General features: G+C 44.6%; 5 protein-coding genes across 5 annotated transcripts; all 5 read left to right on the top strand.

Moving 5' to 3' along the window:
* The first annotated feature begins 27,309 nt into the window (after window positions 1-27,309).
* On the top strand, window positions 27,310-49,869 carry LOC101446326 (keratin, type I cuticular Ha8). Its single transcript, XM_058285000.1, is given in 8 exon segments — window positions 27,310-27,804; window positions 27,989-28,073; window positions 28,915-28,989; window positions 48,434-48,519; window positions 48,815-48,985; window positions 49,066-49,191; window positions 49,580-49,628; window positions 49,631-49,869. Coding segments are annotated over 8 exon segments (1,326 nt in total).
* A 9,982-nt stretch (window positions 49,870-59,851) lies between these two features.
* Window positions 59,852-63,751, top strand: LOC101432954 (keratin, type I cuticular Ha1). The gene is made up of 7 exons (XM_004471613.3): window positions 59,852-60,326; window positions 60,530-60,612; window positions 60,956-61,112; window positions 61,915-62,076; window positions 62,171-62,296; window positions 62,475-62,695; window positions 63,325-63,751. The coding sequence occupies exons 1-7, from the start codon at window positions 59,913-59,915 to the stop codon at window positions 63,476-63,478; spliced, it is 1,317 nt and encodes a 438-aa protein (XP_004471670.2). The 5' UTR covers window positions 59,852-59,912; the 3' UTR covers window positions 63,479-63,751.
* A 7,003-nt stretch (window positions 63,752-70,754) lies between these two features.
* LOC101432513 (keratin, type I cuticular Ha4) lies at window positions 70,755-74,355 on the top strand. Its single transcript, XM_004471612.3, has 7 exons — window positions 70,755-71,237; window positions 71,391-71,473; window positions 71,960-72,116; window positions 72,955-73,116; window positions 73,211-73,336; window positions 73,515-73,735; window positions 74,224-74,355. The coding sequence occupies exons 1-7, from the start codon at window positions 70,755-70,757 to the stop codon at window positions 74,306-74,308; spliced, it is 1,317 nt and encodes a 438-aa protein (XP_004471669.3). The 3' UTR covers window positions 74,309-74,355.
* Window positions 74,356-89,233: 14,878 nt separating this feature from the next.
* LOC101432065 (keratin, type I cuticular Ha3-I-like) lies at window positions 89,234-95,571 on the top strand. The gene is made up of 7 exons (XM_004471611.2): window positions 89,234-89,581; window positions 91,015-91,097; window positions 92,812-92,968; window positions 93,852-94,013; window positions 94,108-94,233; window positions 94,412-94,632; window positions 95,443-95,571. The coding sequence occupies exons 1-7, from the start codon at window positions 89,234-89,236 to the stop codon at window positions 95,555-95,557; spliced, it is 1,212 nt and encodes a 403-aa protein (XP_004471668.1). The 3' UTR covers window positions 95,558-95,571.
* A 10,619-nt stretch (window positions 95,572-106,190) lies between these two features.
* On the top strand, window positions 106,191-111,287 carry LOC101445879 (keratin, type I cuticular Ha3-I). The gene is made up of 7 exons (XM_004471638.4): window positions 106,191-106,614; window positions 107,633-107,715; window positions 108,229-108,385; window positions 109,765-109,926; window positions 110,021-110,146; window positions 110,324-110,544; window positions 110,738-111,287. Exons 1-7 carry the CDS (start codon window positions 106,267-106,269, stop codon window positions 110,853-110,855), a joined length of 1,215 nt encoding a protein of 404 aa, XP_004471695.1. The 5' UTR covers window positions 106,191-106,266; the 3' UTR covers window positions 110,856-111,287.
* The last annotated feature ends 32,256 nt before the right edge of the window (window positions 111,288-143,543 follow it).

Here is a 143,543-nt window from a genome sequence, read left to right as displayed (position 1 = left end):
GGGGATTCTCTGGGGAAACCTGTGCTTCTATCCAAGCATTTGGACTTAATTATTATCTCTGGTTTATAGGGAAACTCAGGCAGGGCCACCATAAAGTAATAAAATGTCTGTTGTGTTTGATGTTTGGGAAAAACTCCCACAAGTTGCAGGGATCCTCCCAGAATGGGGATTGGGAAAGAAAGGATGTGGGTTTCAAAGACATGACTTTCCCCGAGGTTGTTACAGAGTCTGGCCCACATGCCTGCTTCTCGCTGCCCTAGAGCAAGAACTCTGAATGGTGGCAGCGGGGGGTAAGGGCAGGGGTAGGGACTAGGGCGAGGGCCACTGGGGCAGAACTGCCTCTTGGGGAGGCCTGGCCAGGGGGTGACAGTTTCTGGAGGGAGAGACCGAGGAGTGGGGCACAGTGGCTGAGTCAGGGGAGACGTGTGGACTCAGAATCTTTTCCTCTCCACGATACTGGGAAACTTTTTACACTGATCAAAAAAGAACGTGCCTTTTCTAAGCTACGGCCTGGAAAGTCATTAATAATAAGACGATTCTCTTTTTGTGTCTTGTAAATTTTAACACATGAATGTAATGATCTCAATTTTGCTGAATGGGTTCTTTGCCTATCTCTTTGAGCAATTGGCCGTTCGTTTACCTTAATCACAAATAAGCAAACACACATACATGGGTAATGGAGAAGATCAGTGGTGTTGGCTTTAGGAAGCCTGGGCTAGAATCTCATTTCTGCTACCAATATGCAGTACGATTTTGCCAAGTCTGGTACTCTGTGTACCTTGGTCTCCTTCCCCTTAGAGATGGGGATAACTCTCCCTGCCCCACAGATGTGGGGATACAGTGCATGTGAAAATGCCTATTGTATTTTCTGGCATTAAAGTGAATGCTCCATAAATGTTGGTTAAAGAAGATGGTCTTTGGCGAGTTCCCCTTCTCTTCTGATTTTCCCCAGTGACAATGGCATAATAGTGGAGTCGCTTCTCTGAGCCATTCTGAAGTCCAAGTTTCAGAAACAACAACAACAAAGCATGGGCAGTGTAGCTGTGCTTCAAGCCTAAAGAGCATCTGCTGAACTTCCAGTCTTGGCCTTCATGCACTGGTAAAGCTGATGGTCCAATGTCCGAGGCCCCAGGTCCAATTTAAGATGTGTTGGTCAGGAATCCAGGTCTAATCAACACATAAGTCAGTTCCTGCAGGACAGGGTTAGGTCTTAACAGTCAAAATCGCCCTCTGTTGCATGCTTACAATGTGTAACTCTCCACCAAAGTGCTTGACTTAGTTTATTCCATCTTCACAACAACACTGTGAGCTAAGAATTATTGCCCCCAATTTACATTTGAGGATATTGAGGCTCAGAGAGATGAACTTGGTCAAGGGCACACACTCAGGTATATGACAGCTCTGAGGAGAAGCTACCTTCTTCCTAATTCCTAAGCATGCGATCTTAACTACCTACTGTCCTCCTTTACATGCTGAAGTGTCTGGTAGAAGGCAAGTGATCAACAAGTATTTGCTTATTTGATTTACTAAAGAAAGATTGCCTCAATCCAAACTGACACTCAAGTGCCCCTGGCCAGCAAAGAACACATGGAACGGGATGCTGAGCAGACGGCTGCTGGCTTGTGCTCATCTGCCTCTGTTTTGACAGGTGCTGGGGCAATCTGGGCCTGTGCCAGCTGGTGGAGGCACATGTTCTTGGAGGACGTGAGTCTGGACCAGGCTGACCTGGAGGCCCAGTTGGAGTCCCCAAGGGAGGAGCTACTGTGCTTGCAAAAGAACCATGAGCTGGTACAAGCAACCAAGAAATGGCAGAGGCCAATTTAAGGAGGTTGACCAGAAAGCATCATGAGCCTATCCTGGGGTTTGCACTTGGGTTCTGTTCCCCTTCTTCTTGCTCCGTGCGCCCCCCCCCCCATGCTCTCTCCTTCAGTCAAACTTAGCCTTGCTCTGAATTAAAAAGCAATGGACCCAGAAGCTTAGAAAGGTAGTACTGACACAGGCCACTGAAAGGTCTCTAGTCCATCTTCCCCATTTTTTAACGATGAGGAAACTGAGGCCCAGAGACAGGAGAGAACTGGTTCTAGGCTCAGAGGCAGATACATAAAAAGGAGGTTGTGCCCTGGAGCCACAGACACAGGCAGGGGGTGTTTGCAACGTGCCCAGAAAAGGAGAGGCTCTCTCTTGCCACCTGTGGGAAGGATTCTGAATTATAGATTCAAGGCCTTCTAGCACGATTAGACACAGGAGGGTCCTTAGGACTCCTAGGTAGGTGTGCTAGAGATGAGGCCACGGAGGTTCAAGGAAGGGAAGTGCTGCCCCAAATCACCTTGTGATTGGCAAAGCCAGGATTAGAACTCATGTCTGTTTGATGCTGCTTTCTTTCTCCCATGCTGACACATCTCAAATATATACATAGTGGGTGAAAAAGAACAAGACATTTCTGGTATCACTGTTTCTGATAAACTAAAAGTGGAGATAATTTCAGGCCTGGAGAGAGATTGCTGACGAGGCAGCCAGCTGTGGTGGCCCCACAGCTGAAGGTGCAGAGTCTTGAGCACTTGCCTTGATGGTGTTTCAGGTGAGAAGGAAACTGGGCAGAGGGAACCCAGTGTCTGCCCGTTTTGTGCCCACAGGAAGTGCACAGTGAGATGCTTGCAGTAGCTTCAGCATGGAAGGAGAAGAGATACTTATGTGTCGCGACCATCCCTGGAGTTCCTAGAGACTAACGCAAGCACCCACTCAGGGTAGTTTTGTTCCTTTCTTTTCTGTCCTGGGAAGGTTCTTTTATGCAATAACAGTGGACCAGGAACTGGGTGAGGGGGACAGTGAGGGGGATATATGGGATTGGACATCTCCGATGTGCTGGACACTTTGTATTCCTGCATTGAATTCTCACTACCTTAAAAAAAATGTTTTTTTGAAGAAGAAATGTCACTTTTAAAAAAATTAAAAAAAAAATCGAATGTGGCTTGGCTCCCCTGCACTCCCCACCAGTCCCAGAGGACAGTGCCATAACTGAGGGCAAGTATGTGATCCCAGGGAGACGGGGCAATTATAAGGGGTGCCTCAGGGCTCCCACTTTATAGCTGAGGAAACAGGAGCAGGGAATGAGGGCCCCAAAGAACCCATGTTGCAGAAAATTTATTTGGAAAGTCACGTTGCTCAGCACCCCTGTTGTGTATAGTGAGACTGCCCACTTGTGCCGCAGAAAAGCACACCCTCTGGATGAGGGCCCTTTGCCCGCTTCCTGTGGATTTCAGGCACCCGGCGGCTTTCCGCAGTAAGAGGACCATGGCCACTACCTTGGCTGAGTGTTTTCCTTGTGGGGCTCGGGGACCCATCTAAAATGCCCATCACCTGGAGAAGAGGGGCGTTCCATGACTTTCCACAAGCCTTATCATACTCCCAAGAGGCCGATATTACCTTTCTTATTATTTCAGATGAGGACAACGGGCTCAGAAAACATAGTTAATTCCCCCCACCCCACTCTGTCTCAGAGCTAGTAAGGGGGAGGGACCAAAAACTGAGGTCACCTTCCCCTGGCTGCTGGGCTTCCCGATGATGCGCTGCAGAGGGCCGTGCGTCCTCCCTCAGGCCACACGCCAAGGGCGCCCCTGGAGCTCACCCCGTGTGCCCACCAAAGACTGCCGGGCAGCAGCGGATTTGCACCACGGATGAGAGGGAGGCGGCAAAATGCAAGACTCCCCTGCGCTGCGGGCACAACAGCCTTGCCCACCTTACAAATGCTCCTCACTGAGAGGGCGCGCCCTCGGGGCTCTGCGGCGTCTCAGGACTTCCTCCGCCTGCGTTTCTGTTTTCACGTTTGCTCTGTGGGGTCACGTTCCTTCTTTGGCGCTTGGGAGACCGTATCTCTCTCTTCTGGTTCCTGATCAAGAAATGAAATGAAGTTGTGCATTGAATGTATCACTCTTGTCAGGTTATCTCACTGAATTGTAGGGAGCATCTGGGTCAGTGTGTTTTAAACTATGGCCGTGACTCATTAATGGTCTGTGAAGTCATTTTAGTGGGCTTTGACCAGCATTAGAGAGGGAGTGGGGGCAGGAAGACTGGAGGGAGAATTGAACAACAGAAAAGAGAAGAGGGAAGTATTTTTATGTGTGACTTCGTTCTCAGCATATGTGTCTGCGTCCTGGGCTGCAAGGGAAGATGTATTTCCTACCTGGATTGTGTTCAAAATCGTTTGTGTACATAATCTGTTTTGTAAGCTTGAGGTGCCGGGGCATCTGAGAGCTATAGTTGTCTTGTTTCTGGACACAAACTAAGCGAATGGCAGTGTCTCAGCTGAGCAAGTATATGGAAATTCTCCCTCCTTTAGTGAGAATAAAGCCCTAATCCCACCTTGCCAGGCTTGGAAGGAGGTTCTCCTGGCAGGGAGAAGGGGTCATATAATTCAGTCCTGGGTCTGTCACTAAGTACCAAAGCCAGGACTTGGGAGTCTCCTTTCCCTCTAACACGGGTCAAGGGTGGATAATTGACCCCAGAGTCCCTGTTGTGGATGGAGAGTGGGTGGTTCAGCAGAGTCTCAGCTTAGCTTGAGGATTAGCCAAGGGAGTGGTCATTTATGCCCCATGAACCTAGATGCTCTGACTCACAGCCAGTTTCTGGGACACACAGACCTGCGCCAATCTCGTGGTTCTTTGAGGAAAATGATCTTGTGTGAGAACCTCGCCTTCCAACTCCCCTTTCCCTCTATGTGCTGGACATCTCATCCTGTCCTTGGGCTCCCAGGAGACTTTGCAGAAGCCAGGCTTCTAGGCATCTAGACCAGGGAGGAATTGAGCCCTCAAGGTGCTTCTTTCCTTCCTGGGTTGCCCCTCCTCTCAGGTGGTGGATAATGTAGATGTGTCCCCACGTGCCCCAGGGTGTGGCTATACCCTCACAGAGCAGACCTCAACCACACACTCTAGTCCCGGCATTCATATGATGGGTGTGGAGAAGACACTATAAGCAAATGCATTATCTGTTTTGCAGTGAGGTGTATGCCTATTGGCAATTTGATATTATCTATGAATTCCAAAAAGAGATAGAGATTATGTTTGTAAACTGGTTTGTTCCTTTGGGTGTGATACCCTTTGACAGTTTTTAATTCAAAGGTTTTATGTTTACTCGATTAAATCAAGATTAGGGCTCTGATTGACCTACCTCATTAGGGCGACTCAGGGTTGAGTCCCTGCCCCCTTGGTGTAAACAGACACACACACAAAAGAATAAGATACCCAAGAGGAGGGAACTTGGCCAGTTTGGTCCTGTAATTGACAGAAAAGAGAAGGCTCAAAGAGCCTTGGGAAGAGAGACAAGCCCTGTGCCAGCCTATAGCTGAGATTGGAAGAAGCTGGGCACATGGAGACTTAAGAGGAACAAGGAAGGAGAGACCAAGCAGAGGTCACTCGCCCTCTTGATTCAACATGTGGCAACAGACTTGGATGAGGGAGTAACCATGAGATGGACTCTTTAGGGCCTTGTAACTGTAAGCTTTTACCTCAAATAAACACCCTTTATAAAAGCCAACAGATTTCTGCTACTTTGCACTGACACCCCTTTTGACTGACTAATACAGCCTACTTATACTAATTGGGATAAATAAACACTCTACAAAGCCAAATGAAAGGGAGAAACTTTTTGTTTTCAGAATTTTGGGGATTTCAGAATTGCAGGTTAGGTCTTGTGACCCTGTACTGTTTTATTCAGACGTAGTTTCATTAGCAACTGGTGCCTGCCTTCTGAGATGTGAATCCTCCCAAATAACTTCCAGGGCAGATTCTATAATCCTCATTTCATAGAAGAGAAGAGAAAGTCTGAGCCTTAAAAAGCATAGTAAAGCCAGATTCTGCACCTCTGATTCAAACTGCTTGTTTTCATTATGCCACCTTTCCTATTCTCTCTTCTCTCTTTCTTCTATGTCACTGCTTCTTAACCTTGTTGTACCCTGGAATCACCTGGGAGCTTTAAAAACTACTGAGGTCTGGGTCCTATCTCCAGGGATTCTGATGTCATTGGTCTGGGATGTGGCCTGGGCATTAGAATTTTTAAATGTTCCCCAAGGGATTGCAACGTACTGTCAAGATTCAAAGCTGTTCTCATTGGTTTTTCAAGGGAGATTATGTTTGTGCCAGATATTTCTAATGGCCACATTCAGGGACGCTCCCTTTCCTTAGAGCAGTGGTTCTCAAACTGAATATTCATCAGAATCACCTGGAAGGCTTGTTAAGCCAGATTGCTGGGCCCCAACCTCAGGGGATCTAATTCGGGAGTATTGTGGAGTGGAGTCTGAGAATGCATATTTCTAATCAGTTCCTGGGTGATGCTGATGCATTGGGAGAAGAAAACTTTGTTAGGGCTGACAAAGCTGGCTTATGGAAGCATCTAGAGACTGATTTCTTCAGCACAGTGTAAGACCAAACATAGATCTGTACAGTTTTCCTTATCAAAAGGCAGCTCCTTGGTGCTGGCTCATCCCTGTCTAATGCCCACTGAATGGACTGGGTTGAACATTGGTTGGCATCAGTTTCTGAAAAGGGGTAGAGGATGACTCCTAGGGGAGCATCCATCATTATCAGAGGAGGGCTGATCCCGGTGATGTACAAATCAAACAGCTGGTCCTGCCTTTTCCAGAGGTTGCCTGAGTTTCCTTAGACATGAGGCCCAGCTGGGACAATGGGGCTCTGAGGGGAACCAGGGCATTTCAATGAGTTGTGGGAGGATGAGGTTGAGGTGGTTATGATACAATTCCTTTTTTTCTAAGAGTAGATCTGTTGAGTGTGTGACTAAGTGTGATCTCCCTTTGGTTTCACCATAGGATTTATAAAATATATTAATATGTAGTAAACTGCCATGAGTTTGGATTTGCAAAGTGGGATCGAGTGGTATGTGGGAGCTGATTCTTACTGGCTTACGAGAACTTATTTTGTGTCTCTCTTTCCAACTCTACATTAGTGATGTCATGTTGGTAGCTTGAAATGAGCCATTATGGGAGTCTTTACACCATAGAAATTGGCACACACTACAAATCAGAGTCCCTCCTCACTCTTCAGGGAGCTAATTTACCAGCACACCCCTGGTTGTGTATTTATTTTTCCACATTGTCTAAAAATCTATGATTTTACAATGATCTTTGTTTGGTCATACTGCTTCTCATTATCTATTTAATTAAATATGTACTGATGGAATACCTATTTTGTAACCAGAGGACACAGAGATGAAGGAAGAAAAAACAACAAGACAAACTCTCTGACCTCAAAGAGCCCCTAGACCAGTGGTGGCCAGCATGCACCCATGATTTCCTAGGGTGGAAGAAGCATTCCAACAGAGGTAGCACTGCTGCTGGGGAAGTCAGAGAAAGCTTCACAGAGGGTGTGACTGATCTGCCAGAGCCCAATCACCTGTGCTGGATACTGGTCACCAAGGTATTTCAGACTCAGGATATTTAATAATGATGGGGTTACAATGAGCCCTAGGCCAGTCTCGAAGCCAAACTCAGCATGTAAATGCAATGCCTTCCCCCCAGCGTGGGACATGACACCCGGGGATGGGCCTCCCTGGCACCGAGGGATCACTATCAACTACCAACTGATGATGCAACTGGAGAATGACCTTGAATGGAAGTTTCAATGTGGATCAGCAGAATATCCCTGTCTACATAAAATAACATGACTTTAAAATGCTGTTTGACCTAATCTAAGGGGGAAATGGAAAGGAGAAATGAGTTTATATGGCTACGAGTCTCTAAAAAAGAGTCTGGAGGCTGTCAGAAGGATTGCCCTTATGCACAACTGAGCAGAGTCTAAGAGACAGATAAAGTAGATACAACCCCCAGGTATTGGTTCCTTTGAGGGCTAAAGAGGCCCATGGGTGCTATGGTCATGGCAGATGGGGTTAACTGCCATGTCAGATGGCCCTTCTTTGGAGCTGGTGTTTATGCGTGATGAATCTGGACTCAGATGGGATCTCTCTTCATAAGACTTTCATGCTACTGTGCTGGAGTTGTAGTTGGTGTTGGGGTTTAAGATATATTTAGGGGATCTGAATCTCTGGACTGACAATGTGATAGCCAGGCCCTGAGCCTCAACAGACTCCAGCACCTACAATCTGATTTATTGGACTCACCTCACTCAGCTAAGATGGAGTTGAAGAAGGACAACCACCACACCATGGAGCCTAGAGTGCCTACAACTGAAAGTGAGAGGATTGCATCCAGTATCCATGTGGAATCTGAACCTCCTCTTGACATAGAGGTGCAATGGACACAACCAATCCAATGTCCACAGAGAAAAGGTGGCATTGGAGTGGGAAAAGTGGACATGGTGGCTAATGGGTATGGGGAATGGCAGGAAGAGACGAGATGTGGAGGCGTCTTAGGGACTTGGAGCTGCCCTGGATGGTGCTTCAGGGGCAATCACCGGACATTGTAAATCCTCACAGGGCCCACTGGATGGAATGGGGGAAGAGTATGGGCCATGATGTGGACCATTGACCATGAGGTGCAGAGGTGCCCAGAGACGTGCTTACCAAATGCAATGGATGTGTCATGATGATGGGAATGAGTGTTGCTGGGGGGGGTGGTGGTGGTGGTGGTGGGGTTGAAGGGGTCCTCATATATTTTTTTTAATGTAATATTTTTACAAAATCAATGAAAAAAATTAAAAATAAAAAAATAAAAAAAAAAATTACAAACCTAGACCAAAAAAACAAAAACAAAAAAACAAAACAAAACAAAACAAAACAAAACAATGAGCCCTAGGCTCTACCCACATTAGTTGTCTGAGATATTTGTATCTACTGCAATAAGTAATATGTGACAGGTGATATCCCCCGCAGGGCACAATCCCATGGATGCCCAAGTGTGTCTTCCTACAGTAGGAAACTTGCATAGTAAAGGTAGGCTGTGGTCAGGCACCATATGCAGGGTGCTGGCCTGCAACTCCATATCTTTCCCTCCTGCTGATTGAGCTCCATCCATATGCACCAATACTCTTTGTAAATAGCAACCCAAGACCACAGCCTTTCCTACTCCCACAGTAGATTTCCCACCTCTAGAGACTGGTATTTCTAAAGTCAGAATCAGTGCAGAGAACTTTGCGCACACAGAGACTGAAGAAGGGCTACAGGTTACCATCTCTCATTGATCAGTTTCCACCATTTCTTGTCATTGAGCCTGGTCACCTGGTGCCACTGTGACTCCTTTTACAGGGTTGTGAAAGAAGGTGGTCTTAGGTAAGAGGGCAAGTATCCTTTCCTGACACTTACACCTCCTCACTGACTTCCAATTCCTTTGAGAAAAATACAATCCCCAGAACAAGCAACTTTACATAGGGACATGAAGCATCAGTGTCATTAGGTAAAACAGCATATGTGGTAGTAGTACAAGCCAAGACCACAGATCAAGCTTTAGCAAAGAGGAGTGTCATGCAGATATGCAGAACATTAGCAGTGGTGTCAAGGAGGTAATGAATGTTGTGTGTTGTGAGATGGAAGATATCATAGTTTTTAGCCAATGGAATGAATCCTGCCAGAGAATAAGGTCAAAGAATGGATTCTATTTAACAAATCAAAGGAAACAACTTTAAAATTTAGTTCTCTGATTTATAGAGAAGCTTGCTGTTGGGTGATGAGGCAGTAACAAAAGTTACAAAAGGGTGAGAAAGTAACAAAAGGGTGTTTGAATATGTAGCAAATGCAGATTGCACCCAGAGGCCTCTGAAGGATGGATGACTGGCTGGGGATGCTTCCTAAAGATTTAAGGTGCCTGTAGAGGGTTGTTCATTGGTGAGCTCTGGACTACTATCAGGCCAGAGTTAACCACTTACCTGGGAAATCCAATCTGGACATAATTTTCCTGGGAAATCCAATCTGGACATAATTTTCAAATTCTGAATTACTTCTTGATAGAGCTCCAACAACTTGTGTTTCACATGTGCATATCTGGTCCCTATAGAGAAATGTAAAATTTCTTGAAAACCAAACACTGTATCATTCATCAATACCAAGAGTCTGTTTCTTCCCTGATTGAGTCTTATCTCAGGTGAGTGCTGCTATTGGGGCTTGTCCCTTCTGCTATGCAAATGACCAACAGGGACATTCCTGCCTTCAGTGTGGGAATATTACTATAGAGGCCACCACATGGTCAAGCATAATTATCTGGTGGCTAAAAAGACTTGTTCAGCTAGTGGCTGATGACATTTGAATCAAGTAAGTCAGGGTGAAGAGGGTCCACAGTGACTCCTTCCTCCAATGCCTAAATATTAAGAGAATGAGTGAATTACTATTCTTTTTTTCTCTTCTAAATCCCCCATTTAAATTTGTTCTAGAACAAAATTTTATGGAAGGTGGAATAGAAAAAATATTAAGCCAAGCATGAATATTATAATGATTAGTCCTCTTTCATTTGCTTCCCTAAATGAAAGATAGGCAACCTGTTTCATTACCCAGGAGCAAAATAAGGTGATCTGAAGAGTAAACTGCATGAGGACAACCACTTAATTTCAGGTGTAAAGCAGGAGGCCTGCTTACAGACCAGGCAGTGACCAGATTTCCCTGTGGAGGCCTCATGTACCTGCATTTCCACTAACAAAGGAAAGAAGAAATAGCCCAAAACAGAGAATACATGGCTGATAGCTCATGTAACGGTGTTGTGATCTCTGAATTGGGTACCTAAGACATATGATCTAAGGCAAGTCAGTTAACCTTTCTGAACCTCAGGTGCCCCATGTACAATGGTAAAAATGATAATTGTTGTGAGTACCTCATTAGACCATGAATTCTTTGAGAAGAGGGGATGTGGGCAGAGCACAGTGAACAAAAGAGGATCTAACATGGTGAAGCAGGAGGAAACCGGGGGCAGCTGAGGGGACTCTTGAGGGCATTCTTGTTGACCCTGTATCTCCCATGATAGAAGGCACAAGAGTGAGCTCACTCTGCACCAGCTGGTGGAGATGGACATGTGCAGGATGTACAAACTCCTGGATGACCTGAGCCTGGCCAAGGCTGGACCCGGAGGCCCAGGTGGAGTTCTTGAAGGAGGAGCAGCTCTGCCTTAAGAGCACCCATGAGCAGGTCTGGTCTTGGGAGCTTGAGACCCACGGGGGAGGATGTTGGGTAGACAAGGGCACCCCCTGCCCTTGCCCTGAGGCTCTTAGATTAGAACCTGGGCCCAGTTGGCACCAGGAGAAAGGGTTGATCTGGGTCTGAGGGTCCAAACTGGCTCTATGGAATGTGGCAGAGTGGGTGCTGCTTCTCTCTAAAGATTTGCTCTGTGAATTTAGAAAGTTTTCCAAATGGGCTCTTCCCATTGGACCCTAGGTGAGGTGTTTCCATTAGTGGGGTGGCAGATGTGGCAGTTTGATATTATTTATGAATCCAAAAAGAGATATTGATTATGTTTGTAAACTGGTCTGTTCCTCTGGGTGTGATACCCTTTGATTATATTTAGATTCAGCTGAGATGCCTTTGATTAAATTATGTTAAAATTAGGGCTTTGATTCGACCATGTCATTTGGGCCTGCAGGGTTGAGTCCCAGCCCCCGTGGTGGGCTACATAAATGGACGCTCAATCAAGACATAGAAGTAGATAAACAGAGAAGATACACAGAAGGTGAGAGACAGCTCCATAGACACAGCAGAGGCCTTAGGAAGGGCAATGAGCCATTTGCCTGACTGTTTATAGCTGATCTTGTGAAGAGAACAGAGCAGCTAAACCTGAAGAGAAACAAATCTCAGGAAGAGAGATGAGCCCTATGCCTACCTACAGCTGAGATTGGAAGAAGCTGGACCCATGGAGACTTAAGAGGAAAAAGGAAGGCTGAACTCTCGCAGATACTGCCTGCCATCTTGCATCAACACATGGCAACAGACTTTGGGTGAGAAAATACCTCTTAAGTCACCTTAAGTTGGACCCTTTAGGGCCTTGTGACAGTAACTTTTTACCCCAAATAAATAACCTTTAAAAAAACCAACAGATTTCTGGTACTTTTCACCAACATCCCTTTTGGCTAATACATCAGGGAAGGGATCCCAGCCCTATCTGCTCTGTCCAAAGCCCTTTTCTCATATTGGGCATTGGTCCTTCTGTCCTGCAGGAAGTCAACATTCGGAAGGGTCAGCTGAGGGGCAAGCTCCAGATTGAGCTGGATGCTGAGCCCACTGTGGAGCTGAGCAGGGTGCTGGAGGAGATTTGGTGTCAGTCATGATGGAGATGAAATGCTAAGATGTGGAGCAGTGGTTCCAGGCCCAAGTACAGATGGTGCTATGGGGCAGGGGAACCCCTGGCTTCTGTTCTGGATCAATATGCTGGCCATGGTTTTGATCCACTTTGCTTCAGTCTGATGCATCAGCCTGCAGGCCACATGCTGCTCCAAGGAGCTACAGTGCTGCCGGCTGGAGATCCTGGAGCTGAGATGCCCTGCACAATCTGGTATGCCTCCTTTCCCTCTCAGAACATCGCAGTGCCACAGACCATCACCTTGTAATAACACTCTTGGAAGTCTCCCTAATCAGTTTCTTTAATAGTAACTTAAAGCCCAGGATCTGGGTCCTTCTCTTCTGATGGAGATGCCTTGTTATCAGGGTCTCTTGACCCAGGGAAACAGTTCCTATTGAAAGTTGACCTGACTTCTTTTAAAATAAAGTGTGGAAGCTCAAGCACACAATCAACAAGATTTTCCTGGATGCCTACTCTTTGTTAGGTATTGGGGATATAGGGTTGAACATGATGGTTTCTTCAATTAGTTTTTTTTGGTGAAAAGTTATGTCATATTGATGATGATTTATCCAGGGCTCTGGGGATGTCTAGAACTTGCACTTTGTCCTGTGCTTGGTGAGTTTGCCCATGATTTTCACTGCTAAATTTTGGGGCACCTGGGTTTTTTACCCCATCATATCTTATTACAGAAAGCCTGTCTGCAGAGCTCCCTGTGTGAGTATGAGGCCGGCTATGACACTGAGCAAGCCCAGATGCAGGACCTGATAAAAAATGTGGAGGAGCTGCTGATGGAGATCTGGGCTGACCTGGAGTGACAAAATCAGGAATACCAGGTGCTGCTGGATGTCAAGGCCCTGTGGAGGGTGAGATTGCTACACAATGGAACCTTCTCGAGAGTGAGAACTGCAAGTACGTGTCATCTAGGTGATTCTTGGCTTAATCTTTCACCCAATTCTCATGAGATCCCTAGGGTAACAGTTGTGCTACATCTACAAAGAAGAAGGCTCTCTGTAAGCTCCTTAGTAACTCATTGCTCTGTGCTTGACCTTGCGTTCTGCAGTTGACAGAGTGTGAAGGGAATGGTGGTCCATTTAGAGGAGACTGTCATTTGCCAGGTTTCCACCAGGGCTTTTTTTTTTTTTTTTTTTTGTAGCCAGTGATGGATAAGCACAGAAATGTGACTTTTCTTCAAACTTGAGAGTTGGCTATGAATCCAGCAGGTTTTTGGACTTGTTTCTCCTTATTTAAATACTTCCTATTAATTTCCATCCTTTGGGATGGAATATGACTCTCAACTAAAAAACTTTAATTCTGGAAGGTATTTTAGAGGTCCTGGGGTCTAACTCTGAAGGTGCACATTAGGGGTAAGGACTGAGGGCTTCTCTTGGGTCCATGTCCCATTGGTTCCAAAGTGGAGACCTCTTCCTCAAGCTCCATAAATGTTATTAAGCCCTCTGTTCATTCCTATCCCTAACTTTACTCGTCTTTTTTATCTTTCTGCAGACTCCTCTGCAATCCATGCCCCACTCCTGCCTCCTGCGCACCTCCCCACTGTGCCCCTTGTCCAAGCTATGCCCTCCACACCTCCTGGGGGCCTAGTTCAGCCTGTGGAGTCAGCACCATGAGCCGATTTTGAATGCCTTTGGCCCAGCAGGGGCAGTTAAGGCTAGGGGATACCCAAAAAGAAATGCTAGTCATATGTTTAGAAAATCTGGCTTCTAACTATCATTGACTTTCTGTATGGAAAAAAACATATTCTGTTTTGTTCCCTGGTGCTTTCCCAGAGCCTAGTCCCCCTGCTTGGAATGGTGTAAATGCTTAATAAATATCTGTTGAAAGACTGAATGTTTCTGGTCCTAACTTTATCTCCAATTTGCTTTGGAGCTTTAAAATTATCACTCAACATGTCTAAGGCCTAGTGTTTATTGGCTATAAAATTGGATGATGTGATCTTTCCTACTCACATCCCAGATCTGTCACAGATTTTGAGATAACAGAAATGAAAATACTCTGAGTAGTTGAAAGCACCAGGTAACTTCATCCAGAATCAGGGTTGCATAGTGGTTAGGAGGGCAGTTGCTGAGCCTGACTGCCAGGTTCAAAGCCTACCCATGCACCCAAACTTTTTCCTCTAGGGAGCAAAAATTAATTTCCTGTAGTAGCTAAATTCAACCAGAAACAAAATGAGTACACTTAATAGTTGGAACAACTTTATCAAGGGAACAAATTAAAACTTCAGAGGAGACACAGAATTTGGACAACTAATAGAAGCAGTTCAAACAAATATCCTAAATCAGTTCAAGGAGGTGAGGGAAAATATAGATAGAAATAATAAACTAATGGTTGATATGGAGCTAAAGGATTTTAAGAAGACAATGTGAGCATAAAGAGTAATTTGAAAATTTAAATAGAAGCATAAAAGAAATTAAGGGGATGAAAGTCACAATGATGGAGATTAAAAATGTCCTAGAGGCATACAACAGCAGAGTTGAACAGGCAGAAGAAAGAATCAGCAAATTAGAAGATAGGGCAATCAAAATTATACAGGCAAAGAACAGACAGAGAAAGGGATAGAAAAAATTGAGCTGTATTTCAGGAACTTGAGTGACAGCATGAAAGATACAAACATATGCATCATGGGTGTTCCAGAAGGAGAAGAGAAGGGAAAGAGGGCAGAAGGAATATTTGAGGAAATAGTGGCTGAAAATTTCCCAATTCTTATGAAAAACATAAATATACATATCCAAGAGGTGCAACGTACTCCAAACAGAATAAACATTAATAAAGCTATTCTGAGATACATACTAATCAGAATATCAAATGCCAAAGATAAAGAGAGAATTCTGAAAGCAGAAAGAAAAAGGCAATTTGTCATATATAAGGAATCCTCAGTAAGGCTAAGTGCTGTTTTCTAATCAGAAACCATGGAGGCTAGAAGGCAGTGGTATGATATACCGAGGTTCTGAAAAAGAAAAACTGCCAGTCCACATTCTTTATCTGGAAAAATTCACCAAGAAAATGAATGAGAGTTTAAAATATACATAGATCAGCAGGAACTGAGAGAATTTTTCCAACAAAAGAGCTGCCCTACAAGAATTACCAAAGGAAATTCTTCAGATTGAAAAGAAAAGACAGGAGAGAGTGCCTTGGAGTAGTGTGAAGAAGTAAAGACAGTCAGTAAAGGTAACTAAAAGGGTAAATGCAAAATCCAATAATATTATATACTTAATACTTTACTGTTTAATTCCTGTAAGAATCAGTATGCAATTGAACAGGAATAAGTAATATTTTTTTGATAATGGACACGTAAAATATAAAGAGATAATGAGAGACAAAAACATTATACAGAGGGGAAACATAGAGTTATGGGAGCAGAGACCATGTATGTTATTGAAGCTAAGTTGGTATCTTTTCAAATATAATCCTAGGTTGTGTAATAGAAATCCCAGGGTAACCACAAAGGGAGTATTTAAAAAATATATAGAAACAAATGAAAAAGTGATCAGACTGATACATTACAAAATATCAACTATACAGAATAGGAGGTTGCCATAAAGGAAAAGAGAGACAAAAAGATGTGACATATAAAAACCAAAAGACAAAATGGCTGAACTAAGTACTGTCTTTATAGTAACAACACTGAATATTAATTGATTAAACTTCCCAGTCAAAAGACACAGATTGGCAGAATGGATTGAAAAAACATGATCCAACTATATGATGTTTACAAGAAACTCACCTCAGAGAAAGAATGAACTTGAAAACAAAGAATGGGAAAAGATAATCCATGCAATTAGTAACTAAAAAAGAACTGGGCTAGCTATATTAACATCAGACACAATAGACTTAAGTCAAATGATGTTATATGAGACAAAGAAGAACATTGTATATTAATAAAAGGGTCACTCCACCAAGAAGAAATTGCAATCATGAATATTTATGCCTACCTAACCATGGTGTGCCAAAATACATGAGGCAAACACTGGCAAAACTGAAGGGAGAAATAGACACCTCTAAAATAATTGTTAGAGACATCAATACGCCACTCACATCAATAGACAGAACATTTAAGCAGAAGGTCAATAAGGAAACAGAGAAATTGAATGATAAATGACCTAACATAAAATATAGAACACCGCACCCCGACACAGCAGGATATACATTCTTCTCAAGTGCACATGGATCATTCTTCAGGATAGATCACATGTTAGGTCACAAAAAAGTCTCAATAAATTAGAAAAGATAGAAATTTTACAATGGAATGAATCTGGAAATCAATAACAGGCAGAGAACTGGAAATTCCACAAATACATGGAAGTTAAATAACACTCTTAAACACTCAAGGGGTCAAAGAAGAAATTACAAAGGAGATCAGTAAATATCTTGAGATGAATGAAAATTAAACACTAAATATCAAAACTTATGATGGGAGGGAAATATATAGCCCTAAATGCCTTCATTAAAAAAGAAGAAAGAACTAAAATCAAAGAGCTAATTGCATACCTGGAGGAAAATTAGAAAAAGAACAGCAAACTGAACACAAAGCAAACAGAACGAAGGAAAATACAAGGATTAGAGCAGAAATAAATGAAATAGAGAATTAAAAAAAACAACAAAAGAAAGCAATAGAGAACATTAACCAAACCAAACCAAACCAAACCAAACCAAAAGTTGGTTCTGTGTAAAGATCAGTAAAAGTGACAAACCTTTATCTTGACTGACAAGGAAAAAAGAAAGGAGATGCAAATAAAATAAAAAATGAGAGGGGGTATTACTACTGACCCCACAGAAATAAAAAAGATCATAATAAGATACTATGAATAACTGTATGCCAGTAAATTAGACAACCTAGATGAAATGAACAAATTCCTAGAAACAAACAAAAAATCTATACTGACTCTAGAAGAAATAAAAGATCAACAGATCAATCACAAATAAAGTGATGGAACCAATCATCAAAAATCTCTCAACAATGAAAGCCCAGGACCAGATGGCTTCACAGGTGAATTATACCAAACATTCCAAGAAGAATTAATAGCTCCTGTTCAAACTCTTCCAGAAAATTGAAGAGGAGGGAATACAACCTAACTCATTTTGTGAGGCCAACATCACCCAAATACAAAGCCAGATAAAGATACTACAAGAAAAGAAAATTACAGACCAATTCCTCTTTGAATATAGATGCAAAAAACCTCAACAAAATACTAGCAAATCAAATTCAACACCATATGGTGGAGGGTTGATGTATGGGACCCCTGTATGATGTTATATATGTTTGTTTTGTAAGTTCACAACTTTTACTATACACTTATTGTTTATGTATGTTCATATATAAATGACGTAAAGATAATAATAACAATAGGGTGGGTTGGGGGAAAATACTCTGGTTAGTAATAATTTTTGACAATCCTCTTTAATCATTAGTTAAAAATATTCAACAACAATGCAAGGTATTGGTGATAGGGTGAGGTAAGAGAGTCCTGTATGATGTTATATATGTTTGTTTTGTAAGTTCACAACTATTACTATACACTTAGTGTTTATGTATGTTTATGTATGAGTGATATACTTCAATAAATTTAAAAAAAAAGAAAAAAAATCAAAGACCTAAATATAAGAACTAGGACAAAAAACTTCTAGAAGAAAACATAGGGATGCACCTTCAGTATCTTATATTAGTGATTGGTTTCTTAGACTTTACACACAAAGCATAAACAACAAAAGAAAAAAATCAGATAAATGGGTCCTCATCAACATTAAAAATTTTTGTCCACCAAATGACTTTATCACAAAAGTGAAAAGACAACCTACTTAATGGGAGAAAATATTTGGAAAACATATATCTGATAAGTGTTTAACATCTGGAATATATAAAGAAATATAAAACTCAACAATAAAAGGACAAACAACCCAGTTGAAAAAGGGCAAAAGGCTTGAATAGACATTTCTCCAAAGAGAATATACAAATGACTAAAAACCACGTGAAAAGATGCTCAATTTCATTAGCTATTAGGGAAATGCAAATCAAAACCACAATTAGATAGTATTTCATGCTCATTAGAATAGCTATACTAAAAAAAAATCAGAAAATCACAAGTGTTGGGGAGCAGATGTGGCTCAGGCAGTTGGGTGCCCACCTCCCACATGAGAGGTTCTGGGTTTGATTCCTGGTGCCTCCTAAAGAAGACACAAATGATGAGCAGACAACAAGCCAAAAAAAAAAAAATTGAGTAGACAATGAGAAAAAGCAACAAGCAGACAATGAGCAAAACCAACAAGCAAGACAAGCAAGACAATGAGCAAACAATGAGCAGATAGTGGGCAAAAAACCAAAACAAAATGAGCAGGGAGCAGCTGTGGCTCAAGCAGTTGGGTGCCCGCCTCCCACATGAGTGGTCCTGGGTCCAGTTCCTGATGTCTTCTAAAGAAGAAACAAGCAGACAGTGAGCAAAAACAATGAGCAGACAAGAAGCAAAAACAAGCAAACAGATGAAGGAGCCATCTCAGAGGGGGAAAAAATAACAAGTGTTGGAGAGAATGTGGAGAAGTAGGAACACTCATTAATTGCTGGTGGGAATGTAAAATGGTGCAGTTGCTGTGAAGACAGTTTGTCAGTTCCTCAGAAAGCTAAATATAGAATTACCATATTCTTGGCAATCCCACTACTAGGTATATACCCAAAATAACAGAAAGCAGGGACTTGAACTGATAACTGCGCACCAATGTTCATAGAGGCATTATTCACAATTGCCAAAAGATGGAAGAAACCCAAGTGCCCATCAACCAACGAATGGATAAACAAAATGTGATACATACAAATAATGGAAAATTATTCAGCATTAAAAATGTATAAAGTTCTGATTCGTGCGACAACATGAACCTTGAAGACATGATGTTGAAAGAAATAAGCCAGACACAAAAGGAAAAAGATTGCATTATCTCACTGATTTGAAACAATAAGCATAAACTAACTCCTAGAGTCAGAATCTAAAATGTTACTAGGGGCTGAGTTGAGGATAGGGAATGGGAAATTAAGGCTTACTGTACAGGGTTCCTGTTTGGTAGGATGGAACTGTTTGATAATGGATGGGGGTGATTGTCGCACACATTGTGAACACAATTAACAGCACTGAAATATGTATCTGAATAGTTTTAAAAGGGGAAATGTTAGATTGTAAACATGGCAACACTATAAAACATTAAAAAATCCATGGAACTACACTATACAAATAGGGAATCCTAAGGTAAATCATGGATTTTAATTACAGTACAATTATAAAAATGTGCTAATGTCAGTTGTAACAAATGTTCCACACCAATGCAAGTTGTTTGTGGTGGGTAACATATGGGAATCCTGTATTTTGTGCATGATTGCTCTTAAACCCACAATTTTTCTAATAAAGAAAAACAAAAACCAAAACAAAAAAGTATGAAGTTCTGATTTATGGGACAACCTGAATGAACCTTGAAGATAATGTGTTGAGTGAAATAAACCAGACACCAAAGGACAAATATTATATGATCTCACAAACATGAAATACTTAGAAAAAGCAAACTCAAAGAGTCAGAATCTAGACCATAGGTTACCAGGGGCTGGGTTGGGAGATAGGGAATGAGGAGTTAATGCTTAAATTGTACAGAATTTCTCTTGAGGTCGATTGTAAAGTTTGATAATGAATGGTGGTGACGATAGCACAGGATTGTTTAATGCAATAAATGGCACTGAATTATATATGAGATTGTGGTTAAAAGGGGAAATTTTAGGTCATATATACATATCACTAGAGTAAAAATTGAAAGGAAAAACAGGCCTGTACAATACAATGAGCCTTATTGTAAATGATGGACTATAGCTAATAGTACAATTATAAAAATATTCTTTCATGAATTATAACAAATGTACTTCACTAATGCAAGGCATTAATAATAGGGTAGTATATGGGAACACTGTATTTTATATATTTTATGCATGATATTTCTATAAATCTATAACTTCTCTAACAAAAATTTTTAATTAAAAAATAAAAGAAATAAAACTAGATAAAACATAATACAAGTAGAACATGCGTATTGTAAAAATTTGAAACAGAACAAAAGGCTACACCATGCAAATACTTGTCCTGCACAAGTTAGTTTATATATGTATACAAGGGAGGTAGGTAATATTTCATTTTATTAATGGAGCATTTTCACTATATTTCCTTGTACTCTGGGGCCCTTCTAGTAGCTGTAGGACAGACAGTGTTCAGTGATTCTGGCATGCAGAAGGCATGCCCAAGCCCTGAGTGACAAGAGCATAGACTTAGAGGAATAAGGGCAAATATCCAGCTCTCGAATGTAGGTGAAGGCACCGTGGCATCAGGTGATGAAGAGGAGGGGAAGTGAGGGGGATTTAGATGCCGGTGGGTCCCTGAGAGGGGTCATTTGCTTGTCCTACCCCATCTTCCAGGCTGAGATGCAGAGCCAAGGTCAGGAAGATGCAGAGCCAAGGTCAGGAACATAACAAGTAGAAAGTCCAAGTAGAGCCGGGGATGTAAGAGCAGAGGCCATCGACTCTCGTTCCCGGTGGAGCCTGGAGAAATACCAAGGCCCCAGAGGAGAAATGGTTCACAGCGTGCCTGGGCAGAAGGACCTGAGAAACCTTTACAGAGAGTCCTGAGGCTCAGGGAGGGCCAAAAGTCAAAAACGATCCCGAGCATCAGAGAGCAGCATGGATAGAACAAAGCATGTGCCTCAGCAGTCCTGAGCACTGAAGGGGCCTGTGGATGAGAACGAGGGTGAACTGGCAACCCTGGGTGTTCTGATGATGGAGAACCAAGCAGGAGCATCCCCATACCTCTCCTTGGCTGCAGTGTCGGTGGGAGTCAATGCCAGGGACAGACCCCATCGGAAAAAGGCCTCTGGAATGGGGGACACTCCTCAGAAGCGTGGGCCTCAAGATGCTGAGATCGTGGCTCTGCCACTGGTTTAACGGAGGATTGAAGTTAAAATAGCAATTTAGTTCAATTATAAGGAAATAAAGTTATATATTTTTCACACCAGAATTTATGGCCTGAGATTCATTCTTTCTATACATAATATTTATAAATATTTTATTTTATAATATTTATATTTATAAATATTTAATTTTAAGATTTTATATAAATATAAGTAAATATGACTAAATATGTCCTTTTTTAAAGCTTTATTTTAGTTTTTAACTTTATTTCTCTCCCCTTCCTCGCCCCCCCACCCGTGTTGTCTGCTCTCTGTGTCCATTTGCTGTGTGTTCTTCTGTGTCCACTTGTATTCTTGTCAGCAGCACCGGGAATCTATGTCTCTTTTTGTTGCATCATCTTGCTGTGTCAGCTCTCCGAGTATGGGGCGCCACTCCTGGGCAGGCTGTGCTTTTTTTTGCATGGGGCGGCTCTCCTTGCGGGGTGCACTCCTTGCGCGTGGGGCTCCCCTACGTGGGGGACACCCCTGCATGGTGGGACACTCCTTGCACGCATCAGCACTGCGTGTGGGCCGGCTCATCACACGGGTCAGGAGGCCCTGGGTTTGAACTTTGGACCTCCCATGTGGTAGGCGGACGTCCTATCTGTTGGGCCAAATCCACTTCCCGTAAGTCTTTTTGTAAATATAAAAAGTAGATTACTGTTGTCCTGTTCTACACTTTTTTTTTTTAACTTAATTTATGTTGTAGGTGTCATCCTAGGCTACAGATCTACCTCATTATTTGTAATGGCTGCAAGATTCTCACCATATGGATATACTACAGCTCATTTAACTAGTCTTGGTGGGCATTTAGCTTCTTTTCAGCCTTTGCTATGACACCCAAGCTATTGCAATGAATATTCTTTTGTCTTTGCTCATGCTTCAATATGCATGTGTCTATAGAATAAATCCCTGGAAATGGGATTATTGGGTTATAGGGTATGCACATTTGTAATTTAGTAGATATTGCTGAACTGCCTAGCAAGGAGGTTGTGCAATTTACTCTTCCCCACAGGAGTGTATGATAATGCTTGTTTTTCTATACCTTGTCAAAATTGTGATTAACCTTTTTTGATCTTTGTTAACTTAAATAGTTAAAAAACGGCAATTTGCTTTTTCTTAAGCATGTTTGTATTAAGAATGATGTGAGCATCTGAACCCATAATTATAATCCATTAAAAATAACAGCTACCATTTATCTAGTACTTACTGTGTACTCTGAGCCAGACACCATTTAATTTTTTTTAATTTTAATTTTTTATTAAGTTATCTTTTTTTATAAGGTACATAGATAACAAAAAGTGTTACATTAAAAAATATAAGAGGTTCCCACATACCCCATACACTACCTCCCCACATGAACAACCTCTTTCATCATTGTGGCACATTCATTGCATTTGGTGAATACATTTTGAAGCACTGCTGTTCTGCATGGATTATAGTTTACATTGTAGTTTGCACTCTCCCCCAGTCCATTCACTGGGTTATGGCAGGATATATAATGTTCAGCATCTGTCCCTACAATATCATTTAGAACAATTCCAAGTCCCAAAAATGCCACCACATCTCATCTCTTCTCTCTTCCTGCCCTCAGCAACTACTGTGGCCACTTTCTCCAGATCAATGCTACAGTTTCTTCCATTACTAGTCACAATAGTTCTATAGAAGAATACCAGTAAATTCACTCTAATCCATATTTCATTCCTCCATCCTGTGGTCCCTGAGTTGGTGATGTCCACTCCACTTCTATATCGAGAGGGGGCTTAGATCCCACATGGGTGATGGATATTATTCTCCTGCTTGGAGTTGCAGGCACTCTTGGTTCCCTGGTGTGGTGGTTGACCATCTCCACCTCCCTGTTTGCCAACCTGTGCAAGCCAGACACCATTTAAAATGCTTACAGATATCAACTTCTTTAATCATTTAAAGAAAATCAATGAGCTAGGTGCTATTACCATGGCTGTTTTGCATATGTGGAAACTGAGGCTCAGAGAGGTCAAATGACTAGCCCAAGTTGACACAGCTAGTAAATGACAAAGCAAAGCCAGCATTTGAATCTATGCCGGCTTCAGAGTTTGTGGCCTCAGCCTCTCTACTACATTGCATTAAAGGGCTTTATAATGAGCCCAAATATGAGATAAATAAGGACAAATGTCCTGCCCTAGAATGTAGATAAAGGCAGCCTGGGATCAGGGACTGAAGAGGCATGTAGGTGAAGAGAGTTCTTTCCATCATTTGGTCTCTGATGACCTGGGACCTGGGACAAGAAGAAAGCAGAGTAATAAAAAATATTCAAAGTCAAAGTAAAAATTCTCAAGAATGAAATTGTAAAATCCCATTTCATAGAAAAGCAAATGGTGACTTTTCCTTTCTTCAATTCTACCTGAGCTGGACTTTTGAAACCACATATTTTATTTCCTGCTTGGCTTCTTTCCTGAAGTTTTTTTTGGATGTTCTCCCTTGAATGCTAATCTCTTGGCCCAGCATGGCCGAGGGCGTCACATGCACAGCTCTACCAGGATGGACCATCTTTTGCAAGTTTGGAAGTTTTTCCCCCATTGCAACACACACCATGGATGCTGTGGGTGGGCAGGACATGCTTCTTTAGATGCCTTCAGCAACTCCTCCTCCAGCTTGATATGGTACCTGCAGATTAGACTCAAGCTGCTCCAACTCCACTGCTTTCTCTCTCACTTGGAGATGCATCAGTATGTCCTAACACCATGGCACTGAGTGATGCTGTTCTGGACCATGTCCCATCTCTCACGTGAAGGTAGACTGCAGCTCCAAAGTGTTTACTTCTGAAGAGTGAAGAGGTGGCCCGTATAAATGAAGGCAGGCTGCAGGATGACCTCTGATGGTCTGGAGTTATGTACCCAGAAAGACATGTTCTTAATCATGAGACCACTGTAGATAGAATCTTTTGATGTGGTTACTTCTGTTAAGGAGTGGCCCAAGTGAATCAGGATAGGTCTTAATTCCATTACTTGCTGTGGCCTTATAGATAAGGCCATAGAGAGAAGCCATGGGGATCAGCCAGAAACTGGAAGTCAATGGAACCTGAAAGAGAAAGAAGATGCCCCCATGTGCATTGCTATGTGATGAAAAAGCCAAGGGACCCCAAAGATTGCTGGCCAGCCAGAAGATACTACCCTGGGAAGAAACAAGCCTCCTAGTCTTTGAAACAGTGAGCCAACTGTTAAGTGTTAACTGTTGGTAAGCCAACCCATTGTATGGTATTTGTTTTAGCAACTGGGAAACTAAACACTACCTCTTTATTCACCTCAACTCTCATACTTCCCTTCATGCAACCTGGCTCTTTTCAAAGGGAAGCAAGAGAGAGCAGGTAGTCTTGGGTGCCAAGAACAAGCTCCTCCCCAAATACACAGATGAGTGCACTTCAAATACTGGCCTTATGCTTTCCACAGATTGCCATTTCCTCTAAGAAGAAAGAAAGTAGCAGAACCCACTGCTTTACAAAGTAGCAGGTAGCATCAGTGTCGTTATGCAAAGCAGACCATGCAGCAGTCCAAATTAGGGGCACAGAGCAAGCTTTTGGAGAGAGGGGCATCAGCCAGGGATGCAGCTTCAGGTGTAACACTTAAGTAATAACTGTTGAATGTTCTGAATTGGAAGGAACTATGATTTTTAGTAGAACAAATCCTGCCAGGGAATAGAGTCAAAAGAGGGATCCTATTAAGCCAATTAAAGGAAAAATTTTAATGGTCCAATTCTCTGAATTAGAGAGATGCTGTGTAATGAGGCAGGGGAGAGAAACAAAGGGGTGTTTGAAGAAGGAACATAGGCTAATTGTACCTTGAGGCCTCTGAAGGATGGCCTGGCCTGGAGATGTCTTCTGAGGATTGGCCAGTAAAGAATTATTCATTGCTGACCTCAAGACAACTGGCAGAGCCACAGCTGGCTCAAAGTGGGTTTTCCTCTTGGGAAGAATTACAGACTCCTTTGTTTCTTCTTGAGAGAACGCAAGAGCCCAGGTTTCACCAATTCTCACATCTATTGCTTTCCATTTGGTTTTCTTGGCGATGCTTTCCTTGAAATTTGCTCAGAGCAAAGATCTATTTATACTCCTTTAGGGTCTTGCCTCATTTGTTCTTCTTCAGTCCTTATGTCCCTTCTTCCTGGCCCCATGGCAGCTGGATGCTTTAGTCTTTCAGCTCTAATGGAAATCTCTAGTGTTTGAAATTTATTATAAACTTCTATTACAAAAATAAACTCCCATTTTTTTTTAGCACAGTCTTTCTGTGTGCATTTTATTGCCCTCACTGCCTCAGTTTCCAAGAATCTTCCTTTTCTGGAATACAAGAAACCTCAGTAATTTATTTTTTGCCATTCAATTTCTTGTCCATTTACTAAGACTTTTGCACCATCCTCAGGCCTAACAACAACATTGGGCAATGGCACAGGTTGTTCTCACTGGGGATCATGGAAAGAGAATGTTCTCAGTAGACAGGAGACTGAATCAAGTCTTTACAGTTCATCAACTCTGTGAACTAGAAAACAAACCTTATTCTAATTTCCTCACCTGCACATCGAGGCTAAGAATAATTTTATCACAAGTGGTAAGATTTAAATAAAAAGAATGTAGCAGAGTATCTACCTACTCACTACTCAATAAATGTGTCTACTTGAACTTTTGTTTAAATATCCCTTAAGCTCTGTGTTCAATTTCCCTTTTTGAATCAAAAAAGGTTCTTTTGTTTGTTAGTAGTTTCTCTCTAGATAATTCCTTGGTTGGGACCATGGGTTCCTTGTCTTTCACCAACTCTCATGGATCTCACTTAGGTCTATGTAAACACCCACGGCTTTCTGTGATACTGTTTTCTCCTGAAGAACAGAGACCATTGCATGCCCAGGAACCAGCACATTACTTGAATTATGGTGGATACTCAGGAAACAGGTTGAATGAATAATGAATGAATGAACAAATGAATGAATAGCTGACTCTACTTAGTCGATCAAAAATTCAATAAGCACCAGTGTCTCTGGATGCGCTGATGCTTTGCTTCTCCTTAAGAAGAAAATACAATGTGAAAATAGAAGAAAGTAGAAGAGATGGGGGCCTCTCAATGATAAAATATCAATAGACTTTGATTATTTTCTCTTCAAAGGACAGGCTGGTTGACTTGTAGCACAGGGGAGAGAGCCACTGGATCTTACAGGATCACTGTCTCTCTTGCTATACAAGTCATTGACTGTAGGATTTGATTCCTCGGTATGGCCACATCTACAGAGAGACCATATCCTGTCCAGAGAGAGGACATTTGGGGGCTGAATTAACTACTGTCATTCTCTGAGCAGGGATATGAATTTCAGACCTCCCATCAACCGCAAACCTGATATCAAAGTCTCCTCAGATTCATCAAAATTCCTTTAATTCAGGGATTCTTAATCTTTTTTGTTCCATGGACCCCTTTGCCAGTCAGGTGAAAACCACGTACCCCTTACTAAGTCCACACTACACTGTACATTATTTAATAAACATATCACACCTGAACCAACAGGACTTCACAAGAATAATGCTTTTGAATTTCAATTCAAGCTCGAGCACCCCTTGTTAAGAACTTCTGCTTTGATGAGGTAAGGAATTAAGAGATATGATGTGGGGCATTTTCAGGACTTGGAGTTGTCCTGAGTGGTACTGCAGGGACAGATGCTGGACAGTGTATGTCCTGCCATGGTCCACTAGATGAACCGAGAGACAGTTTAAACTCCAGTGTAAACCATTATCCATGTGGTGCAGCAGTGCTCCAAAATGTATTCATCAAATGCAATCAATGTACCATGATGATGAAAGAGGTTGTTGATGTGGGAGGAGTGGGGTGAGGGGGTGGAAGGTATATGGGCACCTCATATTTTTTGAATGTAATATTTAAAAAAAAGAGAAAAAAATAAAGTCAAATAATTTAAAATTCTATGAAAGAAAAAAAAGTAAACTTAATAACTGAGTAACAGGATGATGGTTTGAAAATAGATGTCAAAGCAGTGAGCCAACACCCATCTGGGATGGGATATAAAGGAGGTGGGAGGGAGGAGGTTTTCAGACTGGCTTGGCCTTCCCAGCTGATCTGAAACTTCTGTGCAGCCTCAGCGCCTACACCATGACTTACACCTATGCCAGTTCATCTTACCCTCTAGGCAGTAGCAAGGTTCCTGGAGCAACCAATATCTCCATCTCTTCCATCAATATTAGAGGCCGTCCTGGGGCAGAGGTCAAGGCTGCCTCCCTGTGCCTCTTGGCCACCTAGGCACATGCCAACCAAGTCCATGTGGGGTCAACTGCCTTGGGCTGACCCAGCCTCTGTCTGACCCTCAGCTGCCATGCCCCTTTCCCCTTGCCAGGGACCTGCCACATTCTGGGCAGTATCAGAAGCTGTGGGGCCTGTGGTGAAGGCAACTTGTTTGGCCATGATAAGGAGACCATGCAGTTCCTGAATGACTACCTGGCCAATTATTTTGAGAAAGTACAGCAATTGGAGTGGGACAATGTGGAGCTGGAGACTAAGATCTCAAGAGTCAAGCAAATGCCACAGGGAGTTCAGGGTGTGCCTGGACTATAATCCTACTTAAAGACTATCAAGAGATTCCAGCAGAAGGTGAGATCTGGAATAGCCTAGGGTGTGCTGGAAGGGAGAATGGCATGGCAGGAACAAAACCTGCTTACCCTCCAAGAGATTTTGGTTCTTGGATTCTTTTGAGACATGAATGGAGACACCACCTGTGGAGCTTGAGACCAGAGTATGATACTCTGGTACCTGAAATCTCCTTGCTTTTCCTCAGATCCTTTATAGCAAAGCTGAGAATGCCAGGCTGTTCATACAAGTGGACAATGCCAACCTGGCAGCTGATGACATTTTAATCAAATAAGTAAGGGAGAGGGGGCCCAGAGTATCTCTTTTGTTTGTTTGATTTCAAGGTGCCTGGCACAGTACTTGGCAGATAGCGGGTGTTCAAAAATGGTAGTAGAGTAGAAAAATGAACAAATCAGTGAATAGGTGTCTATTCTCTTCATCTCCAAACTTTAATTTAGTATATTACTAGACATAATCATTATATAGGACGGAAGAGAAGAAAAGCATTAAAACAAATAAGAGGTTGATTATCTCAATTCATTAGGTCATATGTCCTTCCCCTCCCCCTATATCTAGAAGAAAAGTGTTTTTAAAATTTTGTAACCAGAAGCAAAAACAGATTATTGCAAGAATAAACTCTGACATAGGTCAGACAGATGTATTGACCATTGGCCAGATCCATCAGAAGGAAAAGTAGTCACTGGAGCTCCTTGATATCAAGAAAATGCAAACTAATGAATGGAAGATACAGGAAAACAATGTAAAATGATTAATCCAAGGGGTAAAGCAGCAAACTGAAGGACCAGAAGGCTTAGTGTTAGCCAATCTTTTTCTGGGCTGTTTAACTCCTATTACGGCAGAATGAATACTGCGTTTTAAGTCCAAACACTTAGGTGGAGTCCATGCATATACTATTTACCAGGCATATGACCTGGACAATCCATTTATTTTTCCTGAGTCTCAGTTTCTTGACTATTCAATGATAATTGTCCTGACGATGAGTTAAATAGCCCGGTGGCTGTTGGCCAATTGACCAAAGGAGGATCCAAGGTGATGATGGAGGTGAAAACCTGGGGCAGCTGAGGGGAATCTTGGCAGTGTTATTTTTGACTCTGTATCTCCCATGGTGAAGGAACAAGAATGAGCTCACTCTGCACCAGCTGGTGGAGATGGACATGTGCAGGATGCACAAACTCCTGGATGACCTGAGCCTGGCCAAGGCTGACCTGGAGGCCCAGCTGGAGTCCCTGAAGGAGGAGCAGCTCTGCCTCAAGAGCAACCATGAGCAGATCTGGTACTGGAAGCTCGAGATTCATGGGGGAGAGTGTAGGGCAGACAAGGGTGTCCCCTGCCCCTGCCCAGTGGCTTTTAGATTAGAACCTGGGTCCAGACGGCATCAGGAGAAAGGGCTGATCTGGATCTGAGGGTCCAGACTGGCTCTGTGGAATGTGGCAGAGTGGGAGCTGCTTCTTTCCACAGACTTGAGAATTTAGGAAGTTTTCCAAATGGGCTCTTCCCATTGGACTCTGGGCCTGCCAGGAAGGGATCCCTGTCTACTCTGTCCAAAGCCCTTTTCTCACTTTGGGTGTCAGTCCCTCTGCCCTGCAGGAAGTCAACATTCTGATGGGTCAAGCTTTCTGGATTGAGCTGGATTCTGAACCTGCTGTGGACCTGAACAAGGATGCCAGGGGACATGCAGTACGAGTACGAGGCCATGGTGGAGATCAAATGCCAGGATGTGGAGCAGTGGTTCCAAGAGCAGGTGAAAACACTGGCTTCCATTCTGGATCAATATGCTGACCATATTTTTGGTCCAGGGTGCTTCAGTCTGAAGGCCATGTCCTGCTCCGAGGAGCTGCAGTGCTGCCAATCAGAGATCCTGGAGCTGAGATGTCCTGCACAACCTGATATGCATCCTTTCTCCTTCAGCACACTGCAGTGCCATCGGCCATCACCTGGTAATAATAACTCTTGGAAGTCTCCCTGATAAGTTTCTTGAACAGTAAGTCAGAGCCCAGGATTTTGGTCCTTCTCTTCCTGATGGAGATGCCTTGTTGCCAAGTTCTCTTGACCCAGAGAAGCAGTTCCTGTTAAAAATCAACCTCAGTTCTTTTAGAAAAAAGTGTGGAAGCTCACGCACACAATCAACAAGGTTTTCCTGGTTACCTATTCCCGCCTCCTGAGATGGCTCCCTTGCCTGTTTGCTCATTGTTTTTGCATGTTGTTTTTGCTCATTGTTTGCACTTGTTGCCTGCTCATTTTTTATTTTTTTTTGCTTGTTGTCTGCTCATAGTCTGTTTGTTTTTTCTTTAGGAGGCACCAAGAACTGAACCTGGGATCTCCCATGTGGGAGGTGGGTGCTCAACTACTTGAGCCACATCTGTTCCCTGCTGTTTGCTTTTACTTATTGTCTTCTCATTGTTTTTGCTCAATGTCTGCTTATTGTCTGCTCATTATTTGTTTGTCTTCTTTAGGAGGCACTGGGAACTGAACCTGGGACCTCTCATGTGTAAGGCAGGCACTCAACTGCTTGAGCCACATCTGCTCCCTGGGTGTCTACTTTTTGTCAGGTATTGGGAATACAGGGATAAACATGATAGCTCCTTCAGTTAGGTTTTTTGATGTAAACTTATGATCATATTAATGTTGATTTTTCCAGAGCTCTGGGGATGTCTAGAACTTCTTGGATTTTTTCTGTGCTTGGTATGTTTGACCATGATTTTCATTGCTGAGTTTTGGGGCACCTGGGTCACTCACCCCATCATTTCCCATTACAGAAAGATAGTCTGCAGAGTTGCCGGTATGAATCTGAGGCCTGCTATGGCACCAAGTCGAACCAGGTGATCAAAACTGTAGAAGAACAGCTGGCAGAGATCTGGGCTAACCTGGAGGGGCAGAACCAGGAGTACCAGGTGCTGCTGGATGTTAGGACCCACTTGAAGGGTGAGATTGCCAAGTATTGCAAACTTCTGGAGAGTGAAGACTGCAAGTAAGTGTGGCCTAGGCAATTCAGATGACTCTTCAGAGATAACTGATGTGCTTGTGGAAGGAGATCTCATCGTAAAGAAGGAACTTCCTTGTGCACTCTCTTTTAGTGACTCAAGTTTTCTTGATTGTGCTTTGTTGGTAGAATAGTACATAATTGCTTGCCAGGTCCCTAAGGGGACTGTTCAGTGTGGAAATCCACTGATGAGCATAGAAGTAGGACTATTCATAGATTTCGTTGGGCTGTGTGATTTGTTGGTGGCAGATCTGTCCTTTGCCTTATGGGATTACCCTTTTCCATACATCAAGAGATCTTACTTCCCATATATGACTTTTCCCACCTTCTCTCCCTCTTTGCAATCTCCTCTTTACACCTGCCTCCTGTGCCCGCCTTCCATATGGTGTCCCTGGTGGCTGTGGGCCTCCCTCAGCTTGTGGACTCAGCACTGGGAGCCGATTCTGAAGTTCTAAGTCCTACTGCAGTAGGTTACAGCTGGCTGCATGGGGACCAGGATTACCCTGACCTTGCTTAGTCTTCCTTCCAGATAAAACAAACCCACTGGAGGTGTTTCACCAAATCAAAGATGCTTCCAACTAGTGGCTTCCTGTTTGTGGCTTAAACTGCCTCTCCTTGCAATGGTATAATTGTCTTCCACTTGAGTTACTGTTTTTCCTAGTGTGTCTTCTGGGATTCAATTCTACTCTAGTGCTTCAGAGTCTCCTAAAATGTAACCGAGCTCCTGTATTAAATAGTCAATAAGTCTTCTTTCTATATCAAGCAATATCCTTCTGTTGTTTGGCAGTATGTGCGGTATGAAAAGAGTCCTGGCTTGGAAGTAATAGGCCATGATAGCTGACATGTTGCTACCAGGAACATTCTGGGGCTCTGGGATCATTGCCCCTGGAAGAAGTTGCTTTCCTGACTTTGGATGTGTACTCAATTTGCCTATCTCTATAGACCTCGTGAAAGGAGTTAATGCTGATTGCCAAGTTTGAATTCCTTCACAACAACTCAGAACCAACGTATCTCTACTGTGCTTTTGGCAACGTCTGTCTCAGTATTTTGTCCAAGAGCAAAATCATACACTTAGAATTCCAATCTAGTCAAAGAGAGGTCATGTTGAGAATTGCCTTGGCCATGGTGCCAAGTTTTTGTCTCATTCAGATTGGCCTCTTTTCACAGAGGCATGGAATTCCTGCCTGCTCTCTTATACATGGAGGCCCCGAGTGGGTACTGGGGACAGCTGTCTTGGTCCTGGCCCATTTCTCACATGCAGTTTTCTCTAGATATTGATGCACATGCTTGGCTACCCTCTGCTGCCTTGGCAGCAGTGGTGGTGAGGATTGCAGTTGGCATCAGAGTACTCTGAATCCCTGGCTGCCTCTTGGACATGACTCTGACATAGTTCAAGGTGTTGTTCTAATCAATTTAGCTTTTAGCAAACACTGAGATGTCAGCACTCAGATCTCAGTTCACCCATATATCCTGGTTCAAAGACTGAAGCAAAATTGGTGCTTCTTCATGGTGGAAAGATTGTGCTCTGGAGTCAGACAGACTGAGGTTCAATTCCAACTGAATGATATTCGCCAAGTCACTACACTCTCTTGACACCTACTCCTCATTTGTAAAACTAGAATAGATTTCTCTCTTACAGTTGTTGAGGGATCATCTGTATATACAAGATGCTCAGTAGAGATTGGTTTATTGGGACTCCCTGGGAACCAGCAGGGACAGTCTTTTCCTCCTTGCAGGGAAGGAGGAGCTAAACAGGTGGTAGCAAAACCCATTAGTAGCTCAGGGTCATAAAGTCTTATGCTGATGACAGGAAGTTTTACCACACTCCTTGTGTTACTGGAACTCAGGTTGTTGCTCCAAGCACCTTAACCGAAACCAGAAGAACTTTCTCGGGCTGTCAGAGGACAGGAATGCCTAGGGAGTCCTTGTGTGTTTCCTTCTAACAAGTAAACCACAAGAGTCACACATATTGAGGAGTGGTCATAACCTCAGCAGATGACAGTGCTGTGAGATCTGGCTTGTCCACCTTGCCTGCCAGGTCGCACCCTTAGGAAACTCCAACTGCGGGGCCTCAGGGGTGGCAGGAAAGACTACTCAGACACAGGGAAGCCGCCATGCTCTAGAGGCTGGCAGGGGCACCTGGACATTGCAGTTTTACTCATGTCTGCTGTTGCAGCCTGAGGCTCAGGGATCCCTCTGGCACCAAGTCCCAAGCAGCCCTCCTCTTAAACGTTGATTTTTACCACCAAAGTCTCCCCTTGCACATTATGTTTCTCTCTCTGCCCTCCAGTATCATGTTGCACTCACAGATTGGACTGATATTGGCTGATCTGGGCAGCTCTTTTTTACTCTCTCCTCTGGAAACTTCTGCTCCTTTGGCTTAGGATCAGATATAGTTTATTTTATTTTATGTTTTTTATTTATTTTTAAAAGATACATAGATCACACAAAATGTTACCTTAAAAAATATAGGAGTTTCCCATATACCCCACTCCCTATATCCCCCACTTTCCCCACATCAACAACTTCTTTCATTAGCATGGTACATTCATTGCATTTGACGAATACATTTTGGAGCACTGCTACACAGCATGGATTATAGTTTACGTTGTAGTTTACACTCTCTCCCAGTCCACTCACTGGGTTATGGCAGTATATATAATGTCCTGCATCTGTCCCTGCTAATCATTCAGGACAACTCCAAGTCCTGAAAATGCCCCAGATACAGTTTGAGCTCAGTGCTAAGCCCATTAGCTTTCAGCTCATCAGCCCTGCACCATCAATATGCTGATTTGCAATATTTCTTCTTTCCAGGCATCACATAATACAACCAGCAGGGCCTCTTCAGGCCCCTTCACTCACCACCTGTTTTTCAACTTCAGTGTCATCCCATAAGAACCAGCACAGTGGAAAGGAGTAATGTTGGGCTGCTGCTATCACCTGGGGGTGGGCGCTGACATCGCTGGTAGAGCTCTGGGAACAGACACACACTTCTGCTTCCCACTCCCTCTACACTGGTGAAGCCAAGAAAATCCAGAACAGGAGAATTTTCTGTTTAGATCTTTCTTTGTGTGTGTGCAGTCCACGATGTGTTGTAACTAAGGTTGACAATGTGTACCCTGCCCTGCCTCCCCTCCTGTTGGCATCCTCCCTTCACATTCCTGACTAAGAATGAGATCGGATTTGTCCCCTCTGTTGGGAAGTGTCTAAGAATCTTTGGAAGCTCAGCTTGTAACAGACAGAACCTTTTCTTACTTTGCTTTTTTCATTTAATTAAGCCTTTCTCAATCTTTTTTATCCTCAATAAAGGTATTAATTTATAAATAAAAAAACCTCATCTTCTCATTTAACATTGTTTTGACTTTCAAAAATACATATACCAAACTCATATCATGACTAAAAGATCATTTATTATACAGAATATGCTTGTTTTCAGATGCCGTTCCCTCTAACAAAAATATCTTCTCTGCCACCTGTTGTGGAGATTCCAAACCACCTCCTCTGGGGGTGTGGGGAGGGTGGGGTGTGGAGGTGTGGGAGGGTAGCTGAGGTGGGCATGGGGTGGGGGCAAGAAGCAACTCTCCTATTAAGAATCACTGTTCCTATTCTGGTATGAGCCTCTGGGCTAAACCAACCTGCTTTACCTGCCTGCCAGGTATAATAAATCTCCGTGCCTGAGCAGTTTTGCAGTAGGTCCAAACCATCCGGGCAGCTCTCTCCTGGTACCTGTCCTTTACCTCTGGCCCCTAGTGGACAGTCCCACTCAGCCACACGGCACACTCACCATCTCCAGACTTGAACTCTGCTTCTCCTCCTCCAGCCAACTCTTTCTCCTGACTTCCCAGCTTCCCTTCGTGGCACATCATTGTCCCAGGAACGCAGGAGTGACCTCTGGGCCACTTTGATTTCTCTGCCTCCTTTGACTCCCATAGCCCATTAACCAACCAGGCCGGCTGGGTGTTTTGGCAGAAGACTTTTGTGACATCCCTGTCTTCCTTTCCACTGCTGGTGGCTAGTTTTGGTTTCCATCACGTCCTGTGGGGGGTACTGTAAGACCTTCCTCCTGCCCCAAGTCTCTTCTGCATTGAGTCTATCCTGCCTTACACTCTTCATTTAATATTTTTTGAGTATATATTATGTGTTGGGAGCATATACAATGGAGATGAAGAGTTCCCAACCTAGGCTGCACATTGGGCACTGGATTAATTTAATTGTGCTGGCCAGAGCGGGACCTCAGTACCCATTGTCGAGTGAATTGAATGGACATCTGTGGCTGGCATGGAAGGGCCCTGGCTTGGTGCGCAGTCTGGCCTCCACCATCTGGCCATTTCTGGGCTGCCTGGTAGAGAATAAAGAACTTGAGCTTGAGGGTCAGGCAGACCTGGGCTAAGGCTTCAAGGACTGCGCTTTCCAGCTTTGTGGTGTTCAGGCAAATTCATTAACTGTTTTCCTTATTCTGCTGCGGTGGAAGACCAGTAACTGCTCTGCAGGGTAGTTCAAAGGGTAAAAGGAAACGACTGCCAAGCATGTGGTGCGATGCTGGGGGGTGCACACTCCTGCCAGCAGGGCTTGGTCTTAGAGTAGTGTGTGTTTGCTTTTGAGTATCTAGGGTTGTGTGTGTGTGTGTGTGTTAGAGTGAGAGAAAAAGAGAACGAGAGAGAGAATGAAATGAAATACTATATATTAAATGCCAAGCCAGATCCCAGCACCCAATAGGCTCTTTTTTTAAAATTTTTAAAAATTTTTATTTAATTCATTTTTTAAAAAAATATTACATTCAAAAAATATGAAGTCCCATTCAACCCCACCGCCCCTACCCCCCACTCCCCCCACAGCAACACTCTCTCCCGTCATCTTGACACATCCATTGCACCTGGTAAGTACATCTCTGGGCATCGCTGCACCCCATAGTCAATGGTCCACATCATAGCCCACACTCTCCCATGTTCCATCCAGTGGGCCCTGGGGGGATCTACAATGTCCCGTAGTTGTCCGTGAAGCACCACCCAGGACAACTCCAAGTCCCAAAAACGCCTCCCCATCTCATCTCTTCCTCCCATTCCCCGCACCCAGCAGCCACCATGGCCACCCTTCCTACACCAATGCCACATTTTCTCTGTGGACATTGGATTGGTTGTGTCCATTGCACATCTATGTCAAGTGGGGGCTTAGATTCCACATGGATACTGGATGCAATCCTCCTGCTTTCAGTTGTAGGCACTCTAGGCTCCATGGTGTGGTGGTTGACCTTCTTCAACTCCATGTTAGCTGAGTGGGGTAAGTCCGATAAATCAGAGTGTAGGAGCTGAAGTCTGTTGAGGCTCAGGGCCTGGCTATCATATTGTCAGTCCAGAGATTCAAATCCCCTAAATATATCTTAAACCCCAACACCAACTATAATTCCAGTAAAGTAGCATGAAAGTCTTGTGAAAAGAGATCCCATCTGAGTCCAGTTCCATCACGCAGAAACACCGGCTCCAAAGAAGGGCCATCTGACATGGCAGTGAACCCCATCTGTCATGACCATAGAACCCTTGGGTCTCTTTATCCCTCAAAAGAACCAATACCTGGGGTTGTATCTACTTTATCTGTCTCTTAGACTCTGCTCAGTTGTGCATAAGGGCAATCCTTCTGACAACCTCCAGACTCTTTTTTAGAGACTCGTAGCCATATAAACTCATTTCTCTTTTCCATTTCCCCCTTACATTAGGTCAAACAGCATTTTAAAGTCATGTTATTATATGTAGACAGGGATATTCTGCTGATCCGCATTGAATCTTTATTTTTTATTTTTTTAAAGATTTATTTATTTATTTAATTTCCCCCCTCCCCTGGTTGTCTGTTCTTGGTGTCTATTTGCTGCGTCTTGTTTCTTTGTCCGCTTCTGTTGTCGTTAGCGGCACGGGAAGTGTGGGCAGCGCCATTCCTGGGCAGGCTGCTCTTTCTTTTCACGCTGGGCGGCTTTCCTCACGGGCGCACTCCTTGCATGTGGGGCTCCCCCAAGCGGGGGACACCCTTGCGTGGCATGGCACTCCTTGCGCGCATCAGCGCTGCGCATGGCCAGCTCCACACGGGTCAAGGAGGCCTGGGGTTTGAACCGCGGACCTCCCATATGGTAGACGGACGCCCTAACCACTGGGCCAAAGTCCGTTTCCCTGCATTGAACCTTTAATTCAAGGTCATTTTCTAGTTGCATCTTCAGCTGGTATTTGGTAATGATCCCTCAGTGCCAGGGAGGCTCATCCCTGGGTGTCATGTCCCACGCTGGGGGGAATGCACTGCATCTACATGCTGAGTTTGGCTTCGAGACTGGCCACATTTGAGTAACATGAAGGCTGTCAGGAGGAAACTCCCAGGCACAATGCTGCTCTAGGCCTTGTTCTTATTGCAGGTGTATAGGCTCACAAGCATAGTCATTAGTATCAGGAGCCCACTGTTGGACCCTCATTCCTTCCTGGTTCTTACCGTTGCACCTGGGGGACAGCTGCTGCTCCCCTAGGGACCACGACAGAGCCCCCCCGGCCAGGAACCCAGTACCCCCCCAGCTGTTGTTTTTAATTGTTTCCACTATGAGTATATCTAAACATTACCATGCACCCTGGACATATGCTCTGTATAACTCCCTGTCAATAGGCTCTTAAACATTAACTTCACTTGACCTTTCTCTGTCCTTCACATTGTTTTTTATTAATGACTGCCCTCTTAACCACAGGCTTAACAAACACAGTATGGATTTACCCCTATTCACTCCTCCCTTCTTCCAACTTAGATGTTCTCATAAAGCAATCTTAGTGAAAAAGAGTGAACTGGGAAAACAAACAGAATTTGCTTAACATAGCGAGGAAAATGCACACTAACTGATTTTACATGAGGTCATTCAAACCTTTGCTTCTCTTAGATTTATAAAATTCTGTTTTTTTTTTTTTTTTTTAATGTTGTCCTTCATTTACCTGAGAGGAAGGTCCTGCAAAGCTCTTCTGCTGCAGAGCCGTGGTTCTCTTCTCAAAGGGTGGCCAGGGCCAGCAGCACAGCCTTAGCCTCCGGCAGATTAGAAATGCAGATTCTCAACGCTCAACCCCAGAGCTCTTGAATCAGAAACTCTGGGGTGGGGTCGAGTGTTTTTTGCAAGTCCTCCAGGTTCTTTTGAGCAGGACAAAATTTGAGAACCATACAGGTAGATGACAAGAAAATACAAGGAGACCATGCTTTCAGCTGAAATTAGCATACATTTCAGGTTCAGCTTCACAGGCTTTAAACAATGCTATTATGGCTCTATAGATCTGTATTTTTGTGACATTCACATGTGTTTCTTTCAGGGGGCCACCATCAGGGATGGGACTCTGTTGGCTGCACACTGGCAACTTGCTTCCCTGAGGTGACAGCCTTGCTTCTCCTAAACTCACCCTGCATGTTTTGATTTCTGAGCATTTGCCCCTGCTCATCTTGTTTTTAAGAAAACCCTCTTCCCTACTTAGCCAAGTCTTATCTATCTTTGAAGTTCCAGATAAAGTATCTTCGATGCCCAGAAACATCTCTCTCCTCTGAGTTCCATGCGATTTACGCTCTGAGCTTTTTGAGAGGCAGCGATTCCTTTGTTCTTCTCTGTGTGACCCTTGCTGCCTTGAGAAGGGCTTTGCTGTAGCAGGAGCTCAGGGAATATTTGATCATTGGAGTAGGTCACTGGGACAAGGTCAGTGATGGTGATGAGACTGGCCTTGGCAAATATCCCCCACATCTGCACATAGCGTTGTTATAGGAAATGTCCTGATGGGTGTCACTGATTGTACTTGTGCTGGTCACAGCTGTAGGGGCCCCTTCCCCAGGATTCTGCTGTCCAGAGTGAAAACTTCTAAACTTCTAAGAACAGGCTCCTGGATGCTACACTGAAAATTGATAAGTAATCAATCAAAACAACAAACAGCCATCCACCTCATAGCTCCAACAATAATTATGCCAAAGCTTAGCAAGTTAAACTTTGGCATAAGGAGGGAAATGATGTGGGTTATGGGTGGGAGGCCCTTTGTCTCTTCAGAGATAACCTAAACTGTCTGTCCTGATTTGTGGGTGTGGAATGGTGAAAGGCTGCAGTCTTGCCCTTGGTGACCATGGCAACGACTCCAGTCCCAGTAAACAGTTTAACAATGCAAACTCTATAAACTTTAAATATTCAGGGGAAATGCAAACCAAATGTGCTAAAAGCTTATCTAGAAGGTATAAAGTCCATGCTAAAAGCTTACCTAGGATGTAGAAGATATATGCTAATTCAAGCCTATCGAGAAATGAAACAAAAGAACCATTTGGCCTTTCCTCTTTGTATAAAAGGGACTCAAAAATCTTGTTTGGGGCTCGGGTTTGAAACAGAAAGCTCCCGAGTCCAGCCAGCCATCAGTAAACCATTTTTTTCTTCTCAAAATTATTCCTGAGTCCTGGCCTTTCTATACACAAATAATTGAACCTCTCTCAAATTCTACAACAGCAGCAGTAGTTATGATGGCTGAGCAGCTGGAGGCACCATAATTCACACAGCAGTCTTGGGCAAGAATTTGCTGGGCCAGCTGCTGGTAGCCTCTTAATCCAAACTCAACAGGAATTCTATCTAGTGTCCCTGTTTCAGAGTGTTAGTGTTGTAGCAGAGAGAAGTTGGGTATATGTGGTATTGAAGGCCAGGATGTGAGAATTCTGAGAAGGAAGATTTATTATGATCGGCTAGACTCAGTGGATTTCTGTCCTAATAAAAACCGAGCCCTGAATAGAACTTTTGGGTCCCTTTGATACAGAGGATGTCTGTCTACCACATGGGAGGTCCGCGGTTCAAACCCCAGGCCTCCTTGACCCGTGTGGAGCTGGCCCATGTGCAGTGCTTATGTGTGCAAGGAGTGCCGTGCCATGCAGGGGTGTCCCCTGCGTAGGGGAGCCCCAAGTGCAAGGAGTGCGCCCCGTAAGGAGAGCCGCCCAGCACGAAAGAAAGTACAGCCTGACCAGGAATGGTGCCACACACATGGAGAGCTGACACAACAAGATGACGCAACCAAAAGAAACACAGATTCCCGTGCTGCTGATAACAACAGAAGTGGACAAAGAAGATGCAACAAATAGACACAGAGAGCAGACAACCAGGGTGGGGGGGGGGGAGGGGAAATAAATAAATAAATAAATCTTTAAAAAAAAACAGTGCTTATATGCAAAAGGACTTTTTTGTTAAGTTTCCTCAAGTGTTTTATCTGAGTATCAGATAGGTTATATCCTCCAGGTAAGCTTGAATTAACACATATCCCCCACATTCCAGGTAAGCTTTAATTAACACACTTAGTTTGCATCCTCCATGAATATCCAAAGTGTATAGAGTTTATACTTTTCAGTTGGCTTTCCAGGGAACTAGGCATACTTGGATATAGAATAAGTCTGAATTTATGCACAGGCCATATTACTTCCCCCCTTTGATGCTTACTTAAGGTTATTAAGCTTTGGCATCACTATTGTCAGAGTCTCTCTGGACTGACTGGTATGTATATAGAGCCATGAGATGGACAGCTGTCTGCGTTTTTACTATACCATTTATTAGGTTGCATATTTTGTTTACGATGAAAGGGAGGAGGCAAGGAAGTATGGTGCATCCTCCTATAAGGAAGGCAATTATTCCCAGTAGAAGCTTGAAATTGTTTGCTATTGACTGCCAGCTTCTAAAGGGATTACTTAAATTCCAACCATTCCACGTCTGCACTGCAACATGAGCAATTTTTACCATTTTGCTTGTAATTTCATTGATAGCTTTTCCAGTGCTGTCTAGTTCAAGGCAGCAGTTAGGGAGATTGAATTTTCTGCAAACTCCCCCTTCAGCTGCTAGGAGATAGTCTAGGGTGAGATGGTTTTGACAGCTAGCATTTCTGAATTTAGTGTGCTGTTGGGTAGTAAGTTTAGAGCATGGGCAGTTTCATTATTTATATTAATTTATTTTTTAAAATTATTTCCTTCCCCCTCCCCTGGTGTCTGCTCTCTGTGTCCCTTTGCTGTGTGTTCTTCTGTGACTGCTTCTAACATTATCAGCTGCACCAGGAATCTGTGTTTCTTTTTGTTGCATCATCTTGTTGTGTCACCTCTCCGTGTGTGCGGTGCCATTCTTAGGCAGGCTGCACTTTCTTTTACGCTGGGCAGCTCTCCTTATGGGGCACACTTCTTGTGCATGGAGCTCCCCTAAGTGGGGGCACCCCTGCGTGGCAGGGCACTCCTTGCTCGCATCAGCACTCTGCACGGGCCTGCTCCACATGGGTCAAGGAGGCCTGGGGTTTGAACCGTGGATCTCCCATGTGGTAGGTGGATGCCCTATCCATTGGGCGAAGTCCGCTTCCCTTGATTAGTTATTATTTCTACTATGGCTTGTAAGCAGATGATTTGGTTTAGCATATAGATAGGGGTTTGGTAACCCCACACACCATCCTTTGCCCAAGTTCCTGGCCCATAGGACTGGATTATACACTCAGGGGGCCATTCTTCACCTCCCCAGGTAATGACAGCCCTTTTTTCTGTTATATTTTGATATACTGGCTGGTTTAGCTCTTTTCCTTCTGCTAAGGGAATGAGGAAGAAGGAGGGTTTTATTGTACCGAGCATGCAAGTGCCACACCAGTTTTGGGGAAGTTCTTGGAATGCAACTTTTCTACAAATCCAAAACAGACCATTTGGGGCAGTAAAGGGGCCCTCTGCAGTGGAGTTCCACACTGTGATTAATTTGGGGAAAGTACAATTTATGAGAGTGAGGTCAAATTCATTCCATGTTCCCCAAGGTTCTGTTGTATTGGTGGTATAATTTTGGAAATTTCGGCACCCCCCCCCCCCGTACATGTTAGGTTTCCAACAGATATAGAGGCAGGCCCTTGAAGCACAATATTTTCCTATGACAGAAGTTTGCAAGGGCCACATACTATCTTGGAGGACAGCTGGGAGGCCAGTTTAGTTACATGGTTGACTGTAATTGTATTCTCTAGTTTCCCAGGGCCATTGGTCTCCCATATTAGTACCTCCACATACATAGCATGAGGAGACATTTAAGGATGCCCCTACTACTTCAACTAGGTTTATGAAGAAGTTTTCTTTTGCTGCTCGTGGAATGGGAAAAAGGGCTTTTCCATTTCTTCATAGAAGGAGTGAAACACAGAGTGGGCTTTACTTGTGAGTGTGTGTTCCCAATACCCAACCCAGATGTAGGCTGCTGGGTCTATTCCTCTAGTGTCAATGTAGAGGCCCATTTATACTTCCTGAGTCTGCCAGGATCAAGGTTAAGGATGGTGAGCTCTAAGGGGTTACACTGACCATGTGGACAGTTAGCTGGGGCCATACCTTTGGTGAGGACGGCAGTTTGTTTAGTTGTATCTGTGCTCCAGGTGGCCCAGGTGACATAGGACTAGTACAGGCGGTAGTTTGCACTAGAAGCCCTCCCTTGGGCTACACTTTTCATTTCTGGAGCACACATATACTTATTGTTATGAGTATAATTCTGCTCCCAGCTGAGCCCTCCACATTTGGTGTTCCATTGTATCCCAGAGTTTATAACTTTACATGCGTCAAATAGGAGGGACACTCATTGGTTCCAGCTAGTGACGGGGGTGGAGTTAAGTAGCTCCCCATTTTGATTAAACACTCTCTTTCCCATTTATGGGAGACTGTTGGGGGCTTGGGGTCATAGCAGGTTATTTGGCTGGATAGGTTACAGACACTAAAGGAGAGTCCCTGAAACTGGCAGGTGGTTATATAGCCCTTGCAGTTGTAATGGCTATGATATATTAATGTGGTATTGACATGGGCCCCGTTTGCACTTCTTGGACACATGGTTTACTCTCTGTGGTGCCAATCTGGGACCAGAGGAGGATTAGGGCTAGGAGTAGGGAAAATAACTGAAGGGGCATTGTAACTGGGATTAAACCGGATTTCTATTCTTTGGCTATGCATAGACCAATCAGCTTCTGGGATGTGACTGGAGCAGAACTCAGCGTTCCGTCCTCAACCTCCAGCTGTGCGTGGACCAGTCAGCTTCTGGGGTGTGACTGGAGCAGGGCTTGGTGTTCCAACCCTCAATCTTGGGCCATGTGTGGACCAGTCAGCTTCTGGGGTGTGACTGGAGCAGGGCGTGATGCTTTGTTTTTCACAAGATGAGTCTGGTTGAGTTGTGGGTATCTGGAATACAGGTCCAGGACCCTGGGGCAGCTTGCTTGACACGGCTATGGTGTATCCATGGGGTGATTTCAGCTACTTTAACTGCAGTGGGGGTGGATAAAATGACAAATAGGGTCCTCGCCATCGAGGGGTTAGTGGAGCTGATTTCCAGTCTTTGACCCAGACTGCATTTCCCGGCTTGTATGGGTGTGTGGAGCTGCTTAAGCTAATGGGGATCCTTCCTTGGACCCAGTGATGCAGGTTTTGTAGGGTTTTCCTTAAGCTGATCATTTAATGAGCTATTGATAAGTTTCCTCTTTCTCTGAGATTCCCTTCTATATTTCAGATTAAGGGGGAGGCCTCCCAAAGAGGATTTCATAAGGGGTTAGGCTTAGCTTTCTGCTTGGGCTGGCCCAAACTTGGAGTAGAGCACTTGGGAGTACTTGCACTCACGTTAGCCCAGTTTCTTGGCAAATTAGTTATGTAAATGCCAATTGACAGAATGCTTGAGAATAATGTTGGCAATATGTCTTTATTGTATGGTTCATTCGCTCTACTTTCCCTGAACTTTGAGGACAGTAAGCGGTGTGCAGTTTCCATCGGATGCGCAGTGCTTTGGCAATCTTTTGAGTGACTTCGGAGATGAAGGCAGGTCCATTGTCAGAGCCAATTGAGAGGGGTAGCCCATATCGAGGAATGATTTCCCTGAGGAGAACTTTGGCCACTTCTTCAGCTTTTTCTGTTCGAGTGGGGAAGGCTTCCACCCAGCCAGAAAAGGTGCAAATGAGGACTAGGAGATATTTATAGTTTCCGGATAGTGGCATTCAGTGAAGTCAACTACTAGATCTTCAAGAGGCATACTGCTGAGTCCTTGGACTCCTGGGGCTCCCGTGGGTCCCTGGTGAAGGTTATTCTTTGCACATATCACGTACCGCTGGCATATGGCATGGGTGATAGCGGCTAGACTTTGGATGTCGAAGAATCTTTCTAACACTTCTTTAAGATGGGTTTTTCCCAAGTGTGTGTTTTCATGGTAGTCTTGGACTACAGTTGTGGATAATAGTCAAGGCATGACTATTCTGTGATCGGGCAATGTCCACCACCTGTTTGCTCCCTGTGCCCCACTCTCGGAGAGTATCTACTCTTTCTCGGCTTGAGTATATTGTGGTTCCCGGTGATTCAGAGGCTGTGGGATGAGAGCAGGCAGTGTATACTGGAGGTTCTGATAATTAAGAGGTTGAGGAAAGAGGGCAGTGGCCAGGTTTTCAGATAAGGATCTTTCCTGTGCTGCTCTTTTTGCTGGAGCATCTGCCCTCCGATTTCCTTGAGTGATGGGGCTGTGGCTTGTCTGGAGTCACGGTCACTTTGATAGGCTCCCAAACTGCTTCTAGTAGTTCCAGAATCTGTGTGCCATATTTAATGCTCTTTCCTCCTGAGTTAATGAGTCCCTTTTGTTTGTATAAGGCTCTATGTGTGTACAGGGTAAGGAAGGTGTATTTGGAGTTTGTGTAGATGTTAACCTAGACCCCAGCTGCAAGTTGTAGGGCTTGGGTGAGGGCAATGAGTTAGGCTTTTTGTGCTGATGTGTTATCCAGGAGGCGCTGGGCCTCTACTGTGCTTTCGGAGGTTACTACAGTGTATCCCGCTCACTGGTCACTGCCCTGAATAAAGCTACTCCCATCTGTGAAGAACTCCATGTTGGGATTTGGTAGTGGCTGATCTTGGAGGTCGGCTGACTGGAATATACTTCTTGCAATGTTTCCAGGCAGTTATGGGTTGGAATTCCCAGCTCCATGGGTAGCAGTGATGCCAGGCATTGATGTAGGGGAACTGGTCAGGGTGCTCTGGTTTTCCGGTTACTATATCATGGACTTTGTGAATGATCTGGGGGTCAAAGGTACCCTCCTGGGACCAGCCCATGCTGAAAGTCAGGCATTCAAATTCACAAAGCATTCTAAGCTTTCCTGGCTGGAACTTTATGCCATATACATCTCCATGGAATGCTCAGGGAAAGTTTTTCAGCATACAAGCTAATGGGGTTCTACTTTGTGTGTTTCCCATGTTTCCACCCTGTGGACCAGATGAGGTCTCCACAGAACCATGGATCAGGACTCCACACTTGCCCCACAGAAGTGTGTTTCTGCGTCTCACTCAGTCTCCACAATTTCACGCACACAACCACCCCTTTTCCTTTCTCGGACCTGGAGAAGACGGTTCCTCCCTTTTCCTCCAGAGTACTGGGCCTTATTCTGAGAGCTGATCAGGCTCCCCTCCTAATTTTTTTCAGAATTAGGCTTTTCCCACTCTATGCCCGTGGGGATCTTACCTGTCTGGTATGCAGAGCTCCTTGCTTCGTTCTCAGGATCACTTGAACCCTCTGGTGCCTCTGGTTTCTCTGGGAGGGCTCTGGCAGAGTCCACAGCCTCTTTCTGGACTAAAGGGGAGTCCAGGGGTGCTCAGAGCTGAGGTTTGCCCATGTCCTTCCAGCCTCCTCGGAGATGTCGGGAGGGGCAATCAACCTTTGCTGCCTCTGGCTTTCTCAGCATATCTGGACAAACCCCCAGAGATATTGTAGCCGAGAGAAGTCGGGTATATATAAGTGGTATAGAAGTCCAGGATGCAAGAATTTTGAGAAGGAAGATTTATTATGACTGGCTTGACTTGGCAGACTCCTGTCCTAATAAAAACTGAGCCTCAAATTGGATTTTTGAGTCTCTTTATACAGAAGATGTACGAGTGGGGAGTCAAACAGTGTTTATATATGCAAAAGGACTTTTTCTTAGTTTCTTCAAGTGTTTTATCTGAGTATCAGATAGGTTATATTCCAGGTAAGCTTGAATTAACACATATCCCCCACGTTCCAGGTAAACTTTTAACATGAACCCCCCACATTCCAGGTAAGCTTTTAACACAAATCCTCACATTCCAGGTAAGCTTTAATTAACATATTTAGTTTGAATCCTCCCTGAATATCCAAAGCCTATAGAGTTTATACTATTCAATTGGCTTTCCAGGGAACCAGGCATATTTGGATATAGAATAAGTTTGAATTTATGCACAGGCCATATTATTAGAACTAAATGGTGACTAGTCAGAGGAATATGCCCAGGATGGGGAAGGGGACTTAGTAACGTGCTAAACGAAGACTAGTTGAAAGAACTAGGAATGAGAAATCTCACTTCTATCCACAAAGAGCTGTGGATAGAAACAGAATGACTGGATTTATCCTCCATGGGACCCCATGGGTAGAATTAGGAAATAAATTAAGTACATGACAAACTCTCTGACTTATTTGCTAACATATCACCGGTATTCAGTACCAGTGTCTGCCTGTCACAGATTAGGTTTGCAGTAAATATTTGTTGAATGAATGAATGAAAGAAAAATTAAATAGGGAGATAGATTTTGGCTTTTGTAATAACACTCTCCTATATTGGAAGCTCCTAAGGCAGAAGCTTCCTGTTATTTATCTCTGGATCCTCGGTTCTTGCCCAGGGTCAGGGGAACTGTGGACCACAGAGACTGAGTTGGCCAATGATGGGATGGGTCATCCTGGAAGATGGTGGGCTGGACAACCACCTGGAGGGGAGTTATCAGAGAGTGGATCCAGTGCCAAAGGGTCCTAGATTGGAGAACTTTGAGATCTCTTTCAGCTTGGCAAGTCTATGTTTTAGGACCAGCTAAACAAGCACTGCTGCCCCAAGAGCCCTCCTCCATTTATCTTTGGTATGAGGTCAAAGTAGCGTTGCTGTTAGCATTGCCTGGAAGCTGGCTAGCTGCCCATTTCTAGGGTTTATTGAACAATGGGCCACTGGCTTGTTTGAATGCTCTGAATGTGTCTGAAGATTAAGGAAACTTAAATTTTGTTCTAGATTCTCCCCAAAAATGGACAATCAAGGTGGGTACATTTCAAAGAGATGCAAGAACATTTCTAAAGAAGAAAGATGAAAGTTCTTGAGTGTGTATCTTCTGTAAACAAGGTGAAGAGAGACTCAGTCTGGTGAAAGGGTCAGTATCTAGGAAGGGTAGATGCCCAGAAAGGAGGGATGGTACCTGAGAACAGATGCCATATTATTAATCACTGCCTGCCTTAATTAGCTTCCAATACTCAGAAACAGAATTTCATTTCTTGGGAATCACAAATTACCCAGTTTCGTTCATGAGTTTGTTTTTCACTTCCAAAGCTGCTTATCTGTTTCACATCTGCACAGGGAAAGTCTTAATTGCCAAAACTGATTTGATATGTTATCTTTTTTTTTTCATTTTATTTCAGTCCTAAATACCTTTTAAATTTTTCACTTGACTTCTTCTTTGACCTGTGGGTCATTTAAAATTGTGTTATTTAGTGTCTGAACACCAAGATCAGTTTGGAATTTTGTTTCTCTTTCATTGCTCCAGCTTTGTGTTTTTCACTAATATTTATGAAGGAAGATTTAATCTCTTTTCCATTGCTTTTTTTCATCAAAGGATCCTGGATATTTATTTTCTGATTTGAGGAAAGTCAGCTTCCGGTTATGGCAGGAGAAAACAAAGAGCATTAAGCTCAAGATCTGGAAAATGCAAGCCCCCTCCAATTGTTTAGCTTTTAAAGTTTATAACACACTTTAGAACACATTAATTATCCCATTTGATTCCATTCCAGGAACTCTCTTCTGAGGCAGGCCAGGCAGTGAAGGCCCCGGGGGACACTGGGTTCAGAGTTCTTAAGCTGCTTGCCAGAAGCCATGTGGCTACTGAGTGGTAGAATGGGCCTTGGCCCCAGGTTTCCTACCTTAAGGGCATTTCCTACTAAGCTCTGCTGCCCCAATAAGGATATGCTTCCTCACAGCAGCTCCACTAACTCCCGAGTGCTAATAATTCACAACAGAAATCATGCTCCACTGCCCACAAGTGGGACACGCAGAGGCCAAAGAGTTTATACCATTTGGGAAGGGTCTGACCTGGGAACAGAGAGGGGTATTGGGTTTTATCATCTTTCTTCAGGGCACTAAGGAAGCCTCACTCTTCTAGAGCTAAAGAAAGCTGCTTGATTTGCCCATTTTGGCAGTTTGGCCTCTAATCTGAGAGAGAATCCAGGGTCCATTTCCATAGGGTGACAGAGGAGGGTCTGCAGGGATCCCACTGGATTGCAATGGCTCTGTTACTCCGCTGCACTCTTTTGGGCCATGAGACCATGAGAGCAGGTGCTGGCTGGCTTGTCCATCACGGTATCGTCAGCACCATCCACTTGGCCTGGTTAGTCATAGGTGCTTGTGTTGAACCAGTGGGGAAAATCCTGTTGCTTTCTGGGCTATGAGTGCACTACATAGGAAAAGCCAACTCAAAATTAGCCTGTCAAAGGGAAGGCCAGTGGGATAACAGCTGTAAGTTATGTCCTGGTACCTTTCCTGCTCATTTGTCCTAACTCGGCAACCCTCTGTTCTGTCCTGTTCAAGGTACGAGAGGGAGCACTCACTCCGTCAGCGGGCAGAGGCTGCCATCTGCGGCCTGCACGGGGCTTGGGAGATCTCACGCTGACCAAGTGTGACTTGGAGGCCCACCTGGAGCCCCTGAAGAAGGAGCTGCTCTGTCTCCAGAAGAACCACGAGCAGGTGTCTGGCCCCTTCAGTGACACATTGAGGTCACTTTGCGGAAGAAACGAGGCTCCCTCCGGCAGGCCCCATCCTCGTGATGGAGCCTCACAAGCCGGGACCATGAGCTCCAGCTTTCAGTGAGGAGGGGGCCCTTCACTCACAGCACCTGGAAGCTGCTGGATGCTTCTGCCAGTGCCTCGTCCTCAGACGGGCACAGGGGAATGGCTGGGGAGGATGGAGAATGGGAGCTGAGGCTCTGAGTGGAGGGAAATGGGGGTTCCATGAGAGGGCCATCCTCCATCTATGCACACAGGAAGTCCACACCCTGAGGTGTCGGCTGGGAGACAAGCTCTGGATTGAGCTGGACACCGAGCCCACTGTGGACCTGAGCAGGGTGTTGGGGGAGCTGCGGTGCCTATATGAGGGCATGGTGGAGACCAGCCGCCAGGATGTGGAGCAGGGGTTCTAGGCCCAGATGAGGATGGTGCTGCAGGGCAGCAGAGAGCCCCGGCTTTCATCTGGGCCAGGGAGGTGGTCTTGTCTTTACATGCACTTGTGCTTCAGTCTGAAGGCATCAGCCTGCAGTTTATGTCCTGCTCCGAGGAGCTGCGGGGCTGCCAGCTGGAGATCCTAGAGCTGGGACGTGTGGTGAACGCCCTGGAGGTCGAGCTGCAGACCCAGCACAAGCTGGTGGGTTTCCTTTGCATGCGTGGAAAACTCAGCTTGACTTCCACTTCCCACAGACAGTTCTGCATTCAATACATGGCTCATTTATACACACAGACCAGGGACACAGCTTAAACCATGACTTGTTCTCCTTTGGAAGAACTTTCTTATAGGTACAGATGCTGAACCAATGAAGGCTAACCAAATGAGGGAGGCTCTGCAGACTTACCTTCAAGTCTATGTTGAAGAGCAGTAACACATTGTTAGTTCTTTAAACTGAAGACTGCTAATGGGGTTGCATCTTCTCCGAGCCTGGCAATATCTTGGAGTGTCATGGTCTTACTCACAATAGGGCTTAGGGCAGGAATCCATGATTTTTAAAGCCTACTGCTCCCTTTCTTTGATATTACAGAAAGACAATCTGCAGAGCTCCCTGTGTGACTCTGAGGCCTGCTATGGCACCTGCTGGCCCAGATGCAGGGCATGATAGAAAAGGTGTAGGAGCAGCTGGCAGGGGTCCAGGCTGACCTAGAGGGGTAGAACCAGGAGTACCAGGTGCTGTTGGACGTCAGGGCCCAGCTGGAGGGGGAGATCAACATGTCTAGAACTTTCTGGAGAGCAAGAACTGTAACTACACACCCTGACATTGTCTGTGCCAAAGCCACGTGTAAAAGCCGAGATTCCTTATTGGTTCTGACCTAAGAGGAGCCCAGGAGGCCAGCTAGGGTGGCATTGCAGACCTCATCTTTGGAGACAAACTTGCTGCCTGAAAGGCCAGGTAAGCTTACACCTGCCCAGAAGTATCAAAGTGCAGGATCTTTTCCACTCAACGCTGTCCGTTTTGCTGACTACACTGCATTCCCTGCTGCTAGTCACTCCCACAGGGGGCGAACATACTGAGAGCTCATTTAAGTTTTGCTAAATTCTCCCTGGAAGAAGTATGACAGCAGCAAGAGATCTTAAAACTTATAGCATTTTAAAATAGTGTTAGACAATTTGCAATTACTTGTTTTAATGTCTCAATAATTGTGTGGAAGAGGTAAGACTGATAGGACACTCTTAAAACCTAAGGAACAGTGTCAGGGGCCTTGTTGAAATTAATAGGGCTGCTGACATCTAGCCTCCTCCCGCCCCACCAGCCTGTCCACCTTTTCTCTCTGCCATGTCCCTTTCCCGTGGATGGTGACACTGGTTTTGCACACAAAGCAGCCTAAGTTTTGCTCCCAGCTCCACTGTGGACTTAGGGAAATCACTGCCTCTATCTAAGGTCTGCAATTCTCCTTAGACTCTGAAATCCTAAGTGTCTCTACACTCTTTCCTTCTATGCACTTCTCACACCAACGTTTCAAACATGTTCCTTTCCCTCTCTGCAGGCTTCCCTGCAACCCGTGTGTTGTGGGAAACTGGCTTACCTGTTCCTTATTGTAAACGTTACACCTATTCTTTTGTAGATGTTGCAGTTGTTAGATGTTGCAGTTGTTCCCTATTATAGATAATGTTGCAGTTCTAATAGCAAACAGCTGCTTGGTAGTTTCCAATAAATACGAGGTGGAAACAAGGGTCGAGGCTCTCAGTTCCCGTAGCCATGAGTCCCCTGCTCCCATCTTTATCTCCTCTCTTGTCTCTCTCTCTCTCTATTCTTTTATTTCATAAAGTTCTGCATTGCCTTCCCTTTGAGCCAACCTATTGCTGAGCAGATCTGAGCACCGCGCCCAGCTCCTGCAACTTGTACCCCCTGTTCTCCTTGCCTTCCTGGTCCTCCTTAGGCCTCCTGTGGGGCCTGCCCATCCACTCAATGCTGACTGGAAAAGTCTGTAGTTCCTTTGTCTCGCTCTCCTCACCTGTTGGACTCACCTCCAGCCAGGCAGACTGAGAGAGGATGTGTGCTTTTCTACTAATTGCTTTCAAATCCAGAAGCTCAGCCCCTGCCCCGGGATTTGTGCTTCTTCTCTTCAGGGCATCTTGGGACCTCCATTCTTGCATTGCCTCCTGCTCTGAGATGTGGCAGGCAGTCTCATTTTTATTTTGCTAATAAACTTTCCTTCTGCAGCACAGTGAGCCCAGAGCCTGCTGGCTGCAGCCCCTCAGCCCATGCTGAGCATGTATGCTCCTTGGGCTGGCTGTTCCGTGGAAGCAGGGACTGTGGTCCAGGACGTCAAGGTTCGCTCACCAGAGTGGTTCTGGGAGATGGCAAAGCCATTGAGGACCGGGGTCAAAAAATGGGACTCCAGAATGTGGCACAGATGAGAGACACCTGGCTTTGACCCACAGAAGCCTGTCTGGAGCCAGATTCAGAGATGGGCCATTTAAAATGCAGGCATTTAGTAAACTCCCCCCTTTATCTGGATGAAGTCACCTGGTCCCGGTGCAAAGGAAAAGCTCAAGTCAGAGCTCCTGCCAGCCCCTTCTAGAATACCCCATGTATGTGTTCATGACCACATGCCCACTAAGAGTAAGACACTGTTTTGGTGGCTTTACAGACATGGTGACAATCCCCCAATAAGGCTGCAAAGAGGGAATGGCTGTTTGTATTTTAGTTGGTGGTGGCTGAGTTAAGACTTGAAGCTTGGTCTCTTTGAACTAGGTCCAAAGCCCATACTTTGGAAGCTTCAAAGGGGAAAAATAAAATAAAATCAAGAAGGGTTGGGGTGGTGGTTCTAAATGTGTGGTCTCTGGGCCGGCAGCATCAGTTCAGCTGGGAACTCGTTAGAAATGCAAATTCTCAGGCCCCTTCCCTGACTCTGAATCAGAAACTCCGAAGGTGGGCCTAGCAGTCTGTGGTTCATCCAGCGTTCCAGGTGATTCTGATGCAAGCTCGAGTTTGAGAACCACTGGGTGAGGGGATTTATCTGGGGACTGAGTCCCTGAGTGGCCCGGCACTCTACAGGAGGGGCTAGCCTTGCTCTCCCAATAATTCCCACAGGTAGGGAATCTCTCAGACATCAATATTGTGCTTTCCCCCTGCACATCAGGAAACTCTGAAAATGTTGTGACAGTAACTGCTGCACCTGTCAGTCTATCAGATCAGCAAAGTTAAAAACAAGCTGACCCACCCAAGCTCCCCAACAGGTTCCACTGGCAAGTCCTTCTGGCAGCTGTCCAGCTTGGACCTTGCAGGCGATAGACAACTGAACCAGAAGCTCCGCATTCAGGCCGCCATGAGAACCTGCGCTCTCGGGAACTCAGCATCACAACTGGCCAAAGAGGGGAAGCAGAATGTCCCCACGCTTGGAAAGATTCAGGCAGGGGGTTTCCAACCCCCTGGGGGAATGCTGAGGGAGGAACTCATGCATCCGATGTGGCTGGGTGAGATGACCTTAGAGCAGGGGTTCTTAACCAGGGGTCCTTGGGGGCAAGGGGTCTGTGGAAAGATTTCAGGGGTCCATGAGCTTGAATTGAAAATTACATAAAACCACTCTTGAGGGGATGTGTTGGTGTGGGTATGATATATTTATTAAATAATACACAGTATAGTATGGACTTAGGACAGGGTCTGTTGTTTTCACCTGACTGGCAAAAGGGTCTATGGAACAAAAAAGGTTAAGAATCCCTGCCTTAGAGGGTCTCCTTGCTCCCAAACTCAATGGCTCCCTGTTTTCTAGGTCTTATTTGGTTGTGAAACTACAAGTATTAAAGTGAAACCAGAAACCTGTCCCAGGAGCTCATTCTTACCTTCCCTCTCTGCTCCCTAAACTCTGAATCGGAGCAGCTTGCTGAGAAATTTACAAGTATAGCTGATGGCTGTTTAGACCTGATCCTCCTGGAACAGGGCTATGGCTGCAGGAGTGACCACAGTCCCAAACCCCAAGTCTGGGCAGTTTAGTGACAACCTGGTTCCTCTCTCTGCCTCCAGGCCCTCTCCAGTCCAGTTCATGTTGACCACTGTCCATGCAGACAGGACTGGTTTGCTTGGGAGGCATCGGGACTTCCACGGTAGGAAGATCTGGAAGGGTAAGGGCTGCCATTGGCCCCGCCCCTATGCCCCTCGCTGTGCATCTGCTCTTTTTCCCAAGTGATAGAGGGGTTTGGACACAGGTGACAGATCCTTTAGGCACTTACCCTTGCATCCAAGAATAGGTCCCATTAAGAAAGAGCAATCTTGACTGGACTTAATCTACCAACAGGCCCAACAATCCTCACCTTCTCCTTTGTACTTAAATAGCTCCTTTCATCCAACAAGTTCAAAGCTGTCCAACAAAATAAACCCATTTATTTTTGCACCATGGCAGTGTAGGCAAGCATTGTTTTTCCCATTTAAGGGAGAAGGAGAGAAGGTGAGTCATTTAGTAGTTGAGGGATTCTTTTGGTAACATGAAATGAGTCAGTGGGGCCCCAGGGTGATTGACCTGAATTACTTAAGTTCACCTCCAATGCCCTGACTGTCATTTATAATAAAAAATTAGCTTTGATGAGACATTGTGTGTGTGTGTTTGTGTGTGAAATGGTTTGGGGTTCTGAGAAGAAAGGCGGGGCAGAGGGGATCATTATGGTTGGAGAAATGTGAAGAGCTTCCCTGGAAACCAAACATCATCACCATCACTCCCACCACCACCACCGTCATCGTCGTCCTCACCATCAGTCATTGACGTTTACATTCCTATGAGCCAAGCACTGATCTAAGCTATAGTTTTTACACATCAACTCATTTAATCCTTATAGCAATCCTGTGACGTCAATGCTATTGTTATCCCCATTTTGCAATGAGGAACTAAAGCACAGAGAGGTTAAGTAACACGCCCAAGGTTTCATAGCTGGTAGTGAAGCCAGGATTCAAATCTAGCAACTGTGCTCCTAACCTCTGTGCTGTACAGAGGCCAAGTCTCAGATTTTGTCAGCAGGAAGACAGAACGATAATTGCCCCATTGTTTTGATTCCTTTTCCTTGAAGGGATTGAGAGTGTTGAAGCTAGAGGAACCATTTTTGGGAATTTATTCCAAAAAGGGTGATGCTAGGGATGAAAGTTCTGCAGTATCTCAAAGAAAGTTTGGAGCTTGAGGATCCAAGCAATTCGAACGGGTGGGAATTAACAAAGAAACCCCTGCCTGTACCAAAACTACTTTGTATATTGAGTAGGAAGAGGAGGAGAGAAACAACCAGAATACCTTATCTATGTTCCTCCTGTGCCATTCACCAGGCACTTTGTGTATTGTCAAATGAAGCTCCCAAACCACCCTAAGAGGTTGGCAGAACTGGCCTCGTGACTTCCATTTTGCCGTGGGGGAAGTTTGGGCAGAAGGAGGCTAAATGACTCCTCCAAGGTCTCACATATGGTGAGGGGCAGTGTTGGGCACACAAGCTCAAGTCTTCTCCTTTCTGGTCCATTGGTCTTGCCCCACAGATCTGCTAACAGCTTTGCTGAAGGTACATCTGGATGAAACTTCACATTCAGACCCACTTTGCGATGCTGGGGTGAGATGGCTGGGATGGATTTTACAGGGAAAAGGCATTTCAGAGGCTGGAGACTCCCTAAGGATAATCTTCTTGGTGCTTTCTCCCATCCTGTAATGTCCCCCCCCACCTCAACCACAACATTTCAGGCTGCACTTTGGGCCTTTGACCATCTCCTGGGCCTGTCCCCCTGGGGAGGCTGGCCCCTTATGCTGGCCATCCGACCTACATCTCCCTTGGCCTGTTCTCAGACAGTTGATACCATGTGCCTCAGTCACTCACACTGGCTAATACTCTCCACCCCAGGGCCTCCACCTCCCTGTTGATCTCTGGGATCATGATGTAGGCAGAAGGTGGTTGTTCACCGGCAAGTCCATGTGCTACCTCTGTGTCTCTCGGCTAAGCTCACCCCCTCTTTTATTTCCCCTTTCATTTGCATGATTTAGCCTTGCCTCTTTTCATTCTTTGACACCATACCACATCCCCAGAATTCCTTCTCACACACACCTGCCCAGAGCCTCTTTCTTATGGGTTTGTGCCACAATGCCTGAGTAAGATATGCAGGAACCACCACCACGCTGAGGTCTCCAAAGCAACGAGATCCAAATATCAAAATACCCAGTTACCATGCCTGGTGGAAGAAAAGGTTGTTAAGGGGATTATGATTCTAATGAGGTCAGTTCTTTGAATCCTACTTAGAGAAAGGGGCAACAATAAAGTTCCTTCAGGGTGCAGGTAAATAATCCTAAACAGCTTCATCCTTTCCACATCTGGCTGAGAATCATGAACTATTGAAGTGACCTGACTTACAGTCTAGGCAGAAGTAGGTATGGGAGGAAGGGGGGTGGGTGAGGGCATGAGCACGCCCAGTCACTTTACATCATATCACAGGGAGGTATATATCTGTCTGTTCGTTCCAAGGGACTGAGAGCTCCTGAGCGAGGGGCATGTCATCTCCCCACCATTTCCCCAGTTCCTGGGACTGTACCATGCACAAATCTAAATATAAATGGCACTTTAATACCACAAACTGATTTTTAATTACATCAGTATTGGTACTTCTCCACGTGTATATCTTATACCTTTTAAACATCTCACCTCTCTAACTTCTGGTTACTTCTCATATATTTTTTTGGGAATCATATTGGTCTGAATTGGTCATAAAAAGATAATCCTTCATCAGAACTAGGATTCTTTTGTTTCATGTTAGCCTCCTGCCCAGTACTAGCTAGGTACAAAGAAACATGTTTTGAATTAAATTGATGTATGATCATGTGTTAAAAACTGCTTTTTGACCTTGAATAAAAGGGTGAAATGGCAAAGACAAATGAGTTTATATGGCTAAGAGTCTTCAAAAAAGAGCTGGGAAGTCATCAGAGGGATCGCGCTTATGCACACCTCAGCAGAACCCCAGAAACAGCCAAAGTAGATACAGCCCTAGGTACTGGTTCTCCTGAGGACTATGGAGGCCCACAGGGTATATGGTTATGGCAGATGGATTTGGAGTTCTGTGCCATGTCAGAGGGCCCTACTTTGGAATTTGTACTCCTGAGAGGGATGGAGCTGGACTCAGATGTGACCTTCCTACACATGCCTCTTCTGTCACTTTTATTGAACCTGTGGTTGGTGCTAGGGATGGTGTATACTCAGGGGACTTGAATCTCTGGACTGCCCATGTGCCAGTTGGGCCCTGAGTCTCAGAAGAGTTGCAACTCGTACTCTCTGGTTTGTTGGACTTACCTAAATCAGCTAACAGGGAGGTGAAGATGGTTAACCACCACGCTGGGGAACCAAGAGTGCCTACAACTGCAAGAAGAACTGCATCCATCATCCACATGGAATCTAAACCTCCTGTTGATATAGAAATGGAGTGGACATCACCATCCCAGGGTCCACAGAATGGAAGAATAAAATATGGATTAGAGTGGACTTACTGATATTCTGCTATAAAACTATTGTGACTAGTAATAGAAGAAAATGTAGCATTGCTGTGGGGAAAGTGGCCACAGTAGTTGCTAGAGGGCAGGGAGAGGGAAGAAGAGATGTGATGTGGGGGCATTTTTGGGACTTTGAGTTGTCCTAAATGATATTACAGGGTCAGATGCTGGACATTATATATCCTGCCATAACCCACTGAATGAACTGGGCGAGAGTGTGAACTACAGGGTAAACTATTATCCATGTGGTGCAGCAGTGCTCCAAAATGTGTTTGCAGAGTGTGATGAGCATGTCACAATGATGGTGGTGGTTGTTGGTGTGGGAGGAGTAGGGTAGGGGGGTGGGGGCTATACAGGAACCTCTTATGTGTTTTTAGTGTAACATTTTTTTGTGATGTATGTATCTCCAAAAAAATAATTTACAAAAATGATGGGAGTGGGGAGGGTGGGGAGTGGGTTATATGGGAACCTCTTATTTTTTTTTTAATGTAATGTTCTGTGTGATCGATTAACTTTAATTTTAAAAAAAGTGTTAAAAAATAAATTGAACTAAATGCAATGGGTTTGCTAGTCCATTGGCTGCTCCATTCCTCCCTGGGTGAAGACAATTTGCAAATATATCAATTAGGAAATAAAGAGAGCATAGGAAGTCCACTCCTTACCTGTGTGAGATCAAGGGGACCTTACAATCCTAGAGTCCCATTGCCCCACTAATTCAAGAAGCAAATTCACTCACGCTTCTGGCAAGAAAGAGGCTAGATTTACAAGGGATGGCAAGATTATGCCTACTCACCAGACTGGCTGTCTCCATCCTGAATTCTTCTGCCATTTCAGATTCTGCAGGGTTGCCAGCAGGGAGAGGAATCTTCAGAAGTAGCCAGCAGCCAACTAGGGTAACCTGTTCTTTCCTGCATCCTACTGTGTGGCTGCTGATCGACCACAGCCTGAAGCCAGTGCAGATCTGACCATCCTGCTTCTTTTTTCCTTTCTCCTCTCCACACTCCTTATTCAGGAACAGGCAGTGTTGCTCCTTTCTGACTTTCCTCTGCTTGGGTGTAGAAAACAGTGCATTTCTCAGCCATAAAAAAAAAAAAAAAAAAGAAATCTCAAACTGGATCATGGAGGTGATGCTCTTGTCTGGACACATTGGAACAACGCCACTTCTTTCAGAGGCTTCACAAACTGTGGTCCCAGTGCCTGCAGACCCTTTATGAACCATCTCCATTTACATCTCCCAGGACACTTGGCAGGTAGGTCACTCTTCTGTTCATCACCTTAGGATGTCTTGGCTGCTTCTGAGCTTTGCATTCTCTAGGTTCATTCATTCAAAGATGGGTGTCTGGTTAGCGTGGTCCTGCAGAGTCCGAGGGTTCATCTCAGGTTTTCTCTTTTTCTCACCTTTATGTTCTTCTCTCTCTTACACATACCTCTCCTTGCCTCCATCTCTCTCATCTCTCCACAAATCTTATATTTGCTTTTTTTTTAGCCTAATCCTTGGATCTTCTCATACTTAAAGACTAAGCATTCTCCTTTGACTAAAGGCTCCATAGGGCTACACCAGCCAATCAGTAGATAAGACCAGGGAGCTTGTGGCATGCTGCTGACATTTAGTCCGTGCTCAGGGTGAGAGCTTCCTGGGTGGGGAGGAAGGAAGGAAAGCCAGTGCTTTGGAGCTGACAAGAGTTGGGAGGCAGAAGAACTGCACTATTCCCGACAACCGAGCTCTCATCAGTCTGAAGCTCGATCTTTCCATTCGTTCCAAGCCTGGGAGATGTGTGATGGAAGCTGCTGCCTCCTAGCCTCACATCTGCTCACTGGAAAGTCTCAGGGATGCCTACCTTGGGGCCCACCTATTCCTTCCCTTTAATTGTTTCAGAGGAAAAAAGAAATTTAGGCTTTATAATAAGTCGTGGCCTTCTTTGTAGTGCTGTGGGATCACTCATCTTAATGGCATTATAATAAGTGGTGATAATGACCTGCAAGAATATTTAAGAAGGACTTTTTATCTGAGACTCAAGCAGAGTACCAGATGAATACTATTATGAAATCTCTGCGGGGAGAAGGACTCCAATAAGTTGTCAATAAAATAGCAGACCTGGCTGGCAGCCAAAGCCACAGCAGAGGGTGGGGTGCAGCCATCCGAGATGCAGGTGGTATCTGATGATGTATATAATTATGTAACTTATATGTATTCAGAACTTTGGCCATCCTTTCCTCAGGCCTTCACCACCCAAACCATCCCCAAACAACATCTGGCTTGCCTGATGAAATCTCCTGCTTATGCTGTGTGTTAGCATTTTCTTTCCCAGTGCCCAGATCCGTGGATTCAATTAGACAGACTGAAGAGTCCCTTTTTATACCTTTGGCTCTTAAAGCAGCTTGCATGTAACCCAGGTGGGCTGGGGGACAAGAAGCCCAGGACAGCGTGTGGTATATCTTTCTGGTGTATCAATTATGCTTAGAGAATTCTGGAAAACATTAGGAAGTTGGACTGGAAACTTTGAAGCTTGATTTTTTAAGTTAAAGTAAACATGGATACATTATGGAATAGAAATAAATTCATGTGGAGGTTTAAGACAGATTTCAGGGGATATCCTGCTTGTGGAGGCCTCTTTGGGCTAAATCTCCTGAACATCCCCAATTGCCCTGTTTTGATGCCATGGATGCCTCAGTAGAAAAGTTAACAATTCATGCCTTTATCTCATAGCTTCCTCCAGAGACTTTCCTAGATAGTTTAAAATCACTTGTATGTATCTTTCAGCTAGTATTTTTCCGCCCTTTTCAAAACTATCCCTTTCTCAGAAGGGATAATTGTTCTCAAATGAAAGATCAAGCCTCTGCCTTTTCTCCCCTCCACAATTCTTTTAGGTGATATAGGAGGCATTGCACTGCCCCTTAAAATACAACCAGCTTTTCAAAAATCTCAGCCATGGCTCAAGTCAAACCAGAACATTTACTTCAAGGTTTCCAAGGTCTGTGGGCTACAGCATTTAAAGATTCTTTTCTTCATGCAGGTAGAAAGAGAGTCCACTGCTGCCACTGAATGCAACTTCTTCTTTGAGTCAATCCCAGTCTCAATTTAGAAATACCAAGTGGGCCAGGAGATGAGTCTGATTATGGGCCTACAGGATGGGCCAACACCCAATTAACGAGGGCACATTCTTGGGCTGGATGTGTGGCCTCTTTGAAGGTCTACCACAAAACTCTGATTTCATGGGTCTACTGCCTAAAGAGGAGTCCTGACTCTGCAAGAAGCCCAAGTAAAGAATTTTATGGGATGAGGGACTCTTCTGAGGAAAGCAAATACCAGATTGAAGGGACTGGCATTTGCAAACAAGTAAAGAAGTAAAAAGAAAAAAGACACACATACTGTGTCCACACCCTCTGTGGAGAGGTATAAATGCTCCCCAGAAGAAGGAGATGCACAAACTCCCAGGAGAACCAGGACTCTTCCTCCTTCCAGGCACCGCAAACCCTGCCAGCGCCATGTCGTACAACTGCTGCCTGCCCAACCTGAGCTGCCGCACCAGCTGCTCCTCTCGGCCCTGCGTGGCCCCCAGCTGCCACGGCTGCACCCTGCCCGGGGCCTGCAACATCCCTGCCAATGTGGGCACCTGTGGCTGGCTCTGTGAGGGCTCCTTCAATGGCAACGAGAAGGAGACCATGCAGTTCCTGAACGACCGCCTGGCCAGCTACCTGGAGAAGGTGCGCCAGCTGGAGCGGGAGAATGCAGAGCTGGAGGGCCGCATCCATGAATGGTGCCAGCAGCAGGTGCCCTTCGTGTGCCCGGACTACCAGTCCTACTTCCGGACCATCGAGGAGCTGCAGCAAAAGGTGAGGGGTCTTGCTGTCATCTTTAAGTAAGAAAGTTGCCATGATTATCAATCTTAAGCCAAGAAGTTGTGTTTCTTGTTTCTGTGTTATCATGTCCCTTCTTTCCCCTTTCTACCTTCAAAATGGCTTTTAAAAACATTTCAAAGAAGTTGATGTTTTCATATTTATTTTCAATCCTCTGTGAGCAACCTCTCTTTCCCTAGATCCTGTGCTCCAAGTCTGAGAATGCCAGGCTTGTGGTACAGATTGACAATGCTAAGCTGGCTGCAGATGACTTCAGAACAAAGTGAGTTGCCCAGAATTAGCCCTGGTGTCCACACCTTTGTGTTTAATGTCTCAAGAAGAGGGATTTCCATAGCTTACTGAATAACAGACCAATCCATTGGTTGTGAAGGAATCTGCAGAGGATTGGGAAAACGAACAAAGGGAATCACAAAAATAGATGAGCTCTCAAACCAACCTGTTAAATTTTGGATCAATATGGGGTCTTAACTGAGCCTCCAGAGCTCTGTCTCCTGGGTCCTACTCATTGGAGATAGTGGGAAGACAAGGTGAATGGGGTTATCAAAGATCATTCCTGTGGGTCTTGAAGCTCTGCCAGTTACTGCCCTGACCCTGTCCTTGTGCAGGTATGAGACGGAGCTGTCCCTACGGCAGCTGGTGGAGGCCGACATCAACAGCCTGCGCAGGATCCTGGATGAGCTGACTCTGTGCAAGGCTGACTTGGAGGCCCAGGTGGAGTCCCTGAAGGAGGAGCTGCTGTGCCTTAAGAAGAACCATGAGGAGGTGAGCCCAGAAATTAGAAATCAAGAGATCTGGTTCAGCCTCAGACTAAGGATGGCTCCGGTGATTTGGAGTAGCAGAATCAAGACTACCAGGCTGAGGATAGATTTACAAATTTCCTTGAAAAACACCAAAACATCATAATGAAAGAAAAAATTAGAGGGTGATGAAACCTATCCATGGTCCCAGATAGGATGTATCTTTCACTCACAACTGGTGCATCACTGGAGTTTCCCATTGTGTCACCATCTGCTTGTGATCAGTCACTGAACTGTAGAATGAGGCCCAGCAATGCTTTATTAGAGCTGTGCAAAGTCACTTCTCTCCTCCAAAGTCCACAGCACCAGCCCTGAGGAATCTGAATTTTTACCCTTTCCAGGTCTTGGTGAAAAATTATCTGAGGCTCCTCCTCCTGAGGAGCCAAGATATGATCTTATTTCTTACTTAATGAAAAAGAATTGTTTAACATGCCGTCTGAAATTGTACAGTCCATTCTTTGTATCCAGAGGTCTTCTGCAACCATTCTAATCTGCAAACTGGGAAAATTGGGTATTAGTTCATTCTTCAGTGGCATCCAAGCAAGTTCCTGGGAATTCTTTTGGAATCCAAGCTGCTGGCACAGTATAAGTGAGGAGGCTGTGCCACATGGAGCTCAGGGCACTTTGCTTGAGCTATCATAGACTGTTCCACTAAAAGTTTCTTTTCTGAGGAAATAAACTATCAGGGCTTCAAGAGGCAATGTCATTTCTCAGAAAGTTTGCTCTTCATTGAGGATAGTCCCTCTCACATTTTTTTGTACCCACAGGAAGCCAACTCCCTGCGTAGCCAGATCGGAGACCGCCTCAACGTGGAGGTGGATGCGGCGCCCACCGTGGACCTGAACCGTGTGCTGAACGAGACCAGGTGCCAGTACGAGGCCCTGGTGGAGACCAACCGCAGGGACGTGGAGGAGTGGTTCATCACGCAGGTGGGCGCCTAGGCACGTGGCCACGCAGGACCGCGGTCCCTCGGGGCCTTGGAGGCAGCGCCTGATCCTGGCTTCTCCCCTTTGGACATTTTAGACCGAGGAGCTCAACAAGCAGGTGGTGTCCAGCTCGGAGCAGGTGCAGTCCTGCCAGGCTGAGATCATCGAACTGAGGCGCACGGTCAACGCCCTGGAGATCGAGCTGCAGGCCCAGCACAACCTGGTGTGTGTGGCTCAGACCTGCCCTGCGGTGGGAAGGGCCGGGTCGGGGAACGGGAGTCCCGGGCATCCCCTGGGGACCAGGCACTCTCCTTAACCTGGACGCTTGTGGCTTCTTTGGAACCACGTAGAGAAAGGCTTAGAGGAGCCCCTCCCTGATGCCCTTCATGTTCCCACCACAGAGAAACTCCCTGGAAAACACGCTGAACGAGACCGAGGCCCGCTACAGCTCCCAGCTGGCCCAGGTGCAGTGCCTGATCAGCAGCGTGGAGTCCCAGCTGGCGGAGATCCGGGGTGACCTGGAGCGGCAGAACCAGGAGTACCAGGTGCTGCTGGACGTCCGGGCCCGGCTGGAGGGCGAGATCAACACGTACCGGGGCCTGCTGGAGAGCGAGGACTGCAAGTGAGTATCCAGCTGGAGGTGTTTGATAAAGCCATATGCACAGGAGTGTCCTGCTGATTGGACTCCATTCAAAGATTGCACGCCTGGGAATGGAAACCATGCCTCCCCTCCAGACATGCTCAAACAGAACTCAGACAACACAGTATGACCATCATTAAAAATATGAAGTTGTCTGATGGCAAGAAGAGCTTGATACAAACTGAAATTGTATAGCCAATTCTTTGCATCCTAGGGTAATATTGACATGTGATCAATGATATTTCCTTCATTTTATAATACTGACTGGTATAGAGAGAGCATTTTCAACCACTTACCTATCTGACCTTATAATAACCACTAGGCAGGCTGGATCAGTCAGTATCCTTCCTACACTATAGGTAAAGAAACTGGAACTTGGAGAAATTAAACGACTTGCCCAAGGTTATCAGCTAGGAATAGACGAAGTTGGGACTAGAAGCCAGATTTTTGGAGTTTCTGTTTAGTGCTCTGGCCAGTGTACAACAGGGAGGCCATCGTTCTCTGTTACAGACCAGGATGAGTCCTGATAGACATTTCACTCTTGGGGTCTTGCTGGTATATGATTTCGAACCTCCCTCAACTCACCTTTCCCCACCATTCTTTGTCTCCAGGCTGCCGTGCAACCCCTGCGCCACAACCAATGCATGTGGCAAACCCATCGGGCCCTGTGTCTCCAGTGCCTGTGCCCCCTGCGGCCCCCCTGCTGCCTGCATGCCCTGTGCCCCCCGGCCCCGCTTCGGACCCTGCAATTCCTTTGTGCGCTAGAGCCCAGGGACTGCCAGCGGAGCAAGGATGCAGGGTCCAGGGCTCCAGAGCGCTGACCCGGCCGTGGTTTGTTCGATCAAAGGGGCCTGAAAACACAATCTGCGTGGCTACAGTGGCCCCAGGAAGGCAGTCAAGATCACCAGCCACCCCAGCCTACTCCAGATCATCCCCTGACCACTGTTTCCTTCAGCGGGGTCTGTCTCTTCCTCTGCTTGCTCAGACAATTCTCTGTAGTACCACTGGCCCTCCCTTGTAAACGCCTAATAAACTTGATTTCCCTGGCAAAGCTGAAATCTTTGTCATTGATATTCATTTGTTTCAACACACTTATCACTTGACTACTCTATAAAAAAACCCCTTAAAATCAGGCCGTATAGTGACCTGACTCTTAGCTGCAAGAGCCATTCTGTGCCTGGCAGGCAGATGGCTGGTGCTGCACCCTAGACCTGTAGCTGAGGCTGACCAGCTCTTGCCTACTTGTCAGAAAGCTAAACCCCTTGGCCAAGACCCCCCAGCAGGCAGAACATCAGGAGATAGGGCAGTGCAGTGGCTGCTGCCACCCCTTGACCACTCCTGCATTTTTCTCACACTGTTCTCTTGACCTTGACATCTCCCAGAGCAGCTTGTATCCAAATATGAACCCAGGAGGTATGAGCTGGGGGCTGGAATAAGGCTCTGGAAAACTCACCGCTCTTCAGTGGAAGTTTTGGGTTCAGCATTGTATTATTCTGGCTTGTTGGTTGTCCAGGCAGCCTCAGGAACTCCAAGAAAACCCTTTGACTTGCCCTCCGTGCCCCTGTGCAGGTGGGATCATCATCATCCTGGGTTTAGCTATTTTCTTCCTTCTCCGGCTCTGTTAGACACAGTTATCAGCTCTTCATTTGCTGCTTAGATCTTTCCCAATTAAATTCATCCACTAGCTGTTGAATACCTTCTCTCTGCAGACATTAGAAGGCAGGGCGGGGGTGACATATAGACACTGTCTCTGGCTGCAGGTTCTTTACAGTTTGTTAAGGGGGATAAAATAGTCCTCAAATAGGGCCACTTCATGGCACAGTCTTGTGGAATGCAGCAGTAAGGCTGGTGCTGGAAGCAAGCCTCTGAGCAGTGAAACGAACAAGTGCTAGGGGCTGAGGGCATCAGGACGGGCATCTTTATTTACCTCTAATAAAGATCCACTGAGGTGATAAGCTCTGACTTGCTAAAACCTCAGAGGATCACTTTGAGGTAGAGATCAAAGACCAGTCAGATCTCTTTCCCCATTATATAGGGCTTTTGGGGGGCACATATCGGACTCCACTTTGGTAAAACAGCCCTGTGTACTGAGTAATCAAATAAGTGGGGATGATGATTTCTTTTAAAAAGCAACTATTTTTTTCTACTATAATTTCTCCCTTGATCCTTATTATTAAAATTCAAGCTCCAGCATGGATTCAGATTTGAGTACCCTGTTACTTTTGTGAGAAGTCCCTGCCCTGGAATTCTTTCTCTGCTATGATTTGCCGCTGTGGTTGATGTCCTACAAATCTGAGGTCAAGCTCAAACCAGAGGCCCTCTCTAAATTTGCTTGTTCCTTTATTCCACATCCTGGTTACATATATTACTATTTAATAATACAAAGTAATACTCATAGCTCCCATGGTAGGCAGAATAATGTCCACCCCCCTCCCCCCACCAAAGATGTTCATGTCCTAATTCTTGGAACATGAGAATATGTTAGGCTACATGGGAAAGGGACAATTAGGGTTGCAGATAGATAGAATTAAAGTTGCCAATCAACTGATCTTAAAATAGAGAGATTATTCTGGATTATCTGCTGGGGATGGGGGCAATGTAAGGGTGCCTAAAAGTGGAAGAGGGAGGCAAAAGAAGAGAGGCAGCGGGAGATGCGACTATGGAAAAAGTCAGAGTGATGTGATGTGAGAGGACTGGACCATTCATTGCTGACTTTGAAGAGGAAGAAAGGATGACATGAGCCTAGGAATGAAAGCAGCCTCTAGAAGCTGGAAGAGCCAAAGACAAGGAGCCTCCCCTAGAGCCTCCAGAAAAGAATGCAGTCCTGCCAACATCTTGATTATAACCAAAATCTTGGTTTTAGTTTCATATTACAATTCTGACCTACAGAACTCACAGATAATACATTTATGTTGTTTTACGTTTGTGGTAATTCATGACAGCAGCAATAGAAAACTAATACAGCTTCTGTCTATTGAATATCTACTATGGGTTAGGCGAAAATACTAGGAGCTTAATCTAATTAACCTTCAGCACAACTCTGCAAATTATTCCTATTTTATAGGTGAGGAAATGGAGCTTCAGATAATGCTCAAGATCACAATTGCTTATTAGCAATGATGGGATTTGAAACAGGTTGTATCTACAGTTGCACATAAGATACCACACCACTAAGTGTGGAGAATAATCTAAAAACCAGAGCAGAACTAATACATCCAGGTCAACAACATCCTTCAAAGTTGTCCCCTACACACTTATTCCTACTAATTTTTGGCAAGTCTCTTTGGGAATTGGCTTTAGAGTCACTTATGAGCCACAATCACATGGAGGTTTTTCTCTAACTTGATTGTCCACCGTAATCACAAGGTTTCTCATGACTTCTTCCAAAAACCAAACCATCCCCAGAGGGCAAAGATTTGCAACCAACAAACTGGATATTCAAAGGGTGCAGGTATTGCCAAAGCAGGAGGCTCCAAACATGATCGGAGCAGAGGCTACATCACTGCTGGAATATGGGGAAATTTGGGACTGGGACAAAGATGTTTGGGTCTCTATGTTCTGCCTTGTGTTTTTTTTTAAACAAAAACCTCAGTCATTGTATTCTTACTTTAATTTTGTAAATGAATGCGTTCTTCGTCTGCTTAAACACATCCAATGTGGCTTTTTAATTGCTTCCAAGTGCTCTGCTATCATCATCAAACACACACCAGAACAGTGTTTCTCAATCTCGGGCTTTGGTTTATTTTTTTCTTTTGTTTTGTTGGACTTTGGAATTACCTGGGAACCTTGGAAAACTGTTGAGGTCCAAGCCTCAGGGTCTGATTTAATTGGTTTGGAATTCAGCCTGGTCGCCCGGCTTTTTAAAAAACTCCCAAGATGATCCCAATGAGTCAGGTTGGAAGCCCTTTACCAGTACCTGGGCTCTAGTCCTAACTTACCTTTACCAGCTCTATGTCCTTGGACAAGCCCCTTGCCTTCTCTGAGCTATTCCCCAAAGGTAAAATGGAGATAGCAATCTCTTCTCTCACTATTTATACACATGCCAAGAGGATCCTATAAAATTGTTTATGGGAAAACTTTGTAAATGAGGAATTTTTATTAGGATTATTAATCATTTTGATTATTTATTACTGGTCCAACGCATAGTAGCTAAGCTTCTTAAGGGAAAAAAGGTATGCATATATATATTTGTTTGTTTCATGCCTGACAGTGGAATTTGTATCCTGTCCTATTGTTTTACTCACTGCGACTTCTTTCCACTTTAAATCCCCCACTGAACTCCAACCAGAAGTGTATGTTCTACTCAGCACTATTGGAAACTCTTTAGCCCCAGCCAGTTTTAGGCTAGGGGCTCGGATCCCTTCTCAGTTGGTTGGGTTTTTCAGCTCATCCAGTGTTCCTTGGTGACCTGTTTCCTGGGCTATCCTGGACTAAACTCTTAGCAGACCGTGTGTGCCACCCTCAGGCATTTGGTTTTTCCTCCTGGATCAGCTACTAAATATTGTTGCTGATCCCTTTCCTTCCTGTTTCCCTTGCGTATTTTATATTTGCTAAGGGATGAGCTCAGGCATCCTATTTACCATCCTTACATCTGGGGCCAAAGTCATTGTTGAGTCCTTTGAGTTTGGAGGCTATTGTATGCAGGACTTCTTCCTCTCCAGAGGCCCATCCCCTTATTCCTGGAATCACTTCTCATGAGGAGCTTGTGGAATTGTCACACTTTAACCCCCAGTTTACTGAAGAGCAAAGCAATGTGTCTTCTTGTCCATGTGCTCAGAGTTGGCGTCGTAATTCATGATCTCTTTCATGTGTTTTCTCTCCGTTTCTGAGTTTTGATACACCCTGGTCTAGGCCAGCACCTCATCTCTTTGGCTCTCAGTGAGGTGTGATGGGCCAAGTAGACTTGGGTCTACTTACTTGTGTGAACTTGGACAAGTTACATTTCCTCCTAAAGTCTCAGTTTCTTCCACTCTGATACACGACAATGATAACGGAATCTGAACACCAAGGGTTTGGGTGGGGAGGGCATGCTATGTGTGAAGGTAGCTAGTAGACTACCTGACTAGAAAACAGTCTATTGATGTTTGGCTCCTTCCTGCTTCACTGTCTGGGCCCCAGTTTTCTCATCCATAAAGTCACATCCTTCCAGTTTTAGAATTTTTTTGATTCTACGAAACAGAAATAACTTCTGAGATAAACTTTTACGGGGTTGGGTGGGTAGGCTTTCTCTGAGATTCTAAATCACTTCAGAGCATCCCATTGTGCTTTTTGCTTACTTAGATGCTAAGAAGGCAAAATAATTTCCAATCTGAACATATCATTCAATTATGTTAAAGAGTGGCCACTTCCCTGTGGAGAAAAGAAAGTGAGTATAACTTTGTCTTATTTCAGGAAAGGACCACAGAGAGTAGCTGGGGAGAGAACTGCTTGGACAGAGACCTTTGAAGGGGTCTGGGGTAGGGAAAACAGGGTCTCAGGGGGGACTAGAAGGAAAAACTATAAAGGGAGAGGCATCTGGCAGAAATGAATCTATGATTTCCTTTCTCTCCCAAAATTATAGAAGTTTCTGCACCAAATGTAAGGCTTCTGCACTGTGCTTAGGGTTCAGGCTCAAGAGTCAGATGCCTGAGTTACTCAAATCCCAGCTGTGGCTGTGTCTTGGGAAGATTCTGAGCCTTTCCCAGCCTGTTTCTTCATCTGTAAAATGGGGATAAGAGGACCAACCTTATAGGGTTGTTGGGAGGATCAAATGAGAAAATGCAAAAGTGCTTAGCACACTGTTTGGCATTCATGAAATGGTGGTAGCATCATCACATCTCTGCCATCATCATTATGAATGCTTGTGCAGAGCTGTAGAGGATTCCTGGAGGATGAGCAGAGTCCATTTTTCAATGCCAATACCAGAAAGGAGGCTTCGGTGGCAATACAACCCCATGTGAAGAACTTGTCTTCCTCAAGAACACCCCAAATGAGCTTATCAAACCCACAAGAGCAGGCCCGTAGCAGAGGACAGGGGACAATGGCCCATATACCAATTTCCTATTCCAGCCACTGAGTTAATGTTAAAACTTGCATTTTGGTTGATTAATTCATGGATATAGTCCATGCGTCTAGTGCTCGTCAGGTAAGTGTGTGAGGTTTGATCACCACTGGGTTAGCATGAGGGATTTGCCCAGATGATAATGAAAAAATATGCTCAGGCATAATATCTTACTTTTCACAAAAGAATGTTTGAGGTGGCAGCATGATTATCATCTTCTCTTGAGAAATGAGGATAACAAAACTCAAAGGAGAACTGACTTCTCTGGATGTGAACCCAGTTCGTTTAATTCCCAAATGTATACTTTTCTGCCTCTCCCATGCTGCCTTGGAAATCTGGACACATTCTTCCTAAGTGACTTCTACTGTGTTCCATAAATAATCTTCTGGAACTTCTTTCTGAACCATGACTTCATTTCTGTGCAGAGCAAAGGACAGACAGAGAGCCAGAGAAAGGAAGGCGAGGTGGGAGAGGCTATTTTTTTTTTTTTTTAATGGTACCAAGGTCTGGGAATGAGTCCAGGACCTCATATGTGGGAAGCCAGTGCTCAACCACCAAGTCATATCAGCTCCCCTGTTGCTTGTTTTATTATATATATATATATATATATATATATATATATATATATATATATATATATATATATATATATATTTTAGGAGGCACTGGGGACCAAACCTGGAACCTCCTATGTGGGAAGCAGGTGCTCTACTGCTTGAGCCACTTCTGCTCCCAAGGAAGGCTAATTTGTTAAGGAGATTAATTGTTGGGTAAAGGGGAGATGCCGAAGGGTTTGGAAGAGTCTAAGGGTAACCTGATGCCAAGAGTGATGTGGAAGTGTACACTTATCAGAGATGGCATCCAGTTCTTAGGGACGATGGTCAACTGCATTCTCATAGGCATTGCGACTTGCTCTGGGATCCTCTCAGGCTGGCACAGTCACACCTCTAGGGGGTGTTTAATGCTCTCAGAAAGAGGAATAAGTCTAGGAATAAGGTGTGAGAAGTTTCCAGAGACTTTGAGATAAGGTCACCATGGATACAAGGCTATCTCTGAGAATCTCATCCTGGTTTTCTTTGTGAGTGTGAGGTATTACGCTTCATATATTTATGCTTCAACACTGCCTCCTGAACTCTCATTCTTGTGGACCATTCCCAATGTAATTTCCCTTCCAGATATTGCTTCTCTTTTTCATATTTTTTGTTTTGTTTTGTTCATTTTTTATTTACTTTTTAAACTTTTACTTTCTTTTTTCGTCTTTAGGAAGACTGTTGCTTCAGTACAGGTTGACAAACGTTTCCTGTCAAGGGCCAGATAGTAAATATTTTCAGCTTTGTGGACCATATGGTTTCTGTCATAACTACTCAACCTTGCCACTGTAGCCCAAAGTAGCCATAGATGATATGTCAATGACTAGACATGGCTGTGTTCCAAGAAAACTTTATTTACAAAACCAGAGATCCTGCCTGTGGTCCACAGTTTGCCAATCCTCTTTTAGTGCTATTCTCACCCAGTTGGTTTCCATCTCACTTTCTTATTTCTCAGTCACAAAAACGCCATTATTTCCAATCCTCCCATGTATCAGCAAATTCTCTAAATCCTAGTCAATATTCCCACTGAGAAAAGCTCAGAATCCTCATACTAATACAGGACAATTTTCTCCTGTAAGGACAAGTTAATCTCAACACTGAAACATGGGTAGACAGGGAATCTAGTGGTTGAAGCTCATGGGTTAGAAGTCCCTGATTCCCAAATAACTCCACCCCGTGTCCCTTGCTGTCCTCCTCTCTGAGTAATGGGGAGAGCCATTTGGGGCTGTGATGATTCTGCCTCCTTTGAAGCTATCTGATTAAACACTGATTTCACCAACCATTAGCATCCAGGAGGAGTCTGATGTGACACAAGCAGAATGGAATAATTTTATGGGATGAGGGGACTCTTTGGAAGCATCTTTTGCTTATTTTGGAAAAAAATTAGCTGAAGCATTTAGGAAAAGAAATTATGCTATATGCCAAGCCCCCACCCACCTCTAAGGGTATAAAAGGAAGGCGGAGGAAGGAGAAGCTCAAACTTCATCCACATCCACCTCCAGCAGCTCACCTGTTCACCTACTCTCCCATCACCTCTCTCAGCACCATGCCGTACAACTGCTGCCTGCCCAACCTGAGCTGCCGCACCAGCTGCTCCTCCCGGCCCTGTGTGCCCCCCAGCTGCCATGGCTGCACCCTGCCCGGTGCCTGCAACATCCCCGCCAATGTGGGCAGCTGCGGCTGGCTCTGCGAGGGCTCCTTCAATGGCAACGAGAAGGAGACCATGCAGTTCCTGAACGACCGCCTGGCCAGCTACCTGGAGAAGGTGCGCCAGCTGGAGCGGGAGAACGCGGAGCTGGAGGGCCGCATCCACGAGTGGTGCCAGCAGCATGTGCCCTTCGTGTGCCCGGACTACCAGTCCTACTTCCGGACCATCGAGGAGCTGCAGCAGAAGGTGAGGGGGTGGAACTCACCGCCAATATAATGAAATATTTGTACACTTTGTAACATACTGGGGTGGGCTGTGGGAACACAGCAACAGCTGGCTTTTTGTACAGGAAGACATTCTCAAGTTCAAGCTATCCTCATGGTAGAATCTTGTTTCTAGATTCTGTGTGGCAAGTCTGAAAACACGAGGCTGCTGGTGCAGATCGACAATGCCAAGCTGGCATCTGATGACTTCAGAACAAAGTAGGTCAAGACTTCTGAACCAGGACACCTCTAAGACCCTGGTAGCTCTTTCATGGCCCTATGAACCTAATGTGACCTGGAAGAGAGCAGACAGCCACTTCCCTCTTTTAATTGCTCCACTCATGTCTGATTATGTAAAATCCGTTTCAAACAGGGATCCAGACTCATGTGCCACCTGCTTTTCTGTCTATATTGGTCTTTCTGGAAGGGCTTCTAAAACCCCAAATTCAGAGATTGAAATCAATTGTTCCTGGGACAAAACTGAAAGGAGACTAAGAGACTCCCTCTCCCAAATCCCTGTGGGAGACTTCTGGTATTAGGGTGATTTGGGAGGCCTCTTCAGCCCACCCCTTCAAAGCTTGAGGGAAACATATAAAAGAGAGAGAACAGGCTGGAAGCCAAGCCAATCTCATCCCAAACAAGACATGGGACAGGAAGGTGGGCTTCATTCCTGGAGCATCCTCCCGATCTGATCTGTGCTTACAGGTATGAGATGGAGCTGTCCCTGCGGCAGCTGGTGGAGGCTGATCTCAACAGCCTGCGCAGGATCCTGGACAACCTGACCCTGTGCAAGTCTGACTTGGAGGCCCAGGTGGAGTCTCTGAGAGAGGAGCTGTTGTGCCTCAAGAAGAACCATGAGGAGGTGAGAGGAAAAAGGGGGAAAAAAAAAAAAAAAAAAAAAAAGTAGGCTTCAGAGCTAAGCCTTTAGCATTGGGAGCCAGGAGCCCTTCTCTGAAGAACTTAAGGTTATCTCAGAGAAGGATGATGCTATATCCGTATTAAGGAGCCAGGTGAATTGCTAATTCTCAAGCAGCTGGGTGAGGGTTGGACAGTTGTGGGAGAAATGCTGAGGAAGAACATTTTGAGACCTGGTCTCTGCTAGTCACTGCCAGGTACTGTATTTGGTGGTGGTAATGGAGGGGACAAAAAGAAAAAGACAGGCCCTTCTCTTCAAAAAGCTCTGTGTTGTGTGGAGAGACATCCATGTAAACATTTTGACATAACACAAGGCAGAGTGAAATAAAGTTTCTGTGAGATACATGAGCAGCACACTCTGGGAAAAATCCAGTTTACCCGAAAGGAGGTAGGCAACTCTTCTCAGAGGCGTATCTTGAAAAAGGAGTATTTCAATGCTTGAATGTTCTAGTCTGAGGGATGAGGCTAAGCAAAGTTATGGAAGTGGCTGAGTAGAGCATATTTGAGTGTTGCCAATGGAACAGTACAGCTGGGCAGGCAGTACCTATAGGAATATGATGCTTGGCACTTACTCCTTTAGAGAATGTGAGGTTTTCCAGTTTTTTGAGACAGGAATTGATGTGATCCCTATTTGAGTTTAATCCTATATATTATGTGAATCAGTCTTTGGGAATGATGAGAATATTTCCTTTAATGCATTCCTGGCAAGGTAGTGCTTACTTTCTTATGGTACTAAGATAGCAGATCCATTTCTGTGAGTTCATTCCTTCCACTTTTTCTATCAGGAAGCCAACTCCCTGCGTAGCCAGATTGGAGACCGCCTCAACGTGGAGGTGGACGCGGCGCCCACCGTGGACCTGAACCGTGTGCTGAACGAGACCAGGTGCCAGTACGAGGCCCTGGTGGAGACCAACCGCAGGGACGTGGAGGAGTGGTTCACCACGCAGGTGGGCGCCTAGGCACGTGGCCACGCAGGACCGCAGTCCCTCGGGGCCCTGGAGGCAGCGCCTGATCCTGGCTTCTCCCCTTTGGACATTTCAGACCGAGGAGCTCAACAAGCAGGTGGTGTCCAGCTCGGAGCAGCTGCAGTCCTCCCAGGCTGAGATCATCGAGCTGAGGCGCACGGTCAACGCCCTGGAGATCGAGCTGCAGGCCCAGCACAACCTGGTGTGTGTGACTCAGACCTGCCCTGCGGTGGGAAGGGCCGGGTTGGGGAACGGGAGTCCTGGGCATCCCCTGGGGACCAGGCACTCTCCTTAACCTGGACGCTTGTGGCTTCTTTGGAACCACGTAGAGAAAGGCTTAGAGGAGCCCCTCCCTGATGCCCTTCATGTTCCCACCACAGAGAAACTCCCTGGAAAACACGCTGAACGAGACCGAGGCCCGCTACAGCTCCCAGCTGGCCCAGTTGCAGTCCCTGATCAGCAGCGTGGAGTCCCAGCTGGCGGAGATCCGGGGCGACCTGGAGCGGCAGAACCAGGAGTACCAGGTGCTGCTGGACGTCCGGGCCCGGCTGGAGGGTGAGATCAACACCTATCGGGGCCTGCTGGAGAGCGAGGACTGCAAGTGAGTATGATGCTAAGGATTTCTGGAAAACATTTGAGGTAGTACTACAAGACAGTGTGGATACATACATGTGGGCCATATTTTCACTCCACCAAGCAGCACATATTAATAGTCTATGATGTGCCCAGTGATCTGTGATAGTCACACCAATGTGGATGGCACAAAGGTGAAGGGAACCCAGCCCCTGCCTTTGGTGTTAGGGAGATTGGTACAAAAATAACTGTCAGGCACATCAAAGTGTATTATATTAACTTCCACAAGCGCTTAAGAGGATAAGATAATATTTTTCAAAAGGACAATTTAAGAAGGCACATTTTCCACCTTTGCACATGGCATTCCAGGAGAGAGAGAAAGACTTGGTAACAATCAAATTTGAATCCAACTAACTCCAACTGCTGAGAAATCATAGGTTGTTTCTAGGTCCACAGGCCTCCCTCCTCTCCTATCCCTAGTGCACTGTAAACCTCTGTGTCATCCCCTGTCCCCAGGCTCCCCTGCAACCCATGTGCCACCACCAACGCATGTGGCAACTCCTGTGGACCCCGTGGCTGCTCTCAACAACGTTGCTGTTAATTTAGAAGCTTGAAACCTCTCTGAAGATGTTAATGAAGCCACTTAGATCAAGTGTAGGAGAGGCCCCCAGATCCTGCCTTTGCCAGAGCTCATTTAGAAACCTTGTCATGCCAAGTGGATGTTTCTAGGCACTGAAATGTGTTCCAGACCCAACAAGAAAGACACACATTATTAATTTTGAACTTTCGTGCTGAGGGTTGAGCTTCTTTATTTCTGGAGATGTTCAATTCCCTAGAATCTGAGCTCCAGGTTACTTTAAGGCATTTCCTATGTGTATTGTATTTCCTGCTTTCCTTGCTTCTTTGGTATTCTCTGGAATGTGAGGAAGCTCCTTCATTTACTTCCCAATAAACTTTATTTCCCTGGCATAGTAAATGTGTTTCTCATTCATATTCATGCCTTGTAAAACACTCATCATGGATGTTTCATGAAATAACCCTTCATTAGGAGGATGAAGTGGGTTAAACAACCGGCCCAAGCCATTGTGCTCCATAGGTGGGATGCCCTCCTGTGACGCTCCTGCCAAGAGACCGCACAGAAAACCTGAACTTCAGCTCCCCTGCCCATCTTGCCATGGCTGCAGGGTCCTTGGCAATTACAAGATTCTTCCCTAAACCTCCCTGCTATTTCCCATTGTCAATCCTTCTTACTGGAATTCTCTTCTCCTTTTTCTCCCAAACTACCTAAAGACTGGCTGTGTTTCTACTTCTCTGTAGAAACTGCTCAGAGAGCAGCAATCTCCATTCAACCTCTCTGCTGCACCTGCTTTGCCAAAATAGCTACTTTTTCCTCCCTCAAAACCCACCTTCATTGATTTCCAAAACCTCACATACACTGGGTCTTTTTTGTTACATCTCTGACTACCTGTTTTCTGTCTTCTGAGAAGTCTGTCTTCCCCTTTCTGTCCCCAGCAGAGTAAATACCTAGATCCTCAGTTTTACTTATTCATGGAGAACTAACATCTCTATGCTGATGATGCCCAAGTTGTGATCTTATACCAGCTCAAGTTCCAGGTTTTTGGTTGTCCATAGGACAGTATCATTTGGTATTAGGCCATCACATCACATTTAATTGGGCTAAAACTTAACTTTGCCAAACTGGTTCATCTTGTTACCCACTTGTTAATACTGTGTCTTCTAAAAAGACTCTTAAGTGCAGGCTGGTCACTCTGCTCACTCCCACCTCTTCAAGTTTATTCATTTCCTCCTAGATCTTTGTACTTGGTCTTCTGTATCCTCTTCACTCTTACATTTCCTGTAGTTCCAAGAAAGGCCAATACTAATTAAGCCTCTCTTAACAAATATTAACTCTACCCCTCCCCTCACTTTCCTCATCACTGAATCTTTCAAGTTCAAAAGCAGGGGTTCTTAACTTTTTTTGTTCCATGGACCCCTTTGCCAGTCATGTGAAAACCATGGACCCCTTACTAAGTCCATACCATACTGTGTATTATTCAATAAATTTATCACATTCACACTAACACAACCCCTCAAGAATAATGCTTTCTTGAATTTTCAATTCAAGCTCATGAACCCCTTGAAATCTTTCCATGGACCCCTGGTTAAGAACCCCTGCTCGACTTGCAGCTCCTATCCTCTGGTTTCTTGGACTTACCCTGGCCAGCTGACAGGGAGGTGAAGAGAGTCAACCACCACACCAGGGAGCCAAGAATGCCTACAGCTGCAAGCAGGAGACTTGCATCCATCATCCATGTGGAATCTAAACCCCCTCTTGATGTAGAGGGGGACTGGACATAGCCATCTCAGGTCCACAAGATCGAGGAATAGAGTATGGATTAGAGTGGACTTACTGGTGTTCTGCTACGGAATTATTGTGATTAGTAAGGGAAGAAATTGTAGTAGTGATGTGGAGAGGGTGGCCACCGTGGCTGCTGATGGTCGGGAGAGGGAAGAAGAGATATGGTTTGGGGGCATTTTCAGGATTTGGAGTTGTCCTAGGTGGTGCTGCAGGGATGGATGCTGGATGTTGTGTGTCCTGTTGTGGCCTACTGGGTGGACTGGGGGAGAGTGTGGACTACAATATGGACCACTGTTCATGTGCTGCAGTGGTTCTCCAGAATGTATTCGCCAGGTGTAGTGGATGTGCCACAATGATGGAAGAGTTTTTTGATGTGGGAGGGGTGGCATGGATGGGGTGGGGGGGTATATGGGGACCTCATATTTTTTGAATGTATTTAAAAGAAAATAAAGAAAAAAAATTAAAAAAAGAGACTAACCATATAGGAATCATAAATGAAAATAAAATTTATTCACTGTTAAAAAGAAAAAGAACTCCTGCTCTAAAATCTATAGGCAACATCAATTATCCATTCAATTTTACTCCATCTGATCAACACAACCTCGATAAACCACCTCTGATTGTGTCAAGTACTCTGCGGGAATACTGAAACATGTTCACAAGTGAACCTCAGCCTTGGTCTACAGCCTTTTTATAGTCTAGGAGGAACAAGACAAAGAGACAACCACCATATGGACAAACAAAGATGTTCTCAAGAAGATGTAAGTAAAGAAATGTGAATTTCAGAGGTATGAGAGAACCCTTCTGGATGGATGATAAAAAGAGATTTCAAGGAAATGTGCACTCACGGGTCAGGGCTTTGGAAACCCAACTATTTTATTCATATAAATTTTGTCTGCTTGCCTTGTTGACTGCAGATCTTTCAACAGAGATAATATCCTCGCCTAATAAAATGCTGATGTAAACTGTAGAAAACTATAAGTGGAATAGTTAAGAAGCAATAACAAAAAGAGGACTCATGAGAAGGTTATTAAAACTTTATATACTTCCTATAGTTCCAATGTCAAGCAACTATTACTGAATGATATTAGCATAATTCTGAAATAAATTTTGATGGCATATGTTTGGATAAATGGGTATGCATAGGTCTGAGAATAAGGAAAGTTTTTCCAGGTACAAACTTTGCCTGGTAAGGAGATGAGGAAACAGGAAGTGTGTTTGAGGCCTGACAGCCCAATTCCTAGCCTGGAGCAGAGGATCTATATGATAGTGGAAGATGAAACTGCCAAGGTAGTTACGTGAGAGCGTATCTGGCAGTGCTTTGATTATCTGTGAGATTTTCTTGGAAGGAAGGTGGCTATATGAGACATCGGGAAGTTGTGTGTTGGATGCGTCCTGGTAGGTCCTAGAAGGTGGTGGATTGGATGAAATAGAAAGGAGGTCAGTTAGGAGGTGAGTGGGAGAAAACAAGACAACATGGGTGGAAGTGGGGGGAGGGGGTGGAGTTGAGGTGGGGATATATTTAAGGCAGGGCCTGGCATGTGGAAGCTGACGAGATGAGACTAAAATTTTGAGCTTGAGAAAATGAAACTTACTGGATTTTGTCTAGGTTCTTGGCTATGCTGCAGAAATGAATTTTAAGAGCACATCAGGTGAGTTAGGCCAGTAATTTATTCAGGTAGGGAGGGACGAGAAATGGGAGAAAATAACAGAGCAGGGGTCCCAGGTAGAGAGGAAAGGGCTAAAAAGTGATAAAGAGGGCTGATTTACAGGCTACAATTCCCCATTATAAGTTATAAATGCCCAGGTTTACTCGTTGGCCACATGGCAGAGGAAAAATGGCGAGAGTGGTACACAGAGGGCAGGAGTGGGTTCAGAGGCAAGAGAGCAGGGCATGTGCTCAGGCCTCATGGTTTGCTTATAAACTATTAATTATTCTACCCCTTTGCTAATGGCAGGGGAGGAGTTCCAGCTGTTTGCTGTTTTGATTGATGACTCCACCCATCAATTCCCCATAAGGGCCTGATGATAAAGTCCCTAGGGATCCTCCGGGGCTTTTCCTTGAATTGCAGAAGAAATCATTGTTCTGGATAGCAGAATCCTGGGGGTGGGGGTCTTCTAGCTGCCATCTTGGGGGCTACTGATGTCCATGTGGACTCTCTGCCAGGTTCCAGATCCATCTATTAATTCCCTATCTTACCAGCCTGCTTCAAAACCACAGTGGTCTCCAGCAGAGAGGACTAGAGATGTTTGGGGGAAGGTTGTAGGGTAGAGAAGGGCCTTGGGGACCACGGGTAGAAAGGGTGGAGTGGGCCTGCGTTAGCCAGGTCTCTGAGGAGAGGGATGACATAAGCAGTTGGAGAGGGAAATGGAGAAGCAGTTGCAGTTTCACAGAAATCAAAAGAGGCCAGAGAAATGATAGTGGCTCTGGAGAGGGTATGTGGAAATCCCCCCAAACCTGTTTTGAGGTGTCTGTATATCTCTTTGCTACTGACCAGCTCATTCTTCAGATCCTCTCCTGCTTGTCCCTCTAGGTCGAAGCCTTCTGAGAGCCAAACCCATAGGTTTAGTTCCTGGGTTACAACCACAATTTCTCCCCTGAAGGTGATGAGGCTGGGGGATTGATACATGGGCATCAGCCACCTTCACGGAGAAGCATGTGTACACTGTCCTTACAGGCAGCTCCGACTGGGGCTGGCTCGTGTGTGTCCCGGGATACCACTCCTGCCCTCCCCTTGCCATTGGTACACATCGAAGAATAATTAATATGTAAGTGGCTCAATATGTTATTTGCATTTCCACAGTAGAGTTTGGATGAATTTTGCATTCCTCACGGTGCACATGTGAGGTGGTGGCATCTGGCCAGTAGGAAAGGAGCAGGGAGAAGCCTCCTAACGCCCTCAGTGTACTGCCCCTGGGGGTAGGGTGGTGGTCCCAGAAAAAGACCTGCCCTGACTCCACTCCACGGATAAGCGTCACTGGTGAGTTTGGGTGTGATTTCCCCCTTGGCTTCTGTGATGAATAGCATCCTTATATCTCAACGGCAATTGCTCACGTCTTGAGACTAGAAACCTTAACCACGGGCGTCTGCCACAATTATTTGGGGCAGCAGTAAAACCTTTCTGTTTGTTAGTAATTGGTTTGCTCATCGTGTTTATTGAAGGCCATTCACCAGAGAGAACATCATCGCTTACGTAAAGGTTAGAATTCACAGTACATGGAGACGGGAATCAATAAAGAGCAATTGCGTCTCCAGTGTGGACCTTGAGGTGGCGCTGGCTTCACTCTCCTCGGCCCAGACCCCTATACCCCCTGTCTCGGCCCCGCTGCCCCTCCCACCAGAGAACAGAGCCAGCCCCACAGAGACAAAAGGGGGGCCTGGGGCTGGAGCTGTGGCCCGGGGCACGAGACCCATGTAGGCCAGGCCCTGCGAGCACGTATTGCCGGCGCGGGCAACGGAGCCGCAGAGCCGCTGGCGTCCAGCACGCCTCGGGCGGCCGCCTGGTGCAAGGACTGGTCAGTAGCAAAACCAGGCCGGCTTTGAGGCCTCGACCCACGCGTCAATCGGCGCATCTCCCTCGATACTGCCGACAGTGCCCTACAGCACCGCAAAGGACGGGCACAGCCTCTGGCGGCTCCCCAAGCCAGCGCAAGGACCGGAAGGGCGCTCTGCCCACCCAGGACCCTGCCCTCGGCGGGCACGATGTCAAGGTGAAGACACGGCGCTGCTTTCCTGGAACTGCCCAACCTAAATTTACTTGTCTCCATATCCCCAAACCAGGCTGTTTTCATAATAAACTTACTGTGACAGGGAAAAAGAAGAAAAAAAAGCAATTCCCTTCCTGAGAATTCCTGGGAAGCTAACTGGAACGTGGCTTTCTTTTCACCATAAGCCCAAGCCCCCTCAACCATCCTCATCTAGTGGCCGTGGGGCTGTGATAGTGTCTTCTAAACTGCCCTTCACTTTTTTTTTTTTTTTCAAATTCTACTAAATTTATTCATTTTTGAAAAAATATTACATTCAAAAAATGAGGTCCCCATTCACCCCCACCCCCCCACCCCACTACTCCCCCCTCAGTAACACTCTCCCCCATCATCATGACACATCCATTGCATCTGGTGAGTACATCTCTGGGCATCGCTGCACCCCATGGCCTGTGGTCCACACCATAGCCCACACTCTCCCATGTTCCATCCAGTGGGCCATGGGAGGACATACAATGTCCGGCAATTGTCCCTGGAGCACCACCCAGGACAATTCCAAGTCCCGAAAATGCCTCCACATCTCATCTCTTCCTCCCATTCCCCACACCCAGCAGCCACCATGGCCACATTTTCCACACCAATGCCACATTTTCTCGATTATTAACCACAATAGTTCATGAATAGAATATCATTAAGTCCACTCTAATCCTTACTGTATTCCTCCTTCCTGTGGACCTTGGCTTGGTTGTGTCTATTCCACATCTATGTCAAGAGGGGCCTTAGATTCCACATGGATACTGGATGCAATCCTCCTGCTTTCAGTTGTAGGCACTCTAGGCTCCATGGTGTGGTGGTTGACATTCTTCAATTCCATGTTAGCTGAGTGGGGTAAGTCCAATAAAATCAGAGTGTAGGAGCTGAAGTCTGTTGAGGCTCAGGGCCTGGCTATCATATTGTCATATTGTCATATTGTCAGTCCAGAGATTCAAATTCCCTAGATATCTCTTAAACCCCAGCACCAACTACAATTCCAGTAAAGTAGCATGAAAGTCTTATGAAAAGAGATCCCATCTGAGTCCAGCTCCATCATGCAGAAACACCAGCTCCAAAGAAGGGCCAACTGACATGGCAGTGAACCCCATCTGCCATGACCCTAGAACCTGTGGGTCTCTTTAGCCCTCAAAAGGACCAATACCTGGAATTGTATCTACTTTATCTGTCTCTGAGACTCTGCTCAGGTGTGCATAAGGGCAGTCCTTTTGACAACCTCCAGACTCTTTTTTAGAGACTCATAGCTATATAAACTCATTTGTCCTTTCCATTTCCCCCTTACTTTAGGTCAAACAGCATTTTTAACTCCTGTTATTATATGTAGACAGGGATATTCTGCTGATCTGCATTGAACCTTTAATTCAAGGTCATTTTCTAGTTACATTATCAGCTGGTACTTGGTAGTGATCCCTCGGTGCCAGGGAGGCTCATCCCCAGGTGTCATGTCCCACGCTGGGGGGAAGGCATTGCATTTACTTGCTGAGTTGGCTTCAAGACTGGCCACATTTGAGTAACACGGAGGCTGCCAGGAGGAAACTCCCAGGCACAGTGCTGTTCTAGGCCTTGTTCTTATTTCAGGTGTATAGGCTCACAAGCATAGTCATTAGTATCAGGGGCTCACTGTTGGACCCTCATTCCTTCCTGGTCCTTACCGTTGCACCTGGGGGACTGCCGCTGCTCCCCTAGGGACCACGACAGAGACCCCCCCCCGCCAAGAACCCAGTACCCCCCCAGCTGTTGTTTTTAATTGTTTCCACTATGAGTATAGCCAAACATTTCCATGCACCCTGGACATATGCCCTGTATAACTCCCTGTCAACCATATATCGCCTGTCAATAACATCCCATACCAGTATTCCTCCGCTGACATTTTTGAACCACTCTGTGATCCAAAACTTCCTGAAAAGTGAAGCCCAATATAATGTCAGGTTCTCTTACTAGTAAAATGGAATATAGCGATGAGTTTAAAGGTTAGATATAGAATACATATTGATTTGGAAAAATTCTACATCCTATCTTTTTCTTTTCTTTTTTCCTAATTATTGAGCTTCTCTTCACAAGAGCCTTAGATCACAGTAATTCATATATACCATATACGGTACTCCTACATATCCATTATAAAACCTTTTCCCTTCCACAGCGATAATCTTTTAACTTATTCATATCATATTTACTGAAACTGATGTACAGGTATTGAGACAATAGCTTTCAAACAAGGTAACATTTGTGTTTACATTGTGGTTTATACTTTAGGCTATACAGTTTTCTAAATTTTTTAGTTATCCTATGTTTTACATTATGGTTTACATTATTAGTCTGCCGTCCCCTATATGTTTTTTTTTAAATTTTTTTAAATTTACTTTGTAATAATATTACATTAAAAATATATATATATGAGGTCCCATTCAACCCCGCCACCCCCACCCCATCTCTCCCCCCCCCAGCAACACTCATTCCCATCATCATGACACATCCATTGTATTTGGTTAGTACATCTTTGGGAACCTCTGCACCTCATGGTCAATGGTCCACATCATGGCCCATACTCTCCCCCATTCCATCCAGTGGGCCCTGTGAGGATTTACAATGTCCGGTGATTGCCCCTGAAGCACCATCCAGGGCAGCTCCATGTCCCAAAGACGCCTCCTCCTCTCATCTCTTCCTGCCTTTCCCCATACCCATCAGCCACCATGTCCACTTTTCCCAATCCAATGCCACCTTTTCTATGTGGACATTGGATTGGTTGTGTCCATTGCATCTCTATGTCAAGAGGAGGCTCAGATTCCACATGGATGCTGGATGCAATCCTCCCACTTTCAGTTGTAATCACTCTAGGCTCCATGGTGTGGTGGTTGTCCTTCTTCAACTCCATCTTAGCTGAGTGTGGTGAGTCCAATGAATCAGATTGTAGGTGCTGGAGTCTGTTGAAGCTCAGGACCTGGCTATCACATTGTCAGTCCAGAGATTCAAATCCCCTAAATATATCTTAAACCCCAACACTAACTGCACCTCCAGCACATTGGCATGAAAGTCTTATGAAGGAAGATCCCATCTGAGTCCAGATTCATCACACATAAACACCATTTCCAAAGAGGGGCCATCTGACCTGGTAGTTAACCCCATCGGCCATGACCATAACTCCCGTGGGTCTCTTTAGCCCTCAAAGGAACCAATATCTGGGGGTTGTATCTGCTTTATCTGTCTCTCAGACTCTGCTCAGTTGTGCATAAGGGCAATCCTTCTGCCAGCCTCCAGACTCTTTTTTAGAGACTCGTAGCCATATAAACTCATTTCTCCTTTCCATTTCCCCCTTACATTAGGTCAAACAGCATTTTAAAGTCATGTTATTTTATGTAGACAGGGATATTCTGTTGATCCACATTGAACCTTCCATATAAGGTCATTTTCCATTTGCATCATCAGTTGGTAGTTGATAGTGGTCCCTCGGTGCCAGGGAGGCTCATCCCCGGGTGTCATGTCCCACGCTGTGGGGAAGGCATTGCATTTACGTGCTGAGTTTGGCTTCGAGACTGGCCACATTTGAGCAACATGAAGGCTGACAGGAGGAAACTCCCAGGCACAATGCTGCTCTAGGCCTTGTTCTTATTTTAGGCTTATCAGCTCACAAGCATAGTCATTAGCGTCAGGGGCTCACTGTTGAACCCTCACTCCCTCCCGGTCCCCGCCGCTGCACCTGGGAGACTGTCGCTACTCCCCTAGGGACCACGACAGAGCACCACTGGCCAGGAACCCAGGACCCCCCCTGCTGTGGTTCTTAATTGTTGCCACCATGAGTATATCCAAACATTACCATGCACCCCGGACATATGTTCCGTACAGCTCCCTGTCAGCCATATATCACCTGTCAATGGTATCCTATACCAGTATCTCTCCATTGCCATTGTTGAAACACTCTGTGATCCAGAACTCCCTGAAATTTGAAGCCCAATATAGTGTCAGGGTCCCTTACTAAGAAATGGCATATAGCGATGGGTTTAAAGGTTAGATAAAGAATACGTGTTGACTTGGAAAGAATTCTATATCCTATCTTTTTTTTTTTTTTTCCCCTAATTATTGAGCTTCACTTCACAGGAGCCCTAGACCACAGCAATGCATATATATAATATACAGCACTTCCATATATCCACCACAAAACCTTTTCCCTTCCACAGCGATACCCTTATACCCTATTCACATCATATTTACTTAACGTGATGTACAGAGTCTAAGACAATAGCTTTCTAACAAGATGACATCTGTGCTTACATTGTGGTGCATACTTTAGGATACATAGTTTTTTACATTCTTAGTTATCCTATGTTTTACATTATGGTTTACATTATCAGTCTGTCATCTCCTATATGTTATGGTGTAATATTACATGTTTTATATCCATCCTTGTGTACTCTTGTGAAACACTTCTTTTGCCCTCACATTTACTTTTTTTTTTTTTAAATTATTTATTTATTTTTTTAAAGTTACATTAAAAAAATATGAGGTCCCATTCAACCCCCCTGCCCCCACCCCCCACTCCCCCCACAGCAACACTCTCTCCCATCATTGTGACACATCCATTGCACCTGGTAAGTACATCTCTGAGCATCACTGCACCCCTAGTCAATGGTCCACATCATAGCCCACATGTTCCATCCAGTGGCCCTGGGGGGATCTACAGTGTCCCATAATTGTCCGTGAAGCACCACCCAGGATATCTCCTCATCCCGAAAACGCCTCCACATCTCATCTCTTCCTCCCATTCCCCAAACCCAGCTGCCACCATGGCTACCCTTCCCACACCCATTCCACATTGTCTCTGTGGACATTGGATTGGTTGTGTCCATTGCACATCTATGTCAAGTGGGGGCTTAGATTCCACATGGATACTGGATGCACTCCTCCTGCTTTCAGTTGTAGACACTCTAGGCTCCATGGTGTGGTGGTTGACCTTCTTCAACTCGATGTTAGCTGAGTGGGGTAAGTCCAATAAATCAAAGTGTAGGAGCTGAAGTCTGTTGAGGTTCTGGGCCTGGGTGTCATATTATCAGTCCAGAGATTCAGAACCCCTAAATATATCTAAAACCCCGGCACCAACTACAATTCCATTAAAGTAGCATGCAAATCTTGTGAAGAGAGATCCCCTCTGCCTCACATTTACTTTGGTTCCATCTATTCAATATCTATTTCTCCCTCCCCTTGGGGCCCACAGTGACAGTCAATCTTCATTTCTTGAGGAGCCATGTTCAGAGATACTTGCAACAGTGTTGAGGGCTTGACTTGCTCAACTGCCCTAATGCCCTGGGAGCCACTCTTTCTCTTGAGAGATACAGTTCCCTCTATTTGATGGCATCAGTCCTCCCCAGGATGTGGGTCTACCTTCACTCTCATTATATGGGTCTCTACCCAATGGTATAACCCACTCTGGCAAAATGAGCATTCAGATATTCCCTAGGAGTCTGTCCTGCATCAGATTATCCCCTTTGAGTATCTTAAACAGGTAACTTTCCTAATTATATTTTGAAAAGGTTTTCTCAGCATTATACTCTCAACCAACACCTGACAATCTCATATGTTCGTATGTTGCCCCACCCTACCCCCAATTTCTTGGGCAATATTACCCATCCGCCCATCCCGAGCCCCCCTCAAACCCACAAAGTCCCACCCAAAGGTAACCCTATGCTCCCATTTTATCTCTTCCTTGTACACATACTTACCTCCAGCTTATCATAGATTTCACCCATGTAGATGTCAGCTTACATCCTTCCTCTACCCCCTGATTTCCTGTAAGCCTATCTTCCAGTCTCTAGCTCTCTGAGGCAGCTTGCTTATTTCATATCATTGAGGTCATGTAGTATTTGTCCTTCAATGCCTGGGTTGCTTCACTCAACATAAGGTTCTCAAGATTCATCCATGTTATCACATGTGTTTGTAGTGTATTTGTTCTTATAGCTGAGTAGTATTCCATTGTTTGTATATACCACATTTTATTGATCCACTCCTCTGTTGATGGGCATTTGGGTTGATTCCAACTTTTGGCGATAGTGAACAATGCTGCTATGAACATTGGTGTGCATATATCAGTTTGTGTCCTTGATTTCAGTTCTGCTGGGTATATACCCAACAGTGGTATTGCTGGGTCCATATGGCAAATCTATAGTTAGTTTTTTGAGAAACCGCCAAACTCTCCTCCAGAATGGTTGGATCCTTCTGCATTCCCACCAGCAGGGGATGAGTGTTCCCATTTCTTCACATCCTCTCCAGCATTTGTATTCTTCTCTTTTTTTCATAGCTGCCAATCTTATGGGAGTAAGATGGTATCTCATTGTAGTTTTGATTTGCATTTCCCTGATAGCTAAAGATTTGGAGCATTTTTTCATGTGCTTTTTAGCCATTTGTAGCCCTTCACTTTTGAAGATAAAGGAAACCTCCCTCTGCGTTATTCCCTTCCGACAGGTGGAAGCAGTGCTGGTCATGGAAGTATTTATCAGTCCACAACACAGTATCCCTTTCCTAATTTTAATAATTCCATTGTCTATTTTTTTGTATTTATTTATTTTTTTAATGGTACATTAAAAAAATATGAGGTCCTCATATACCCCCCACCCCGCTCACCCCAATCCTCCCCCCATAACAACAACCTCCTCCATCATCATGAGACATTCATTGCACTTGGTGAATACATCTCTGAGCACCGCTGCATCTCATGGTCAATGGTCCACACACAGCCCACACTCTCCCACAGTCCACCCAGTGGGCCATGGGAGGACATACAATGTCCGGTAATGTCCCTGCAGCACCACCCAGGACAACTCCAAGTCCTGAAAATGCCCCCACATCACATCTCTTTCTCCCATTCCCTACTCCCAGCAGCCACCATGGTCACTTTCTCCACACCAATGCCACATTTTCTTCAATTACTAATCGCGATAGTTCATGAATAAAATATCAGTTTTTTCCCCTTGTTTCTCACCCCCCACCCCATGTCTGCTCTCTGTGTCCATTCTCTGTATGCTCTTCTGTGTCTGTTGTATTCTCATTAGGTGGCTCTGGGAACCAATCCTGGGACCTTCCAGAGTGGGACAGAGGTGACCATTCTCTTGCGCCACCCCAACTCCCTAGTTCACCGCATCTCATATTGTTTCTTCTCTGTGTCTCTTTTTTTGTTGCGTCATCTTGCTGCATCAGCTCTCTGTGTGGGCTGCACCACTCCTGGGCAGTCTGCCCTCCTGCGTGGGGCTGCACTCCTTGCGCAGGGGCCACTCCTTGCATGGGGAGCACCCCTGTGCGGGGGCAACACTCCTTGTGTGCAGCAGCGCTCCACATGGGCCAGCTCACCACACAGGCCATATGGTAGGTGGAAGCTCTATCCATTGAGCCATATCCACTTTCCCCATTGTCTATTTTTTTCTCTTTTAGAACTGGGACATAGAAAGAGGGGAGGACCGGAGACAATGAGACAAGATCAAATCAACTCAGCTATTTGCTTTATGTCATTCAAGAGGGTTTCAGTCAGTTTGGTTCTGGTTTTAAACCACTTCCCTCCCACATCTTGCTGATGGTGGGATCATTTTAAAGTAGAGAGTTGGGTGGAAATGGCAGAGAGTAGTGGATGGTGGATGTGAGTGAGGACGTCAGTACCTTCAAAACATTTGCTCCTGGACCACACATTTATCCCACAACTCCTGACCTTTGCCAAAATGTTTTTGAAGTTCCTCCTTGAAATGGCTTTTAGAAGCCCCCAAGAAAATATGCATTATTATTTTTGAGTCACAGCTGGTTTCTGACCCATTAAAGATGCCACCTGGCTTGGTGGTTTGCACTGTACTCAGGCTTTGTTCCAAATGACATCGGGCTGTTTCCAAAATTAGACACACCCTCAGAATATGAAGGTTTTCCTTTGAGGAGGATACCTGGAAGGATGGGTCACAGACTGCAAAGGCAGGTATGAGACAGGGATGCTTTGAGCAATGGCAGTATTGGAGGAATTAGCCTGTAGTGCCCCAAAGGCATTTCGTTGATCAATTAAATGTAAAACAACCCTTGCACTTCATAGCTCCATTGGAAATAGCATGGTGACAGAATTTCTGTTTGCCAAATGTACTAATGGTAATGAGATGCCACTGAACATGTGGTAATGTCATGGTTTTGCAGGGTCATGACCTTTGGAGAGCTGTGCTCACATGTTTCTACATCACATCAATTGGGGGCTTGCCTTTTTCAAATTTCTAGTGGATTATTATGCTCTTTTGCTCAGTAAACTTCCATGCATTAGAAAAGAAATGACCTTTGGATCTATGATCAAGAAGGACAGAATTGTTATTTTGTGGCCTATTCCAGGTGGCCTTCCTTAGGTCGATTTTCTCCCAGAGTCTTTTTGGAGGGTGAGCTAGATTTAGGAATGCATATTGTCTACTACTAATTGAGTTCCACTAGTCCATTTCTCTATTACTGCTCCTCAGTAATGAGAAAATGGGAAGAGAGAGACAGTAGTATGATGGAAAGGATGTGGCTGTTGGCGTTAGAGAGAGCTGGGTTTGAAACCTGCCTCTGCCATGTAGGAGCTCCGTGACCTGGGGCAGCCTCTCCTCCATAAACCCTTGCAGGGTGTCGTGAGGACTGAAGGAGATGGTGCACATGAGGAGCTTGGCCCAGTGCCTGGTGCACAGCAGGGTCTCAGCCAGCAGGTGCCACCACTAAGAACAGCACCCTCCAGCAAATAAGCTCAGAGTAAGTGTTTTATGCACAATAGGTGCCTCCAATTGCTGGTTTCCTAATGTTCCATGAACTTTGAATAACAGCAGAACTGGAGCCTTGGGAGGCTTCCTGCAGCCCTGCAGGAAGAGGGTAGAGTTGACTCCATGGGTAGATGGAATGGCGTGGGGACATCGAGCTCAATGACATTGGAAGTCCTTTCTGACACCAGCTTCCAGGATGCCCTACCAGGCAGTTCTGGCTTCCAGGCAGCCTTCCTTAGATAGTTTTCCTCACAGAGTCCTTTCTGAGGGTTAGCTGGATGAGGCACAGACATTGCTTTGTTTAGGAGAAAGAGGGAGAGGGTACAATCGTTACTCCTTAACTTGACACCTGTGAATAAACTTTGCTGTTGGCAAGGTAATGGGTTGGTCGCTTTGAAGTCTAACCATGAAGCTCTTACCTAAGCAACCAGTGTGATTGGTGAGGAGTCCTGACTTAGCAAGAAGCCAGAGTAAAACATTTTATGAGGTAAAGGACTCTTGTGAGGTAGCTAAATAACAGAGGAAATATTGCTAGAGAGCGGGATGAAGGGGTAATGCTATGGGTTGCCACACCCACTGCTGACAGAATATAAGGTCCTGGAGAGGCCAGGGCTTACACCAGAGAGAAAAGAATCAGCCTTTGAAAGTGACCTCCAGAGCTCTTCCCCTTGCCAGAGCCATGTCGTACAACTGCTGCCTGCCCAACCTGAGCTGCCGCACCAGCTGCTCCTCCCGGCCCTGTGTGCCCCCCAGCTGCCACGGCTGCACCCTGCCTGGGGCCTGCAACATCCCCGCCAATGTGGGCAGCTGCGGCTGGCTCTGCGAGGGCTCCTTCAATGGCAACGAGAAGGAGACCATGCAGTTCCTGAACGACCGCCTGGCCAGCTACCTGGAGAAGGTGCGCCAGCTGGAGCGGGAGAACGCGGAGCTGGAGGGCCGCATCCGCGAGTGGTGCCAGCAACAGGTGCCTTACGTGTGCCCGGACTACCAGTCCTACTTCCGGACCATCGAGGAGCTGCAGCAGAAGGTGAGGTGCCAACTGAGTGAACTATTTGTACACTTTGTAACATACTTACATTTGCCTGGGGTCCAGTGCTATTCACAGCTGATGGTGAGAATGGGAAATTCTCACATGGAATTCACTCACTTGGTAGGGAACTTTGAAGAGTCTTAGAAAATCTCTTTATACTGACGATAGGCTAAGGTATCAGAGCAAAATCAGTCATGACAATGCTACATTGCTTCCAAAGAGCTTCTTACTTAAAACCAGAATATCTGCTTCCTTGGTTCTATTATGATATCCTGATTGTGTTTTCAGAGCATTATAGCATCTTATTCTGGAATAATATGTAACTCAAATGTTCTTTTGAGCTAGGGATTTCCTGAAGGAATCCTCAGAATTTTAAAGCCTTTCAAAGCCACAGCAAGACTGTTTATGGCCAAGCATGAAAGCCTTTTACTCCTGGAGCCTTGCTAATAATCAGAGATGTATATACTGTCCACTGAAGCAGATGTGTAAATAAGTGACAATAGAGGACCATACGTGCAAAAGGAGAAGTGGGTGTAAATAGTCATCATAGAGGTGGGACTTAATCCATGGTGGAGGATAGGGTGGGTGTCCCGGAGGAGGTGATATCTGAGTTGGGTTTTGATGGAGCAGCAGGAGTTTATAGCCAACAGTCAAAGCCCTTATTCTTGGAGGGAATTGCTGTTCCCTCCATTGTTCTGTTGTTTTGGCAAAGCAAATGCCAGAAAGAGGCTGTGCAATATTGAAATTCATGCATCCACTTTTAGCAAGCCCTTAGGCAGGGTTCTGGGTCAGGGAGAAAGTACTACGTTAGGCAGTCTTTTTCCTTCAGGAGCTCATAGTCTAGTAGTGGAGAACAATGACCATAGTGAATGTGATGAGAAGCATCACTGGCTAACTGCAAAGGACTGTGGGAGCACATGGAGGAAGTGACCACCTGGAGGAGCTGGGGAAGAGGGGAAAAGTGGGTTGTGCAAGGATCTTGCTAGGTGGGTAAGGGCAGCTGAGCGCATTCCAAGTAGGAAGAAGGGTAATGTGTAGGGCCAGTGGGGAGGGGCCATGTGGCTGGAATGAAGGTGTGACAGGGTAAGGTGACTGACTTGTCACATGTGCCAGGAACTTTCCCAGTTTTAGCAGCAAACCCTCAGGCCCAAGCAAACTGGGATGGCTGGTCACCCCAGGTGAGGCTTGGCAATCCAGTATACACAGTTCCTGTAGGAAGAAGGGAAGAATTCATGCCCAAAGATTCATTTTCACTTGACTGTTCTGGTTTGAAATGACCAGTTCTATAAGTTAGTCCTCCTTTTATCCTAAACCTGAAAATCTGAAAGGACTCAAAGCTGTTTGTGAGAGATGTGGCTGGAATAAAATAGCTTTCACATTTTAAGGAACAAGACATTTCTTCTTTGCGTGACAATCAATATCGTCCACAGATCCTGACTGGCAAGTCTGAGAACGCCAGGCTGGTGGTACAGATTGACAATGCCAAGCTGGCTGCAGATGACTTCAGAACCAAGTAAGCCTTTTCTAATGATCAAAGCAGTCCTGGAATGGGGCAGGCTAGATTGCAAAGTGATGGACTCTGTCCCTGGAGTGTGCATGCAGAAATGATCTGGAAGATATTGGGATGAGTCTTCTTTTTTTTTTTAAATAGAGTTGTTGTAGGTTTAGAGAAAAATCATGCAAATAGTACAGAGTTCCCATTTACATCCCTCCCCTCCTCACATACAGTTTTCCCTAATATTCACACTTTGTGTTAGTGTGGTTATCTTTGCTACAATTGAGGAAACATTATTCAAATTCTGCTATTAAGTATAGTTCATAGTTTACATTAGAGTTTACTCTTTGTGTTATATAGTTCTATGGTTTTCTTTTCTGAACATTTTATGCTGGTAACATGTGTATAACCTAAAATTTCCCATTTTATCCACTTTCAATTATACAGTTCAGCAGTGTTAATTCTATTCACAATGTTGTGCCATCATCACCATTGTCCTTTACCCCAAAATTTCCAGCATTCTCAGCAGCAGCTCCATACAAACTAGACATTAACTCCTCATTCCTCACCCTTGCCCCCAGTAAACTATATTCTAGTTTCTGACTTTATGATTTTGCATATTCTAATTCTTTCACATAAGTGAGATCATATAGTATTTGTTCTTTTATGCTTGCTTATTTCACTCAATATGATACCTTTGAGTTTCACCTGTATCGTAGCATGCATCATGACTTCATTTCTTTTTACTGCTGAATCATTTTCCATTGTATATATATAGCCCATTTTGTTTATCCATTCATCTGTGACGGACCCTTGGATTGTTTCAAAGGCAATCGTGAGTAATGCCACTGTGAACATCGGCGTGCAAGGGAGGACTCTTAATTGGGTTAGAGTTAGGTAAAATGCCGAAGGCCCCCTGATGCAAAGGTTCTCTATTTTAGTTTCATTTTAAGGAGCACAAGAAACCACCCATTCTTTTTCTTTTTCAACTTCATCTCTGGATCAAGTGTAAATGTAAATTTCATACTGGTCTGTTAGTTTGGGTTAGTCACTTTGAACCCATCAGAAAAAAGTTATTAAACCACAAAAATAGGAGACTAAATCTATTTCTTTCAGAGAATTAATTTTTCTCAGTATGACCATTACAATCATCGGAATCATTTGCATTTTCAAGGGGCTTTAGAGTTAACCCCATAATTTCATTATGTCATTTCTTCATCTTCATGCCAACCCTATGATGTGTTAGTTTGGTCCCCATTTTACCAGTGAGGAAAGCAAGGCTCAGGGAAATCAAGGGATTTATCTACATCATGTAATGCCAAGGCCACGTCTAACTGACTTTTTGTCATTGCTTCTCCCACAACCATTAGAGTCCTCTTTGGGGGCTGGGAGGATAACAAGACAATCTGGAATAGGCTTATGAAGTTCACGGACTTACTTAAAAAGGCAAAGGTGGTAGGGCTTAGTTGGTAGCAACTTGTGTATGGAAGTCTTAGAACAAATGCAGTTAATTTTGGCCTAAAATTGTACGTAGGAACTTATCAATACTTTCTCTGTGGGCTTCTGGGAGGGAATAATTCTTCTAATTCAGTAAAGAGGTACTTTTTCCCTTTCAAAAAGTTTTAAAATTTAAAATATTACAAAATGTAATGAATTTGACCAGATCAGCCAAGTAACACCCAGGAAACAGTCTTCCTCTCTGACCTCCTTTGGCCTTTGGCTATGTGTGCAGGATGGAGAGGGAGCTGTCCCTGCGGCAGCTGGTGGAGGCTGACCTCAACAGCCTGCGCAGGATCCTGGATGAGCTGACTCTGTGCAAGGCTGACCTGGAGGCCCAGGTGGAGTCCCTGAAGGAGGAGCTGCTGTCCCTCAAGCAGAACCATGAGCAGGTGAGAGAGTCTCGGCCCTCTCTATTCTAATATTGAGAGCTCCGTGAATCGCCTGTGTAGGGAAAGGTAGATTTTGATTCACTGAGCACCCCAGAACTAATAGTATTTTGCTGGTTGCTCAAAACATTCCTGTGGATTGTTGGCAATGAGTCATAAACGTACCTCTTTGGTATAAGGGAGTGTGGTCAGCTGACGTATTTCCACTTGGAACCAGATGTGTGGCCAAAAGACCACACAAAGAACTTTAAAATACTTTGTACAGTTTAATGAGATCCATTATCCTCTGAAGTGGTGCTAAACCTGAAAGGAGATAGCAAGCTTCCTTATACTGTATGTCACTTACATAACTAGAACCTAAGCTGGACTGATGGATGGATGGATGGATGGATGGGTGGGAAAATGAGAGAAATGAAGGAACTTAAATAATGGTTGATTCATATCTCATGGTTGAATGCAATACTAGGAAATCAGATGCATGTCTCAAACATTATGTTTGGATGAAGAGAAAACCTCCTTCAATAGACAGTGTATGAAGGTAGAAGATGTGAAATGAATGGAAGGATGAAACCTGGTTTCTTTATATTTAAATAGCAACAATTATAAACCAGTTATCATGTCAGACTTATCATGAGCAATAGGAAAATCAGAAAGAAATGATAGAATCCTGGAGTGGAAAGAAACATCAGCAATCTTTTAATCAAGCAGCCTCATTATACAGATGAGGAAAACAGAGAAAAGGTCTGAGTCACCAGAAGTAACTTAATCAAGTTTTCCATTGACCTGACTTCGATTAATGATTCCTAAATTCCAATGTTTGACTTGTTCAGAGAGTTTATCTATAGATGTCCTTCTGTTAGTTTATTTCTTCCCCTTATTCCATCAGGAAGCCAACTCCCTGCGTAGCCAGATCGGAGACCGCCTCAACGTGGAGGTGGACGCGGCGCCCACTGTGGACCTGAACCGTGTGCTGAACGAGACCAGATGCCAGTACGAGGCCCTGGTGGAGACCAACCGCAGGGACGTGGAGGAGTGGTTCATCACGCAGGTGGGAGCCTAGGCGCGTGGCCACGCAGGACCGTGGTCCCTTGGGGCCCTGGAGGCAGCGCCTGATCCTGGCTTCTCCCCTTTGGACATTTCAGACCGAGGAGCTCAACAAGCAGGTGGTGTCCAGCTCGGAGCAGCTGCAGTCCTCCCAGGCTGAGATCATCGAGCTGAGGCGCACGGTCAACGCCCTGGAGATTGAGCTGCAGGCCCAGCACAACCTGGTGTGTGTGGCTCAGACCTGCCCTGCGGTGGGAAGGGCCGGGTTGGGGAACGGGAGTCCTGGGCATCCCCTGGGGACCAGGCACTCTCCTTGACCTGGATGCGTGTGGCTTCTTTGGAACCACGTAGAGAAAGGCTTAGAGGAGCCCCTCCCTGATGCCCTTCATGTTCCCACCACAGAGAAACTCCCTGGAAAACACGCTGAACGAGACTGAGGCCCGCTACAGCTCCCAGCTGGCCCAGTTGCAGTCCCTGATCAGCAGCGTGGAGTCCCAGCTGGCGGAGATCCGGGGCGACCTGGAGCGGCAGAACCAGGAGTACCAGGTGCTGCTGGACGTCCGGGCCCGGCTGGAGGGCGAGATCAACACGTACCGGGGCCTGCTGGAGAGCGAGGACTGCAAGTGAGTAGCCCTTGCAGGTAGTTCCCCTGCGAGAGACACACACAGTTCTAAAGCATCAAAGGGGTCTTTGCAGGTCTAGTTGCAGATGCCAACTTGTGTCGAGACCAGACTTTTATAATATGGCCAAGGGAAAGGCAAGGCCCCTGCTGCTCTTACCCCAGGGCTAAAGGGCTTTTCTGTTTCAAAAGGCACTCATGAGACTTGCCTCTTTCTCCATTGATGGTCCTTTGGATGCTGATGGGGGAAATAAAGCTTAAATCCTTCAGAGTTGGCTTATCATGACCAAAGGGAAAAGGAGATCTTACTGATCATCGTTTATATTTGAATAGTGCCTTATGATTTAACTGAAATGTTTGGATCCATTGTTTCATTGATCCTTGCTGGAGTCATCTGAGGCTGGCAGAGTGGGCATCATTCTTACCATCTTACAGATGGTTGGAATGAATATCAAAAGAGAAAATGCCTCCAAAACCCATAGGGTCAGTACTTTTGTGAACACAGTCTTGTGGATTCCTTACAATTCTGCGTGGAAGGTAGTGTCTGACCCACTTTGTGGGTGAATTGGCCCAGCTCTGGGGATGACTGCCTTCCCCATGATTCCAGGCTTATAGGGGAAGGGCTGAGAGGCCACCTTTGGTCTTTGCGCTTTTCTGCCAACTTCTCTGAGGTTTGTAGAGAGAGAGATCTGAGCAAGTCTTGGAGTCCTAAGACATCTTGGAATGGGCAGTGATTGTCCCCATGTCTCCTGGGGTTGAGCAGCCTCCTTTTCTGTTACCCCTCTCATGCTCACCATCTCATGACTCTGTCCAGGCTGCCTGGCAACCCCTGTGCCACGACCAACGCAAGCGGGCCCTGCCTCTCCAATCCCTGCGCTCCATGTGTTCCACGTGCCCGCTTCGGGCCCTGCAGCACCTTTGGGTGCTAGCCACCCCACAGCCAACAGGGGGATTGGGTGAAGCCTGAAGAACTATTGATGGACCAGCTCTGCTTCTCTGACAACCATCAGCCATGGGGACCCTGCCCCAAAGCCTCTCCATCAACCACAATCATGGAGGGGGAATACCTGCCCAGGGCTGTGTCCTGGCTCTGAGCACAGGCCCCTGCTCCTCTTCCTTCTAGACCTTTCTCTCATAGTGGTTCTGTGTCCTGATGGGTTTACAGGCTTGAACTGGGAAGGCGTCCCTGAGGTGCTTTGTCATTCTGTCTGATGCTTCGACCTTCCTTGCAGTCTCCCAAGTCCCTGTGTAAATCTCCTAATAAACTTTTCCTTGTGCAAAGCAGAGGTGATTCTCATTTGTATTCATTATTTTCCAAGTGTTTACTCCATGTGTGCGCTTCTCATAAAGTCACTTGAGAATGGAGGAGGACTTGGCAGCTTAACCCTCTACTTGAAGGTTTTTATCACCATTAATTAACATCTATTAAGTGCAGTGAGCTCCAGCATCCAGTTAGGCCAGGGGAGAACCAGTGGGATCACTAGGTCAAGAGGCCTTGTCTGAATATGATAAAGACATTCATGTGGGACTTTGCTCAGTAAAATACAATGGTTACATTTCTAGAATGTTCTACCTTTTCTCTTCCAAGTCCCTATAAGAAGAGGGACAGGGCCTAACCTTTATGGAATGCCTACCGAGTACCAGAAAATGTGCTAGTGATGTTTTCTCTCCCACAGTGAGCAAGTTGCAACAATAGAGCTCACCCTCTGTCAGTTACCCATTAAGGTATGACTACAAGGAATAAAACTGATTTCGAACAAGCCCCCCAGAGCTGATACACCCAAATAAAGGTATTTCCCATCAAAACTGTCAGCTGGGAGGCACGATGTGCTCAAAACAGCTTGGAAAATCTCTCCTTTGGGAAATACTGAAGAATTGAAGTACTCATAATAGTCAAAAGACCATCTGTTGCCCAACAGACTCTAAACATGTTTCTCTTAGCATTTGGATTTTTAACCACTAGGCATATAGCTGTGTTTTAGGAGCCCCTGAAAGTTATTTAGAACCAAAGCAGGATATCACATCCCTGGTCTCTGCCAATGTGGACAGTGACAGCTTAGCTGGTGCCTTGTTCCTATTGGTGCCCACTGATGTTAGGCCACAGCTCAGAATGGCTCCTGTCACTGTGGGTCCTGGGCCCAGCCTGGGCTGGGCCCAGGACCCCTCCCCAGGCTTGGGCCAAACTGCAAGTTAGAACTTGATCCTTGAGATAAAGTGGACACTTCCTCCCTCTGCTGCAACGATGCTGGCTCCAATGTTAGCCTTCAAGTCCCATACTCTCATATTCTAGTTTTTTTGATGCTCACTTCTTTATCATTGATATTGTTGGAGTTCCTTTTCTCAGAGCTCAGTAGTGAGACCCTGAGGGATAATCTGAGGACACTCCACGTTGTGCTCAGCATACTCTGGAAGACAGTTTGTGCACTCTAGGCTCTCTTCCCAGGAGACGTTCTTTCCTAGGAGCCACCTCCATCCTTCGTACAAATCCACCCTTGTCCAATCTATCCCATCAGTTCTCTGTACATTCTAGGTCCACTGTCCTTGCTGATGCTTTTATCAGGACAGGGGCCTCTTGAGTATTCTGCTCTCTGCCTTGTGATAGAGATTTCAAATGTTGCAGCACAGTGCATACAAAGTGTTCTCATAGCTCAAGGTGTAAAGTATTAAATGAAACCAGTTTCTGTGTTCGATGGTTCTGTGCCAGTGGGAAAACTGGGTCCAGGATGGCTGTTCTGAGTCTTTGCCTCTGTCACAATGCTTTCTTCTTGCTCTGCTCTGATGGAGAAGAGAAAGGATTGTCAGCAAATCATTTTTTCTTGGGACAAAGCCAAATTGGTTTCTGAGCTATCTGGGCTGGGCTGTATATTACCACTCACCTTAGAAACTCAGAAAGAAAAAAAGGACCTTTTTTTTTTTTTTTTAAAGGAGTTACCAGGGATCCAACCCAGGACCTCGTACATGGAAAGCAGGTGCTCAAGCACTTGAGCTACACCTACTCCCCAATGAGAGTTGGTTTTTTTTTTTTTTTTTGTGCTTAGGAGGTACCGGAGATTGAACCTGGGACCTTGTACATGGGAAGCAGGTGCTCAACCACTGAGCTACATCTACTTCTGAGAAAAAGGATCTTAAAGTCACACAGTGACAGGTTTATGATGGTCTATGATTCTCCAACTGATAATACAAGGCAATGCTGCTATTTCTTATTTTAAATGGCTAATTTTGAAATCTTTCAAAAGTATAACAGGTTAAAAAATTATAAGAGATTTTCAGAAAAAATTGCATTAGGCATTGCTAAGCAGGCAAGGATGAGTTTCATCTAAGAGGCTCAAGAGGCTAGCAGGGGAGAGAGACTTGAGCTGAACTTGGGGGAAACAAAGAACAGGAGGGTTTTTAAGAAACAGGGGATGACCTTATGTGACTTGATCCCTGGGATGGTGTCTGGTGACTGTGCTTGCAATTAGGGCCCTTGGGTGTGGAACGCTTTCTTTTGATGTGATTGGGCCACCTGGAGTTTGAAAGGGCAGGGAGAGAGGGAGAGGGAGGGAAGGAACCCCCTGGTGAGGTTCCTGTTTGGCACCTGAGTAGAGGAAGGGTTTGGCCTGGAGTCAGGGAGAAGCCTGTCTAAATTGGCCAAGCTCCTAGTGGTTAGGGCGTCCGCCTACCACATGGGAGGTCCAGGGTTCAAACCCCGGGCCTCCTTGACCCGTGTGGAGCTGGCCCATGCGCAGTGCTGATGCGCGCAAGGAGTGCCATGCCACACAGGGGCGTCCCCCGCATAGGGGAGCCCCACGCGCAAGGAGTGCGCCCCGTAAGGTGAGCTGCCCAGTGCGAAAGAAAGTGCAGCCTGCCCAGGAATGGTGCCGCGCTCATGGAGAGCTGACACAGCAAGATGATGCAACAAAAAGAAACACAGATTCCCGTGCCACTGACAACAACAAATCGGACAAAGAAGATGCAGTGAATGGACACAGAGAGCAGACAACCGGGGTGGGGGGCGGGGTGAGAGAAATAAATAAATAAATAAATCTTTAAAAAAAATAAATTTGGCCAAGCTAAATGGAAGTTAAGGCTCTCTTGGTCAAGACCTATAAACCCACAACCAAAATTTACATATTTACATTTTCTCTCTCTCTCTGCCCTTTTCTTGGGTTTGCTTTTAGACATAAAATGTTATGGATTGAGATAAAATCCTACCTTTAGCCATTTTCCTCTCCCTCTATTCCCCTAGAGGGAAACACCGTTCTAAACTTAGTGGTGTATTTATTCTATTAAAACAGTGAAAAATTATACATGGATGTACCCATGTACAATGTTTTTGAGTTTTTTTTTTCTTGTGTATGTTTTGACTTAGCAGTATAATTTAGAAAATGTAAATGGTATAAATTTTGCCATGAATTTTTCCCATCCTGCATTATGTTTCTGAGCTTGGTCTATGTTAATATATATTGCTCTGGTTCATTTATGTTAACTCTTTTGTGTTATTCTGTAATAAAAGCAAATCATGTTTTTATTGATCTTTTCCTGTACTGAGGGACAATTAGGATTTTTTTCTCTTTTTTCTTATTACCAAGAGTGTTGCAGTGACAATCCTTGCCAATGTCCCCTTATGCTTGTACGTGAATGTTTCTTTTAGAGCAGTGGTTCTCAAAGTGGGGTCCCCTGGTCAGCATCATTCTGGAGCTTGTTAAAAATCCAAATTCTACAGCCCCATTCCAGAAACTCTGGGCGTGGAAACCAGCAATCTGTTTTAACAGTCCTTCCAGGGGTTCTGATGCATCCCTCAAGTTGAAGAACCCGTGCTTTCAAACTGGAGCTGGGTTATCAAACTTAGCAAATGCTGTAAGTTAAATGGGAGTAAAAAGGTGTCTTGGTGTTGTTTTCATACGCAGTTCTTTGATTCCTAGTGAGATGAACATTTAAAAAATGTCTTTTATTGTCTATTCAGGTGTCTTCATTGTACGTTCAATTCAGTTCAACAAATAATCATTGAGTGACTAAGATGGCCGAGACTGTCCTAGGTGTTGGGTCACAGTAGTGAACGATACAAAGACGTATTCTCACCGATGGCTCTATTGTCTTACACGAGGGCATAAATTCCTCTCCAGTCTCATCCAGTTGAATTTGGGTCCCTTGAAAGGGACAGAATGTTACTGGTCTTTGAGGCTTATTCAGGCCTTCTTGGCAGAATCTCTGCCCTATGGAGCAGGAGCTGGGGGTGGTGGTGGTGGTAGGACTTGCTCCTTATCAGCCACAGAGCAGGAGCATGAGTGTGTGTGTGTGCATGTGTGCAAATGATGCGACTGCCCAGCTGTGACCACCACCCAGTATGGACCTTCCTCAGCCCATGGTGGGGGAGGAAGAGATTGCTGAGGTTTGCTCACTGGCTGATGAAACTTTCTGGAATAGGTCTTCGGCCCGAGGAAGCTGGGAGAGATGGGACCTGCCCCTTGCTGCCAAGCCCACTGGGCTTGTGTGGGAAAGGGTGACTGCGGTCTTCACCAGCTACCCCCCTGGACCTTCCCTAAACAGCGGAAGTTGAGGGCGAGGAAACATTCTCAATATAGGCTTTCCACAGCATGGAGCTGTGAAAAATGGGATCTGGCCATGTTCACCAGCTGCTGGGAGGGAGCTACTGAGTCCACAGTGCCCCTACGAGGCCGAGCTGTGGGGGGTTGGGGGGAAGGGGTGGGATGGGGGCAGAGGGTGGGAGGAGGGGGGGAGAATGGCTGCTGCCCCAAGCTTAGTTTTCTACTGTTCTTACTGAGTTTCCATAGATTTTATTGAATAAATGCTTCTCAATTTGTTGCAAGCTCTTTGATCAATCTCCAGGAACTTTGGCTGATTGTCTGTTAATTTTGAGCAGCTTAATAGATATCATTCTGGGGGAGAGGTTTCCCTGAGCTCCTCATACCATCCTTCCAGGAATTCTTTTAAAATAGGTTTTAGGTCTTCACATTCTAGCTTGTCTGTTACTTTCTTTTTCACATTTTTTACATTTACATCTTTCTATGCTGGAAATTTTCCTCAAAAATCCTTTCTGGTTTACTTGCTCTCTTTTCATCTTTGTTTAATCTGATGTTTAATCTATCAGCTGAGTTTTTAAATTTAATAATTTTATTTTTTATTTCTAGAAGTTCTGTTTGGTTCTTTAAAAATCTGCTTTTCCTTTTTGCATAATGACTATATTTTTTAGGGTTTCAGTTCTTAATTTTGTCATATAATTCCTTTAAACATAGTTATTTAATAGTTTTGGCTCTAAGCTCCATTTTGTGGGTCTTCTGATGCTTGCTCATTATAGATTATTTCCCTTTGATTTTGTTAATGTATCAGCTTGAAGTTTCATGAATCATGTGGGTAGTGTAAATTCAAATCCCAAACCAAGGTGATACACAGGTCAGTAGTTTAGAGTTCTCTGAGGACCCTTTGAAATTATTGTTTTTTAATTTAGAGCTCAGTAAGAGACAGTTAAAAAAACGTAAAAAAATTTCAAAAAAGAGATGATTAAAAAAAACCTTCCTGTGACTATGAGCATAGCTGTTTTTTCCTTTCCCTAAGAGTGCAGTACCTCAAGGGACTTGCATTTATATGCTGGTCCCCGGTTCAAGTCTGTCACAAACACTGAGGCCTTGTACCCTGTCCCTCATTTCGTTAGCCTAATTTATCCTTTTTCAATTTAGACTGTTTCACAAACTCTGTGTGTGGGCTTGGGAAGTCACGTCCCCCTTTGTATCAAGGTTTCCCACTTGTGAAATGAGACCAAGTGTGAGATGACATTCTGACATTCTGAGAATTTGGGCTTCATCCGATGGTCACTATTTCCAGGAGAGAAATCATCCTTTCTTTGTGGGAAGTCTGTCTGAAGGATGCGACTCAGGGTGAGGTGATCCCAGCACCCGAGCTTCTTGGACAGTGGGCCGGCAGTTGGCTGGCAGTCAGCTGGAGGACATTTTTCCAAGCGATGCTCCCCTCAGGCTTTTTCCTCAGTCTAGCTCAGCTCACTTGTCAGCCAATTCATCAGCCAAGGGCTGCTTGATCCACAGGAAGCTTGGTTTCCCTTCACCTTCAGCACTGGCAAAGTCAGCAGTTGTCATAGGGGTGTGGAAGCCAGTTACGGCAAAGGCTTTTATTTCCACAACTCCAAGCTCAAGGATAATATAGTGATTATATTGCAATAGGAGCCTTACCTGACTTTTATGAGTCCTTGGTTCTTTAGAAGACACGCAAGAACTTCCTTTTGGAATTTTTAATGCATTTTTTAATTTCTTTTTTCCTGTGGAGAAGTAATGCATATGATTTCAAAAAAATTTGTTGAAAGAACAAAAAAAAAAGTATAAAGAAGAGAAAAGCATTTATAATCTTTCCAGTTAAAAGCACCCACTGTCATCATTGTAGTGTGGTTCTTTTTCTCTCTCAATTGTCCTCGTTGTTAAAATCATGGGCTTTTTGTTATCGCTATTTTTCTACCTCATTTTGGTAAGTGTATTGTTACTGAGTAGGGTCAGCCATTTTACAAACTGTTTTTCTAAATTGCTCCAAAGTGTTAGGATATAATTCTATATCTGATGGGATATAATTGTATCCAGATTTCTTCAAACCGATGAGATATAACCGTATCATCAACTTAGAAATAGTGACAGAAACCAGGGTTTGCCCAAGCCTATCATTTACCCTCCCTCCACAACAGTGCTTACATTGGGATAGCAAGATTTTGTTTTCCTTTTTTTTCTCACTGCCTTTGATTTCAGGCCCTGGAGAGTGGTAGATCAGATTGGTTATGAGATTATTTAACATGTGTAAATGCTATTTCCCCACTTATAAAATAAGAGGGTTAGATGAGATAATCATGAAGATCCCTCACTTCACTCTTTTCCAAGATTTCCCTCTCTTCCCGACCACTTTGACATTTAGGATCTCCATGAGGAGGGGAAGGGAGGCAAGTGAGAGCAAAATGCAGAGCAGCCTGCTTTTTGATCTGTAGTTATAGCTGTGAGGCTCAAATTCTGCTGGGGCGCACCCTTCTCTGACCTCTAACCTGCTTAAATCCTAATCCAAATATTGTATGAAAGTCTGTATTGATAAGACCAAAGCTTCCAAGCTTCATAATGGGCGTGCAAACTGATTGTGGCAGGACGTCTCTCGATAATCGATACTCAACTCTGCATGTTTAATATTGCAGTTTACCAAAGGCCAGTGTGGGCAAGAACACAGTCACTGTATACACTAGGCACACCTGTGTGGCCCCAAAGGGTCCCAGCAACTTCCTGGTCAACACATCTAAGATGTTCTCCACAGCCTGTTCTGATGCGGTCCCTCTGCCGCACCTGGCGGTTAAGCGCTCTCCTCCCTGGCCTGCTGTGGTGCCATGAGCTCCTTCTCTTCCTTTTCTCTTACCATTTCTCTCTGACTCATTTTACTTCTGATCACTAATTGAGGAATTCCCCAGAGTTCAGTCCTGAGCCCTTTTGTGCTGTTCTTCTGTATGCTCTCCCTTGGCTTGCTTCTCTAATTCTCACATCTGTGCTAAAAACTTATCTGCCATTTCCCCCATCATAAATTCTAGTCTTGCAACTCCAAGTGCCTGCTGAACATTTCCCTGTGTGGAGTCCACCATTCCTTCAAACTCAGCTTGTCAAAGATGAAATCCTTGAACCTTCAATGGCTCCCCCTTGTCCTGAGGCTGAAATTTTAACTCTTCGATGAGGTTTCCTTGGTCCTTTGTGGCCTGTCACCTGCTTCCCCATCCACTCTCACCTGACTCTCTCTGCCTCACACCACCTCCACTGAGCTTCATTCAATTTCTCTATGCAGAGCTTCCCAGCCGTATTAAGGTGAATGGGTTGGGAGTGTGTGTCTCACAATACTGAGCCCCTGAGTCCTCAGAGCAGTTGGCGAGGGAAGCCTTGCCATTTTATCCCAGAGAGGCATACATTATTATCTTTTCCTATATAAGCTATTGTGAAAAATGGGAAGCATGCCCAAATGCAATGTCTCTCACTTTTGGCCTTCACACCTGCCTTGACTCTGCCTGGGACACTCCTCTTCTTTCTCTTTTGCTTTGCTTCAGGTTTCAGCAAAAGCATCACTTCCTCCAGGAAGCCATCCTTGATCTCCATTAAATCTGACTAGGTCTACTGCTACATATTCCTATATACTGGTGCCTCCCCATCACAGCATGTGTCATCTGCTTGCCTGGGGCATATTCTCCACTGGGTTGTAGGTTTCTCTCTCTTGCTCTTCACTGTAGCTTCAGTGCTTGGCACCTGGGAAGTGCTTAGCAAATGTTTGTTGAATGAAGTGGGCTAATTCATTGTTTACCCACAAAACAATGTTTTCTTCTGCTGTCTGTATTTCTGTGAATGGTAGTTTTTCTCCTAAATTCTTATGCTTGCCAAATTTTGCTGTCATTTGTGACTCTTTCCCTCCCATCCCACTTATTTAAATAACTGTTAATTAAAAAAGTTGTTCCTGTGAAAACAGTTCTTATACCAATTTCTTCTTTTGCACTTCTCCTGCAGATACTTAAATTTGGAGTCTTTCTACTGCTTGCCTGGACTATTGCAATAAACTCCCTGCAGGCCCACTGCATCCAGCCTTACCTCCATTTCCTAAAACATCTTTGATCACATCCCCCAGGCTCAAAAGCTTACATTGCCTCTGCTGCTTCCATGGAAATCCAACCACCTTAGCTTTGCCACCAAGGACCTTGACCATCTGGCCGCCACCTCCGTGAAGCAGTTTTATTTTACTCCACTCCCTTTCACAGTTCTCCCCTCCTGGCTCCCTAGACTTACCTGGGTCCTTCAAATTTTGTTTTGGGCTTTCCTCCCTCATTCCTGCAAGTCCACCATTTTCCCCATCTGCCGTACCTTCTTCCCCGCTTCTCTCTTCCTAAAAGCCTCCCCATTCTAGCATAAAAGTTGACATTTCTGTGAACTTCCAAGGCTCAGTGTGTTCTCTCTCTCATGAGTATCTAAACTATTCCCCTGTCACTTATCATCTCCTGCCTCAGATGATTATTTTATGTTCATTCTTTCAACCATCCAACTCACATCTATTGAATATCTGCTGTGTACTATATGACTTGAGTGGTGATTCAAAGGTGGATTAGATACTGCCCTTCGGAAATTCACAGGGGTGGTGGAAAGAGAGAAAATTGTGGCAACAGTCATGCTCAGGGTAAAATGAGAGCTCAGAGAGGAGGAAGTGGTAATCTGTTTTAAAAAGTTAGGAAGAAAAAAATAAAGAAACAAACAGAAAAAAATGAGGATGGATAGGCCATCTACGCTTAAGCAGCATGATATAGTAGAAAGAATAGAGAAATAGAGACCTGTGTTGGAAGTCTGGTTTCACAAAGTACTAACTCCTACCCTCTAAGCCTTGATTTGCCCACCTGTAAAACGGGGACGATATCATCTACCTTGAAGAGTTTCAGTGAGGAGTGAACGAGATCATGTTTGTGAAAAGTGCTAACACCACATGTGCCCTCTGCAGGTGCTCAGCGAGTGAGTTCCTTCCATTCTTTTTTTTTTTTTTTAGATTTATTTTTTATTTATTCCTCTCCTCTTCCCCCACCCCCCTGGATGTCTGCTCTCTGTGTCCATTTGCTGTGTATTCTTCTGTGACCGCTTCTATCCTTATTAGCGCCACTGGGAATCTGTGTCTCTTTTTGTTGTGTCATCAAGTTGTGTCAGCTCTCTGCGTGTGCAGTGCCATTCCTGGGCAGGCTGCACTTTATTTCGCGCTGGGCGGCTCTCCTTATGGGGCACACTCCTTGCGCGTGGGGCTCCCCTACGAGGGGGACACCCCTGCGTGGCACGGCACTCCTTGCGCGCATCAGCACTGCGCATGGGCCAGATCCACACAGGTCAAGGAGGCCCGGGGTTTGAACCGCGGACCTCCCATGTGGTAGGCGGTTGCTCTATCCATTGGGCCAAGTCCGCTTCCCTCTTTCCATTCTTGATTTCCAGCCACAGCACTTGTCCTGCTTTCCCTGCCCCACAGTGTCTAGACACTGCCCTTTACAAACCATGATCCTAGTGAACATTTGTTATTTAGTTAACTGAAATTCAAAGGGGAAAATTAAAGGCTACCAGGCTCACCACACCAGGAAACGGGGCCATTGGGAACTATGCTGTTTTAGCTGTTCCAGAATGATCTACTCCTCTTTTCCAGAATCATGAATTTGGCATTTGCAAATTTGACTTAGAAAATACACATGGGCTGTGTCAGGCTTTTTCATGGCAGCAAGAAGAGCCAGAGTCTCACCAAGGAATCCGTGCGCCCGAGCCAGGAAGTAAAGCAGTCATACTGTCCCTCTGCTTGCCACACCCTGTAATGAGGGCCAGGGCTTTCATGAGGGCAGCTCTTTGAAGCCACACTCTGAAGCCCTTGGAAGAGAAGTCCTGACTTAGCGAGAAGCCCGAATAAAGTCTTTTATGAGGTGAGGGACTCTTCTGAGGAAACATATAACAGACAGTGGGGACTCACTGAATGATTAAAAAGGTTTAAAAGGGCCACATTCCATGTCCACGCCCTCTGCAGATGGGATATAAAGGCTCCCCAGAGGAAGGAGAAGCACAGACTCCCAGGAGAACCAGGACTCTTCCTCCTTCCAGGCTCCGCAAACCCTGCCAGCGCCATGTCGTACAACTGCTGCCTGCCCAACCTGAGCTGCCGCACCAGCTGCTCCTCCCGGCCCTGCGTGCCCCCCAGCTGCCACGGCTGCACGCTGCCCGGGGCCTGCAACATCCCCGCCAACGTGGGCAGCTGCGGCTGGCTCTGCGAGGGCTCCTTCAATGGCAACGAGAAGGAGACCATGCAGTTCCTGAACGACCGCCTGGCCAGCTACCTGGAGAAGGTGCGCCAGCTGGAGCGGGAGAACGCGGAGCTGGAGGGCCGCATCCATGAGTGGTGCCAGCAGCAGGTGCCCTTCGTGTGTCCGGACTACCAGTCCTACTTCCGGACCATCGAGGGGCTGCAGCAGAAGGTAAGGGAGTGGGCCTCACTGCCTCCGCAGCAGACGGTTGTAGGGAAACAATCTGAGATGCGATTAGGAAATAGCACGTGCACTCTGCGTGATGGAAACAGATGGTCGAAGCTTGGTCTTCCCGTTTTGTTTCTTGACAGTTCATTGTGTTTTATGCCCAGATCTGTTAGGTCTGAAAATTTTCACCAGTCTCCTGTGGCCATAATAGCAGTTTGCCTAAATAGACTGTGATCAAAAGCTGCCTCTGAATGCTTCTTTGCATTTACCAACCACTGAATTATTGCCCTGAGGTGAGGGAAAATGATGGGACCCAGGAAGGAAGCTGAGGAAGTGGAAAGTCTTGTAACGATGGGACCAATTCCTCCCTGCCATTTCTGGGCTTTTGGCTGCTCTGATGCCGCTGCCTTCCTCTTCTGGCTGTCTAATTAATGTGACTTAATTGTCCTGACCTAGATGCCTTTGGGCTTCCCTTGGCATGTAGTGTTGGGGGAGGGCAAAAATTGGTTGGTAAAACAGAAAGAGTGGAAACTCCGTAGGAGGAACTAGTTCTAAGCCATCCAGGATGGCGGGAGCACTTGGCTGCTTCCCTGGTCCAATTCTTATAATTGCTGCTTTACGGGTTTCTCTTCTCCACTTGACTGGATGTTTCTTGAGGGCAGGATCCAGTTCCTATTCACTTTTGTGTCCTCTGCTCCTAGCACCATGCCTGGCACACAGTAGGAGTTTTTAAGATAAATGTTATTATCGGCTGCTCAGCATAGCTTCATTAAGAAAGAAAAAGGAAGATTAGTTATCTGCTGATAATTTTCATGTGTATTTCCATGACAGTTCTTTTTCAAAATTGGTTTTTCAAATATTTATTAAGCAACTATTGCAAATGAATAGCACTTAATTATCTTATATAAGATATACTGTGATTTCTCACTCTGATCCTTCTATTAAAGCAGATTAGTAGGGCTTGCTGTTGGCTAAAAATGACAAAGCCCTTGCTCATTCTAGAACGTTTTGGGTCTTCCAGATCCTGACCAACAAGGCCGAGAACGCCAGGCTGGTGGTGCAGATCGATAATGCCAAGTTGGCCACAGACGACTTCAGAACCAAGTGAGTGGCCACGCGGTGCATGGCTGCTCATCCGTCTTGTCTTGCTCCTCTCTCCTTCCCTTTAGCCTGTGCTCAACACTGACAAACACTGACAGAGCTTTTTCCCAGAGGGTTTCCCCAAGCTCCACCAAGCCATTGCACCCCAGGCCTTAGACTCCTCCTGGTGCTCCCCTCTAAAGCCACATCCCTGGAGCACACTGAGAGCTGGTGGGGACCTCATGGTTCCCCCATGCTCTTCTATGCAAAGAATTCAATCACAAGGATGTGGGAAGCATATTAATTTTGGGAACTTCACAACTGATGGGCGTTTATCACCTTAATGCCACCGCCTCTGTATTTATCTTGAAAAATTAGTGCCTTTTTGGAACTCCTTGGTATTCAAACCCAAACAAACAAGAGAGTTGTAAGAACCCACAGGTCCTGACTTCCAGTTGTCTGACAAACCAAAGAAAACTAGAGTCAGCACGAGGCCTTTTCCTGCCCGTTCTCTCCCTGATCCCTCTGTGATCACAGGTACGAGACGGAGTTGTCCCTGCGGCAGCTGGTGGAGGCCGACATCAATGGCCTACGCAGGATCCTGGATGAGCTGACCCTGTGCAAGGCTGACCTGGAGGCCCAGGTGGAGTCCCTGAAGGAGGAGCTGCTGTGCCTCAAGCAGAACCACGAGCAGGTGAGGTTCCCAAGGGCGACAGGACCAGACTTGCCTGTCCTGCAGGAGAGTCTGTTGATGAAGCCTCACTTAGCTGAGGAAGCCGTTCTCGAAACAAAAAGGGGATTTGTAAGGAGTGAGTCATCTGAAAATTTGTGATATGAGATTAGGATTTTGCTAATCCTGCCAGAGGCAGGAATGTGATTGAAGGAAGTTGGGGCAAATCCAGGAATGAGGAAAGGTCAGCCACAAGGCAACCATGGCCTCTTCTGGGCCCAGGTCAGAACTGGATGGGACTGCAGAGATTTTCTAGCCCCATTTCCCATTTTTGTGACCAGAGGGAGCAGGATAGCCTCCCATCACAAAGCTGAGAGGATTGGGCTGCAAACAAAAGGCAAGTCTCATTTTATTCCAGAGAGTCTTTCTTCTCTTCAGTGTTGCCCAAAAGAAATACTGAGCAAAAGGCTGACCATCATGGTTTGGGCAGTTGAATGATAAAGAATACCTATGGGTTGTGCAAAGAATACCCAGAAAGATGAAAATAGTAATAGCTCATATTAATTGAGTGTTTATTAATTTGCCAAACATTGTGCTAAGTGCTTTAGAACCCAAAAGGTAAGTACTAGTCCAGTTCTCATTTTACAGATGAAACAATTGAGGCATCTAGAAGCTATATATTGAATGGTAGAGATGAGACCCAATTCAAATGTCTGACATCCACCCAAGCCCCCGTGCCAAGCTTTACTAGCTCCCTAAAGAGGTTTGTGGCAAAACAAAATGAACAGATACTCATTTCCTTCACTGAAATCTATACTACCTAAATCTATGTAATCCCAGGATGGCAGATTTTAGCAGATGGCAGAAAGTGAGCATTCTTTATTTTCTCTTTAGGCAGAATCTATCCTTGTTATTACCCATGATTAAGAACCAAACATAAAAGCCTATGTGGTATCCTAGCAAAAATATTGAACTGGGTATTAGTGGACCAGAGTACAAATCATGGTCCATCATGTCTTAGCTTTGAGGGCAAATCACTGCACCTCTTTATATTTTATTTTATTTTTCTATGTTTTTTTAAAATTAAAGTTTATAGATCACAAGGAACGTTACATTAAAAAACATAAAAAACAACAACATAAGAGGTTGTATAATCCACCCCCTACCTCATTAAATGAGGAGAAACACACTGACTAAGAAAGATGGAAGAAATCATGGATTTGGAAGCACTTTGTAAAGTGGACTATACAGACTATGCATTAAATGCAGAACACAGTTAATGAAAGGATCAGAGGGAACAGGGCTTGTTGAAAGCTCAAGTTATCAGAAGTTGAATTGCGTTTTCTTAGAGGTAGGCATCAGGATCCTTTGTGATATTTTATATTTTGCCCTTGCTCCATCAGGAAGCCAACTCCCTGCGTAGCCAGATTGGAGACCGCCTCAACGTGGAGGTGGACGCGGCGCCCACCGTGGACCTGAACCGTGTGCTGAACGAGACCAGGTGCCAGTACGAGGCCCTGGTGGAGACCAACCGCAGGGACGTGGAGGAGTGGTTCATCATGCAGGTGGGTGCCTAGGTGCATGGCCATGCAGGACTGTGGCCCCTTGGGGCCCTGGAGGCAGCACCTGATCCTGGCTTCTCCCCTTTGGACATTTCAGACCGAGGAGCTCAACAAGCAGGTGGTGTCCAGCTCGGAGCAGCTGCAGTCCTCCCAGGCTGAGATCATCGAGCTGAGACGCACGGTCAACGCCCTGGAGATCGAGCTGCAGGCCCAGCACAACCTGGTGTGTGTGACTCAGACCTGCCCTGCGGTGGGAAGGGCCGGGTGGGGGACGGGAGTCCCGGGCATCCCCTGGGGACCAGGCACTCTCCTTGACCTGGATGCTTGTGGCTTCTTTGGAACCACGTAGAGAAAGGCTTAGAGGAGCCCCTCCCTGATGTCCTTCATGTTCCCACCACAGAGAAACTCCCTGGAAAACACGCTGAACGAGACCGAGGCCCGCTACAGCTCCCAGCTGGCCCAGGTGCAGTGCCTGATCAGCAGCGTGGAGTCCCAGCTGGCGGAGATCCGGGGCGACCTGGAGCGGCAGAACCAGGAGTACCAGGTGCTACTGGACGTCCGGGCCCGGCTGGAGGGCGAGATCAACACGTACCGGGGCCTGCTGGAGAGCGAGGACTGCAAGTGAGGATGAATTTCTTAATTTCTTCCTTTGGTTGCATGAGGGTGCTGTGGGGTTGAGTAATCTTGATTGAACTATATACAAAATGTCAAGTTTTTGGTTCAAGCCCAAAGAAGGACCCAGAGTGTTTTTACTGTCTTTCTACCTCTTCAGCTCATTATATTCTAACTTGCCCCAATGATTTTCTATCTCCAGGCTCCCCTGCAATCCCTGTGCCACGTCCAATGCATGCGACAAGCCCCTTGGACACTGCCCACCCAGTATCTGCGCCCCACGTGCCCGATGCGGACCTTGTAACACATTTGTGTGCTAGGGGCCCTGCTGCCCACAGGAAGAAAGGGCCTCAGCCACATCTCAACTCTGCTCCACGCATACATCTCCAACAGTGACCAGCTGCGGACTAAGGCAGGAACCTCTTCCACTAGCACAAGCTTCTAGCGCTCGGGTCTAGCGCTAAGCCTGAATTCCCAGGCTCAATCCTTTAGCTCAGCCTGTCTTCTGAGCCACATAGAAAACCTACAACAGGATCAAATAATATCTATCATCACAATGCCACATTTACATAACAAGTTATGCTTTCACAGATACTTATCTAAATGTGAATTAAAAGTAATTACATTAAATGGGATCGAGTTAATGCACATGCAATGAAATGGGAACCTAATTAGAATAAATCTCCCTTGTTGCTCTTTTGGTCTTTGGAGATGCATGGAAATCCTTTATTAACCTCTTAATAAACTCTTATTCTGGCACAGAAATGATAATTGTCCTTTTTATTCATCAACTCAAAAATTGGTTGTCTTGTACAAGCGAAAATGAGTAGTGTTCTTTTATCAGGTGAAGGGGTCATTCACCCTATTATATGGTCTGTGATTTCTTTCAAAGGATAGAGACTCTCAGGCATGGGCATCACCTGTTGATCTGGATTTTGAGTTTGGGAGGGAGGTGGAGGGAAAGGGAATGACAAATTCACACCAGTGTCTTCAAGGATAAAAGAATTATTCATTTTGAAATATGAAGTGTCAAGTGATGGTCACTTTTGTCTACTGTAGGAATCTCTAAGACTCTTCAGAGGGAATATGTGGGAGAATTACAGAAATAAGACATCTTCAGAAGGCAGTGAATCTTGAGAGGAAGGCTGTGTATGTTGACATTAAAGTATTGTGCCCTAGAAAGCACTGGGTAAAATAGGCTCAGCCAACCATTGTCTTCTTCCATTTTGATCTACATATATCTGAAAGTTTGTCGTAGCCATCAAAATCAAGTGATGACTACATCGATGCCTGAAATTTTCATACTAATTATTAAAATATATAGATATATGTTTTACTCAGAATCAGATCATCAAGTCAATTTTTAAAAAGACCTCTTTTCAATCACATTCCTTTCACCTAAATATTACTAATGTTGATATTTTCTTTCACATTATTTAATTACAATATTTTGTGGGGGCAAATGTCTATGTCCATTTAATAATAAAAACAAATATGATTTAACAATATACATTTTTTAAAGATTTATTTTTTATTTATTTCTATCCCCTTCCCTCGCCCCCGTTGTATGCTCTCTGTGTCCATTCGCTGTGTGTTCTTCTGTGTCCGCTTGCATTCTTGTCAGCAGCACTGGGAATCTGTGTTTCTTTTTTGTTGCATCATCTTGCTGTGTCAGCTCTCTGTGTGTGCAGTGCCTCTCCTGGGCAGGCTGTGTTTTTTCCACGTAGGGTGGTTCTCCTTTTGGGGCACACTCCTTGCGCGTGGGACTCCCTTATGTGGGGGACACCTCTGCATGGCACAACACCCCTTGCATGCATTAGCACTGTGCATGGGCCAGCTCACCACACTAGTCAGGAGGCCCTGGGTTTGAACCCTGGACTTCCCATGTGGTAGGCGGACGCTCTATCAATTGAGCCAGTTCTGCTTCCCAATTTGACAATATTTTATCACAGATTACTTGTTCTTTTAAAGATTTCTATTAGTAGTAAAATTTTAATTTTAATATATTTATAAAACATATTTTATAAATAGACACATATTTACATTTTACAACTGTAGTATATTTGTATGTTACAATATTCCCAGAAGTAAACATGGGGACAATAATCAGGTCTTGGATTGGAATGTGTCATAAAACCATGGTGAACATTGTCTGGATCTCCTCATGTGTGATTAAAGAGTTGAAAGTAAGACAGCTTTTTTTGGTCAAAAAGCTCCTATCCTTGGGAATTCTGCACATGTTCATGATTGTTTTATAAGTTTACAACTTCTGTCATAAAAAATATATTTAAAAAATAATAACAGGGTGGGTTGGGGGAGAAACACACCAAATGTAAGATAAGAACTATGATTAGTAGTAAGATTTTGACAATATTCTTTCATAATTTGTAACAAACGTCTCATACAATGCAAGATGTTGGTGGAGGGTTGATGTATGGGACCTCTGTATGATGTTATGCATGTTTGTTTTGTAAGTTCACAACTTTTACTATACACTTAATTGTTTATGTGTGTTCATATATAAATGATATAAAGATAATATAATAGAATTGGTTGGGGGAAAAGTACTTTGTTTAGTAGTTAATATTTTGACAATGCTCTTTAATCATTAGTTAAAAAGTTTTAACAACAATGGAAGTTATTGGCGGGAGGGTGAGTTATGAGAGTCCTGTATGGTGTTATATATGTTTGTTTTATAAGTTCACAACTATTATTACACACTTATTGTTTATGTATGAGTGATATACTTTAATAAATTTTTTAAAAAGTTAAAAAAAAAGCTCGTACCCTTTCACAACGAGTGAATAACACAGGATTTAGATACATATAGTTTTTTTCCCCAACATGTAAGTTCAACATCTACATTGCATGACACTGTATGTCTGCAGCACTGAGAGGTCGCCAGGGTCCCGTCCGCCAAGGCTGGTGAGGGCTATCAGGACAGATCGAGTGCCCTCGAGTTGCTCCCACTGGAGCCCTGAACTCACAACAGCCTCTGCCCATCTCTCCTATGCCTCCATCCTCTCCCCAGTCCTCCTGTTCTCCTCCCGAGGCACCTACGTGGGTCACAGACAAATCTGTCCCCAAGATGAGGGCAGTGAGTCCCCAGGCTGCTCCCAGGAGTCGCGAGGGTTCGAGTAGCATCCAAACAGTGTAGACACAGAATGATTTGAATTCCATAGAGTGCTGAGACCACCCATTAGCGCGAGGAGACTTCACCCCATGAGAACTTCCTGGCCTTAGGGTCCTCCTGTCCTTTGTGAAAAGGAGAAAAAAAAGTCCCTGGTCTACCCTGTGTTCAGATCTGACTCTGCTCCTCACTGGCTCTGGCCCTGTACAAGTCCCTTCCCTCCTCTGAGCCTCACGTCTCCTCATGTTTCTGAAATGCAATTTAGAAAACACGAACCCCTAGAGCATGTGTGAAACCACCTGCCAAGTGCTATGTGGAAGGTAGCAGTTTTCTTGAACATACCTGAATTGGCTGTGTCCCAGCTGACCGCGATGTTTTTCATAGCACAGTTTATTGGTTAAAGAATGTGACTCAGGAGCCAGAGTCTGTTGGGTGGATCCTGTCTCTACTGTTTAAGGTCAGTGTGAGTTTGGCAGATAACATCATAAACACCAGGCTCCCTAATTTCCTCATCTTTAACATGGGGACAATAATCAGATATTTTTATAGGATTGCTGTAAGGGTTAAAGGGGTAAATACAACACGAAGGGCATAAAAGTGTGCTGAGCAAAAACAATCGGGGTGGTCAGAAGTCCCCCCGGGGGTGCGGAGGGAGGGCTGGTCTTAAGCAGTGACCGGAAGGAAGCACTAGAAGGCTTCCAGGTCTTGGGCATAATCTGTTTTTGACATGGGTGCTAGTTTCACAGAGTATTTAGTGTGTGAATTTTCACTGTGCTGTATGCTAAAGGCCTTTGCAGTTCAGTTTTGGTCTATATAATTCTGAAACAGTACTTTAAAAAACTGTGCCTGGGTATTTGTAAAAATTCTTGGGAAGTCTTCAGACCTCTAAAAGCTGTGAAAGTGGTGGGGTACAAGCCTATTTCTCTAGGGAGAAGAGGGAAATCCTTGGGTAAAATTGGAGTATAGAGAAAATTGCATTAAGATAATATATTTATATATCTTAGTATATATATATATATCTTATTATACCATATCATAACACACATTCTTCTCTCTCTCATCTATGTCTCTATCTCTACATCTAATTTCACCTATCTATATCTATATAATTTATATCTATCTCCATCTATATCATCTATCTATATCTACCTACCTACCTACTCACCTACCTATGTACCTAGAGCTCATATTTACTGTGTGCGCATGTACATGACATCCTGAAAGGTTACAAGTGGGAAGTAGGAAAGGCCAGGAAGAGTGGAGGGATCAAGTAGCACGAGGGGTGGTGGGATTTGCCAGGGTGTGTGGTGGGAGAGGGCCACGGGATTGGCCTTGCCCCTTTTGTCCCCTGCCCTGTGCTGACAAGTCCTCGGCACTGTTCTGTTACTCAGGGATAGGGGCCTGGAACCCCCTGCTAGGGCGCACATCCTTCGTGCTCAGCGGCCTGAGGCAGCAGTGCACCTCTGAGGATGGGGACCTTTGGTGGGTTTATTCTATAGTTTATTGAGCCCTGGGGCTTTGGTTCTATGTGTTTTTATTTGTAGGCAGTTGGGTTCATCTTGCAATAATCTTACTGCATTCAGTGGTATCCAGATTTACCAGTGTTCGAAATAAAACGCAGACTTCAGTCTGGTAAGGGAGTCTAAGACCCAGGCCACAAAGAGATTGATTCTTGTTTCCCTTTCCCTATATTCCCTTTTCTAAATCAATTATTGGAACAGAGACATTAGGAATGGGAGCTCTCAGTAAAGATTAGCACATTATCAACCTACGGCAGCAAGTAGAACAAGGCAGGGGGTAGGGTGGTCCCTGGGATTCTGATCCAGAACTTACGACCCTATATTTAGGTGTGGTGGAGGGTTCCAGGGGAAAATCCCCAAAGTCTTCATTCAGGGTTGTGGATGGACTTATTAAACATTCAGGATACCTGAGGAGACAGGCCCTCAACACCTGTTTACCTGCTACCTTCTCATCTCAGGTGTCTGAGGGCCAAGCATCTCCTTGCATCAAGTCTGGCCTGGAGAGCTATAAAGGGCCTCTGAAAGAGTTTCTGGATCTGACCTTAGGGAGCAGAATCCTATAGAGCAAGATGTTCCCAATAAGCTGAGAGTCTGTGTCCCTTTTCAGTAGAGGACCACTGTTAATTGAGGACCACAAGCACAAAACATCATGAGTTTGACAAAGAAGGTGCAGTAGAAAATATTTTTATCAAGTGAATAATGGGGAAATAATAGTGATCTCAACAAAATCAACATAGAAAGTCACATGATATATTAATAATGAATGTCTGCTATTTGCTTAAAATGAGGAGAGCCAGAATTGGGTCCCAAATTCTCTCTCTCTCTCTCTCTCTCTTTCAGTAGCAACACAGAGGCAGGTTCTGAGTTGGTAAGGTAGGGTAAAAGTAAGGTTCTGCTATTCAACCCTTGGCTGTCCTGGATTAAAACTGAATGTTTTCTGCGGTCACCCCTCGGGCTGAAGTGTGGTTTGCTGGCCCGGCGGGGGAGCAGCCGCGGCAGGCCAAGCCACTGCCCCCATAATAGGGTGGCTGGTCGGACTCACCGCCACCCCTGAAGGAAGCTCGGCATGGGCGCAGAGTGCCCTCGGGTCTCCCCTTCTCGGCAGCCATGCTTCCGCGGCCGCCCCTCCTCCCGGATGGCGCCACCCGATGCCTGTGGGGCGGCACCCTTCTTCTTCTTTCTCCCTGCGCAGGCGCAGGGCGGAAAATTCCAGTCTGCCCTTTTCCCCTCCCCCAACAGCAGCAACAGCCAGGCGTGGGCGGAAAAATCCAGTCTGCCCTTTTCCCTTCCCCCGACAGCAGCAACAGCCAGGCGTGGGCGGGAAACTCCAGTCTGCCCTCCACCCCAGCAACAGCAGCCACCAATCCCTAAACCCTGCCCCTTCCCCCAGCAACAGCGACAGCCAATCCCTAACCACCACCCCTCCCCCGTCCAGTACCGCCCACTGACCTTTCACCGGCAACCAATCAGAACAGGGCGTGGCTTCGACCAATCAGCCTTCCCCAGCCCCTATAAAACTGTTGCCTCTCCCTCAATAAAGTGGACTTGTGTGTTTACCTTGTCTCCGCGGTAGTTCTTCTGCCGTGCGCCCTCCAGTCCTGAGAGCCCCCGACAAGGGCCTGGCCTCCCTTGTCCCCAGTTCGTCGCCTGCTTCTCCGGGCGACCCCTTCGTCGCCTGCTTCTCCGGGCGACCCCTTCGTCGCCGGCTTCTCCGGGCGACCCCTTCGTCGCCGGCTTCGCCGGGCGACCCCGTCAGCCAAACCGCGCAACCCCTTGTGAGACCGATCCCTCGTCTGCTGCCGGACCGACCCCTCGTCCCAGGTGGGACCGACCCCTCGTCCCAAGCGGGACCGACCCCTCGTCCAGAGCTGGACCGACCCCTCGTCCGCAGCCAGACCCCACCTCTACCGACCGAGCAAGCCGCCGCAGTTTTCTTTCCCATCACTGAGGACATTAGTTCCTAGAGCCAATCCTTCTCAGACAATGAAGCTCTCAGAGGAGAGGTCATGGCAAGAAAGCAAGGGAATCAGAACCTGGGAAATTTTCCTAATCCATACTCTGCTCCTGCATATGAACTAGACCATGATGGAGCTGGGCATATATTGTACCTACTGGGTGACAGTGTGAAGCCTACTGGTAGAATTGTGGGTTATTTGGAAGGCAAAATTTTTTGGGTCCTGAATTTGGATAGATTGTTAACCTCCTTTGAGAGAGCACTTGGTCTGCCAATCTCATGCAGGTGTCATGATGATCACCTGGGAAAATGTGCAAGGGGGCACTTTGTAAATGACACAGTACTGAAGGCTTAGTGTTGCCATTGACTTGGAGTACTTATTCTTGGGGCTTTCAGGCTCTACTTTTGAGATTGTCTATTTCCAATAAATCTTCTACTCAGCCTCCTCCAAGGTGCCTTTGCTCTTGCCTTCAACAGGTGTGACCTGGACTCCTCTTTTCCCCATTTGGGGAGCTTGCCTGAAAGGCCCTAAGGCGGTCTCAGACCAACTTTTTCTCTGGAAAAGATGATGCATCTTTTCCTGTATTCCAGGTTTCCCTTCCTACCTTGACTAATGGAATTTTGGGGCCCCAGCGCTGCAGGGGTTTGACATGAGAGGAGGAACCCTAAGGAATGGAATGTGCTTGGAAGCCTTAGGGTGAGGGATAAAAGGAGCTCTGCCTGGCTGGTCTATCCCCTTTCTCTATCTGGATGCACTTTTAAAAAAAACCTGTCTTTGATAGGTACCTGCACAGGCTTGTTTTTGAGGGTAGTTTACTTGGGTTGGCTCTGAGAAGAGACAAAATATGGTATGGAGAATCACTCCCAGAATGAATTATCAGGAGACCCAAGGCAGAACCTAGACAGGGGATCCTGAAAACAGCCAGGGCATATGCCTGGGTAAGAAGATGGGGGAAGACTGGCACTCTGGGGACACTGCCCGCTCAGCATTGCCCCACCTGGGGAAGTCCCAGAGCTGCCTAAAATCCAGAAATTTGGCTCCCTCATTGTGACTGTAATATTACCAGAATTCCTCTCAGGAGATTTCTTCTCTTCACCCAGGTCCTTGACTGTTTCTAGAAGCCTATATTAGGAGGTTTGGGGCACACTAGAGGTGGGGCCCACTCTTTGAGGTACTTGAATCCAGTTCTAACCTCTTGACCCCGTCCACCGTTTATTCCTCAGCTACCCATGTTTCAAGGACTGGCTGCAAAGGCATGTCTGCAATGCTCCTTGGAGGAAAACCTCAAGTAGGCCAGGGAGAAGTGAGCACAAACAATTTAGTCCATGGCTTGGCTAGCTCTTTCTCTGCACTCTTACCTGTGGGTGAAGAAGGCCAGATGGTCATCAAAAGGTCCTCCTCTGATGCTGCTTCTAGGCTTGCAGAAGTGTCTCATCTTGGGGAGGAGAGCAAGCAGGATAAGTATCAATCACCAGTGCAAGATAGAGAAGTCCTCAGGAGACCCTTAGCAGAAGATGAAATGGAGTTTGCAGGAATGGAGAATACCTACCCAAGGGAGAAGAGCCTACTGCTCAGGACAGGTGATCAGCAGAGGATCCTGGGTATAAGAAGACCAGCTCCTGCCACAGGTTCCACCATAATAAACTCCAAAAGATGTCAGAGTACAAATATTATTAAGGCTTTTGATACATATTGGGACAATTTTGTACAGTGTCTATCTCAAAAATTGTAAGTTCTAATATCCAGCTCTATACACAACCTCCTCTTCTTCCAGTTTTCTCAAATGTTTGCTTTTTCTCCTGCTCCTTCCTATGAAAAGACTGACAGTGTTTTGCTATTACAAGGGTATGTAGCAGGAATCATTAAAAATTAGTATACAATGAGAAAAAAATCAAATAACTAAAACCTCTCCAAACTCATGTTTACGAAAATAAATGATGAAAAATTTTTAAAAATTACAAAAAATTTGCAAACTAACACATGGCACAAAATTAATTGAGTTAAAAAATAAAGTCACTGAAAAGAAATATCTATTTGTCCTTCTGACAGATTTCTGATAGATTTGCTTGCGACCTGTTTTTTTTTTTTTTTCCTTTTAAGTCATATCACCAGAAGCCTTACTATTTGCCTTTTCTGCTCCTCTTTACCCAAGTTGAGGAGCATTGCAGGAGAGCATCACAGCTCAGCTCTACAAACTTAGGTCTCTGATGTCAATCAGGTCCTCTGACCTTTGCTAAGGGCTTTACTTTCTTGACCTCGTTAATCCACCAAAGTGCCCACTTAACAGGCAAGGAAATCAAGACTTAGAGACTGGCCCAAGTCCTCCAGCTATTAGACCAGGAAGTCTTCAAGGCAGGGATCCTGCTATCAGTGTCTCATGGGCCCCTGTTACATGCTGGTTGTTCCATAAATGTTGAATGAAGGATAAAGTCTTTCCCTGAAGAGTCATAGTTCTAAGGAGCATTTTGTGCTCCTTTAAAGGTTTTCACACTGTAAAGAAAACTTCAAACTCAAGGAATTCCACCTAAAGAACAATTGAAAGTGAATCTGGAGAAGACAGGGAGGGAAATGGGAAATGAGTTAAAAGAGCTGGAATGAGTTGCTCGAAGGATGGTTTCAGTGAGTGGAGGGCTTTGAAGTGGGTCTGAGCATTGGAAGGGCTAGACTGGCAAGAGAGGGGAGGGCACGAAAAATGTTGTGGAGGGCAGTCACTAATAGAGCAATCTTTGCTAGATACCAGCTCACCTATTTTAAAGGACCGCACTTGCTATGTGACCTTGGGAAAGTCACTTCACTCATATGCATCTTCTTCCTCACCTATAAAATGGAGGTGGTACTGAGTAATTGAGAAAAGCAATGAAGCTCACCTAGCTAACCAAAGGAGGAGCCTCCTTGCAGATCCAGGTGGTAGCTCCTAGCAGTGACATCTGCAGCTCAGGTGTCTTCAGGAGCCTGGAACAATAACACACTGCTGTGTGGGTATCTGTTCTTCATTCTCAAAGCATCATCCTACACACAATCTTATTGGAGGCTTGTTCTATGTGCTAGCTGTGGATGGGGATCAGTATCTGCATTTTTAAAAAGCAACTTTATTGAGGTGCATCTGACATACAATAAACTGTACACATTTTAAGTGCACAATCTGATGAGTATTGACATATCCGTGCCCTGTGTAACTCTCACCACAGGCAAGATACTAAACATATATATCACCCCTCAAAGTTTCCTCATGCCCCTTGGTAATCCATTTCCCCCACCCCAAGCCTGCCTCTCCATTTTATAAGGGAGGAACTGAGCTTCCTGGGGAGTTGGAGCAAGAATGCAGACCGCTTGCCTCCTCTCTTCTTTCTCTACAACATGGGCTCGTGAGAAGGCCAGAGGGGCGGCCGAGCGAAATGGGGTCAATGGCAGCAATTTGGGGCTTTGAAGCCTTGGCTATTTGATACTTCCTGTGTGCTTGGTGTTTAAGTCTGTGATGTCAGCAAATTATGGTCAATCCATAGATGAGGAAACAGAGTGGACGGTTTATGAAACTCGGCAAAAACTTGCATGCCAGTGGTGGAGCCAGGGCTCTCAGCACTGTAGCCCCCCAACCTGGGCTCTTCGTGCTGGCGCCAAACTGCTTCCCCAGCTTGGAGTGGCTCGAATGGCTTAACTGCCCAAAGCCTTCCCGCGACTCGACATTCTCCCTACATTCATTGCTTTCACTGGGACTGACACTTCCCCACCTACCATGTGAGTCTCCCAGATACATGCATTTAAAGTCCATCTGGGCCCCAAGCCTTCTTTCTCTTGGAAAGGAATGCCAGATAACACCTTGGAGATGGAGACTGGATTGGTAGTAGATGGGGTTTTTCCTTAGGCCAAGAAATTAGTTTCTATGACCAATCCAGAAGATAATGCCCATTTGGTGATTTCCCTTTATATGGAGGCAGAAGGGGTTCTACTCCTCTCCTCTGTCCCTTTCTCCTTTCTCTTTATCTTGACCTACACCAATGCAGGATGCTGTGGGACAGTGGTTTTCAAACTTTTTTTTAAAGCAACAGGATTCTTTTTCCAAATTAAAACTTAAGGGGAACCCAGAATGTAATATAAAAGAGCAAGTATTTTATTGGTATTTATTTAATTTTAAGATAAACTTATAACATTTACTTATACGTCCAGTTCCTGGGAACAATGTAGTTGTTTGAATTCATACGCTTGTTTGACCGTGTTTATTGAGCACTCGCTCTGGCTCAGGCCTTGTTCTCATCACCAGGGAGAGCTCGATGGAGAAGGCAGACAGGATGAGGCTCTGCTGCAGTTGCCAGACCTGTGGAGGAGACAGCCTGTAAATGTGAGAGTCTGAACAAAAAAGTCAACAGATATTTCAGGAGAAGGATTTGAATGGTGATAAGTGGTAAGAAGAAAAAAAATCATGGTGATTGGTAGGGGTCTGGGGGTGTTGGTGTGGTCAGGGCCAGGAGATTTGAGCTGAAACCTGAAAAATGAGAAGAAAGAGACATGCAAAGATGAGGACCAGCCAGTCAGAGGAGGAAATGAGGCTGAGGCCTTTGAAGGGGGAACCAGGCCAGCCAGTGCTTGTGGAGCAGCGACCTAGGAAGCAGGGACAGGGCCTGGGGAGGCAGCCGTCAGGGCACGTGCATCTCTTCAGCTCCAGTGAGGATTCAACGTTGTGAAGAGGGAAGTTTAAGGGAGTTAAAAGGATGGATTTCACTGATACCTTTTTAAAAAGGAGCGCTCTGGCGGTTAAGTGGGAAGTAGATTTGCTGAACACTGACATTTAAAACTGGGACGAAGGAGTGGAGGTGGCTCAAGCTATTGGGTGCCTCCCTCCTGCATGGGAGGTCCTGCGTTCGGTTCCCGGTGCCTCCTAAAAAGAAGACAAGCACACAACGAACAAACACAGAGAGCAGACAGTATGTGCAAACAACAAGGGGGAGGAGAAATAAAATAAATTGTAAAAAACATTGGGATGAGTAGATAACAGTTGCAGTCAAATGCTTTTTGGGGGTTGGTTTCAAAGAAGAGTCACTGGCATCCAACAAGTACTCACATTCCTCATCAAAAAAAGGAGAGTCAGACAAGAAGGGCCAAAGGTACGTGAATTGTTAAAGCTATAATAAGCTCTGATCATGATGTGGCCTATCCCTTGTTATTGTGAAACTCCCACTGCCACCTTGACGAGGGCAGGCACCAGGCCAGCAGCCCTGGCCTTGCCAAACTCTTATCGAGCCCAGTGCAGGTGTGTGGGGCTACGGTGCTCTCACTCTCACTGTTTCACATGATGGACAAGCATGGGCCTGAAACGCAAAGACCAGGGATGCTTACAGCCTCCTCATCAAGGATATATTTACAGGAAAGTCAAGCCAAAATGACTTTATTATTTATTTATTTATTTATTTTTTAAAGATTTATTTATTTATTTAATCCCTCCTCCCGGTTGTCTGTTCTCGGTGTCTATTTGCTGCGCCTTGTTTCTTTGTCTGCTTCTGTTGTCAGCAGCACGGAAAGTGTGGGCGGTGCCATTCCTGGGCAGGCTGCACTTTCTTTTCACGCTGGGCGGCTCTCCTCACGGGCGCACTCCTTGCGCGTGGGGCTCCCCTACACAGGGGACACCCTTGCGTGGCACGGCACTCCTTGCGCGCATCAGCACTGCGCATGGGCCAGCTCCACACGGGTCAAGGAGGCCCGGGGTTTGAACCGCGGACCTCCCATGTGGTAGACGGACGCCCTAACCACTGGGCCAAGTCCGTTTCCCCAAAATGACTTTATATGGCAATCCAAATGAAGGTGATGGTGGCACTTGTGTTAAAGCTTGGGCTGTGACACATTGGAATGTGTGCTTAAACTGATGGAAAAAGGACTGTACATCAAGCCCCAGAAAAATCCTGGGTTTGAAACCTACTGCTTTAGTTTTCTATCTGAATTGAAACCTTTCTCTGAACCCCAGTCCTCAGTGTGGTATTTGGGCTCTCCAAGCCTCAGTTTCTTAATTTGTAAAGTGGGGTAAACAATAACCATCCCATAGTTTAAAAAAACAAGGTTGGAATGAAATTATGTTGGTCAAGGTGCTGAGCCCAATGCCCAGCACAAAGAAGGTGGGTGAGGAAGGGTAGCCTCTGTTCCCTCTTAGCCATACTGAGAAATCATCCCTATCCCATTGCTCAGCCCAGAAAATTCAGTCTTGAGAGTCAACAGTGTTGCTGACTTGAGCCCTTTAGCACCCAGGAAAGGAACTCATTTCAAGATCCCTCAAGTTGAGGGCAAAGGGCCGAGGAGTCTGAGCTCCAGGCCTGAGAGCCAGGGATAAATGGATTCAGACTCATTCATACCAACACAGGGAAGGACATTGCTCCGAGAAGTGTGGACTCTGTGGCTGGGGAGAGGACACAGCTGGGAGAGTTTTAAGTCTGTTCTTGATAAATGCCTAATTACATTGGTTTCCTCAAGGCACCATGTCTTGAACTGAAATGCAGAGAAACAGCTGGGCTGGTGGGAGAGATATTCCATGGGTGGGAGATGAGGTGGGGAAGTAACGAGAATCTTAAAGCTGAGATTTGATGGGCTGTGCACTAATAGGATTGGCCCCTGGGGTTTGACATTTGGGTATCAAGGAATTTAGAAAAGTGAATGTCTGACTTATTGCTATGCCTTTAACCAAGGCTTTGCCTTTCTGTTATGAGGTTGGTAATAAAACAAAGAGAAAGGAAGAGGGGGTGGGGAAGGAAGGAAGGAAGGAAGGAAGGAAGGAAGGAAGGAAGGAAGGAAGGAAGGAAAACAGGCAGGCAGAGGAAGTGAGGGTGGAAGGAAGAGAGGAAAAAGAAAAAAAAAAAAAGAGAAAAGAGAGGGCCAGGTAATCTGATCCTATCTATCTATCTATCTATCTATCTATCTATCTATCTATCTATCTATTATTTAAAGATTTATTTATTTTATTTCTCCTCCCCCAGTTGTCTGTTCTCTGTGTCTATTTGCTGCGTGTTCTTCTTTGTCTGCTTCTGTTGTTGTCAATGGCATGGGAATCTGTGTCTCTTTTTGTTGCATCATCTTGTGACAGCTCTCTGTGTGTGGCGTCATTCTTGGGCAGGCTAAACTTTCTTTCACGCTGGGTGGCTCTCCTCATGGGGCACACTCCTTGAGCGTGGGGCTCCCCTACACGGGAACACCCTGCGTGGCATGGCACTCCTTGCGTGCATCAGCACTGCATGTGGGCCAGCTCCACATGGGTCAAGGAGGCCCGGGGTTTGAACCACGGACCTCCCATGTGGTAGACGGACGCCCTAACCACTGGGCCAAGTCCGCTTCCCTGATCCCATTTATTTTAATGTCTTAGACCCCTCAGTTTACTTGATCACTTGGTCTTTGTTCATGGCTCTATTTCTACCACCTTCTTTCGTCTCCTAATTCTTTTTTATTTTTTAAAGATTTATTTTTCTCCCCCGCCCCCACCCCGGTTGTGTGTTCTCTGTGCCTATTTGCTGTGTCTTCTTTGTCCGCTTCTGCTGTTGTCAGCGGCATGGGAATCTGTGTTTCTTTTTGTTGCGTCATCTTGTTGTGTCAGCTCTCCATGTGTGCGGCACCATTCCCGGGCAGGCTGCACTTTCTTTCACACTGGGCAGCTCTCCTTACAGGACGCAGTCCTTGTGTGTGGGGCTCCCCTACGTGGGGGACACCCCTTTGTAGTATGGCACTCCTTGTGTGCATCAGCACTGTACATGGGCCAGCTCCACACGGGTCAAGGAGGCCATGAGTTTGAACTGCGGACCTCCCATGTGGTAGATGGGCACCCTAACCACTGGGTCAAGTCCGCCGCTCCTGTCTCCTAATTCTAGTTCCAAGTTAGCCCCTTGGATTTAATGGTAGGTCCAACTTTTTTAGTTCTACCCGTTGTTGCCCCTGGACATTATTTATTGCATTCTCCAGCTTTCCCAGCTCTTGGCCACCCCAGTCAGGTGGACAGTAGTGAATGAAGTAGAGTGAGGCTCCCTCTCTGGTGGACATAGCCCCAGGTACCTGATCTGGCAAGCAGTGCATCAGCTGGTTTTCAACCTTTCTGCAGTCCCACAGCTGGGTGCTATTTTACAACTGCATTTGGCACCTTGAAGCAACCATTTGGCCTGCTTCATGGACAATCCTCCCAGTGATTGACCATGCTCCATCAGTCCTCAAGTTGGATAGTTTAAATAACTCTGAAGAATTTCACATTTCTTAAGTGATCCATGTAGTATCTTTATGGCAGATCCATACAAGCACATAACAGGTGTTTAACAAATAATTAACAACCTGCCTGACTGAAATCAATAACCCATGTAAGGCAGATGAACAAATACATAATGTTAAGCAGCAAGAAACGTTTTTATTTATCAGCAAGATATGCACTTGGGTGACTCTGAGAAGAGCGGGAAACATGTAGACACATGATTGTCTTTTCCCTTCTCTTAACCTTGGCACTGTGTTCTTTTAAGCTGTATGTAACTCCTATATAGTAGGAGTATAGGACATTCCTATAGTCACAGGATTGGACATGCAATTTCATTGTGAAAGAACTTTGGGTGACAAAAACAAAGGTGCAGAGTGTAACTTGGAATTAAGACTAATATAAAGCAGAGATTAAGGAAAGAACTAAAGTGGTTTTAGCATACAAAGGTTGAACTCATGCCAATGAGTTTTCCAGATATTCTTGGAGGAGAAAGTTGTCTGACCTGCTGTGTCCAAGGTGCTGGCCAGGGACTGGGCCAAGACTTGAAAGCGTCACTCGTCACTCTGGTTACCATTGCTCTTCTCTCTCCAGCATGCTGGGCACTTCTTGCAGAAAAGAAAATGCTGAAATGGCTTTTGAACCAAAGCTGATCAAAGGTAACAAAGTAAGGTGTACGTTCTAGAAAGTTCTGGATTTTAATAGTCAGAGTGAGGGCTCTGTCAAAGAAGCATTTCCTTTACTCAATGAACATTACATTACTCTGTGTCTGATGACAACTGAAGAGCTGTTGAAAAAAATGACCCCCTTATTTGAACCAAGGAGATCTTGCAAACACACACTAATTACATATCCAATTAAAACGAATCGGTCGAATAAGACTAGTTAATGTTTATGTCTACATTTTTATGTCTTGGGCATGTTATACATTTATAAAGATATGAAATGCTAGAGTATATATATTAAATTCATGATTGTGTCTGTCTCTGGGAAAAAGGGATTGGGATAAGAATGGATATGAATGTTAAAAAAGACCTAAATGTTATTTTTAATGCTACATATATTTAATTTTAAACCCACTTAGGGAAAATATGAAACTAACAAACAAACAAAAACCAAAAACAACTACTAATCCTGGGTAAGGAAACACAGGTTTACAAACACTTTTTTCCACGTTTTTTTTTTCTCTTTTCTTTAAGAAAAAATGCCAAGGTTTCTTTCTTTCTTTTTTTCAGAAAGTAGATTCTTGCTATTAAAACCAAAGAAAACACAAAAGAATTGGGTGGAAAAAAAGCAAAACTCTTCTCTTTATTTCAGCTAATGATAACAATGTAACCCTGGGTGTCAGACTTTGGAGTCTTAATGACATTGCTGTGTGCTTGATGGAAACTTATGCTTAGAAAAGGCTGAGTAACCAGGACACCCACATCCACAGCCACAAATGACATTTGTCCTGATCTCTGCAAGAAGTAAAGGTATTTGTGATTCTCAGACTTCCTATTTTAAGCAGAAAGGAGGACAGTTGAGTCCTCCTTTAAAAAAATATAACTGCTTTATTACAAGAAGTATGGGTTTCTTTTGAAAGCACCACACAAAATTTGTTCATAATGAGTGTTTTTCCTTCTGTGATGGACTGGGAAGCACCATTTCCAAAGAGAAGTACAGAAATGCTCCCAATTAGGGCAGCATCAACAAAACAAGTGTGTGGTTACCAAGGGTGACTGCATTCGAGCAGGTGAGTTTCTCTAAGACAACAGTCTAGCTGATTCATTGTCCTAGGAAACTTTCCTACTCAGAATGGAGTTTTTTCAAATACAAATCTTTTTTTTTTTTTTTAAATTTTTTAATTTTTTATTGACTTTGTAATAATATTACATTAAAAATATATATGTGAGGTCCCATTCAACCCCATCCCCCCACCCCCCCTCTCCCCCCCCCAACAACACTCGTTCCCATCATCATGACACATCCATTGGATTTTGTAAGTACATCTTTGGGCACCTCTGCACCTCATATACATTGGTTCACATCATAGTCCATACTCTCCTCCATTCCATCCAGTGGGCCCTGTGAGGATTTACAATGTCCGGTGATTGCCTCTGAAGTACCATCCAGGGCAGCTCCATGTCCCAAAGACGCCTCCACCTCTCATCTCTTCCTGCCTTTCCCCATACCCTTCGTCCACTATGTCCACTTTTCCCATTCCAATGCCACCTCTTCTATGTGGACATTGGATTGGTTGTGTCCATTGCACCTCTATGTCAAGAGGAGGGTCAGATTCCACCTGGATGCTGGATGCAATCCTCCCATTTTCAGTTGTAATCACTCTAGGCTCCATGGTGTGGTGGTTGTCCTTCTTCAACTCCATCTTAGCTGAGTGTGGTAAGTCCAATAAATCAGATTGTAGGTGCTGGAGTCTGTTGAGGCTCAGGATCTGGCTATCACATTGTCAGTCCAGAGATTCAAATCCCCTAAATATATCTTAAACCCCAACATTAACTGCACCTCCAGCACATTGGCATGAAAGTCTTATGAAGGGAGATCCCATCTGAGTCCAGATTCATCACACATAAACACCATTTCCAAAGAGGGGCCATCTGCCCTGGTAGTTAACCCCATCAGCCATGACCATAACTCCCGTGGGTCTCTTTAGCCCTCAAAGGAACCAATATCTGGGGGTTGTATCTGCTTTATCTGTCTCTCTGACTCTGCTCAGTTGTGCATGAGGGCAAACCTTCTGCCAGCCTCCAGACTCTTTTTTAGAAACTCGTAGCCATATAAACTCATTTCTCCTTTCCATTTCCCCCTTACTTTAGGTCAAACAGCATTTTAAAGTCATGGTCAAATACAAATCTTTGATTTTTATTGAGAATAACTGCCAGTGGCATCCCTCCTGGTCCAAAATTTTACCAATAGGAGTAATGAGTGCTGTGGCGGGAGGATTCCAAGATGTCAGGTAATGGGGTCTGTGGTGGCACATATGGACCAAACATAAAATACAGGTCTTGGGTAGGAGACCTGGGAATGGAGGTGAGTGGGATTCAACACCAACAATCCCTTCTGGTCCTCACACCTCCCTGACTTTAATAAACCCTTAAGTACTGAATTAAGTTTGCATTTAGGGCTAGCAGAGAGGGCCTTTCACTTTCCTTCAAATATTTCTCCTAGCCTTTTTGCTCATGGGCAATTTCACTAAGAGAGAGAGAAAGAGCAAGAGGAGAGTAAGAAACAGACCATGCATGCAGTGTTCGGGTTCAGCTGAAGGGTTATTAGCAAACCTGGGGATATAGCTGATAGCAGATATCTCTTGATTTTGTTGAGGAAACAGGCAGAGAACGATGACTGCAGGTCACTAGCGACATACAGGTTAGGGAATGGAAAGACTACTGATATTCTACTATGGAATTATTGTGATTAGTAATAGAAGAAATTGTAGCATTGATATGGAGAAAGTGGCCACGGTAGCTGCTGAGGGTAGGGAGAGGGAAGAAGAGATATGATGTGGGGGTATTTTCAGGACTTGGAGTTGTCCTGGGTGGTACTGCAGGGACAGATGCTGGACATTGTATGTCCTGCCATGGCCCATTGGGTGGACTGGGGGAGAGTGTAAACTACAATGTAAACCATTATCCATGTGGTGCAGCGGTGCTCCAAAATGTATTCACCAAATGCAATGAATGTGCCATGATGATGAAAGAGGTTGTTGATGTGGGAGGAGTGGGGTGAGGAGGGTGGGGGTATATGGGGACCTTTTGTATTTTTTGAATGTAACATTAAAAAAAAAATGGAGAAAAAGAAAAAGAAAAAGAAAAAGAAAAAAAAAAAAAAAAGAGGCTGTGTAGCTTACCCCTTCCCTCCATGCTCTTCTTTCGGCATTTCTTTATAATTCTTCCACTGATATAGAACCTCCCCTCAAATCATGCGACGGAATTTCTGAGAATAGGTCATAAAAGACATTGCAAGCTTCTGTCTGGTTTTCTTGGGTGCCTTGCTTTTGGAACCAAGATGGTAGGTCACGAGGAAACCCAAGCAGCCATATGGAGAGGACACATGGAGGTCCCAGCTGACCACCAGCACCAACTGCTGGACATGAGAAAATGAACTGTTAGTCGTTAAGCCACTCCCAGCCTTCCTGTCTTCCCTGTTGAGGCTCCAGACATCACAGATCAGAGATAAGTTATTCCTGCCTTTTCAGGATTTCTGATCCACAGAACCCATGTGCTCAATCAAATAGTTTTGATTTATGTCACTATGGGTAGTTTGTTATATAGCAGTAGGAACTAAAATAAGGACTTTTTTTCAGGCCTCTGGTTTGTCTTCATCTTGCATGGGAACCAAAAGAAAGCAGTTATAGCTTGACTTCCTAGGATCTGTGAATTCATTGGGAGTCTAAACAGGGCTGATTTTCTTTTGTTAACTGGATTTCCAAAGAGCATCCCAGTCCAGGGGTCAAAATGAGATCACATTAACAGTAACCACCTGTAATGAATGGTTCTTGCTGCTGGCCTTTTACACAAAGTCCATTATGGAGTTTCACAAAGTACCTACAGATTCCCAATATGGCCCTCCTGTTTGATGCCCCTGGTGAGATCTTCTATGCCCATTGCTCAAAAGGCCAATTAAAGGGCTCTCCTTCTGCCACTGGGACCAGGGGCCCTGATGAGCATGCTGAGGTCATCCTAAGGGTGTTGTTTGGGATGCTCTTGCAGCTGGTGGGTAGCTCTGCAGATGTTGGGCACCTCAATGGCTGTTTCAAATGTGGCAGGAGCCGATGATGCATGAGTTAAGCTATTGGAAGGTGTTCCTGACAATGATGATGATAAAAATCAACAATAGATCTAAGAATCATATCTGTGTTTTGTTATGTACCCCTGTGTTTTAGAGTAACTTTCAAAGGTTGGACTCCCTTGCTTTCCCTACAGGTAATGACTTACTACCTAACAATATGGTTTAGTTTTGCCTCTTATATTAGACAGCCAAAGGGGTTCTGATGCAAAATCCCAGAAACTGGTTGGCTTTTATAAAAGGTATTTATTTGGGGTAGGAGCTTACAGATACCAGGCCGTAAGCATAAGTTACTTCCTTCACCAAAGTCTATTTTCACATGTTGGAGCAAGATGGCTGCCGACGTCTACGAAGGTTCAGGCTTCCTGTGTTCCTCTCTTCCAGGGTCTAGCTTCTCTCTGGGTTCATGATTCCTCTCTTTGCAGGGCTTCCTTCTTCCTGGGCTCAGGGTTCCTCTCCTCCTGGGCTTGCTTCTCTTTCCTCTGTGAGCTTACTTCCCAAGGCTCCTGCTTAAGGCCTCAGCATCAAACTCCAACATCGAAACTCCAACATCAAAACCCCTCAAACTCTGTCCTTTGCCATGTCTTTTATCTGTGAGTCTCCACCTATCAAAGGGTGAGACTTGATGCCCTAATGACATGGCCCAAACAAAGCCCTAATCATAACTTAATCATGCCCAGGTATAGACCAGATTACAAACATAATCCAATATCTATTTTTGGAATTCATAACCATATCAAACTGCTATACCTCTCTTCAAGCTTTCTATAAATGAAGTCACAGCATAAGCATTCTTCTATCTTGCTTCTTTCACTCTATATGGTTTATTAGATTCATTCTTATTGATGACTACAGCAGTATTTTATTCATTTTCATTACTGTACAGTACATACTATGTGGATATACAATTATTGATCTCTTCTGCTGTTGAGGGCTATTTGAGTTATTTCCAGTCTTCAAATCTTAAAAACAATGCCTTTCTGAACAATCTTGTTGTCTATATGCCCTGGAGAACATATCCATTCAAGAAAGCCTTTAGAAGTGGAATTGCTGGGTCATACAGCAGGAACACCCTCAACTTTACCAGAAAAAGACAGCAGTTTTTCAGAATGGTTTTTCCAATTCCACTCTGATGAACAGTGCATGAAATTTCCATTACTTCACATCCTCCTAATGGTTGGCATTGGTCAGACTTTTACTTTTTTTGTGGTTTAAATTTGTATTTCCCTGATTCCTGATATGGAACACCTTTTCATGTATTTATTGGTCATTTGGATATCTTCTTTTATGCAGTGCCTGTTCAGTTATCTTGCCCATTTTTCTCTTGAATTATTTGTGTTTTCCTTATTGATTTGTAATTCTTGCCCTTTGTATTAAATGTGTTGTGAATATTTTCTCTCACTCGGTGGCTGGCTTTGTACTCTTAGTGATGTCTTTGGATGAATAGTAGTTCTTAATTGTAATGTGACCAAATTTCTCTGTTTTTCCCCATTTTTTCTGTACTTTTTAAAAGCAATTCTTAACTCCAATATAGTGAAAATACTTTCCTTTTCTGTGTTCTAAAAACTTTGTAGATTTTGCACTTCATATTTAAGTCTTTAATTCACCTAGAGAAAAGTTTTTTTTGGTATAGTGTGAAGTAAGTCTCCAAATCCTTTTTATTACTGAGTTGTCACAATTCCATTTATTGTAAAGTCCCTATTTTCCCACTGATCTTAAACTCCATTATACATCATGTATTCAAATATGAGTGGCTCTGTTTCTGAGGTCTTTAATCTGTTCAATTGATTTAGTTGTCTTTCTGGTTGCTCTTCGTATCAAATGCCCTTTGTATTAAGTGCCATATTGTCTAAATTATTATAGATTTAAAAATTGGCTTGGTGAGTTCTTTCACCTGTTCTTCTTCTACTATATATGGAAATGAAAAGACCTCTTCCTAATGATATATAGTATAAAAGATTACCACTATATTATATATATATATACCTATATGTCGTATGTTTTGACGAGCAGTATTTTTAAAATCCTTCAGTTCAGAGTACATTCTGATTTCCATTATGACATTTTTCTTTGACCCAAGGGTAATTTAGTAGTGTGCTTATTTTAAAACTTTTTTTCTTCTGGTTTTCTTTTTTGTAGTTGATTTCTAGCTTAACTGCTTTGTGGTTAGGAAATAGGTTCTGTCTGATTTTAATCCTTTGAAATTGGTTGACACTTGCTTTATAACCTAGTATATAGTCAATTTTTGTAAATATTGTGTGTGGTTGAAAATAATGTATATTCTACAGTTAGTTACAATGTTCTATTTCCACCAATTTAATATTTTTGTAATTGTATTGATCAAATCTTCCCTATCCTTACTGTTTTTAAAATTCATTTCATTAATTACAGAGGCAAGTGTTTTAAGATACATCACTGTATCTATTTCTCTGTTCTTCAGGTAATTCCGTCAATTTTTCTGTATATATTTTGGGTGCACACAAATTTAGAATTATAGGATCTTCCTAGAATCTAATCAGTTTGCGTTATGAAGTGGTTTTTGTGTCCTACATTTTTTTTATTTTCTCCTGAAAGTCCTTTTCCTCTTGGTTTTAATATAGCACTGCAGCTTTGTTTGGGTCAGTATTTGAATGGTATCTATTTTCCTAGCCTTTTACTTTCTACCATTATTTAGCCTTATGTTTTAGAAGTTTCTGTTGTAAAGAACATAGAGCTGATATATTTTTTTCAATCTGACAACATGAAACATCTAATCCATATTCATTTAAAATTATTACTGATAAATCTGGATTTATATCTACCATCCTCGTTGCTGTTTTCCATATGTTCCACCTATTCTATGTTCCTCATTCTCTCTTCTCTTACTTTCTTTTGGATTGGTCATGTGTGTTTTATCACTGTATTATTTTCCTTCTACTAGTTTAGACATTATACTCTGTTTCTGCTCTTTTGGTAGTTAAATTAGATGATATAAATGCATACTTAACTTATCAAAGTCTAAAGTTAAGTAATACCATTATTATCCTCCTGGATGATAGAAGGAACTTTGAACACCATTTAACCTCTTCTCCACTTATAGTTGCATTTAATTCTATTTCTTTTCTAAAGTTATTTTTTAGCACTCCATGACTGTATGATGATTGTTTTATTCTGTCTGTGTTTATGTAGCTTTACTCACATATCTGCTTTCCTTGTTAATCATTACATTTTGTATCCTTGGCTTCCATTTTGATAACTTTTTCAAAACATTTTTCTGCAACCAGAGATTATGGGGAGCCTGCATCAGGTGGGCAGCCATAGGTCTATCAGTGCTCTGGTTACATGGGCTCTGTGCTGGCATGAAGGCTTGGCATTTCTTTAGCAGGATTTACTGATAGTAAATTCTCAGTTTTTGCTTGTCTTAAAATGTCTTTATTTCCACCTCATTTTTTTTCACTTTATTTTTTTGTCTTTACTTATTTTTTTAATGTTACACTCAAAAATTATGAGGTCCCCATATACCCCCCACCCCTCACACCCCACTCCTCCCCTCATAACAACAACCTCCTCCATCATCATGAGATATTCATTGCACTTGCTGAATATATCTCTGAGCACCGCTGCATCTCACGGTCAATGGTCCACACCATAGCCCACGCTCTCCCACAGTCCACCCAGTGGGCCATGGGGGGACACACAATGTCTGGTAACTGCCCCAGCAGCACCACCCAGGACAACTCCAAGTCCAGAAAATACTCCCACATCACATCTTTTCTTCCCATTCCCTACCCCCAGCAGCCACTATGGCCATTTTCTTCACACCAATATCACATTTTCTTCAATTACTAATCACGATTGTTCATGAATAGAATATCAGTAAGCCCACTCTAATCCATACTCTATTCCTCCATCCTGTGGACCTTAGAATAATTGTGTCCACTCCACATCTATATCAAGAGGGGGCTTAGATTCCACATGGATGCTGGATGCAATTCTCCTGCTTTCAGTTGTAGGCACTCTTGGCTCCCTGGTGTGGTGGTTAACCTTCTTCACCTCCATGTTAGCTGAGTGGGGTAAGCCCAATAAACCAGAATGTAGGAGTTGCAAGTCTCTTGAGGCTCAGTGCCTGGCTATCACATGGTCAGTCCAGAGATTCAGGTTCCCTGAGTACACACTAAACTCCAGTGCCAACTACAGGTCTGGTAAAAGTAACAGGAGAGGCTTGTGAACAAAGATCACATCTGAGTCCAGCTCCATCACACAGAAACACAAACCCCAAAGTAGGGCCAACTGACATGGCACTGAACTCCATCTGCCATGACCACAGAACCTGTGGGTCTCTGTAGCCCTCAGAGGAACCAATACCTGAGTTTATATCTACTTTATCTGTCTCTGGGACTCTGCTGAGGTATGCATAAGGAAGACCCCTCTGATAATCTCCTGGCTCTTTTTGAAGACTCATAGCCATATAAACTCATTTGTCCTTTCCATTTCCCCCTTTTATTCAGGTCAAAAAGCATTTTTAACTCCTGGTATTATATGTAGACTGAGATATATTGCTGGTCTGAGTTGACCCTTTTATTCAAGGTCATTTTTTAGTTATGTCATCAGCTGGTACTTGGTAGTAATCCCTCGGCACCAGGGAGGCTCATCCTCGGGAGTCATGTCCCACGCTGGGGGGACAGCAACACATTTACATGCTGAGTTTGGCTTCGAGACTGGCCACATTTGAGCAACACGGATGCACTCAGGAGGTAACAATTAGGCACCCTGCAGCTCTAGGCCTTGTTCTTATTTCAGGTACACAGGCTCACAAGCATTGTCATTAGTATCAAGGGCTCATTGTTGGGCCTTCCTTCTTTTTTGGTCTTTGCCATTGCACTTGCGGGGTTGTTGCTGTTCCTTTAGGGAATGTGATAGAGCTCCCCTGGCTAGGAACTCAGCACTCCCTCAGTTGTTGTTTTTAATTATAACCACTATGAAAATATCCAAACATTTTTATGTACCCTGGATATATGCCCTGGAGAACTCCCTGCCAACCATGTGTCCCCTGTCAATAACATCCCACACCAGTATTCCTCCCCTGCCATTGTTGAACCTCTCCTCATTTTTGAAAGCTTATTTCACTGGCTGTAGATTCTAGGTTGGGCAGTTATTTTCTCAGCACATTAAGGATTTCCACATTCTTCTGGCTCCCTTTGTTGTTGCTAATTTAACTCTTGTTCCTTGAAAGGTCATCTCTCCTTTTCTCTGTTTACTTTTAAAATGTTTCCCTTGTCTTTAATGTTCTAAAAGGTCTGTGGGTGTGGATTTCTTTTTATTCACACTTCTTAGAATTTAACAGGCTTTTAAGATCTGCATATTGGTGTTTTTTATCAGTTCTGGAGAACACTCAGCCAATATCTCTTAAGTTATTCCCAACCCCATTCCCTTCCTCTTTTCCTCCAGGAACTCCAGTTATATGTATTTATAATTTATCATTCTAACTTCCATTTTGCTTACCCTTTCTTTCATATTTTATGTCTCTTTGTCTTTCTCTGTCTCCTTCTGGATACTTTCTTATTACTATCTTCCAGTTAATGAATCTGTTCTGCAGTTTTGTCTATTTTGTTGTTAGAAAGAAAACGTTTTTGTTAACACCACTGAGTTTTAATTTCAACTACATTATTATTTAAGCCTAGCATTTCTAGTTGGTACTTTTGAAAAATCTGTGGTTCAGTTTTTTATATAAATTAATTTCCTTATTAAAGATAATAAGCACACTTATAATTTGTATTTGATAATCCTGGTATTAGCTGACATCATTGCATGTCATGGTGCCTTGTTTCCTTATATGCTTAGTTGTGACTGTTGAGTTGTCCATTGTATTCTCGGTGCCGCTGACAAGAATGCAAGCGGACACAGAAGAACCCACAATGAATGGACACAGACAGCAGACAACTGGGGGTGGGGGAAGGGAAGAGAAATAAAGAAAAATAAATCTTAAAAAAAAACAAAACTAGGCTAGGTTATATTGTAGTAGCAAAGAACTCCCAAACTCCCAAATCTTATCACAAGAAAAATTTATTTCTTGTTCATCCTTTACATCCAACATAGGTTGTCAGGGAGATCTAATCATCATACTCAAGATGTTTACTTACAAACTATGTTAATAGTCCAACTTGAGATATACTTCTACAAATATGCTTGGCAAGGTGAAGAAAGTAGCAAATTGTGCCTTGGTTCACAAAGCCTCTGCCTGCAGGTGACACACATCACTTCCATTCACATGCTGTTGGCCAAAGTAAGCCACTTGGTCATGCCTAACTTCAAAGGCAGCAGAGAAGTTTATTCCTGCCATTTTTTTTCCTGGAAGGGAGAGATCCAAAAATATTTCATGAATGGCACTAATGACCACTACATTCATTTTCCATGGAATATTATTGTGAGACTTCTTTGAGGACTAGGATGATAGTGTGTTCCTCCAGAAAGGATTTTCATTTGCCTCTGTCAGGCATTGGGACACTACCAGAGATCTCTTTAAATGCATGGACCAAAGGTTTGAACCACCCAGGTAATGAGCAAAGCAACTTTTATTACCATGCTCTGGCAGTTGGTGTGGGTGGGTTGATTTCTAGGACTGTCTTACACTGAAGGTGTGACCTTTAGAGGATCCCAGATTTATGGAGGGAGGGTCTCCTACAGGAATCTTCTCTTTGGGCGAGCCTTGGACTTCATTTTCTGTGGAGGTCATAAAAACTTCAATTCAAGTTTGCCAGGTTCAGCAAATGTCCTTGGGGCAGAAGCAGTTTCAGTGCTCAGCTCACCTCTTGAGTATACACCTTTACTTCCTTCTTTGATAATTATTGGTATATCATACTATCTTGTCAGCTCTTTGATGCATTTAAGAAGATTGAAGCATTAAAAAAAAAAAACCAGCATATTTGCCTGTTTTCATCATTATCCAAAGAATCTAGCCTACCATATTATCTGAAACAGAAATACTAGAGCTGTACTGTGTAATACAGAAGACACTAGCTCATAGAGTAATGTCAATTTCAATACAATCATGTTAAATAAAATTAAAAAAAATTCTCAGTCACATTATCCATATTTCAAGTAAGCAATTTCCACATTTGGCTAGTGGCTGCTACATTGGTCAGTGCAGATATAGAACATTTTTATTACCACAGAAAAATTCAGTTGGACAACACTGCTTCAGACTCAAGATTTAGACCCAAGATTGAGTGAAGGAGAAATTGGTAATGATGAAAGGTGAGTAAGCAAGAGCAGCAGAACCCCGCTCTCTTATAGTTGACACTGTGGACTGCCCTACAGGTGAGGGGGGTTTCATGTCAATAATTAAACAAATATTTATTGAGTGCCCACCATACAATAGTCTCTGGATGTGAAATGATGAATAAAACAGCCATGATGTCTGGTTGTGAAACTTACAATCACTTGAAGATATTCTTACTCTAAGACGTACTTTAGGCAGGGATTTGATTTTTTGTGGTTTCATCAAGAAAGCCTGACAGACAAGATCAAGCATGGGCTTCAGCCTCAGAGCAGACACATCTGGCTTCAAATCCAGTATCTCCAATTTTCTAGTTAAATAATTAACTTCCCTGAACCTCAGTTTCCTCATGTACAAAATAAGGATAATAATCTCATGCATTAACTGAGAAACCATATAGAAAGAGCTTAGTGCAGTAACTGGAACTCGAGAGGAGATGATAATGTTCTCCCTTTGCCAAGAGACGGTGAATTGGACACATGATTTAAATCATATCAAATTAAGTTTTTGTCCTGGTGAGGCCAGTATTATCAGAGCCTATCTTTTGCCATGAAAACAAACACCAGAAGCTTCATTTGTAATGTCATCTGCTGAACACTAGAGGTCGCCAGAATAGCCCACATGCCTAGGATTTTTAAAAAAACTATTATTATTATTTTTTTAAAAGAAGCTTTAGATTACATAAATGTAAAAATAATAAGGGACTCCCATATGCCTACTCCCTCCCTCTCCCACCATTTCCAACATTAACATCCTTTGTTAGTATGGTACATTGTTAAAATTGATGAACAGCTATTGAAGCATTGCTACTAAGCATGGACTACAGTTTACATTACAGTTTATACTCTGTCTCACACAATTTTGTAGGTTATCACAACATATACAATGGCCTGTATCTGTCACTGCAATGTCATGCAAGACAGCTCTAATGTCTGAAAATGCCTCCTATTACACCTATGCTTCCTTCTCCCTCCCTCAGAACCTCTGGTGGGCACTGCCTTTATATCAACAATAAGAGTTCTTCCATTGCTAGAATAATAATGTCTTAGTAGAATAATAATAAGTCTACTTTAGTCCATTGTTCATTCTCCAATCTTGGGGATTTTGGGATGGTGATGCCTACTCTACTTCTAATTGAGAAGCAGTTTAGGTCCCATGGGGCAGCGGGATGGAACTATCTTGCTTGCAGTTGCAGACACTCTCTGCTCCTTGGGATGGGCATTGTCTATCATCATGTCCTTCTTTGTTGTCCTGGTTAGTCCAATGAATGGGAGAGTAGGTGTTGCAACTCTGCTGAAATTCAGGGCTCAACTGGTACATGGATGGACCAAAGATTTATGTCTCTGGGACACATATTTATTGAGTATAGTCCCAATTATAGATTCAAATGAAAGGGACAGAAAAGTCATGTGAGGAGAACCTACAAATGAATCTAACTCCGTTACACTGGGGAACATAAGTTCCAAAGTAAAGCCCACTGACCGGGTGTCGAATTCCTGAGCTGTCTGCCTTGCTTAAAGTTTCTGGAGCCCTTAGGAACCCCACTATTTGAGGCACTATTTACTGCAGCAGCAATGAGATCCCGCTGAGATTTGCCTAAGCATAACCTCTGGAATGACCTCTCAAATCACTATGAAATCTCTTAGCCATAAAAATTCATTTGTATTTATCATTTCCCCCTTTAGGTCAAGATCTTTTTCCAGATGCATTGCTAGTTAGCACTTGGTGACAATCCCTTTGTGTCAAGAGTCATGTCCTATGCTGGGGCGGGGAAATGAGGGAAGGTAGTGCAATTATATCCTGAGTTTGGCTTAGGGAGAGGCCACAATTGAGCAAAAGGAGGATTTCAGGAGGTAACTCTTAGGCAGTATATAATACTAGGCTAAGTTTCAATTTTATAAGAAAATGTTCATAAGTACCATTATCAATATCAAGGGCCTGGATTATTGGTCTGTCCTCCTTCCTAGGCACTACCCTTGCACTCAGGGGATTCTTGCTGTCCTATTGGATAATGTAGCAGAACTCCCCAGGATGGGAACTTAATATTCTTTCGGTTATTGTGTGGATCTCTACCCACCGAGACAATGCCCCATGAACACTTGGACATATTCATAATCCCCTGCCACTGCTGTGACCCTTCTGTGATTCACAACCTCTCCAAAAATGAAGCCAACAAAATAAAAATTAATAAGAAAATGAAATAATTTAAAAAATAACCAGTAAAATAAAAAATAAAAAAATTGAAATAAAAAAGTTTTTAGACATTGTGTCTTTTATCACTGTAAGATCTGCTGTCTTTTATGTACAGTCACATTTTCTTTCATATATTCCCCCAGTGTCTTATTTTTCTCATTTTATCTTCAAAGAACTTTAGGATACAGAAAAGTCACATAAGGAATATAGGGGATTCTCATATACCCAAAGTTCTCCCCTTTTCCCATTTCTCCTATTAATAACATTTTACATGCAGGTGGTATATTTGTCACAATTGATGTACAAATATTGAAGCATTGCTACTAACCATGGTCAGTGGTTTACATTATGGTTTACATTTTGCACCATATACTTTTATAGATTTTGATGAAATTTGAAATGGCCTGTATCCATTATTGAAAGATCATGCTGAACAATTCTAGTGCCCTACATTCCATTTATTCTATTCTTCCCTCCCCCTCCCCTTAGAACCTATTGTAACCACTAGGTTTCAATTTTTTAAGAATAAGATTCATAGTTACTTGCAATAATATTGAGGATTTGACATATTGTTCTGTTTCCTTTTATTAGGCACTGCCTATGTTCTCGAGGGAGTCTTGTCCCTCTACTTGAGAATATAGCAGGATGGGAGCTTGATATTTTTTGTTTATTGTGTGGGTCTCCACCCACTGATATAACACACTATGACAAGATGAGCACTTTCATAGTCCATAGAAGTCTGCCCCAGGTGAACCCTGTCCCATATACACCCTCCTCCCCACATCCAACACCTTCCATCAGTAACCCTCCCCAGCCACTTTTATCAAAGGAACGTTCCCAACATAGTAGTTTTTTTTGTCTTTATTTTTTTAATGTTACATTCAGAAAATATGAGGTCCCCATATACCCTCCACCCCCCTCACCCCACTCCCCCACCCATAACAACAACCTCCTCCATCATCATGAGACATTCATTGCACTTGGTGAATACATCTCTGAGCACCGCTGCACCTCATGGTCAATGGTCCACACCATAGCCCACACTCTCCCCGTCCACCCAGTGGGTCATGGGAGGACACAAAATATCTGGTAACTGTTCCTGCAGCACCACCCAGGACAACTCTAACCCCTGAAAATGCCCCCCACATCACATCTCTTCCTCCCACTCCCTACCCCCAGCAGCCACCATGGCCACTTTCTCCACACCAATGCCACATTTTCTTCGATTACTAATCACAATAGTTCATGAATAGAATATCAGTAAGCCCACTCTAATCCATACTCTATTCCTCCATCCTGTGGACCTTAGAATGGTTGTGTCCACTCCACATCTATATCAAGAGGGGGCTTAGATTCCACATGGATGCTGGATGCAATTCTTCTACTTTCAGTTGTAGGCACTCTTGGCTCCCTGGTGTGGTGGTTGACCCTCTTCACCTCCATGTTAGTTGATTTTAACCACAGTGTGCAAATCCACAGAGTTCACCTGCTCCTTCCTCTGACCCTCCCCCCAGTTCCATGGATAGTCCAACTCTCCCTCTCCCCATTCCAGCACTGCTGAACCCAATCACATCACTGTACCACTGTCATGCTCACCCGCTGCACAAATACACCCTTCCACCTTCCGTAGATTTTGCCCATATGGACATTGGCTCACTCCCTTTCTGTCTCCTGTAAACCCGTCTTCCAGACTATAGCTCTGTGAGTCTGCTCAATTTGCTTAAGTCATATCAGCAAGGTCATGTAATATTTGTCCTTCAGTGCCTGGCTTACTTCACTCAACATAAGGTCTTCAAGATTCATCTGTATTATTCATGTGTTAATACTGCATTCCTTCTTACAGCTGAGTAATATTCCATTGTATGTATATACCACAGTTTGCTTATCCATTCATCTGTTGATGGGCATTTGGGTTGCTTCCAACTTTTGGCAATAGTGAATAATGCCACTATGAACATTGGTGTGCATATATCTGTTTGTGCCCCTGCTTTCAATTCTTCTGGATATATACCCAGCAGTGGGATTGCTAAATCATATGGCAGTTCTATATAAGCTTCCTGAGGAACTGCCACCAAACTGTCTTCCACAATGCCTGCACCATTCGACATTCCTACTAGCAGGGGATAAATGTTCCCTTTCCTCCACATCCTCTCCAACATGCATAGTCCTCTGTTTTTTTAATAGGTGCCAGTCTAAAGGATGTATGATGATATCTCATTGTAGTTTTGATTTGCATTTCCCTAATAGTTAGTGATGTAGAACATCTTTTCATGTGCATTTTAGCCATTTGTATTTCTTCTTTGAAGAAGTGTCTATTCAAAAAACTTGCCTATTTTTTAAATGGGTTGTTTGTCTTTTTGTTTTCACTATGTAGGATTTCTTCATATATGCTGGATATTAGGCCTCTATTAGGTTCCCAAATATTTTGTCCCATTGCCAGAAGCTTTATGGTCACAGCTCTTGTGTTTAGACCTTTGATCCATCTCGAGTTAATTTTTGTATAGGATGTGAGATGGTGATCCTCTCTCATTTTTTTTCGGATATGGACATCCAGTTTGCCAAGCACTATTTGTTGAAGGGGCCATTCTCTCCCAGTTGAGTGGTCTTGTTGAATATCAGTTGACCATATATGTGAGGATCAATATCAGAACTTGGTTCTTTTTAAAAAAGATTTATTTATTTATTTATTTCTCTTCCTTCCACCCCACCCCAGTTGTCTGTTCTCTGTGTCTATTTGCTGCATCTTCTTCTTCGTCTGCTTTTGTTGTTGTCAGCGGCATGGAAATCTGTGTTTCTTTTTGTTGTGTCATCTTGTTGTGTCAGGTCTCCGTGTGGGTGGCACCATTCTTAGGCAGGCTGCACTTTCCTTCGCGCTGGGCGGCTCTCCTTACAGGGCGCACTCCTTACGGGGCTCCCCTACATGGAGGACACCCCTGCATGGCAGGGCACTCCTTGCGTGCATCAGCACTGTGCATGGGCCAGCTCGACACGGGTCAAGGAGGCCCGGGGTTTGAACCACAGACCTCCCATGTGATAGATGGATGACCTAACCACTGGGCCAAGGCCGCTTCCCAGAACTCAGTTCTGTTCCTTTGGTCAGTATGTCTATCCTGTGCCAATACCATGCACTGTTGACCATTGTAGCTTTGTAGTATATTTTAAAGTCAAGTAGTGTGTGTGATTCCTTCAATTTCATTTTTCTTTTTAAATATGTCTTTGGGTATTCAGGGCCCCTTGCCCTTCCAAATAAATTTTATAGTTAGCTTTTCCAATTCAGTAAAAAGGAATATTCTTCCATTTAGTTACATGTTCTTTGATTTTCTTTAACAATATTGTGTAGTTTTCTGCATACAAGTCCTTTACATCTTTAGTTAAGTTTATTTCTAGGTATTTGATTATTTTGGTTGCTATTGTAAATGGAATTTTTTTCTTGATTTCCTCCTCAGATTGCTCATTATTGGTGTACAGAAATGCTATTGATTTTTGTGCACTGATCTTTTATCCTGCCATTTTACTGAACTCATTCATAAGCTCTAGAAGCTTTGTTGTCAAATTCTCAGGGTTTTCTATGTATAGAATCATGTCATCTGCAAATAGTGAAATTTTCACTCCTTCCTTTCCAGTTTGGATGTCTTTTATATTTTTCTTGCCTAAGTGCTTGAGCAAGTACTTCTAACACAACATTAAATAAAAGTGGTGACAGTGGCATCCTTGTCTTGTTCCAGATCTTAGAGGAGAAGCTTTTAGCATTTCACCTTTGAATAAGATGTTAGCTGTGGATTTTTCATATATATCCTTTGTTATGTTGAGAAAGTTTCCTTCTATTCCTATCTTTTGAAAAGTTTTTTATCAGGAAAGGGTGCTGTATTTTGTCAAATGCTTTTTCTGCATAAATAGATATGATCATGTGATTTTTTTTCTTTTGATCTGTTAATGTGGTAAATTACATTGACTTATTTTCTTATGTTGA

This window comes from Dasypus novemcinctus, chromosome 21 (genome assembly GCF_030445035.2).
Source record: "Dasypus novemcinctus isolate mDasNov1 chromosome 21, mDasNov1.1.hap2, whole genome shotgun sequence".
Classification (NCBI taxonomy): Eukaryota; Metazoa; Chordata; class Mammalia; order Cingulata; family Dasypodidae; genus Dasypus; species Dasypus novemcinctus.
Note: the sequence above shows the minus strand (reverse complement) of the source record. Positions and strands in the feature narration are given on the sequence as shown.

Coding starts and splice junctions, on each gene's coding strand:
- LOC101432954 (XM_004471613.3), top strand. CDS start 59,913: ATGCACAAACTCCCAGGAGAACCAGGACTCTTCCTCCTTCCAGGCACC. Junction 60,613..60,955: donor GCAGATGACTTCAGAACAAA/GTGAGTTGCCCA, acceptor GTCCTTGTGCAG/GTATGAGACGGAGCTGTCCC. Junction 61,113..61,914: donor TTAAGAAGAACCATGAGGAG/GTGAGCCCAGAA, acceptor TTGTACCCACAG/GAAGCCAACTCCCTGCGTAG.
- LOC101432513 (XM_004471612.3), top strand. CDS start 70,755: ATGCTATATGCCAAGCCCCCACCCACCTCTAAGGGTATAAAAGGAAGG. Junction 71,474..71,959: donor TCTGATGACTTCAGAACAAA/GTAGGTCAAGAC, acceptor CTGTGCTTACAG/GTATGAGATGGAGCTGTCCC. Junction 73,117..73,210: donor AGGAGTGGTTCACCACGCAG/GTGGGCGCCTAG, acceptor TGGACATTTCAG/ACCGAGGAGCTCAACAAGCA.
- LOC101445879 (XM_004471638.4), top strand. CDS start 106,267: ATGTCGTACAACTGCTGCCTGCCCAACCTGAGCTGCCGCACCAGCTGC. Junction 107,716..108,228: donor ACAGACGACTTCAGAACCAA/GTGAGTGGCCAC, acceptor CTGTGATCACAG/GTACGAGACGGAGTTGTCCC. Junction 108,386..109,764: donor TCAAGCAGAACCACGAGCAG/GTGAGGTTCCCA, acceptor TTGCTCCATCAG/GAAGCCAACTCCCTGCGTAG.
- LOC101432065 (XM_004471611.2), top strand. CDS start 89,234: ATGTCGTACAACTGCTGCCTGCCCAACCTGAGCTGCCGCACCAGCTGC. Junction 89,582..91,014: donor TCGAGGAGCTGCAGCAGAAG/GTGAGGTGCCAA, acceptor TATCGTCCACAG/ATCCTGACTGGCAAGTCTGA. Junction 94,633..95,442: donor CTGGAGAGCGAGGACTGCAA/GTGAGTAGCCCT, acceptor GACTCTGTCCAG/GCTGCCTGGCAACCCCTGTG.